General features: G+C 51.4%; 4 protein-coding genes across 15 annotated transcripts; all 4 read right to left on the reverse strand.

The window, feature by feature from the left end:
- Positions 1 to 19672: 19672 nt before the first annotated feature.
- DOP1B (DOP1 leucine zipper like protein B) lies at positions 19673 to 80639 on the reverse strand. 12 transcript variants are annotated; one of them, XM_036348832.1, is made up of 38 exons: positions 80472 to 80639; positions 78518 to 78700; positions 76130 to 76299; positions 65363 to 65544; positions 64874 to 65044; positions 62236 to 62425; positions 60405 to 60503; positions 59995 to 60118; positions 58167 to 58276; positions 57829 to 57943; positions 56650 to 56770; positions 55066 to 55185; positions 53545 to 53647; positions 52013 to 52204; positions 49987 to 50665; positions 48258 to 48529; positions 47120 to 47272; positions 46296 to 46396; positions 44955 to 45145; positions 42603 to 44211; positions 41824 to 41935; positions 41029 to 41217; positions 40101 to 40223; positions 38241 to 38372; positions 36123 to 36178; positions 35625 to 35729; positions 35469 to 35535; positions 33335 to 33479; positions 30692 to 30774; positions 30112 to 30221; positions 29857 to 30003; positions 28887 to 28948; positions 28101 to 28229; positions 26553 to 26689; positions 25063 to 25118; positions 24214 to 24375; positions 20668 to 20797; positions 19673 to 20220 (listed from the first exon to the last, which is right to left on the reverse strand). In XM_036348832.1, the coding sequence occupies exons 3-38, from the start codon at positions 76265 to 76267 to the stop codon at positions 19969 to 19971; spliced, it is 6867 nt and encodes a 2288-aa protein (XP_036204725.1). In that variant the 5' UTR covers positions 76268 to 76299; positions 78518 to 78700; positions 80472 to 80639; the 3' UTR covers positions 19673 to 19968. The 12 variants fall into 12 exon arrangements, 9 of the variants coding, with proteins under 9 accessions (XP_036204725.1, XP_036204722.1, XP_036204724.1 ...); XM_036348829.1 differs by having other exon boundaries at positions 30692 to 30777; XM_036348834.1 differs by having other exon boundaries at positions 20078 to 20325; positions 30692 to 30777.
- A 2597-nt stretch (positions 80640 to 83236) lies between these two features.
- LOC118676904 (carbonyl reductase [NADPH] 3) lies at positions 83237 to 89052 on the reverse strand. The gene is made up of 3 exons (XM_036351561.1): positions 88616 to 89052; positions 87108 to 87215; positions 83237 to 83735 (listed from the first exon to the last, which is right to left on the reverse strand). Exons 1-3 carry the CDS (start codon positions 88902 to 88904, stop codon positions 83299 to 83301), a joined length of 834 nt encoding a protein of 277 aa, XP_036207454.1. The 5' UTR covers positions 88905 to 89052; the 3' UTR covers positions 83237 to 83298.
- Positions 89053 to 91329: 2277 nt separating this feature from the next.
- On the reverse strand, positions 91330 to 97692 carry LOC118676891 (carbonyl reductase [NADPH] 1). The gene is made up of 3 exons (XM_036351520.1): positions 97246 to 97692; positions 96633 to 96740; positions 91330 to 92639 (listed from the first exon to the last, which is right to left on the reverse strand). Exons 1-3 carry the CDS (start codon positions 97532 to 97534, stop codon positions 92203 to 92205), a joined length of 834 nt encoding a protein of 277 aa, XP_036207413.1. The 5' UTR covers positions 97535 to 97692; the 3' UTR covers positions 91330 to 92202.
- A 5512-nt stretch (positions 97693 to 103204) lies between these two features.
- Positions 103205 to 103698, reverse strand: LOC118676829 (carbonyl reductase [NADPH] 1-like). The gene has a single exon (XM_036351341.1). The coding sequence runs from the start codon at positions 103674 to 103676 to the stop codon at positions 103263 to 103265; it is 414 nt and encodes a 137-aa protein (XP_036207234.1). The 5' UTR covers positions 103677 to 103698; the 3' UTR covers positions 103205 to 103262.
- Between the last annotated feature and the right edge of the window lie 1920 nt (positions 103699 to 105618).

Here is a 105618-nt window from a genome sequence, read left to right on the forward strand (position 1 = left end):
CAGCCCACACAGGGGCACACCTCAAGTGCCCAGCTCAAGTGACTGGGGAGGCTGAGCTGCTGGGGGCCCTACAAGACACCTACTACACAAGGCCACTCTACCAACTCAAGAAGACATAGCAGCTCTTCTTAATACACAGAAACACATATAGGGAAGCAGCCAAAATGCACAAAGAAACATGTCACAAATGAAAGAAATAGAAACAAGCAAACTACTGGATACGGAGTTAAAACAATGGCCAGGTTGCTCAAGGATCTTAATAAGAGCTTCAAGGAACTTAGGAAGACTATCAAGAATCTTAGTGAGAATGTCAAAGACATAAAAAAGGACCAGTCAGAAATTAAGCACACACTAACTGAAATAAAGAATAATTTACATAGATTCAACAGTAAAGGATTTCGAGAATCAAACCAACAAATATAAGCAAGCAAAAAAGAATCCAGCCCTACCTGGTTTGGCTCAGTGGACAGAGCATCGGCCTACAGTCTGAAGGGTCCCAGGTTCGATTCCCGCCAGGGGCAAGTGCCTGGGTTGCCGGCTAGATCCCCAGTAGGGGGCGTGCAGAAGGCAGCCAATCAATGATTCTCTCTCATCACTGATATTTCCATCTCTCTCTCCCTTCCGCTCTAAAACCAATAAAATACATTTTAAAAAGAAAAGAAAAAAGAATCCAAAAATTTGAAGATAGTATAAGGAGCCTCTGAGACAACTTTAAGTGTAACAACATTCATATTATGGGAGTGCCAGAAGGAGAAGAGAAAGATATTGAAGACTTATTGGAAGAAATGACAGAAAACTTCCCCTACCTGGTGAAAGAAACAGACTTACAAGTCCAGGAAGCACAGAAGGTCCCAAACAAGAGTAACCCAGAGAGGCCCACACCAACACATATCATAATTAAAATGCCAAGGGCAAAAGACAGAATCTTAAAAGCAGCAAAAGAAAAGCAGTCAGTTAGTTACAAGGGAGTACCCAAACGACTGTGAGATTTTTCAACAGAAACTTTGCAGGCCAGAAGGGAGTGGCAAGAAATACTCAAAAGTGATAAATAGCACGGACCTACACCCAAGATTATTCTACACAGCAAACCTCTCATTTAGTGTTGAAGGTCAAATAAAGAGCTTCACAGACAAGAAAAAGCTAAAGGCATTCATCAACACCAAACCAGAATTACATGAAATGTTGAAGGGTATTCTTTAAGGAGAGGAGGAGGGGGAGGAAGAGGAAGAAAAAGAAATATGAACAAAATTGCAATAAATACGTATCAACAATTCAATCTAAAATTCAAATTAATGAAAAAATAAACTGATGAATAAAATAGAACCAGAAGCATGGAAACATGGAACAGATTGATGAATCTTGGAGGGAGGGCAGGGAGAAATTAACCAAAGCACTTATATGCATACTAGAGGCCCGGTGTGCATTGTGCATGGGTGGGGTCCCTTGTGGTGGCCTGCGGGGATCAGGCCCCCACTTGCACCCAGCTTGGCCTGGCACCGCCCACTCACCTGCTCCACCATCCCACCATGGTCCCACTCTCATTGGGGCCCATTGGGGCCAGCAGTGCCTCCACTGCCACCCGCTACCAGCGCCTTGTCGCTAACGCCCACCATGCTTTGCACCGCCCCCCCTGGTGGTCAGCACCCATCATAGCGAGCAGTTGAACTCCCAGTCGAATGACCGCCCAAGGGGACAATTTGCATATTAGGCTTTTATCATATAGAATATGCATTACCTATGGACATAGTCAATAGGGTGGTAAATGCCTGGGGCGGGGCAGGAACAAGGTGGAAGGAAGCAATGAAAGGAATAACGGGAGGCATCTGTAAAATTCTCAACAATAAAGTTGTTGTTTTTAACCTCAAAAACATTTTTTTTCTTCCCATGCACTCTGTTCTTGTGAAACTTGTTTTTGGAAGGATGGATTGGCTCCACCACTACCAGTAACAAAATAGCAAATACTGCTGCCTGGCTGGCATGGCTCAGTGGTTGAACATCAACCTATAAACCAGGAGTCAAATTCAATACCCAGTCAGGGCACATGCCCAGGTTGCAGGCTCGATCCCCAGTGTGAGGTGTGCAGGAGGCAGCCAATCAATGATTCTCTCTCATCATTGATGTTTCTAGCTCTCCCTCTCCTTTCCTCTTTAAAAATCAATAAAAAAAATATATATTACAATTTCAAAAAGCAATATTGTCTGAGTACAGCATGCACATGCCCTTTACATACATTTACTCACTTAATTTTCTTTTTTTTCTTATTTTTGTTTTTAGAGGGATAAGGAGAGAAACACTGTGGCATTAACATGAATCAGCTGCCTCCTGCACCTGCCCTGCTGGGGAATGAGCCCGAAAGCCAGGCATGTGCCCCAACTGGGAACTGAACCTGGGATCTCTTGGTCCAGGGGACAACACTCAACCACTGAGCCACACCGGCCTGGCAGCTCACATAATTTTTAAAATGACACTACGAGGAGAGTAACATTATTTTTCCCACACTTCAGACTGGAAACTCAAGCACAAAGAGGTTAACTGACGTAACTTGCCCAGGGTCATTTTCCAGTTGTCAGTCAGGATTTGGACTCAGGCAGGTGGCTCCAGAGCCCCTTGCTCTCTGTCACTAAGATACTGTGCTCACCAAGGGAGAAAACCTCAAAAAAGGAATATGGAGGAGGCAGACACAACAAAAAGGGGAAGGAAATTTCTAGAAAATGGTAAAGGGAAGTCCCCAAATCACAGCTGAACCAATAAAACTGACAAAATATTGGGGTGCCTTGAACACACCTAGAAGAGATTTCCCAGTTCTCTGAAAGTTTGAATGAAAAAGTGATCGATCAATCAATACAGAGAAAACTAAGCAAACAAAATACAAATCAATTATTAACTTCAGGGAAAACAAAAAGCTGTATAAACTGTACAGCAAAGAATGCACGACCCTATTTCTGGCTGATTCATTAGTGAACAATAATAAGAGTGATAAATCATACAGTAATTCAACCAAAGAAAGACATACAAGCACGGAAAGGATGGGAGATGAAAAGTGTGTCAACTAAACACACAGCCGGATTTCTGGAAAACAACAAAACGGAATAAGCATTTTACTTAGAAATATGGAAGCAAAAGGCAAATATTTCAGTAAGTCCTTGTCACTCCACATTCCATTCCAGGATCTCCTAAATTACTAAGTGATTTTTCTAAAGATCTGAATACATTATGGTTCACCCTCTGTGCCTCAGGGCTTCTGACATATTCCGAGACCCTCTCCTAATGCAAGCCTTTGAGAGCTAGACATAAATGAATGAAGATGGCTATATGCCAATGAGACTTACGAATGGAAACTGAAATGTCCATTTCACACAACTTTTATATAGTATGAAATATTCTTTTTTATTTTATTGTATTTTTTTGGTAACGGTTTAAGAATCACTCTTAGCTCTTGGGCCACACAAAAACAGGTGGCAGGCTGGATTTGGCCCATAAGCTGTAGTTTGCCAATTCCTGTCCTAAAGCAACAAGGCGGGTGGAGGCAGTCCAGAAGCTGCAGATGGGAGAGCTCCCCATCAATGAGGCTCCAAACAGCCCATGTTACGCACAAAAGAGAGATTTAGCACGTGGACAACTGCTTTGCCCAGACAGCCGGCAACAATAGGGGCCTCTGAAGACGGTTTTGACCCGTATCTTTGCTTTCTTCCTTACCTCAATCTTGAAGGGCAGACACAGCTACAAGAGAGGAGAGGGGAGGAGAGAACCCAAGTGCACACACGGGAAAAACCAGCTCGCTCGCTGCTTTCCCCCATCACAGGTTTCTGGGCCTGAATTTGGCTCCATTTGTTAAGAGGGTGGGGTGGGGTGGGGTGGGGTGGGACAATTCACTGAGTCACAGATGTTAAACTAGATGAGATCTGACTTATACACTACCTGAGGCTAACTGCAAAGCAGTCGAATCTGCCCGGATTCCCCCAGGTGTGGGATGAACAACTAGCAAATAAAGTCCAAAGCCAATAGGAAGAAAGAATAAAGTTTCTCTCTACATGCGCACAAGTCAGTGCTACCGCATACAATAAGCCAGTTATGTAACCAAAGGACCTTTATTCACAACATGTAAAGAACGCTTTGGAATCAATAGATTAACCCCCCACCCCACCCACCCACCCACCCCCCCAAATAAAAAAGAAAAAGAAAAAAAGAAAGAAATGAAAAAGGAAACAGGACAACGGGCAAAGGAAAGTTCTTTTTCAAAAACAACCAAAAAGTGAAACATGAAAACTTTCCACTTCACCAGCAGTCAAGTAGATGCAAAGATGCCACTTCCCCCGGCACCGGGCCGGGCGATGCCAGGGGCCGCGCAGAGGGTGGCGGAGAGGGAGGCGCGGGGCCACGGCTGCGGCCGCGCGAGCCCTGGACGGAGAGGGGCCGGGGCAGCCATCGTCCGGCCGCCCGCAGCCTCTTAGCAGGAGGCCCCCGTCGGCGTAAAAAATACCCCCAACTTTTTGGGGGGATCAGCAGGTAGGAAAGCCACGCCCACATTTTAGGAAGTGAAATTTCAATTCACAGTGTGTGGCCGCTCCCTGCGATCTCGACTCCCAGACGCAGAAAACGCTGCAGGGTTTCAAGAGCCCAAAACAGACGCGCCGCAGGGGCCGGGGCAGGAGGAGGAGGAGCGGCGGGATGACCTGGGGCCTCGGCCCCGGGGCTTCCCTGCGGGGAAGCGAGGAATCCCACCGCGTCGGGAAGACTCGCTCCGGCGCCGCCAGGAGGTCCAGGCCGCCGGCGTTTCTGGCCGCAGCCCGCCGTCCCCGTCCCCCACCCTCAGGGCCCGCGGGCCGCCGGCCGGGCAGGGTCGGGGGCCCCGCGATCCGGGGCGGGCGAGTCGGCCGCCGGGGCCTCGCCGTTGGACACCGCGGCCAGCCCGCCAGGGCCGAGCCGGGAGGTGGGGCCGCGGCCGGAACCGCCCCAGAGCCTCGGGCGCAAAACAGAAACCCAACCCGGCGGACGCGGGGCGCAGCCCGGGACGCCCCGGCCGGGCCCTGCCCGCCGCCGAGCGCTCCGCCGGCGGGACCGAGACGCCGGCCCAGTCCCCCGACCCTGGCGCGGCCCCAGCCGCCCGGCCGACGAGTCGCCACCGCCCACTGCGGCCCCCCCTCGCCCGCCCGCCCGCCCGCCCTCCTGGGACGCGGCCGCTCCACCCCTCGCGCTGCTCACCGCGCTGAGGCGGATCCCGCTGGGACACGGCGCCGCCATCTTGAGCTGCACAGCCTGGGCCGGCCTCCGCCGCAGCGCGACTGGGAGGGAAGCCGCGGGGACGGCGGTGGGCGCGCGCGGTCCGCCCACTTCCGGGGCGGGGCGGGGCGGCGGGCGTCCCGCCCACGCACTTCCGCCCGCGGGCACCGGCGCGCTGGGTGCGGGAAAGAGGAACCGGCGGGCGGGGAAGGCAGGCGGGCGTTACCCGGACCTGGAGGCTGGAGGGGCCTGAGCTTGAAGCCCGGCGCGATGGGCGCTGGTGGCCCTCGGGATGCACCCAAGGCCTTGACCCGCCAGACCCGAATTGCACAGAGAGCCCTCCCGTGCCCACCAGTGTCCACGTGACTTGAAGGCTTAGTCAGGAAATGAAGACTTTGCACCTTTTGGGGTTCACCCTGAGAATAACCATCCTTCACCCTGATAAGTCCTTTCCTGCGTGCACGTGTATTTTTTTTATTATATTTTATTGACTTTTTACAGAGAGGAAGGGAGAGGGATAGAGAGTTAGAAACATCGATGAGAGAGAAACATCGATCAGCTGCCTCCTGCACACTCCCCACTGGGGATGTGCCCGCAACGAAGGTACATGCCCTTGGCCGCAATCGAACCTGGGACCCTGAGCCAAACCGGTTAGGGCCGTGCCCGTGTATTGAGTGTGTCACAGGACAGCCCCGTGCGAGGTGTTGCGGTCTCCTCCCCCACTCTTGTCAACCTCATAAGAAAGATTTCAGAGGAGAGACAAACAGCAGCGTTGAAGCAAAGTAAGCAACTTTATTAAAAACTAGAGGCCCGGTGCACGAAATTCGTGCACTGGTAGGGTCCCTAGGGGCTGGCCCCACCCCCTGGTTGAACTCCTGGTCCAGGGGACAATTTGCATACCACGCTTTTATTATATAGGTGCACTTGGCATATAGCACAAGCAGGCAGCTCAACTACCTGAGCTCACACCTGGTGGAGGTTCAGGGGGTTTCATACCTGTCTCCCTATAGGTTTCAAAGTTTCTCTGCCTGATATCCTGAGTAGCAGACTAGGTTTCAAAGCTCCCTTCTACACTGCTGTGGCTTATCCTGGAATGTTTGTGCATACAACTGGTCATCATGTCTGGCAAGTCCTAAGGCAGCTGACGTCTCTGTTGAGTGGGTGAGATAAAACTCCCCCTTCAGCCAAAACTGGTTTGGCTCAGTGGATAGAGCGTGGCCTGCGGACTGAAAGGTCCCAGGTTCGATTCCGGTCAAGGGCATGTACCTGGGTTGTGGGCACATCCCCAGTAGGAGATGTGCAGGAGGCAGCTGATCGATGTTTCTCTCTCACCGATGTTTCTAACTATCTCTCTCCCTTCCTCTCTGTAAAAAATCCATAAAATATATTTTTAAAAAACTCCCCCTTCGTTCCCCTTTCCCCCCTTTCCTGCCCGAACATCCCCCAAGTGATCTGTCCTTGGGCTTAGCTGGCACAACTGGTATGAATGGGGTCTTCATTCTCTCTTTTCCCCCCAGGGTCACTAAGCCATATGTTCTCTGGCCAGCGAGGAGCGGTATTAACCATTTGCTCTCTCTCATGTGTCCTTATTTGGGGAAGGCAAGGTCTTGGGATTCGCAAGCTGGCTGCAAATTGCCCAAACTGTTTGGCTTTGTTTAATTTTCTTGTCTCAGTTTCCCCATCCTACTTGCCCAGGAATTTTCCTAGCTTCTTACTATCCTGCCTCAAGTGCTTTTACTCAAGCACACTTATTTGGTGTCAACTTTTTTTCTTTTTTTAATATATTGTATTGATTTTTTACAGAGAGGAAGGGAGAGAGATAGAGAGTTAGAAACATCAATGAGAGAGAAACATTGATCAGCTGCCTCCTGCACATCTCCTACTGAGGATGTGCCCGCAACCCAGGTACATGTCCCTGACCGGAATTGAACTCGGGACCCTTCAACCCACAGGCCGACGCTCTATCCACTGAGCCAAACTGGTTTCGGCTGGTGTCAACTTTGAGGCTTGTAAGGACTAAAACATTTTTTAATTTATAATAATAAAAGTATAATATGCCAATTAGACCGGACGTCCTTCCAGATGAAGCCAGGGCTGTGAGGGAAGCCCGGGTCCTGGGTGCCAGAGGGAAGCCGGTGTCGGCAGCCAGGAGAAGGAAGGTCTCTTGCACGAATTTTGTGCATTGGGCCTCTAGTTAATAAATAAATGAATGAGGAAATGTTAAAAAAACAAAAAACTACAACACTGTGTCCTGTTATCACCCTGACCACTGAGATTCGGATAAATGACATAATGTGAGTCATCTAAGGAAGAGCGCTAGCTAATCCTATTTCAAATGCTCTGGATTCAGTACTTTGGAGGGTTTCCTCTAACGTTAAGATTGTGAGCCAGGTCCTGGCCAGTGTGGCGCAGATGGGTGGGCGTCATCCCATGCACTGAAGGGTTGTCAGTTCAATTCCTCTTCAGGGCACCAGACTGTGGGCTTGATTCCCAGTGGGGCGGGGGCAGCGTATAGGAGGCAGCCCATTGATGTTTCTCTCTCCCTGTCCCCTCCTCTCTCTCTAAAACTCAATTTTAAAATCTTAGAAATTAAAAAAAAAAAAAAAAAAGGAACACTAGGAGGCAGGATAGTAAGAAGCCAGGAAAATCTTCGGCCAGTGGCGTGGGGAACTGGGACAGACGGCAGGACAGACTGGCCTCAGCTGCCCCTGGACACACCTGCCTCCTTCTCCACTGACTGAGCACCCCTTTAAGCATCTAGCCCCCGGGACCCTGAGGCTTTTCTAATCAGCATCAAATAGCCTGAGGGACAAAGACTCGGGTCTGGTGACCACAGAGACGGAGTTTTGGTCAAACTAGAGATAACATCTAGGCCTCAGTCATGTTTCAGCTCCAGGCCCAGAAAAGCTGCCAAACCAGATGAAAGCAACACCATGGCTGGCCTCGGGACCAGATGCAATGACTAAAGGCCCCTACCCAGGCACCATGACCCTGACAGGACACACTTGGAAAGCTGATGAATATTCTATTAAGATCTTCCCCTAGGCTCTAGCTGGTTTTGCTCAGTGGATAGAGCGGTGCTGGCCCGCAGACTGAAGGGTCCAGAGTTTGATTCCGGTCAAGGGCAGGAACCTCAGTTGCAGGCAGTGTCTCTCTCACATCGATATTTCTGTCTCTCCTTGTCCCTTCCACTCTTTCTAAAAAAGAAAAAAAAAATCATGAAAAAACATTGGGTGAGAATTAACAACAACAACAAATTTTTAAAAAGATCCTCCCCTGAGACCTCCCCTAAAATTCCTGCCTTTAGAAAACATAAAAATCCTTAAGACAATGGGACCAGGACATGCACGTGTACTCTCTCTCTCTCTCTCTCTCTCTCTCTCTCTCTTTCTCCCTCCCTTCCTCTTTCTCTCCCTCTCTCTTCCTCTCTCTCTCTCTCTCTCTCTCTCTCTCTCTCTCTCTCTCCTGCCCCTCCCTCCACCTTCTTCCTCTCCTTAGGCCCTTATCTTTTCTTTCCCCAGGGGCCCTTTTCTGCGTTGGTAACCAGTTCCTGAGTCTAGCAGCCCAGTTACCTCCCTTTGCATGGGTCACTTTCTTCCTGAAGGGCCTAGGCAGCCACATCTAGGCTCACCCCCCTTGCTGTGACCTTAAGCCCTTCCTTTGCGTCCCTGTCCCCAGCTTGAGTGAACCCACTCTCAAAATCACCAGGACTTGTCTCGTGAAATCTTTCTTGCACAAAGTCCAGAACCAAGAGCCCACAACACCACTAACAACTGCACTAGTTCATGTGAGACTCGTGCCTGTCCTGACTGGCAAGGTCAGGCGCTAAGGGTGCAGTGGTGATGGAAACAGAGAAGTCCCATGACGTCAAGGTTGTGTCTATTAAATAAGTTGTGCCCCACTAGTGAGATGTGAAATTAATTTGGTGAGTGTCAACTAGAACTTTGTAAGAAACAAAACAGAATTTTAATTTAATCGTAGAGTGTAGTGTCTCCCCAGGCCCTAATCCAACGTCTTCACTTATTAGTTATGTGATGTTCAATAAATTAATTTGCTTTTGACATGAGATGAGATGAGCCTAGATCCGGGGTTGGCAAACTGTGGCTCTCGAGCCACATGCAGCTCTTTGGCCCCTTGAATGTGGCTCTTCCTAAGCCTTAGGAGTGCCCTAATTAAGTTAACAACAATGTACCTACCTATATAGTTTAAGTTTAAAAAATTTGGCTCTCAAAAGAAATTTCAATCATTGTACTGTTGATATTTGGCTCTGTTGACTAATGAGTTTGCCAACCACTGGCCTAGATCATCCAGGTGGGTTCCAGATGCAAGCACAAGCTGATGAGGGAACTGGGTGTGGCAGACATCTTTAAGATCATGCTGAGCTTTGAACTTTAAGCTATCACTGGCCGGCTGGTGTGGCTCAGTGGATTGAGCATCGATCTGTGAACCAAGAGGTCTGGGGTTTGATTCCCAGAGCACATGCCTGGGTTGTGGGCTCGATCCCCAGTAGGGGGCGTGTAGGAGGCAGCTGATCAATGAGTCTCTCTCATCATTGCTGTTTCTATCTCTCCTTCTCCCTTCCTCTCTGAAATCAATAAAATATATATATGTAAATAATAAATCAAAATCAAACACAATGTGAAATTGTTACCACATTTAAGGGGTTTGCTTGGGGGGTTCTATTCAAAAAGGAGACACGGTTGTCAATAGGTAGTTTTATTTTCTTGTAGGAAGTAAAGGAGACGGAGGATTCGCACCCAAAGCTGTGTCTTCCTGAAGGAGGCTTAGCCATTGCTTTTGTACACTATTTGGTCGCTTTCACAAACCTATAGTTAGCATCTTCTCTTACGCTGAACAGTGCATCTCGGAGAGCCTTCCACAAAGAGCTTCCTCACATTGCACTATGTTGCTGTCATTTACTTAGCCAGTCTCCTCCTGTGGACACAGGGCGCCTCCAACACTTGCTCTTATCAATAATGCTACGAGGAGTGACTGGTGCATAAGTCATTTTGCACGTATGTATGTGTGGGGACCCTGTCTAGAGTGCAAAGGCTGTTCAAGGCCACTCCGAGGGTGACAATCCTAATCAGGAGTGTTCAAGGCTAAGATGCTATCATCAGGTGCCAGAAGCAAGGACACGCTATCTTACTGCATGCACACTGCGCCTCATGCCCTTCTATAACCCACAAGACAGAGGTCACTATTCGGCAAGAAGCCTCTTTTGTCTAAGTTAGTATTAAAGCACTAGAGGCGAGATGCACGAAATGGGTGCAAGGGGCTTGGCCCCCCCGCCGTGCCCCCGCGACTTTGTCCAGAAGGTCGTCCAGAAGGATGTCCGGTCTAATTAGCATATTACGCTTTTATTATTATAGACTAGAGGCCCATTGCACAAATTTGTGCATGGATGGGGTCCCTCGGCCTGGCTGGCGATTAAGGTCCATCTGGGGGGCCTGCCAGCCAAGGGGAGGGACCCTGGGAAGTTGGCCAGCCAGCCCCCCAATCAGGGCCTATGCGGGGAGGTGGGGGGAGCTGGTTGGCAGCGGGGAGGGACCGTGGAATGTTGGCTGGCCAGTCAGGGGGGCCGGCCGGCAGGGGGGAAGGGCCACGGGAGGTTAGCCAGCTGGGTGGAGGGGCCACGGGAGTTTGGCTGTGGGAAAGCACTGACCACCAGGGGGCAGCTTCTGAGTTGAGCGTCTGCCCCTTGGTAGTCAGTGCGCATCATAGCGACTGGTCGACCAGTCGTTCTGGTCGTTCGGTTGTAATGGTCACTTAAGCTTTTATAGATGATAGATAGATAGATAGATAGATAGATAGATAGATAGATGTTACTGACCAGCAGCCAGCTTGCTCAGAGGTGGCTGCTCAGTGAGGCCGTAGCTCCTATGATGGCCCCCGTAGGGCTCCCATGTTGGCGGCTAACTGCTACTTTGCAGGGAAGATGCATGTTACCCAGCCGGTACCGCTACTGGGTGGGGCTTTCCTCTGAAGAACTGCTTTGTCCAATAGCTCCTGTCGCAGCAACGGCTACATGGCCATCGGTTCCTAGAATAAAGACTCTCTTATATACGCACAACTTCTCAGGGCTTCTCCGTGGAATACCTGGCGTCCCAGGAGATCCAGTCCCCCGCACAGGGGCTCAGACCCGACAGTATGTATATCAGATTAACTCCTGGAAGTAGAGTTGTTGGGTCAAAAGATATATCCGTTCATAGTTCTGATAGTAATTGCCAAATTTCCTCCACATAGCTGGTACCAATTTATATTCCCTGTAGCAATGTAGGAGGGATCCTGTTTTCTCCTATGACTGATATATGCTGAAATAGTCAGTGGATGATAGCTCAGAGCAATTTTATTTTTTTTAATTTTTAAAAAATATATTTTTATTGATTTCAGAGAGGAAGGAAGAGGGAGAGAGAGAGAGATAGAAACATCCATGTTGAGGCTGAAACCGGTTTGGCTCAGTGGATAGAGCGTCAGCCTGCAGACTGAAAGGTCCCAGGTTCGATTCCGGTCAAGGACATGTACCTGGGTTGCGGGCACATCCCCAGTGGGGGATGTGCAAGAGGCAGCTGATCGATGTTTCTCGCTCATTGATGTTTCTAACTCTCTATCTCTCTCCCTTCCTCTCTGTAAAAAATCAATAAAATATATTTAAAAAAAAAAAACAAAACATCCATGATGAGAGAGAATCATGGACCGGCTGCCTCCTGCAAGTCCCCCACTGGGATGGAGCCCACAACTCGGGCATGTGCCTTTGGCTGGAATCGAACCTGGGACCTTTCAGTTCGCAGGCTGACGCTCTATCCACTGAGCCAAACTGGCTAGGGCACAATTTTAATTTTTATCATCATGTTGTAAGGTTGGGCATCTTTTTACATGTGTGAAAGCCACATGTGTGCATGTGGGTGTGTGTATATGTGTGCTCTCTGTACATATCTTTTGTCCCTTTCTTTTTCAGTTTTTTTTCTTTCGATAGGAGTTAAGTATTGGAGAAACTAGCCCTCGATAATACAAATCTCAAGTATTTTTTCTCAGTTTTCCATTTGTCTTTTACTTTGCTTGTGAATGATTTTTGTTATGCAGAATTTTTAAAAGAACATTTTATATAGTCAAAATTATAAAACTTTCTCTTATGGCTTCTGGAATTAATACTTATGTATGAAAGATCATCTTCATTCTTTGCTTATATAAATATCTTCTCTTGATTCCTTCCAGTATTTTCATAGTGTTTTCATGGTTTCGATCTTTGATCTGTTTGGAATTTATTTTGGTGACAGATGTGAGGTATGACTCTAACTTTTTTCCCTTTCCTTACCCGGTTATCCTAACATTATTTATCGAATAAGCTGCTTCTCTTCCCCCTTTGGGTTGAAAGTGTCCCTCTTACTGCACACTACCTTGCTCTGTCCCTTTATGTCCACACGGGTGGACTTTCTGTTTTGCCGCATTGGCCTCCTCTCTGTTCCTGCGCCGACACCAATGATTTCAGCTTCATACTATGTTTAAAGATCTGCTCAGGCGAGTTCTCTTTGTTACTTTTCTCTTTTAGAAAGTTCCTGGCTACTTTTGCCTATTGTTCCTTGTACACTTTTAAATGAGTTTACGTTGTTCAAAAATTCCAAATGTTATTTCTTGGGGTATTCCCTTAAATTTATAGAGTAACTTAGAATTTACAACGTATGATACTTAATTGTCCTTTTCCAGATCTAATAAACATTTCCTTTTAGCTACACAGCTTTACTCCTTTGATAGTGTTGTCTTCAAGGATCTTCTTTTTCTTAAATAAATATGTTTTTGTAAAAAAACTGATTTGAGAAAGAGAGGAAGGTAAAGAGAGGGGGGGGGAGAAAAATCAATGTGAGAGAGAAACATTCATCAGTTGCCTCCTGTACTCGCCCAACCAGGGTCAAACCGCAGCCTGGGGAGGTGCCCTGGCCTGTCACCGGAATCGAACCGGTGACATCTGATGCACAGGATGACGCTCAACCAACTGAGCCACTGAATTGCAAAGAGTAGCGGGGAGAAGGCACTGTCTTACATCAGAGCATGTCATTCCGATGGCACAGAATTCTGCCCGGTCTCCCAGGTCCTCGTTTAAAACTCCATCACCTGAAAAAAGAAAAAAAAGAACAAATGGAAAAAAAAACTCCATCAACCATTTCCACAAACCTGGTCAATTCTCCTCCCAATTCAACTGGGCGGAACATGCAGGTGCTGGGAGGCCCGGCCTGTCCTCCTCCACAACGCGCCCCAACGCCCCCCTCGTGCTGTGGCCCTTGGCGAGGTGGCTGTGCGGGAGGTCAGGAGGGCGGGCCGTCTCCGAAACTGTCCTCCGGGCATTACCCACGCCTGACCTCGGGGGGTTCCTGTCTGACGTCCTCGCACTGGGGCTGAGAACAGGGCTCGGAGTGAGATAGGTTTCAATTCCTGGCTCTGCTGGCTCGGTCCGCACCTCCTAAGGGTGCGGTCAGAAAGGAAACCAGGCACGTGACGCAGCAGCGCAGAGTGGGAACCTGAGAGCACCCCGTGACAGGCACCCTTCCCACCACACCCCTGCACCCTGCGCCACCTGCAGCTGTTAGAACAGCGGTGTCGTCGGCTAGGGCCACCCGTGGCGATGCCCCGTCCTGACACACCGCTGGCCCTCAGGGGGCGGCCTTTGGGTTGCTGGGTGGCCATGGGGCACCCACCCCCGGGAGGAGCCGAGTGGAGCTGTCATCTCCAAGGCGGGTGCAGAGGGCCCTGGGGCGGGAGGGGGGGGGGGGCGGGAGGAGGAAGATGATATCGGAGCTGCGAGTTTCGTTTCCCTCAGCTTCCTCCATTTCCTCTTATGACATACTCAATACAGTTAGTCTTCACGGAAAAATACCGACTTCCTCTTCTATCACATATACAATGTACGTGGGGACTCAGGTAAGTTATTGTAACACGTAGGCTTATGGATATTGGGGTGGGCACAGGCTTCATTTTTACTGATGGGTGCATGATCAAAACCGTTTGTATAGCCCTGGCCAGTGTGCTCAGTGGTCAGAGCATCGCCCGAGGGTTCGATTCCCAGTCGGGGGCCTGTACCTGGGTTGCAGATTCAATCCCTGACCCCGGTATGGGCATGTTCAGGAGACAACCAATCAATGTGTCTCTCTCACATCTCTCTCTCTCTTCCCCCTTTCACCCTCTCTAAAAAAAATCAATGGAAAAATATCCTAAGATTAGGATTAACTACAACAACAAAAACAAAACAGGTTTATATAGATCACAGGAGTGGCAGAGATGGTGGTTGCTACAACTTGAAGAGGTAGTTTCCATTGATATTCCCACTTTATAGATGAGAAAACTGAGACACAAAGTATGTTCCCAGACTAGTATGTGGGGAAGCTGAGGGTCAAACCCAGGCCAGTTGACGTCGGAGCTTATATTCTCAACTACTATAATACACACTGATAAAAGAGGAGGCTGAATATATACTGCATTTGTAAGACTTTTTCTTTCATTAAATATATATTTTTATTGATTTCAGAGAGGAAGGGAGAGGGGGAAAGAGATACAGACATCTGCCCTAACTGGTTTGGCTCCATGGATAGTGTCGGCCTGCGGACTGAAGGGTCCCAGGTTCGATTCCAGTCAAGGGCATGTACCTTGGTTGTGGGCACATCCCCAGTAGGGGCTGTGCAGGAGGCAGCTTATCAATGTTTCTCTCTCATCGATGTTTCTAACTCTCTATCCCTCCCCCTTCCTCTCTGAAAAAAATCAATAAAATGTTTTAAAAAAAAAGAGAGAGATTTCTCACAGCCAGCTGGCCTGGAGGTCAAATCCCCCTAGTATTAACTACAACAATCAAGGCTTAACTACAGGAGGACTGCACACAGGGGGTGCACCAAGAAAGCATAAAAAATGCAGAGACAAGGAAACAGGACAAAACTGTCAATGGAGGATATTCAGTTCAGAACCACACTTTTAAGGTCTCTCAAGAACTGTCTAGAAGCCACTGATAAACTTAATGAGATCCTCAACAAATCTAATGAGACCCTCGATGTTATGATAAAGAACCAACTAGAAATTAAACATACACGGACTGAAATAACGAATATTATACAGACTCCCAACAGCAGACCAGAGGACCGCAAGAATCAAGGCAAAGATTTGAAATGCGAAGAAGCTAAAAACACCCAACCAGAAAAGCAAAATGAAAAAAGAATCCGAAAATACGAAGACAGTGTAAGGAGCCTCTGGGACAGCTTCAAGCGTACCAACATCAGAATTATAGGGGTGCCAGAAGATGAGAGAGAGCAAGATATTGAAAACCTATTTGAAGAAATAATGACAGAAAACTTCCCCTACCTGGTGAAAGAAATAGACTTACAAGCCCAGGAAGCACAGAGAACCCCAAACAAAAGGAATCCAAAGAGGACCACACCAAGACACATCATAATTAAAATGCCAAGAGCAAAAGACAAAGAGAGACTCTTAAGAGCAGCAAGAGAAAGAAACTCAGTTACCTACAAGGGAGTACCCATACGACTGTTAGCTGATTTCTCAACAGAAACTTTGCAGGCCAGAAGGGAGTGGCAAGAAATATTCAAAGTGATGAATACCAAGAACCTACAACCAAGATTACTTTATCCAGCAAAGCTATCATTCAGAAGTGAAGGCCAGATAAAGAGCTTCACAGATAAGAAAAAGCTAAAGGAGTTCATCACCACCAAACCAGTATTATATGAAATGCTGAAAGGTATCCTTTAAGAAGAGGAAGAAGAAGAAAAAGGTAAAGATACAAATTATGAACAACAAATACACATCTATCAACAAGTGAATCTAAGAATCAAGTGAATAAATAATCTGGTGATCATAATAGAATCAGGGACATAGAAAGGGAATGGACTGACTATTCTTGGGGGGGAAAGGGGTGTGGGAGATGCGGGAAGAGACTGGACAAAAATCGTGCACCTATGGATGAGGACAGTGGGTGGGGAGTGAGGGCGGATGGTGGGGCAGGAACTGGGAGGAGGGGAGTTATGGGGGGAACAAAGAGGAACAAATGTAATAATCTGAACAATAAAGATTTAATTAAGAAAAAAAAAAAAGAGAGAGAGATACAGACATCACAGATGAGAATCATTGATCGGCTGCCTTCTGCACGCCCCCTACTGGGGATTGAGCCTGCAACCCCGGATGTGCCCTGACCGGAATCCAACCAGGGACCCTTCAGTCCGCAGGCTGACACTCTATCCACTGAGCCAAACCGGCCAGGGCTGTAAGACTTTTTTAAAAAAATGTTTTATTGAATTTTTACAGAGAGGAAGGGAGAGGGATAGAAAGTTAGAAACATTGATCAGCTGCCTCTATCCACTGAGCCACACCGGTTAGGGCTGTGAGACTTCTTTAGTGTTCTATGAGAAACAGGAGTGTGTTTTGAATCCCTGCCCTGTAAGATTTCTCTGAATAGCCCAGCTGGTGTGGCTCAGTGGTTGAGCATTGACCTATGAACCATGAGGTCAATTCTCGGTCAGGGCACACGCCCAGGTTGTGGGCTTGATCTCCAGTGTGTGGTGTGTGGGAGGTAGCTGATCAATGATTCTCTCTCATCACTGATGTTTCTTTCTCTCTTCCTCTCTGAAAGCAATAAAAATATATAAATAAAATAAAAGTTGTTGAGCAAAAAAAAAAAAAAAAATGTAAAAAACAAAATGATTTGTCTTAAATAAATAAGGATTAAATTATATATGGTATTACCAGACACCATTAAGTTGTTTTAGATACTGGAGAGGAAAAAAAAAGAAAAACAAATTTTGTAAATCTAAATACAGATATAAGCACTGCCTTTCATGGCATAATAGCTACTGATTCTATAAATAAGCAATTATGTTTTTTAAAATTAATCTTTATTTTATTTTATTTATTTTTTTTTTATATATTTTTTATTGAGTTTTTACAGAGCGGAAGGGAGAGAGATAGAGAGTTAGAAACATCGATCAGCTGCCTCCTGCACATCTCCCACTGGGAGATGTGCCCGCAACCCAGGTACATGCCCTTGACCGGAATCGAACCTGCGACCTTTCAGTCCGCAGGCCGACGCTCTATCCACTGAGCCAAACCGGTTTCGGCTAAAATTAATCTTTATTGTTGGAGGTATTACATGTCCCCTTTTTTCCCTCATTGACCCCCTCCAACTCACTTCTACTCCCTAGGAGCAACAGGGGTGTGTGGACACAGACAATAGGGTGCTGAAGGCCTGGGGGGTGGTTGCCACAACTTGAAGAGGTAGTTTCTATTGATATTTCCCCTACCCCCCAGGCCTTCAGCACCCTATTGTCTGCGGTCCTGTGGGTTATGCACATATACATCCAAGGTCTTTGGTTGATTGCCTCCTCCCCCGCCTTCCCTCTGAGATTCCTCACCCTGTTCCATGCTTCCACGCCTCCGGATCATCAGTTTATTTTTTTTATTTTTATTTTTTTAAAATATATTTTATTGATTTTTTACAGAGAGGAAGGGAGAGACACAGAGAGCCAGAAACATCGATGAGAGAGAAACATCGATCAGCTGCCCCCTGCACATCCCCCACCGGGAACGTGCCCGCAACCAAGGCACATGCCCTTGACCGGAATCGAACCCGGGACCCTTCAGTCCGCAGGCCGACGCTCCATCCACTGAGCCAAACCGGTTTCGGCCATCAGTTTATTTTGTTACTTAGATTCCACATATGAATGCGATCATGTGATACTTGTCTTTCTCCCACTGATTTATTTCACTTAGCACGATACTCTCCAGATCCCTCCATGCTGTTTCAAAGGGTAAGAGAGTCTTTTTTTTTTTTTTTTTACTGCTGCACAGTATTCCATGGTATAAATGTACCACAGCTTTTTTATCCACTCATAAGCGATTAGTTTTGTTGTAAATTTTGATGGATGGAACACATATACCTACCTAAATGTTAACTATTAATGAGCACATGGTTATCTCCTCAAAACCTGGATTGTAGGTAATGCATAGTATGTTACATAGGATTTATAATTCTATACTTTATTTTTTTTATATATATTTTATTGATTTTTTATAGAGAGGAAGGGAGAGAGATAGAGAGCCAGAAACATCGATGAGAGAGAAACATCGATCAGCCGCCTCCTGCACATCTCCCACTGGGGATGTGCCCGCAACCCAGGTACATGCCCTTGACCGGAATCGAACCTAGGACCCCTCAGTCCGCAGGCTAACGCTCCATCCACTGAGCCAAACCGGCTTCGGCAATATACTTTAATACTTTAAAAAATTGTAGTGGCCAAACTTGCAAATGTTTTCAAAGATATCCTGACACCCAAAAACAATGCCCATGTGATTTTTTAAAAATATATTCTATTGATTTTTTACAGAGAGGAAGGGAGAGAGATAGAGAGTTAGAAACATCAATGAGAAAGAAACACCGATCAGCTGCCTCCTGTACACCCCCCACTGGGGATGTGCCCGCAACCCAGGTACATGCCCTTGGCAGGCCGACACTCTATCCACTGAGCAAACCAGTTAGGGCCGCATGTGATTTTTAACACCCTTTTGTATAACTATCACTAGAGACGCGGTGCATGAATTCGTGCATGGGTGGGGTCCCTTGGGGTGGCCTGTGGGGATGGACCCCAGCTCGCGCCCCCAGGCTCACAGCCCGTCTCGAAGCCCTGGAGTCCTGCCTGGCACCCCACCTTGGCCTGGCGCCACCTGCTTTCCTGCTCCACCATCCCGCCTCAGTCCACTCTCGTCAGGGCCCTGACCCGTCTGCAGAGAGGACGGCTGCGAGCACTCGTCAGGACAGGACAGCAGGCATCACCCGGCCAGGGGAGGGACTGCACGCTGCAGCCGAGACGGGCGCGACACAGGCAGGTCTGGGAGGCCAGCCGCAGCAGAGGGGCGCCCAGCCAGGACTCCACGGGGGGTGGTTGGCAGAAGACCAACCTAAGGGTTAGACAGGCGTGGAGACAGTGGGTGACATGCGGCCAGGCTGGGGGCCCGTGCCTGGGGAGGGATCACTGTAATGAGCAGCGATGTGTGCACAGGGGCAGAGGTCCCGGAAGGAGCGGGGGGAGGGAAGAGTCCCAGAGGGAGTTTCCCTGGAGCTGTGTGGGGCACTAGAGGCTCCGAGAGCACGCTGGCTGGCCTGCGTTAACTGGAACGTGCTGGCAAGGTCACGGGGGAACATATCTACGGCGACAGCTGTGAGGGCTGAAAACTAGGCATTTCTTACGCAGCTGAACGGTGCAAACACGTGATTTTAATGGGCAGGAGCTAAATCACTCAGATGGCCTCTCCAAGCACCCACTGCTGAGTGGGCAATTATTGTTTTCAGAAAATACATTTTAGTTCTAAAATGTGGTACTAAAATAGACACTTTAAAGGAATGTGTGTGAAAGCTTAAAAATAACATTCAACCAGTTAGTTTGTAGAGAAACAGACTAGGCAGACCCATGTGTCTACGTCGACAAAGAGAATGACTCTTCATACTTTACTTCAACTTACAGATTTTGTGCAATCGTTAGATGATATATTAACTTTATTTTCTTTACATAAATTGAGGAAGAAACGTATAATTCAATCCACATATATTACAAGGCCTTTGGGGAAGTGGACTGGCTGCTCAGCAGGAAATGACCTGAAGTCCGCATCCCAGCAGACTAGCGTGTCTGCAAAGCCTGCCTGGCTGCTCCCTGTGCAGAATCCGCTTCCGCTGAAGACTCAGTAAAGGGACGAAACCAGCTGTCTCGGAGGTTAACATTCCAGATGCTCCAGAAAATCGCACTCCACACACCCCTCCAGCTGTTTCAAGACCCTCGGGCTGTCCATGACAGGGCCCTCCCGGAGGGGAGGACCTCGGGTGTCCGCGGGCGGCTTGCTCTGGGCTTTAAAAGCACAGTTTAGGGTCGTGAAGAACGGCACCAGCTGCCTCAGGCTGGATACCGAGTGCTGGCGCAGAAGAGGGAATCCGCTCTGCGTGGTGACCTCATCAGAGCTGCTGATTTCCTGGCAAAAACAAGCACATGTCTCAGCTCAGGGCTGGAGATCCCAGTGAAGTGCACGCGGGCGGCCAGTCCCAAGAGACGGTTCTTCATGCTCCTCATGTCAGCTCTAAGGACAGCGGCAGACACGCAAAGGCTAGGTCTTCAAGCGACCTTTCCCGCCAGATTTCACCCAAAGCCCACCCCACGGGAGGCCCCTGCCCTCCTCTAAGTAATAAACTGCATTGACATGACTGTTAGCCAGGGAGCCGTGCCTCTTAGCAGCTGGGATGGGAGAGTGACATGTAAATGAAAAACTGAAGATGGGATTTGTAACCATCTCCAAGTTTTAATACTCAGGTGAATTTTGAAAATGATTCCAAGTGACTAAAATCAGGTGGCGTGCTGACATACGTCCCCTAGCCTTCTCCCGTCTTCCATGAGTAGACATTTTGGAAAGGAAAACACCTACCCCATATTTTAACTTTAGACGTTCTAGAATCCTCACGGTGTGGGGCGTGCATTCCTGCTGACCCTCCTCCAGCTCTGCCGGGAGGGCGGGGCCCTCTGTGTCCACTTCGGGAACGAACGCCCACCTGTACCTGCGGGGAGAATGCGAGGTTAGCACGCTGCTCAGAGCCTCTTCGACAGTGTTACTGAGCTAAAATCCGTGCCACACAGTTCACCTGGGCAAAGTGTACAGATCAATGGCTTCTAGTATAGTGCAGAATTGTACATCCATCACCATAATCAATCTTAGGCTATTTTCATTACCCGAAAAGAATTCCTGCTCACGCCCCCTCAGTCCCCTACACCCCTTCCATCTAGGCAACCACTCATCTAGTTTCTATCCCGCAGTTTCTTATTCTGGGCATTTCCTACCAATGGAATTACAGAGCACGGTCCATGTGCCTGGCTTCTTTCCCTCACACGTGTTGTCGAGGCCCCTGCATGGTGGTGGGTGCCAGTGCTCCCTTCGTATTTACCACTGAGTGACCCCGCTGCGCGACAGGCCTCATGTTACTTTCCACTCAGCACCTGATGGGCAGCGGGGCCGTCTCCTTTCTTTGCCTGTTAGGAATAGTGCTGCTCTGTATATTCATGTGCATCAGCACCCACTTTTTATTTATTTATTTATTTATTTTTTATATATATTTTATTGATTTTTTACAGAGAGGAAGGGAGAGGGATAGAGAGTCAGAAACATCGATGAGAGAGATACACCGATCAGCTGCCACCTGCACATCCCCCAGTGGGGATGTGCCCGCAACCCAGGCACATGCCCTTGACTGGAATCGAACCTGGGACCCTTCAGTCCGCAGGCCGACGCTCTATCCACTGAGCCAAACCGGTTTCGGCAGCACCCACTTTTTAAAAAGTCTTTCTTTTTAAGAACAGTTTTAGGTTCACAGCAAAGCTGAACAGAAAGGACAGAGTTGCCAAGCACCCCCTTCGCCCCCAGGCATGGCCTCCCCACTATCACATCCCCCACCGTAGCGGTGCACACGCACCATCACTACCCTGGGTCATGGTTCACCACAGGCTCCCTCTCGCTGCTGCTAGGCATCTCGTGAGTCTGGAGCAGCGGTTCTCAACCTGTGGGTCGTGACCCCTTTGGGGGTCAAATGACCCTTTCACAGGTGTCACCTAAGACCATGGAAAACACATATTTTCGATGGTCTTAGGAATGGAGACACCGCTCCTCTATCGGTCTCCAGGCGGGTCTGCCCACATGCAGATACGCCCACATATGAGTACCCGGCGGATTAAAGGGCCGCGGCATTAGGAAGGCTAAGAACCGCTGGCAGACTAATACCCAGTGACACGTGCCATTGTTACAGTGAAAGCAGTTTTAGGGGTAAAGCAGGCAGGTTTAGGGAGCTATAGGAATGAAAAAGGTCCATGGGAAGGGATGAGACTTGAAGGCGCCAGGGTGTTTATCTTATCGTACAGAGGACAGAGAAATGCCGCAGGCAAGTAGAAATACATCTGGGCTAGGCAACGAAGACAGCCATAGCCCGAGGACAGACAGGGTCACTGGCCTGAGCATTAAAGTGACCATAAGTCAGGCCAAAAGCAGCCCTGACCTGAGGGGCGGGGAGGCTGTGAGATGTGGCTTCTCTGCCAGCACAGCTGGGAGAGCTGTACGATCAGTCAGCAGTGACCCCACCGACACAGGTAACCACACAGGAAAAGTGCAGGTGTTCGCGGCGTGGAAGCTGAGTACAGGGCTAAGGTCCCACGAAAGAAAAGGGGCTCTCCAGCCTGTTTAATGCCTCAAGACAGAGCGGCGGTCATCCTTCTCAGGGGTCCCTCTGTCCGTCCAGAGGGACAGAGTCTGAGGCTTAGAATTTACTTATTTATTTATAAATATATTTTTATTGATTTCAGAGAGGAAGGGAGAGGGAGAGAGAGATAGAAACATCAATGATGAGAGAGCATCATTGATCGTCTTCTGCCTCCTGCACCCCTCCCCCCCCGGGAAATGGAGCCCACAACTGGGCATGTGCCTTGACCGGAATTGAACCCAGGACCCTTCAATCGGCAGGCTGATGCTCTACCCACTGAGCCAAACCAGCCAGGGCTAGGCTTAGAATTGAGAATTAAGGTTTTGAGGAAGTGTCTGCTTGCAATACAGTTTCTGTACTTTTCACCTATCACCTTTGGTCTGTGGCTTCATTCTTCTAAAGCAATCACTCTGCTCAATAAAACCACCTACTCAATAGCACACACAGCAGTTTCACTGCCTGAAGAAGCCCGTGCTCTGCCTCCCTCCCCGACCCCGGGGCACCTCTGATCTTTCTACTCTCTTCCTGGTTTTGCCTTTTAAAGGATGCTATGTAGTTGGGATCACACAGCATGTAACCTTTTCACATCAGCTTCTTTCATGTGGTAACAAGCATTTAAGGACACGCGTTTAACCACAAACATTCCCACATGATTACCCTCCTTAGTAGAACGGCACGAGAGGAGTGGTGTCTGGCATAAAACTAAATGATGAGCAGCTGTGTGAAGCCCACAGGAAATGTGAGCCAAGAGGGGCAGTGTGAATTAGAGATGGTATGTCCCAATCTATATATACAAATCTCTCTATATAAAAGGCTAATATGCTAAGTGTCCCTCCACCTGCCTGACCAGTCACTATGATGTGCACTCAACACCAGGGGGCAGATGCTCAACGCAGGAGCTGCTGTGACACGCACAGAGAAATGGCACCACTGACCTGGCGCCCACAAAGCAACACTCGGCTTCCCCCAAGTGGGACACAGGCCCCGCCACCACCCCAGAGCGACAGCCCACACTGGGGTGTTGCAGCCAACACTGCAGTTAAATATTTCATCCTTTGTCCTCCCTGCCTGATCTACAATAATAATCTGCTTTGTGTTGATATTTACTGCTGTGTTGCTGACAATTACCTGAAAGAGAAGTTGGGGTGCTTCACTGGGCTGGGAAAAGTTTGGCTAAATCAGAAAGCAGGCCTAATTAAGCAAGTTTATTCTATATCTATAAAAGGCTAAAAGTTAACCCCCCCATGCACAATACACATAAAGCTCTTGCTGGCGCCAATCGCACATGTGTTTCCATCTGTCATTGTTGATCGTGAATTTGGTTGACACTTCTATTATAGAGAAAGGGCGAATAGTGATATTAAAATATTTCTTCTAATTAATTTCCTTTCAATGTGCATGAGTCCGTGCACTGGGCCACTAGTTATTTAATGAAAAACTAAGACAACAAACAAATCTACACAAATGCAGTGAGGACCACCAGTGCGTAACTCCTGTTTTATAAGCATTTAGTAGCAAAAAGCACCTAAACACACACACACACACACACACACACACACACCCATAACACACTACTGTGAGCCAAATTCACAAAACCACTGTGTCAGTAATCTGAACCTCAGTGTGCCAAGCGGGCTCATTGGCACCAGGAAGTGTACTGTGGCTTCTCACATGCTGTACAGGAAAGGCCCTCCTACTTCTAAGAGGACACGAGGTCTTATAGGACTTACGTCTGAAACAAGGGCATCTGGTCAGGTGGAAAAGAAAGTGCCGTGTCCAGGAATTTGCAAGCTGATAAATAGAAGATGAGTTCATTCTGGGGCATTTCCCCCATTGAGGGCCCATTTCCGTCAGGAACTGAAACTTTTGTTTTGTTGATTTTATTGCTGTTTCTATAAATGTGCAGAGAAAGAAACTAGTTAGAAGCTCATTCGAATCTGCTGCAGTCCCTTTGCGGATGCAGCTATAACAGGGAAGTGCTGGGCCTCTCTGACTTTATCTGTTCAAGCGGCTTTGTTCGCATGGCCTTCAGGCAAATAGCTTTTTGCATACAGACACCCGAATCATTAGAGGAATTCTGCTTGTGGCTTGAGTTTTACAAAAATGGCCCTTACCAGAAACTGCCTCTCCCAGGAGATAAGGAAAGTATGTATTGTTTATCAAAGATCTGCAGGAACTTCTGGTCTATAGACTAAGCACAACCTCTCCCCACCTATGCCTGCAGTTGTCAATCACTTCTGCCCCTCCCACCTGTCCACCCCTTGACATAAAAGAAGCCTGAATTCTGCACTTTCTTAAGATGAATTTGAAGTACCATTAAATCCCATCTTCTAGGTTGGTGCCTTCTTGGTCAATAAACTTTCCTTACTCCAAACTCTGACGTTTTGACCTTTGGCCTTACGAACTTAGGACTGGTATCATAATGCCCATAAAAAGGGTTTTTCCTTTTAAGAAATGAGCAAAATAGCTGGTCCCTTCACAAGAACTTCAAGAAAATGGTACTTAGCGTGATGTTAGGTAACCCCACATCACAGAGTGACGTCCACTACCTTCACGCATGTGCACAGGCCCTTCCTTACCTCAATGACTCCTCATCCTCTGTCAGACCGTCCTCGAGCTGTATGAATGCCTGAATCTTGAAAATAAAATGTGAATGCAAGTTACTATTCGAGAGAGATTAAACCTAGCTTAATGTCTAAAATACATTTGTCCAGAAAAAGTAGCAAATAGAGCAAAAAAACCCAAAACGAAACAAACAAAAAATCAATCAACAAAATGAAAAGATACCCCAACTGTTAAAGAGAAAACCACAGAACCAAAATGGCATCACTTGTGCTGAAGCCTGTGACGCCAAACTTAGATTTAATACCAGGAGTAGCTGGGGTTGCAACCTCTTCCAAAAACACAATCCTAATCAGCCAGTCTGGAATTTTCTGGTCAACACCAATGAGGTCATCTGTCATAAGGGCCCTCACATTTCCCCAAAGAGCAAGCAATCTGCTTGCTAAAGCCCCTCCCACCCTGTGTCCTGGAGTCCTTTCTCTTTCCTAAGAGCTCCTTGCCCCGCCCTGCCTGTATCTTCTGCACTAAGTTTCTGGAGATCAGGTGGTCCAGCTCTTCCGGCTGCAGGAGGAAGGCACCCTTACAGAGATTCCCCTGCGGAGGGGAGCTTCTACTCGGTTTTCAGAGCTTCTCCCATGTCTACTGTGTCTTAGTTAACAAGCCTAAAATAATACTGATGCCAAAGAGGTACATGTTGGGGTAACAAATTCTGTTCCCCTATAACAACATAATGCCTCCCATTAACACTGCTGTATGGTTTATATGAAAGCTGTTGAGAGAGGAAATCCTAAGAGTTCTCATCACAAGGAAAAACTCTCTCCTTTATGTATCTATATGAGGTAACAAAAGCAACTGAACTTCGGTGGCAATCATTTCTCAACACATATAAATCAGATTACTATGCTGTACACCTTAAACTTATGTACTGCTCTATGCGCCTTATAGCTCAATAAAACCGGAAACCCCAGCATGTTCTCCCTCCCCGAGCATGCCCACACCTTTCTCCCCTCTCAGGATCCATGTCCCAGATTCTAAGGGACCCCGTGAGACTGGCAACCAGGGGAGCCATGGGCAGTGGCAGCTCATCCTGGGCTCAACCCCAAACTTGTCTTCAAGGCCCCCTTTTCTCTGACTTTCTAGTGAGCCAGAGCAGCCCCGCCTCAGCCCTCCTGTTGCTTCTTCTATCCTAGGCCCCTCCTTGTTTTACTGTGCCAGCTTTAATAAACATACCCTCAAAACAAACAAACCAACCCCAAAACTCTTATGTTGTTTGTACAGTAACGTGCTGCACAGGCTTGTGGCCTAGCAGACCACAGCGGACAGCCAGGTGTGGAGCAGGTGTGCCATCTAGGCGTGTAAGAGCCTCTATGATGTCCACACAACCACGAACTCGCCTAGCGACTCGCTTCGCAGAACGCATCCCCACTGTCAAGTAGCGCATGACTGTTCATGAGAAAGCATTTGCGAAAGCTCCACTTCGCTTGCAAGGGTAAGAATTTGTACTTACTAATTCAGAGACCATTATTGGCCACAGGGAAGTCAAATGCTGGGGAGATATTCTTAGCAGCAAAACTCTGAAAAAGAGAAACATCTGAGCAGCAACTAGGGGTGTCTGTCCAACTCTGAGATGGTCTGTCAGGCGTTCTAGGGAAAGAAGATTTTCAAGATGTCACACAAACATGCAGTTTGGAGCTTCTCAGCAGACAAAAAGGAAAAATGGAATTGTCAGTGCTTCAACGTTCCCCAACCACCAGGTAAGAAGCGGGTGCTGGGGAGATGTCTGTGCCCTGGTCTACCCGGCCTCCTCGTCCTTGGCCTTTGCTGAAGGAAGGGGTTCCCGTGGCTCTCATTCCCCTGCCACAGTGGAGGAGGAAGGCATGAACTTTTGGCTGACCAATGACCACCTAAATTTTCCCCTCAGAATATGAAATATGAGGCACAGAAACCAAAGACGGGCCTTGGTGAGGGATGGGACCACAAGACCATATAGGTTGGTTGGTAGGTGACACTATATTTTGGTGGTGAGAAGTAGGAAGTGGAATGAGTGAATAAAATAGATTTATTCAATAAAGTGTATATTTAACACTCATGACAATTTTAATTCCTGCAGGGGAAAAAAGTGTTGTGAGTTCAACTCCGTAGCCCCTAACAGTCGTTCCCACTTGTTTACTGAAATAATTGTTGTACAACGTGATTTCCCCGAATTTAAGGTTTCTTAGGAACATGAACTGCCAAACAGCTGAGCTACGGTCCTGCTGGTTGCGATTCCTGCAGCTCTGCAGTGACACCCTTCTCTGTATCTGAGCTGCTCGCTGGTGTTTTCTTGTCGCCTTTGCAAGCACAAAGGATCATGCACAGCTCAGACACCTGCCAAGCACGCTGGCATTTAAACGAGCGTTTCTGCTTCTGGTTCCGGACAAGATGGAGTAAGTATATTACGTTCTATTTCTCTCTTTAATGGAAATTTTAAAAAACCACCCTTGAACAAAATACATAAACCAACCAGCGGAAAACTGAAAGGTGAGGGATAGTGGGCAGGACTGGCTAGGAACCTGGGGACTCAAGGAATGACCTGGAGGTGAGGTCCGTGGGGTTAAACTTTATTTATTTATTTTTTAAAAATATATTTTTATTGATTTTTTACAGAGCGGAAGGGAGAGAGATAGAGAGTCAGAAACATCGATGAGAGAGAAACATTGATCAGCCGCCTCCTGCACATCCCCCACTGGGGATGTGCCCGCAACCCAGGTACGTGCCCTTGACCGGAATCGAACCTGGGACCTTTCAGTCTGCAGGCCGACGCCCTATCCACTGAGCCAAACCGGTTTCGGCATAAACTTTATTTTTTTAAGTTTCATTCCGGCCGGGGCAGATGCCAGTCTCTGAACAAGGGCATCCGGATGTGGGCACAGAGCTCATCCGTGCAGGACCCTGAGGAAGGGATGGGAACTGCACCGTGCACCTGGAGAGCCGACTCACGCAGCTTAAAGGGAACTGTGTCACCTCCAGATCTTCCCGGTCCCCAACCAGGGCCTCTGTGGGGGTGGCTTCTTACCTTGTATCAGGGGAAGGTACAGGTGGTACTGGTCGAGTTCGCCACTGAAGACAGCAAAAGCCTGGCGCTTTAGCAGCATGGCTTTCTGCTCAAAACTTGGGAACAGTTTTAAGGAACTGCTCTGCATGCCTAGCATAAACACAGGACATAAGTCCCATTTAGTGAGAAATGATAGGAAATTCATACCAGTGCAATTCTTACTTCCCTGGTGAAAAACCAGGGTCTTGATTAAGTAAAGGCATGTGGTAATTACTTGCATATTTATTGGTAAAAATACTTATTTCTTTAGGAAAAAACTGGAATTTATTGATTTCAGAGAGAGGAAGGGAGCGGGAGATAGAAACATCGATGAGAAACAACGCATGCCTGGGTAGATGGCATGCGCCCTGACTGGGAACTGAACCAGTGGCCTCCTGGCACATGGGCATATGCTCAACCAATTGAGCCACCCTGGCTGGGCCAAATACTTATGTCTTTAGTGAGTCTTAGTGATAAGAGATTAGAAGATACTCTTCTGTAAGTTATGGCAAACTTATAATGACTCTGTAATGTATTTCTCCACAATAAAGCTGCAAAAGGGCTTTGCTAAGGAACGCTGCCAACACCGGGAGCCGGGAAGGCTCCCTCGTCTAGTCCTGACGTACTGCACTCATCACACCGCCGCAGTCTGCGGCTCAGGTGGTGCCATGAAGGTGCAAGTGGGGCTCTGAACTATGTGGGCAAAGCTGATGACAGTGGCGTCGGTCCCTCAAAGTGTGACTTACGTGCAAGTAACAGAGAACTCACTCATTAAATCTTTAAACATTGTTTTCTCATGAGTCAGAAGATGGTCAATAATGGACTTCCAACTGGATATTTAAAAAAAGCAAAATTAGTTAAATATGCAAAAGATGACAGTCTGATTAAAAGCATCAAGAAAAGACCATGCCCCTTTAAGATCTATTAAAAACCACGTTCTGGAAAGTTAGTGAAAGGAGTTTTTATATGAGGGAGAGCTAAGCAAGAGCTTTTTGTTTATAAGCGTGACAGGGAATAACTAACGGAATGAGTAACACGGGAGTGGCGAGTAACTCCCTGTTCCCACAACAGAAAACATAAACTGTCAGGTACGCTGGCTTTTCCAAGGTTGCCCTTAAATACGTTCACACTTGTGTTGATGGGAAGAACGGGGAGCAGTGAAGACAAATACGTGTCTTCCAGTGGGCCCCCCAAAGGGCAACAGGGTTATAGGGTGCAAGCCACTGCTCTGGTGGTGGCAGGGCAAACTCCCAGGCCACACAAAGCAAGCTGACCAATCTCCGCCCTCCTCCTCCGTTAACAAAGACACGCTCAGCCACGCCAGGAGGACAGCACTGAGTGGTTTTGTGACCTCCGAGAAAAGGCGCGGGAAGGTCACCTCGCAGCTGGATCTCCACGGACCTCAGCGTCCGCGCAGGGCCGGGCACTGCAAGGCCAGTGAGGCCTCGCCAGTGTGAGTGGGGGAGGGCAAGGACGGGCAGTGCCTGATAGTCCGTGGTTCCCACAGTAAGCCTTCAGAGTAATACTATCTCTTCACTGAAATTCTTTTAATAAAAAAAGCACCTTCGTATTTTTAAAAAACTTAATTCTTGCCCCAGGAATACCCAGTGAGACGGGTTGGTGACATGTCCCAGTATTGGGGCTGATGCTAACTCTGCTGCTGTCCCAGGTGTGGAATGATTTACGAGACGACTTCCCAGGTGGGGACTGAGGACATGGGATAGGACGGCCTCCTTACTGCGCACAGGACGTGTCCATCTGGAAGAACGCCGGGTCCAGGAACAAGTCCAACACTTCCTTCTTCCAGGCCCGCTTTGTGTAGGCGTAGCCGCTCAGAGAGCTCAGCAGCTGGGCGCCCGCCCGGAAGCTGGGCATGTTGTAGGCACTAAATGGGGCGGCAGGGGAGGGGTGAAGGTCAGAGGCTGCCCAGGAAAGCCACTGGCTGCATTTCCCATACCCTGCTGTCCTGCACAGATGGAGGGTGCGCAGGCACCTGTGGTTGCGCAGGTACGGGAATACGTAGTAGAGCAGGCGGGAGACCAGCGGCACGGCTTTCTCCTTCTCGTCGCTGCGGTAGACCATGTCCAGGAGAGACGCCAGAACCTGGAGCGGGGTGGCGAGACCAGAGAAATCTTCTGAACCAAGGGAGGGCAAGAAGGTAGTCCTCAGGTGTGAACAGCCTAACACAGTGATGGCGAACCTATGACACGCGTGTCAGAGGTGACACGCGAACTCATTTTTTTGGTTGATTTTTCTTTGTTAAATGGCATTTAAATATATAAAATAAATATCAAAAATATAAATCTTTGTTTTACTATGGTTGCAAATATCAAAAAATTTCTATATGTGACACGGCACCAGAGTTAAGTTAGGGTTTTTCAAAATGCTGACACGCCGAGCTCAAAAGGTTCACCATCACTGGCCTAACAGGGACCTCCCGGTGCAGCTGGAGGCCGAGACCAAGGAGCCCTCCTGGGACGCGCAGCCCACACACCCTGGCAACTGAGAAGAGATCTTCCCAAAGGTTCAGGATGCAATCACTTCGTAGGGATGACGGTCAGGCGTGTGCTTACCTCCGCCAGCAGAGAGAGGGCCTGCACGCTGTACACCGAGGGGGCGGACGCGGACACCATGGCCGAAGCAGCGGCAGCAGCATCTGCTAACAAAGGAGCATCTGTGTGTGACCATGATGGATGGGTCGCCACTGAGCCCTCATGAACGGGAGTCATGAGCCCCCAGCTTTCACGCTGATTATGTACAGGGATGTAACGTAGGTATTCTTCTCTGTCAACACGCTCCATTTCAGCACCGAACTATCTGTATATTTTGATCAAATACATTAGTACCGACTGTCTTCCTCCGCATGTCCAGTCTCGGCATCATTCTTGGAACTTCCACCTTCCTTTGGATGATGTACTGAACACCCTGGCTTCTGAGCCCTTGACATTTTCTCTTCCAAAAATCTTTTACTCTGCTCAGCCAGCCATCATACCCTTGGCCTCACAATTTTCAAAAGCTCCATTTCCAGCATCTTGATAGGACCATTTGTTTGTTTGTTTGTTTTTGTTAATCCTCACCTGAGGATATTTTTCCCATTGATTTTTTTTAGAGTGCGAGAGAGAGAAACATGGATGTGAGACAGACTGACTGCCTCTTGTACGTGCCCTGACTGAGCCAGGGATCGAACCTACAACCCACGTACATGCCCTTGACTGGAAATCGAACCCACAGCCCTTTGGTGGGAGAGCCAACGCACTCACCACTAAGCAACACAGGCTAGATCGAACCATGTCTTTTTATCTTTCCTGCTCACATACTCCTGGAACCCTGCTCTGGCAAATCCTGCTCAGGCCTCCAATCCCGGAGTCTACCACCCTAACTGCCCAGCAACCCCTCCAGGACTTCATGCTCTACCTCCCCCACTACGCCCCATGGTCTAGCGTCGACCTCGAAAACATCCTTAACTCTCTTGCTTCTCTCCCTCTGAAGTTCCCCCCTGGAGAAACACAATGCTGGCTAGGTAGCCTAGGTAGTTCTGTGTAGCTAAATGCTCTGAAACGATCCTGCTTTGTTTCATGGGCATGAAACTCGAAAGACCCGATGCTACCAGGTAATCCCGCCACATGCTCTGTGGCACATGCTGCTTTCCACTCTGCGACACAATTCTTCCACATGCTCCCCCACAGCCCTCACCACCCTCCCTCCTCAGCTGACAACCTCCCTTCATACATCATTGAGAAGACACCTATGCTGAGTCAATCTTTGATTATCATCTTCCGCGCCCCCACACGAGTGCAGACCCCGCCCACTTTGTTTGCTGTGGTACCAGTGCCCAGGACACAGCGCGTGGCACATACCAGACACGTACCTACACATGAGGACCTGCACGCCCACGGCACACACAAAATCTTTCAGAGGAGAAAATCACGCCACTTCGAAGCCCCAGTCTGTTTCCTGAGTTACAGGGCTGATGTGTAAACTGGGTTTGCATCCAAGCACTCCGATTTCTGGTACTCTATACTTTGCAAATTAAGTCTTACTGAGAAGCTCAAGGTTCACCTCAAGCTTTAGAAAGCTATGATTTCTAAAATACATAAATAAATAAAATCGGGCAATTACTACAGCATTGTCTTGAGGTTAAAGTTCATTATTGCACCAAAGCCAGGCCCAATCCCGCCACTGGACACAGCTGAGTGGTGGAGACGCACGTCAATCTCTAACCTTACACACGGCAGAAACCTGAGGACAAATCAGCCAGGGGATACACGGGCTCTTTTCCTCGAGAAGAGCCACCAGCACCGCTGCGAAGGCATGATTGCTGGTTTACATCAGCCAGTGATGGGATCCCAGGTACAGTATCTCGTGCAAACCACGAAATAGCTGTCAGACGAACATGGCAGGACAGATGGGCGGTGGCACCACTGTGTCCAGCACACGCCCTCCCTCCTCCTGGGAGCAGAACCTGCTTTCGGGCGGGAGCCCAGTTCTCCAGGCGCCGTGCACCAATCCTCCCCCACCCCCGCTCTGTCAGCCTCACAGGACTTGACTAACCTCATCTGGGCACCGCGCCTGCCGTGCCTAAAACAGGTATCAAACCTGGCTTTTCACTTGAGGCAAACAGTTTTGTGCTGTTTTTGGATTTCTGATACGTATACTTGTCTAGTGGTCTTTAGGGCCTTGGCAATTGACAAGCTGCACTACTGCATTTAATTCAGACTCTTCTAGAACGTCTGGCTGACCGGTGGGCCTGCAGCAGACGATGAGTCTCCCGACCATTTTCCTAGGCGGCTTTAAGTAGTAACAAGGCTGGGTGTGCCTAGTCTATATGACCTCCCTTTTCAAGTCTTCACATGCAGACGATGATGAAACACGAGGGCCCTGAGAGGCAAGGGTGTGTAAGCCAGAAATGAAATACACAAAGTCACCTGCCTGACAACAGTTTGCTGGTTTACTGTTTCCACAGTCCCTCCCCGCCACCCACCCCCAAACCCCGCTTCCTATGTTTTCTAATCCCACAAAGATTTCTATCACTGAGTCTTGGGAAGATCCTTCCTGGACCCACACAGGCTCAGTGGGGGGTTAACAGTCACCGGGACACTGTTAGTGGCATCTGCTGTTCGTTACACATCCGACTTGTGAAAGCAGAGTTTACTTTTAAGGAAAAACTAGACCCGCCAGCGGGCAGCGGGCACCACTTTCTGACCTTCTACACCTACCGCACACATCCTCCTCGGCGTCCGAGTCCTCCAGGGCGATCTGAGGCTGCGCCTTCACCTCCAGGTTTCTGCTCAGCCAGCTGGTTTGTTCTAGGGAAGAGCCAGCAATGTTCGCCACGGCGTCCAGGATTTTTTGAGTGACTTCCTGGGAGGAATCGGGAGACAGAGGAAAGGAAGTTCGTTATGAAAAAGAATCTAAGAGCCCGAAAGAGCATTATCCAGTAGAAATACAACGCAGCCACCACTGTGAGCGCGTGGGTAAGATTACATTTTCAGGGGTCACGTTAAAAGGGAGTTGAAAGAAACCAGTTGGTAATGCTGAACCCAACATGTCCAAAACCTTCCCAACATGTAATCAGTACAGAAATTACTGATGGCAGTTTGCATTCTTTTTGGGACTGTCTTTGACAGCGGTGTGATTTTACACTGACAGCACCTTCAACTCAGAGGGACCACCTCTCAAGGGCTCAAAAGCCACACTTGGCAGTGACTACGGCACTGGCCAACGGAGCTAAAACAGCGTAAACATAATGTCATAGCTGCACAGAGCTTCCAGCAGATTGCTTTTCTTTAGAACCATGGGTTCTTGCTAGAGATGCACCTTTCAACAATAACACAAGGAACAAGATTAAAGAAGTTCAGTGGACTCGACGGGGGTGGGAGGAGGAGGCATCCAGGTCAGTACGGTCAGCGAAGCGCCTGCTCAGGTAGCTGGGCTCACGGGACAGGACCCTGGCAGGTTTCTCGGGCCAGCGTCACCGAGCGTCGCCGGTGAAGCGCGGCTGTGGGTCCTTGATACCTGAGGACTGCACAGCCCTGACGCCACTGTGAGCCCGGCAGCTGTGTTTGCATGACGGGAGAGCACGCCTGCCTGCCTGCCTGCCTGCCAAGGGGCGAGGAGGGTGCACGAGTCCAAAGCTCTGAAGGGGGAGGGGCTGGCTCCAGGTCAGGGGCCTGCACGCTCATGATGATGCTTCTCCACAGGTGGAAGCCGAAGGAGCCACCTGGGCCTCCAACCAATGCTTTACTGCACCTTATGCAGCAGCGGTTCAGAACTGGGGCCTGCAGAAACCTTTTACACATGCCTGGGATCCGAACCATCAGCAAGAACAGCACCAAAGCCGCAAACATACACCCCAGCTGCCCTGGCCGGGGAGCTCAGTTGGTTAGAGTGTCCTCAGGGATGCCAAGGTTGTGGGGTGGATCCCCAGTCAGGGCACGAACAAGAATCAACCAATGAATGCATCAATAACTGGAACAACAAACTAGTGCTTCTGTTTCTCTCTTTTTCTTTCTCTCTCTCAAATCAATAGATAAAAATTAAAAAACTAAATAACAACCAAACAAAACCCACATATACCCTAGCTTACATCAAAGCCTTTGACTAAAAAAGCCCTTTAAAAGTACCTATACTGGCCCTAGCTGGTTTGACTCAGTGGCTAGAGTGTTGGCCTATAAACTGAAGGTTCCCAGGTTCAATTCTAGTCAAGGGCACGTACCTCAGTTGCAGGCTCCCAGCCCTAGTTGGGGGCATGTGGGAGGCAACCAATCAATGTCTCTCTCACATTGGTGTTTCTCTCTGTTTCTCCCTCTCGCATCCACTCTAAAAATCAATGGAAAAAATATCTTCGAGTGAGGATTAAAAGTCCCTATACTGGCTGAAAAATAACGAATTTCTAACTCCATCATTATGTCTCTTTATAGTTGCATTGCACTCTAAAGAGAAGATTTTCCTTCTCCTCTGGGTGAGTTTTACCTTAATTTTCAGCATTTTGAAATTCCCTGTGATTATGTGTTGCTTTAATTGGGTTTAGGGGGTTGGAGGAGAGAAAGTGTTTAAGGAAAAAAATCCATGCATAGAGATAGGCTTTTTATTGCAATCATGCTTCAGGCGAGTTCCACTTGCACCTGCGCAGTGGGAGAGGGCAGCTAGCACCTTCCCCGGCAGGTGCTCAAGCTAAACCCGGAACCTCCACAGGGAGGTCAAGCCCTCTGAAGGCAAAAGGAGGAAGTGAGGCCTGAGCACAGGTGCAGATCCAGGTCCGATTCTGCCCAGTGCTGATTATCTACAACGCAACCCTCAAAGGATGCACAGCCCTGGGGAAGGTAGCAACCCGCCACTTTCCACACAGACCTGCAGGTCCCTCTGATCCTTCTTGCTCTCCAGGCTGGGCGTGCGCGTCACGAAGTCGTTGAGCATGCTGTGGGGAGACAGTCAGCATCAGGCCGGGAACGTGCAGGCATCACCCTCCCAGCAGAACCCGCGGGGATGTGAAGGCTGGACACGCACCTGAGAAGCAGGAAGTACCCCGGGGGGGCCAGGTTCAGCTGCGCGGACTCCCTCAGCACGCCCAGCAGTGATGGGAAGTTCTCCTGCAAGGTTGTCGCCGGGAGCCTACGTCCAAACACAGGAAAGAAACAGGCCATGAGCAAGTCAAAACCAAACACTCTCACAAGCAGACTTTCGGTCCAGACGGTCGGAAAGCGGGGGAAGGAGGCGTAGCTGACTGATCTGTTCCTTCTTTTTTCGGTTACAACAGACACGTGCGCCAGGCCTCCCCTAAGGCTTTGCTGGCAGCGTGTTCAGCACACGGCACACAGGTTTTATAATGTCAGCTGAGATCTTGCAGGAGGAAGAGGAGGGCCCAGGGCATTCCCACGCCTCGGGAAGGAGTCAGGACCCCACCGAGGCATTTCCTGCGCTAAGTAAGGCTCCGGTCGTGAAGCCGAGAGGCGCAGCTGTCATCTGCAAGCTCCCAGGAGGAGAAGGGGGTGGGGGCTGCACTACCTTTGGATGAAAACATAGCAGAACTGCAGCACAGGGACGTCCACGAGCGGCGACTTCTGAAAAGTAAAGCGAAACCCGTTACCCAAGTCGGTGGGAAGGGAATTCAAACAGAGGAGCGGACTCTGCACCCTAAGGAAGCAGGGGTGAGCCAGAGTCTTTAAACAGAGTAACAGCCGTGAAAGCATCCCCCACATGCAACACAAATAAAGGCATCCCACGAGGTCCTAACCACCAGTGCCGCTAGCACACTTGCAGGGAGCCCCTCTCTGTGACCTGCTTTCTGTTCAGCTCTTTTTTTTTTTTTTTTTTTTAGTATATTTTATTGATTTTTTACAGAGAGGAAGGGAGAGAGATAGAGAGTTAGAAACATCGATGAGAGAGAAACATCGATCAGCTGCCTCCTGCACATCTCCTACTGGGGATGTGCCCGCAACCAAGGTACATGCCCTTGACCGGAATCGAACCTGGGACCTTTCAGTCCGCAGGCCGACGCTCTATCCACTGAGCCAAACCGGTTCCGGCTCTGTTCAGCTCTTAGCAAGTGCGCGGGGAAAGTGGACATTACCACTGACCCTCCCCCGACAGAGAGCTGGGGGCCGGGGCCGACCCTTCTGAACACCTGGGACTAGCGACCAACAAGGGAAATGAAAACTTCTCGTTCTCAGCTCAAGGACCCCCCTCAGAGTCAGCCCAGGCAACTTTCCCAAATCTCCAGTGGCTGGAGTCACTCAGGCAGTGGTTTCCTCCGGGCTTGGGGACAGCTCTGTGTAGAAATGATAGAGTTGAGCTAATTAACCGACTAACCACAAAACGTTAAGTTTGTCCTTTGAGCAGCCAAAAACCAGCCGGGCAGTTACAATCCAGTGCTGTTGTTTTTTGAGCCTGGAGGCAGAAGTTGCAAAAACTTGCAGAAATTCAAGTAACGCGAGGGAAGCACACCTACGCATGCCTCCTCCGTCTGTACAAAGGCTGTCGCGGAGCCCGCCAGCGCGCCCGCCTGTGACGCCGTCCACAGGACAGCCCGCCAGCGCGGAAGGTCTACTCCAGACGCCGAGACCCGCTCAGTCGCCATGCAGATCCAGCAGGAACCCATGGCCCTCCACCCGCTGCGCTCCTCCAGGGCCAAGTTACTCCACATTTATGAGCCACAGTGAAAGGTAACAAGACGCCAGACACTCATGGGAGCCCGCCGACCTCCGACAGACAAGCGCCGTGGAGTCCCACGGCCAGCGCTTGCTCACCATCCCAAGTGATGACCTCAATATCTAAAGGCAATATTCCTTGCTCTAGCCGGTTTGGCTCAGTGGATAGAGCATCGGCCTGTGGACTCAAGGGTCCCGGGTTCGATTCCGGTCAGGGGCATGTACCTTGGTTGCAGGCACATCCCCAGTGGGGAGTGTGCAGGAGGCAGCTGATCAATGTTTCTCTCTCATTGATGTTTCTAACTCTCTATCTCTCTCCCTTCCTCTCTGTAAAAAATCAATAAAATATATTAAAAAAATAAAGGCAATATTCCTTTTTTTCCTTATAAAAATGTCTATTGTGGTAAATATACATAAAATTTACCATCTTTGCCATATTTTAAGTGTACACAGTTCAGTGGTTTCAGTATGTACAGATTTTGGGGCATCACCACCATCCATCCGGAACTATTTCATCTTCCCGAAATGGAACAACCAGGTTACCTTTGCACAAATCAGAACTGAGCTCAGCTCTCTCACCTATCACTGTGGTTACTAAATAAAATCGGTCTTTACCACCTTTAACTAGTGTCTGGCTTTATCTGTGATGCACTTCAGGCTGCAAATTCCTTGAAGCAGGTGCCACTGCCTCTTAGGAAAGGTGTCCTGATTGCAACCAGTCCTGGGCAGGCGCCTGCAGCAGGGAGCAAGGATAGAAGATGGTCCCTGGCCGTGTTCCGTCTCCCACCTTCACACAGCACACCGAAGCCTACGGGGCACAGCTCACCCATCTCCCCAAAGCCCAGTGAGAGCACCTCCATTTTACACCCCCAATTCCTAGTTGCTCTTGTGACCTGTTTTCCTCCCAAATACATTTATAAGACATGGCATTAGGAGAATGGTCCGAGTTCATGGGGAGGCCCCCCAGGTTCCTGACCTGGTCCCCCCGGATCTGCGGCCTCCTCACCACCTCCTTCACCAGGTGCAGCACCGTGTCTGTCTGCAGGGTGCTGAGTGCACACATCAGGTCGACGAGGGTGAGCTGGAACGCGCTTGCCACAGGGACTATCTAGCAAGAAAAAAACAGAGAAGACAAAAGTAAGAGTGATGCACTAAGTATTCTGTAAGAGTTGCCCTGGAGAAAGAGATTTCTTTTAATCTTTTAAGTATTTAAAGGAAAACTGGGTCAGGACTATTAGTGGGAATAAAGAGAGAGTTAAGCATTTAATCACAACATAACCAGTATCTGATACAAATTAGGACCAAAAGGTGAATTTGATGACAGGGGAGTGAGACTGGTATGTTCAAGCTTAGAAAGCATTTTAGAACAGAAACACATAATGTGAAGGAAACAGGCTAGCATATGACCCAGACAAGCCCGGCCGGTGTGGTTCAGTGGTTGAGTCGATCCAGGCACCATCCCCAGCAGGGGGCGTGAAGGAGTTGGCCAATAGATGTTGATGTTTCCCTCTCATTGATGTTTCTCTCTCTCTCCCTCTCCTTCCTCTCTATCAATTTAAAAAAAACGTATTTTTAAAAAAAGACATGGCCCTCTAGATCCAAAGGCAGGAAGAAAACCCGATAAATCAGGTTCCACTGCTGGCCTTGGCAGGAAGCCCTGATGTGGGAAGTGCACGATGATGCTAGAAGTCTGCACTCCATGGTCATGTGCACTTGGAAGTATCAGGTTAATCACCAGGGAAGGACCGCACAGGTGCAAAGCCATGTGCCTGTGCTGAGCCGCCAGCCACCCTGGCCTCCCCAGGGAGCAGGAGCCCACGCTGGGCACTGAGAGAGTGTCCGGGATGGGAAGACCCTCTGAGGGAGGGACAAGGTAGGACCCTGGATGGTCAAGAGCCGGAGAGAAGGAAGAGGGCTGCTGGTTTCGCAGAGACAGGTAAACCGAGCCCTGGAGGGTCTCCGGCCAGGCCAGTCAGCAGGTAAAGAATGGATGACATGCGAACTCCAGTTTGGGCCCAGGAATGTGATGATGTAGATCTTCCTTACCACCACGGACAAGTGTTATTTCCATAAACTAAAAAGCCTGACATTAACTACGGACTTGGGGCAGGAAGGATGTGTCACTGGGGAATGCTGACAGTGGGCAGGCCGCCTATGGGAGGGGAGTATATGGGAACTCTCTGTACCTTCCTCTCATTTTGTTGCGAATCTAAAACTGCCCTAAAATAAAACCTTTAAAAAAAATGATTTAGTCCTGGTTGAATAGTTCAGTTGGTCAGAGTGTTGTCCCAATAGGTCACGACTGCAGGTTTGATCCCTGGTCAAGGTACATATAAGAATCAACCAACGAATGCATGAATAAGTAGAAAAACAAATTGATGTCTCTCTCTCTCAAAATCAATCAATTAAAAAAATTTTTTTAGTGATTTGAAAAAAAAGCTGTAAGATGCTATCACAACCAGGGAAGGGCGGCAGGGGTCTTCACAGGTAGGGCACCGCCCTTCCTTAGCCAGGAGGCGGGCTCATGGCAGGTGCTTATCCTCTGAAATGTACGTTACAGACACTGCTGCATGCATGCTGCTGGGTACTGAATTGAAACGGTTAAACAGCAGTCCTACACACTCACTACAGAGAGAGCAGAGCACGCTGGGAGAGCTCCCGCCCCAGCCGCCCAGCACACGGCTGTACTGAGGCTCGGCTGCATTGTCTCTTGCATTTAAAAGGGTGCAACTGCTTCAGGATTTTCCCATGTCGGCCTCTGACGTCATCTTGGATGACAACGACTTGGTATTTCTGTCCGGGTGAGTTCAGCGACGGCTGTGACTTGTTAGCTCACCTTCACCTTACTGTGCCGCTTCACTCTCTTCCTGCTCCACACCGCCGCCACGGCGGCTGTCAGCTGCACCCCGAGGTGGGCCGTCAAGGGGTTCAAGAAGTCTAAAATTTTTTGGCGTATGGTCTGAAAATAAAAAACCAGTCATGGCAGAGTGGTGTCAGGGCCCTGCTGTTCCTGATACTTGACCAGCACAGCCGTAAACCCTGGAGCAGGGCCGTGCCAGTGGGGTCAGCGCCCCCAGCACCGTGGGGACAGGAATCCGAGCTCCTGGGGGGCCTGGATGTGCAGTGGCTGCAGATGTGGGTGGGCAGACAGAGGCCTGGCTGAGCGGAGCAGGGAGAGACTAGGAGGCGAGGACCGCCACCACAGCCATGAGCAGGGCGGGGGCTGGAAGGAAGCACCCCGTGCTTTGCAGAGAGTGACAAAGGGGAGACCGGGCAGTGGAGGGAGCCCTGTCCCCATCCGAATCCCCAGCCTCTGCCCATCTCAGTCAGCCCAGGAGGGGCTTACATCCATGAGGAAAGATATTTTCATTTTCTAGAAATAGGTACCCCCGAAATAATTTTATTACTTAATCAACTTAAAATAAGCTTGCGACAGGGCCCTGGACATCACTCACCCCTCTCCTTTCATGACATGGATTTTTGGGCATGTGCGGGAGGCAACCAATTGATGTGTCTCTCTCTCATCTCTCTCTCTCTCTCTCTCAAAATCAATGGAAAAATATCCTCAGGTGAGGATTAACAAAACAAAAAGAAAAATTACTCATAACAAACAAACTGGAGATTTCTACTCCCAACTTCCTTTTAACGTGGGTTTCACGGGGCACATATGTTTGATTATTTGTGTATGTATCCCATGTGTCTTTATTTTTTGGGGGACAACAAAAACAAAGCAAATAACAAAACGGGGGAGGAAGATCTCTCACCTTGGTGGTTCTAAAATAAACGGAAGAGGACCCCTTCATGGCTCCCAGGAGGTCCACGGGCCTCTTCTGGGCCTCCTCCTTCCTGAGCACGTCCCAGAGCAGGGCCATGGTGTTCACGACACGAGGCAGCTCCTCCAGAATGGCGTTCTTGGCGTTTTTCAGGCTGGTGGGGTCACTCACAGCCGCGGCCTGAAAGTGGAAATGGGCGTGGGAGGCTTGGCTGCACTGGAGCAGCGCTCCCTCTCCCCGAGGACGGGCCGGGGCCGGGGTCCCAGGACGGCAGCCGCTTCCCAGCAGGTCCCCGGTGCGCTGGTCTGGAAGGACGCTCCCCGGTGCCTCTGACCCAGGGCCTCCTTTGGAAGGGGCGAGCGTCTGAGAGGCACGTGACAGATGCTCTCCATCATTCAACCCCAGCCTTGGCTGCATTCTCAAATTCAGGGCCCGACAGGGCAGAGTAGTAACAGCTCAACTGTCTCCCAACACAGATTGCATGAACACCACAGGGCGAGTAAAAGGCTCGTGGAAAAAAGTGAATATAAGCCTAAAATGAAGCAAGTGGCTTTACATTTTATCTCAACTGACTTTCCGGATGAAACAATGGGCCAGGATGGAAGGAGTGGCCAGGAGAACAAACCCATAAACAAACACGTACACACACGCTTGCATTATTGACATAGATGTGCATACACATTTGCATTACTTGCATACAAACATTTCTTATTGGAAACAATCATAACCCAGACAAAACAATATTATGAAAATTGCCTCCAACTCAAAAAAACAACAACAACTTACCTTTTTATTTTGGTTGGATTGCTCCAAAAGACAAAAATGACTAATGGTTGTCAGACCTTCCAGAAGGGTGAGTGGGTAATCTGGAGCGATGTTTTCCCTCTTGGCAGTGATGCTTTGTTGGAGAAACGAGAAGGTGGTTTTGAGCATTTTTAAGAACGAGGCTCTAAAGATGTTTAATCCTACATACACACATAGGAACCAGAGAGCTATCACTATCTTAAACAAACTTGGACTCGCGTAATGAAATATTGTTACAATATTGGTAGCATCTTTTGTGCTATTTTAGACTCATGCAGTCACTTTGAAGAATGTTTTTAGATGTTTTAGAATTTCTTTGAAGGCGATTCCATTTTTATTTGTTTTGCAAAACTAACAGAGTGTGACTGACTCGTCCTGCAGCACTGAGCCAGCCTGGGTAGCTGGGTGGAATTAAAAATAGAGGATCTGGCCCGGACAGTGTTGCTCAGTGGTTGAGCATTGACCTACGCACCAGGAGGTCACCAGTTTGATACGTGGTCAGGGCACATGCCTAGGTTGTAGGCTCGAACCCCAGTGCTGATGCATCGATTTTTCTCTCTCCCTCCCTCTCTCTAAAAAAATCAACAAAAAGATATTTTTAAAAAATAGCTGAACTGGACATTTAGTTCCTTGTCACCCTCCTGACAATGCTAAACAGGCTTCTGATACAAAGCACCCTCCAGCTGACTTCTCCGGCCAATCAGCCACTCATTGCAAACCTGTCACTAATGCAGTAATAATCCATCCAGGGGTCGCCATACCTGGCAGAGAGCTTCACTGATTCGCTTTCATACTGTTTGACCAGCTCGTCCAAGTTTTTGCAAATTTGGACAATGAAGGGTGTCACTGTCCAGCCCAGGGACTTTCCGAAGTACGGCAAGGACTGCGTGACCAAGCTCACCCAGGCCGGGTGCATGCCGTAGCCATAGGCCGGCTGCAGGCCCCTCACCACGGCAGACACCAGCAGCCCCTGGGAGGTGAGGGGGTGCGGCTGCACGTACTGCATGGCGCCGATGGCCTGCTGGAAGTCCAGGGCCCGCCGCCACTCCCGTGACAGGTCTGGCTGGTGCTCAGCCTCCTCGTGGGCCTGGCCCAGGTGATGCTCCAAGACGATCAGCACCTGCAGGAGCTTCAGCAGCTCGATCTGCAGCGGGTGCTCACTCCAGATCTGGTCCTGGCCCAAGTTGATGAGCTGCTCCTCGAAGAGGCAGTCTTCCCGCGGGGCCCGGCCTCGCTCCGTGGTGGCCAGGCTGTAGCGCTTCTGGCTGGTGTACATGGAGGCCGACAGGGACAGCAGGACGAACTCCTGCACCTTGCACCTCTGCAGCAGGCTGCGGACGAACTCCACGCTCTTCCCTTCCGTGCACTTGGCCACAGCGACCAGCTGTGTCATGATCCTAATCAAAACCTCCACGCTTTTGACCTGGACGTCCCGGTTGCCAAGCAGGTCTCGGTGGGAGATCTTTAGGTAACAAGGGTAGTAGCTGCGCAGGAAACTCAGGCACAGGTAGGTGAGGAGCTCGATCAGCAGGGAGTGGGGGCACACGTTGGGGGACTGGGTCTGGAGTTTGCCATAGAAGCTTTGGCCCACGAGGGCCTCCTGGTGGCGCGCCAGGAGGTTGGAGATGAGGTTGAGGTGCGCGGTGGAGCTGGTGTCCATGCTGGTCCTGGACACGGCCTCGATGAACTCCTTGGGGTTGGTTTTGAGCACGGCCTCCAACACGGAGAAGGCGTAGAGGACCCGCCGGGAGTCGTAGGGCTGCAGGTAGAGCAGGATGTGCTTGAACAAGGCCTCGATCATCTCCTGCCGCTCCCGCTGCTGCTTCAGCAGCCGGGACGCGGTGAGGGCCTGGAGCTCCGCGTCGGCCTCCTCGTCACTGGAGAAGGACTCCGAGGCCTGGGTCCTGTCCGAGTCCACACGCGCCAAGCTTAAGTTGGCACTGGACTTGAAACTCTCCGCCAGGAAGGCTGCGGGCCGAGCGTAAGCCCTGCCGCCGGTGGGGATGGGCGCACAGCAGCCCTCTTCATTGCTCAGCTCCTGCAAGTCGTGGGAGGGGGAGGACAAGGAGGACGTGTTCTCGCTGTCTGTGTGGACGGAGCTCGTGTCTGCGGACTCGGTGTGCTCGCTGCTGTCGGGAGCATCTCGGGCCGTTCTGTCCAGAAGGTCCGTGTAGTAGGAAAGGTCTTCCTCGCTCAGCTGGCTTCCCGGTGAGCACTTCTCTGGCTCCTTCTCCACCTCGGCCCAGATGGCCTCGCGGTCCACGGTGGTGAACTGGTTCAGAGGCACGCCTTCCTCCGAGCTGCCCTCGGGCACGCCACATGCCTCTTTGAAAGAGGTTTTCTTCCTGTTTAACCAACGATGCAAGTCTTCTGAAAATCACAAGATGACAAGCGACTTCAGAACAGAAGGGTGAGCTAGGATACGTTCATTCTAGAGCAATGGTTCTCAACCTTCCTAACGCCGCGACCCTTTAATACAGTTCCTCATGGTGTGGTGACCCCCAATTTCATTGTTACAAATTGAACATAATTAAAGCATAGTGATTAATCACAAAAACAATATGTAACTATACATGTGTTTTCCGATGGTCTTACGCGACCCCTGTGAAAGGGTTGTTCGACCCCCAAAGGGGTCGCGACCCACAGGTTGAGAACCGCTGTTCTAGAGTGATCTTTGTCTTAAAGCCAGACAGAAAGATTACTATTAATAAAATTCCCCCCCAAAAATAAATAAAATAAAGAATAAAATTCCCCCATGAAACCACAGCACCAGAGTCTAGATTATATGATGGACAAAAGGCAGACAAGTAAAGTGAACAGGTCTTTTAAACTGTTCGAGCAATCAGCCTGGCTGGTTGTGGCTCAGTAGTTGAACATCAACCTATGAACCAGGAGGATCAATTCCCGGCCAGGGCACATGCCTGGGTTGCAGGCTCGATCCCCACACGTTTACAAAGTACCTTCACACTGTTTGAATCTGGCAAAATCACAAAGTGGGTCTAAGTGCCTTAACTGTCACGGCGGGCAGCAGCGTCCAACGCCCTTCCCACCCTCCCTGGCCCGGGGCACCCTGGGGACACAGCTGGCCCGGCTGCCTGGCATGGGGAGCTCACCCGCCGAGTTCTCCTGCTTGAGGCAGTGAATGGAAGTCCGCTGGGTTTTGGGCTGGAGCAGCAGCAGGAGCAAGGGCTCAAGGATGCGTGCCACGTCCCCGAGAGACAGTGCCCGCACCAGCCAGCCCTGGGCCGCCGCACCGATGGCGCCGTCCGTGCAGGTCAGGCTGTCCAGCACCACGAACAGGGACCTGCGGGGGGAAGTGCATCCTGAGGTTGGCATGCAGTACCATGTGCGGGACACCCCCAGGGAGCTCACCCACGCCGGGCTGTGGGCCCCAGCAAACGAGGACCTGGGATTTAAACACTGGCTTCATGCTGGAATCAGCATGGGAGCTTTTAAAGTCCAGATCCCCAGGCCTGGCTGGTGTGGCTCAGTGGTTAAGCATTGACCTAGGAACCAGGAGGTCACAGTTCAATTCCCAGTCAGGGCACATGCCCAGGTTGCAGGCTTGATCCCCAGTAGGGGAATACAGGGGGCAGCCAATCAATGACTCTCTCACATCACTGATGTTTCTATCATTCTCTCCCTCTCTCTTCCTCTCAGAAATCAATAAAAATATATTAAAAATAAACAGCCCTGGCCAGTTTGGCTCAGTGGATAGAGCGTCGGCCTTCGGACTGAAGGGTCCCAGGTTCGTTTGATTCCGGTCAAGGCCATGTACCTTGGTTGCGGGCACATCCCCAGTGCAGAGTGTGCAGGAGGCAGCTGATTGATGTTTCTCCCTCATCGATGTTTCTAGCTCTCTATCCCTCTCCCTTCCTCTCTGTAAGAAATCAATAAAATATATTTAAAAATATATATATATATTAAAAATAAACAAACAAACGAAGTTCTGATCTCCAGGCCTCGGCCCAATCGGTTAAACCCCCAGGCAGTGCAATGAGCTGCCAGGAAGGCTGTATCTGCCCCCACACCTAGAGTTTCGGGAACAAGGGAGGGTCAGAAAACAACGTGGGTTATAATGTACCTGCAATCAGTTCACATCTTAAGGAGTTGATGGCTTTACAAGTAACTACACGCAGCGTGGCCGCCACTCCAATCGAGAACTAGACCTTCTCCATCCCCCCCCCCCGGGGCACGCTCTGACAGCCCCCCCAGTGACTCGCACCCGAGTCTCCTTCCTCCTCAACCACAGCAGGGAAATCCCCACCATGTCTCTATTCACGTGTGTCCAGCCTGAAGCCACTTAGGGGATCCTGAGAGCGGCTGCTGTGTAGCAGGAATGTGAAGTCAGGTGGTCCGAGTCACGCATCTCCCTTCCCCAGCCCAGCACGCTGACCGGGAACCCTGCAAAGTGCCTTCTGCCTGTGGGTCAATGATGAGGAAGACAGCCTCACCTGTCGAAGGAGCGGTTGTGTGATGTCACTCGGCTGCCCTGGATCTCCCGCGTCAGGTGCCAGAGGACAGAAAATCTGAACAGAGCCTCCAATCTGGTTCCCTTGATTAGGAAATAAACGAGCTTGAGGAGCCTGGTTTCCCAGCAGGACGCTGTTCTTAGTCGCATGAAACCCAATTGAGAAGCAAAAGACAGCTCAGGGGCAGGAGGGCAGTGCCGCAGGGGCAGGAGGTCCCTGCCTGGTGCCCGCCCTGCCCCTCTCCCCTCGCTCCCTGTAACACTATGCGCTGTCAGTAAAGCACACAGTCCAGCGCGGCACTCGCCTCTGCCCAGGGCCACAGGGAGCCCTGTGGTGGCAGGGAAACAGGAGAGTGGGGCTCATGCCCTTCCCTGGGAAGTGACAGGCCCATGGCTCAGAGCACAGGACACCACTGCACTGTGAGGACAGCCAGGGCTGCGGGGCCGATGCCTCCTCTCGGCGGCCTCCTGTGCCAGCACTTCTAGCAGCGCAGGCACCTACAGACCCACAGGCACCTACAGCCCACAGGCACCTAGATGTCCGCAAACACAAAGGCAGTCTGGGCAGATTTCCCTGGGGAGCCCTGAGGTAGACACAACCATGTTTTGGGGACTCCAAAGGTGAGAGCTCGTGCGGCGGGAGACCTTCTAGTCCCGATATCCCTAGCACTTCTGCTCACTAACCAGTATGTCCACCGGCCCCAGAATGACCCCCGCTGAATCCATACAGCCTGCCCTGGGCCCGTGAGTGACAGGCTGCCCAGCAGTGGGACCCTCGGAGGAGGGAGGCTGGGGCTGCAGACTCGCCTTGTCGGGGTCCAGGAGGGCGTGGCAGATGATGTCCTCGCAGATGCTGGCCGTCGGGGCCAGGCAGTGCAGCCGGTAGAACAGCTCCACGCAGGTGACGTGGTGCTCCCGGGTCTCCTGGTTCAGCTGGTTCCACAGCACACGAGCCACCCTCTGGGACAAAGGGGACATGGTGTGAACAAGTCCAGTCCTGGTACCAAGGTCCTGGCTTCTGCCTACATTTGCTATGTGAGAATCCTTAACAAAGAAACATTGTCAACAAACAAAACAAATCCAACCAGGAAGCCCAGCAGAAGTCACCCTGCACAGGCCACGATGCGGGCTACACGTGGAGCTTGCCACCAGCTGAGACCCTCAGCTTCAGAGAGGGGTCAGCTGGGAGCACGAACCTACGGGTCAACGAGCACAAACCAAGCCTGCCGGCGCCGGTGCTCCAGAGACACGCCCTCGGCCACCGCTGTGAGGGCCACCCAGCACCTCCCACCCAGGGTGCGCTCTGATCGCCTTTCGTCTTCACTGCCACAAACCTGCCTGTTCCCACTGCTGTGGACAGAGCCGCGGCCGATGCCTGGCTCCCTGCCAGGACCCAAATTGCATCCCACGTGAGTCCTCCGTCTCCCAGCCCTGACCTCAGCTCTGTACACAGCAGGGCCAAGGGCCAGCTGCAGCTCCTCCCCGAGTCCAGGGAGCACCCGCCCCAATGGGGTGCAGCTCCAAAGCAGGTGGGTCCCCACATCCGGAAGGAGGCTATCTGAAGGCATTCTTCCAGGTCATGGAGAGGACGTCTCCTAGATTATGGTGTTTTAGGGACAACTCAGATAAAAGAACGTTTTTGGTCCATCTGTTTCCATGTGACAAAGCTGTCTTCTCTGCACAGAGCACATTGATCACTGCCTGGCGCATGGCCCTCCCCAGGACTTATTTCTGACCTACGGGAATGTGGTTTCCCATGATCAAGTTACAGCTAAACTGCTGGTACTGGAAACTCACTCCAGGGCCAGACCCTATGCCAGGAGCCCACGGCGGGCACAGTCCTAATCTGGTGTCACCAGAGCGGCCACAGCCCTGGGGACAGCTTTCTGCACATGGTCCGAGAGGAGGACCCAGGTCCCGCCCACCGCTCTCCGGCGGGAAATACCTGATAGAAGTCCGTTTTCTCGGCGATGACCTTCAGGATTCCTGGGGCGATGGGAGGCACCGTCACCATCTGCAGCTTGCCGAAAAACGGGCTGTACCCAGAGCTTTTATAGCGCCTCATCTTGTCCTCGATGACAAGGGCGAGGGACTGGGAGTGGTTTATCACTTCCAGCAGCGTGGAGATGGCCACATTCTGGAGGTAGCAGTCAGTCCCACAGCAGCAAATGGTCATGAGGGATCTCAGCCACGCGGGAAAACTGGACTCGCCGGCCCCTGGAAGGAAGCCAACCACAGGGTGGGAACAAGCAAAAGTACCCGAGAACAGTGCTCAGACGCGCAGCCTCTAACACCCTGTGATCGGGAGGCCTCCTGGCCTCCGGTGGTGACCTGGCTGCAGGCAGCACTCCGGCCAGAGGGTGAGAGAGACCGCGTCTGCTTTCATACACTCGTCAAATCGTTTGCCCTCGACCTCAGGGCTTTGAGATGATTCAAAATGTCTGTTTTCTTTAAAGACTTAGATACAGTGAAATTCTTGCTTAATCTACATGAAGTAAAATTCACACGTTTGGGTTCAAATTGTTTTCCCAGGGCTCTCCTGGTGGCAGGGCACATGGCATTGCCTTGAAAAGGGCAGAAACAGATGGAGGGACCAATTCTCCATCCAGGTCTGTGCCACTGGCGGCTGGCGCCAGGAGACCAAGGGTGCGGAAGTTAAGGTAATGACTTAGACAGAGAGCCCTGCCCTATGTTCATTCCCACCACCTAATCACTTTGTTCCCCACCTTCTCCTCTATCCCTCCCCCCTCAACCCCCTTTGTTTAAAGTACTCTCTGCCTGCTATGGACGGAGTGAGACCTGTCCAGAGTCATGTGGAGGCCCAGCCTCTGGTGGGATGGTCTGGAGGTGGAGCCTTGGGAGGTCCCTGGGTTTGGATGAGGGCCTGAGTGCAGGGCCTTCAGATGGGACATCAGAGACCCCCCAGGATGTGAGCCTGAGTGAGACGGTGGCTGTCTGTCATCAGGGGGCGACGTCACCAGGAACCAACTATGCTGACACCCTCATCTCGGACTTCCAGCCCCAGAACTGTGAGGAGATCAAGTTCCAGTGTTTAAGCTGCTCAGTCCATGGTATTTCGTTAGGGCGCCTGAGCCCAGACACTGCCTGCTATGGGTTGAACTGTGTCCCCCAAATATTCGATATTGAAGTCCTAACCCATTATATAATTATTACAGTGGGATCACAGCAGCCTGGCCCCAACCCAATAAAGCAGGTGTCTTTAAGAGAGGGAGACCTCAACACAGGCGGGCACACAGGGAGAACCATGTGAAGACTGGAGCTACAATGCTGCACGGCAGAAGCGAGGGGAGACGGGAGCACAGCCTTCCCCAGAGTGCGGGGCAGCGGGCCCTGCCCACACCCGGAGCTCAGACTCTGGCCTCAGGACTGGAGAGAACATGTTTCTGTTGCTTAAGCCGCTTGTTTGTGGCAATTTTTCGTGGCGGCCCTTGTGGACGAATGCATAAATCTTTAACACCAGCTCTCATGAAATACTCTACTGGCCATCAAACACTTCCATGTTCCAGCCCTGCACATACAACTAATCAGAAACTACGGGAGGAAGTGAGTGTGGCCTAATTCCTCCCTGGATGACATGATCCCTGCTCCTCTGAGACATCAACCGCCTAAGTACCACGATCCCCAAGAGGGGCCCCCTCGGGCCACCCACTCACCGGGGGGCTGGAAGAGCGTCTCCCAGAGCCGTTCCGTCTCCTCCTCGGACAGGTAGATGGGGAAGGTGGCGCAGTCCAGCAGCAGGTGGCAGGCGGCAGCAAAGGCCTCCCTGCAGGCCTCGCTGGAGCCGCCCAGGTCAGGGACCACCTGGTCCACGGCCCAGTCTCCCTTTGTCTGGCCAGGGCTGCTGGGCAAAGGTGATGGTGGCTCCACATTTTTGGTCTTAAATGGAGACCCTCGAACTGTGAACCAGTCTGAGAGCATCTGCTTAAACTGGGGCACGCTGATGGGCCTGGCGTCCCACGAGTTCTTCCTGCCGCGGGGGCTGGGCTCTGGGGCCCGCGGCTCGCCCCCGTCCCGCTGGCCTGTGGGCTCCACGGCCCTGCTTTCCTCTCCGGACGCCGTCAGCTGGACCCCAAAGATGTTCTTGTGCGCAAAGTTGTCAATCAGCTCTTGGAGGCAAAAGAACGTCCTCTGCATACTCCCGCCCGTCTTCCAGACGTCATCTCTTTCCGGGGAGACTCTGGGGACCCGCAGGTGCTCCGAGAGCTCTGGCGACGACGCACTGAGCCCGATCCCGCTGTCCTCAGACTTCAGTGCAGGAAATGAAGCATCTTCATCACCTGCGATTACAGCCTTTGTGTCTAAAATTAGGTCATTTTCACCTTTTACCGGACTCTGCAAAAAACGGAAGTTTATAATGTGCATCTTGTAAGACCAGGCGGTTCAACTATCAGCCGAATTAGGCAAACCGTAAATGTACTCTTCCTGGTTTTAAAATCAGAATTCTCTACACCAAGAGGACCCCTGTGCATGGTGTATAACACAGTGAAGACGGCACACCGGCCGGGCAGAGGCGCAGGCCCCAGGACAGGCAGACAGACCGCCATGCTCTCCAGGTTATTTATTTAGATTCTTCAGCATTTAAAAAAACGTAGTTAATGCCCCAACCGGCTTGGCTCAGTGGATAGAGCATCGGCCTGTGGACTCAAGGGTCCCAGGTTCGATTCCAGTCAAGGGCATGTACCTTGGTTGCGGGCACATCCCCAGTAAGAGGTGTGCAGGAGGCAGCCGATCAATGTTTCTCTCTCATCGATGTTTCTAACTCTCTATCCCTCTCCCTTCCTCTTGGTAAAAAAATCAATAAAATATATTTTAAAAAAAAACGTAGTTAAAAACAGTTTGACAGATTTAAAAATATGAATGATGAAATTGGGCTGAGGGTAAAATAAAGACATGAAGAAATAAAATAAGAGGAGAAAGCTAGAATAAAGTTTTCATACACACGTACACATAACACATATAAACACATCCACACATATGTATGTGTATAGTAAGTCCTCACTTAATGTCAATACATTTTGCAACTTTAAACAAAATGATGTAAAAAGAAAGCGATTTATCAGAGACTAACTGATATAAACAGGAGTCAAGTTCCCATGGCATCTCATTGTTATAACAAAATGATGCCGTTCAAAGACTTGCTGTGTTTGTGTGGCTTTCCAGAGGAATGAAACATCAACCTTCAATGAACCAACCTCTTTTCTTATACTGTTACTTAGGTAATACTACATTAATTTTAAAATTCCTCAGCATATAACCTATGGTGCTTTCTAGGGAAGACTGAAATTTGTAGACTGCACATACTTAAATTTATATCTTAAGTCATTTTTAGAACATTTTTCTCCAACAGCTAGAGCAGAGCCTCTGCCCCAGTTTAAGCAGATGATCTGCCATAACTTTTGGGGAAAATAAGGACTAACTTTGCAACCGAGGCAGCAGTTGGTACCTAGTCTGTGGGCTGAGACTCCAGTCCCTCACACAGCTCATCCTGTGGGCAAGGGGCGGGGGTTACCGTCCGTGCTAAGAACTTCCACAGAGTGAGGATCTGAAAAGCGTATTGTAGATGTTCCTTATAGATCGCCCAGTCCTACCTATGCTAACTGGCCCTGAATTTCTTTCTGCTCCCAGGAAGGCACAAGCTCCTTCCGACTCAGGACCATTTTGGCCGCTCCTGGCACGTACCGAGTTTTCGCTCATGGCCTCTGCATCCAGGTAGGAAGGCGGCATCTGCACCTTGCTGAGCACCTTGAAACACGCCTTCAGGGCGTGCGTGAGCTCGGGCAAGCTCAAAGCCTCCATGTTCTCGGCCAGAGGCTGCACCAGGCAGGCGAGCACCTGCGGGAGGTACTGGGTCTGCACCTCAGAGTACAGCTCCTGGGAAGCAGACACGGGTTAATGAACGTGGTTCGGCTTAAATCAAGGGAAAAAATGCACCTCATGACGCTTCTTAGATCCGTTTTTTCTAGAGCATAAGGAAGCTTCATGTTAACTCCTAAATCAGGAAACAAAACAGTTTCTTTCTGATCTGGACAAATCATGGACTCTGTCTCCTCCTTTCAAGTGGCTTTCCCCTTTCTAATGGGAAACCACGGCCACGTTTATTTCTGCATCGAGGCGACTAGCTTCCTTGGGGAAACTGGCCAACTACAGAAGTGTAAGTAGGAAATACATTCACTCCCACTCCTGAAACAGCGTGACGCCCAGTTCACCATCGCTTACATGACGTCAGCTCAGCCCCCTTAAAGCTGGCTCCAACGTTACAACCCCTTTAAAATAAGACATAAGGCCCTGACCAGTTTGGCTCAGTGGATGGAGCGTCGGCCTGTGGACTCAAGGGTCCCAGGTTCGATTCCGGTCAAGGGCATGTACCTGGGTTGCGGGCAGTGGGCACATGCCCAGTGGGGAGTGTGTGCAGGAGGCAGCTGATCGATGTCTCTCTCATCGATGTTTCTAACTCTCTATCCCTATCCCCTCCTCTCTGTAAAAAGTCAATAAAATATAATAAAAAATTAAAAAAAAAAAAAAGACATAAGGACAGAACCTGACTAGAGAACCTCTCTATGCTGATCAACTGAACACTGCTTCCATGTCATTCCTTCTTCGCCGACTCCGTCCACACCTTTGGGAACCCCTGGACCTGCTGGGGATGGACCCCAACATATTAACTGTCATTTTAAAAAATTAGCTGTGCCCTAGCCGGTTTGGCTCAGTGGATAGAGTGTCTGCCTATGGATTGAAGGGTCCTGGATTTGATTCTAGTCAAGGGCACATGCCCGGGTTGTAGGCTCAATGAGCAGGAGGCAGCTGATCAATTATTCTCATCATTGATGTTTCCATCTCTCTCTCCCTCTCCCTCTCCCTCTCTGAAATCAATAAAGGTATATACATAGAAAAAAATAAATAAATAAAATAAGACATAAAATGTAGCAGGTTTGTTAAACAGGCCAATAATACTAATGAAAATGTCATAGAACTCTGGCCAGTGTTGCTCAGTGGTTAGAGCATCGTCCCCTACAACAAAGAGTGGTGGTTCTACTCCCAGTCAGGGCATATACCCAGGTGGCAGGTTTGACCCCTGGTCAGGGTGTGTGCAGGAGGCAACTGATCGATGTTTCTCTTTCTCTCCCTTCCTCTCTGCACAAATCAATGTAAGAAATAAAAATAAAAACGTAACAGCAAGCGCTGAGCCATCCCTCCCCAGCAAAGGCCCTTACCAGGGGAATGACGTCCAGCAGGAACACGAGGAGGGTGCAGAGCTCCGAGACTGTGGGGGCAGGGCTGACGCTCTTCTCCACAGTGGGCCTCGGCTTCGCTGGTCTACGGAAGTCCCAGGAGAGAAAAACAGATCAAGTCTTTCTAACATTTCTTTAATTTTCAATAAAACTACTTATTCTATTTCAAACATAATGAAATGTAGTTTCTATAGTGCCAATCCTTAAGCTTTGGTGCCTAAAACTTTCGAACACAGAGAAGTATCGAGAAGAGCCTTGAGCCCCAGCTGGTTTGGGTCAGTGGACAGAGCATCAGCCCTTGAACTGAAGGGTCCTGGGGTTGACTGTGGTCAAGGTCATATACCTCAGGTGCAGGCTCGATCCTTGACCCTGGTCAGGGCACACGCAGGAGGCAACCAATCGATGTGTCTTCTCTCTCACATTGATGTCTCTCCCCCTCCCTTCCACTCTCTCCAAAAATCAATAAAAAAATATCCTCGGGGGAGGATAAAAAATAAAAATAAATAAGTGTCTTGAATCTGCTTGTCTCCAAAAACAGGTTCATGTTGATGTGAGTGTCATCAGTTTGGATAAGGGTGGTTCCTACCCACATGGGATCCACACCCAGAGATCTGGAACACTGTCAACAGCAACCATTCCAGGCTCCCAGCCCAGCCCAGAGGCCTGCTCCAGGGGAGGAGCCTGGCTGGAGCCTGGCGCAGGCTGGACACCTGTCCACTCGCTACTCCCCGGAGGTCACCACCACCCGAGATTCTGAGCTGCTGTAATTCACCAGATTCAGAGTGACATGAAGCTGACTACAGTAGCTGAAAAATGAATGATTTTATCTGACTAGTTAGCCACTGATTTCAGTAGGGACTTAAGGAGACTGATGATCAAACACTGAGTCCAGTCACAGAGCCACAAAGCCAAGCTTCCTTCACAGATCAAGCCTCCAGAAGGCTGTGCGAGGAAAGCGGATTTATCAGAGCAACTAGGGGATGCACGGGGAGTGGGAGGGGGGACTGAGGGGGTTTCTGTACTTCGACTTTAATAAATGGAGAGGCTCCAGAATTGTGTGGCAAAGATGAAGGGAACCGTCTTCTTTTTTTAAAAAAAAAATATATATTTTATTGATTTTTTACAGAGAGGAAGGGAGAGGGATAGAGAGTTAGAAACATCAATGAGAGAGAAAGATCGATCAGCTGCCTCCTGCACACTACCCACCAGGGATGTGCCTGCAACCAAGGTTCATGCCCTTGACCGGAATCGAACCTGGGACCCTTGAGTCCGCAGGCCGACGCTCTATCCATTGAGCCAAACTGGTTAGGGCAAAGGGAACCTTCTTAATGGCAATGTCTTTTATTCTATTATAATCTTAAGTGAATTCTTTCCAATCGTGTACTCAGCAGAAACCACCCAACTTTATCCCGTTACATGTCATCTGAGCACAATAAGCAGCTATGAAACCATGAAACCCTCTGCTCCTTCCGGAATGCTCATTATCCTGAACTGGACACTCACCTAAAGCAATCCTCAAAACGCCTCGTCATGTAGTCCCAGAGAAAGTCTGTGCTGAGGGAAGTGATCAGCAAATTCACCGTTTTAACAATCTCAGAAGCATTTCTGTTTTCTTTGATTGTACTGTAAAGGGAGAGGGATACTTGTAAATATATCTATGACAAGAGCACCACATCTGGAAAACAAATTCACTTTAGCATTCACAACTTATTTCTAGAGACCGACAAACGTGGTTTAAGATAAAAATGCTACTCACTGTTCTTCTATAGGAAAGAGCATGTACAATGCCACCCTAAACACTCACTATGTCGGCACAGTCTCTTAGAAATAAGCTTAAGAGCTTTCGTAAAAAAAAAAGGGGGGGGGGTGTAGAAAACCAGTTTTAGTCCCACCGTAGGCAATGAGATACTCTCCTGTTGAAATAACATGGCACAATCCCGCAGGGGGGACATCTGGCTGACACTTAAAAGTGCATCTTCTGACTCAGAAATTGACTCTGGGGATTTACCCCACACAAAGCTTTGCACACAGGATACACTGCAAGGTCATTAAAAATACTGAAAAGCGCCTCAGTGGTTGATCATCGGCCTAGGAACCAGGAGATCACGGTTCGATATCTTCGAGTACTGTTATATTCTACAATGGGCATGTACTGTTTTCACATTCAGAAAAACAATAAACTACTCGGGGAAAAATAAAGCAAACGCTAAGAATTATTGGTACACTGACAATTAAAAAACCAGAAAAATCGCCAAAACCGGTCTGGCTCAGTGGATAGAGCGTCAGCCTGCGGACTGAAAGGTCCCAGGTTCGATTCCGGTCAAGGGCATGTACCTGGGTTGCGGGCACATCCCCAGTGGGAGATGTGCAGGAGGCAGCTGATCGATGTTTCTAGCTCTCTATCTCTCTCCCTTCCTCTCTGTAAAAAATCAATAAAATATATAAAAAAAAAAAAAAAAACCCAGAAAAATCTTTCAATCGATTTAAATTTTCAATATACCCAGTGCCAATTCAGGCAGAAGGAAATTATATCAAGAGTAAAGTAACAAGAGGTTGAACTATCTTAAAAAGAACAAAAACAGAAGGAAAAAAAGAAGAAAAACAAAACATAGGGCTGATAGATAACCAGACACTTCGGGTCAACATGTCTGCTGTCTCCCAAATCCTCCCCTCCCTCCGCCCTCAGGGTCCTGGAGCACGTGGCCTGGGAAGCCTGTACCTTGACCCCCAAAACTCCTCATCTCCTGAAGACTCATGTCCCCGGCTCCCCTTCATGGCCTTCCCCACCAGCCTCCCCCCTGTAAGTCACTGCTGGGTCACCTAGATCCGCCTGCCTCCATTGACCACTCCTCATACTTGACCAATAAATACGGTCTGTGCTTCCCAGGTTAGGGCAGGGATAAGATGAAACCCCCTTTAGACTCCTCCCGAATTCAGGTCAGTCACTTCACGTGGACCGACTCATCGTCACGATGACCTAGGCTGCATCTCCTGTCCCAGATCTGCACAATGTATGGTAAACAACAGAAGTGAAATCACGGCATTTGGGAGGGAGGAAGAGGGGGAAGTGGGAGGCCCAGCCCAGACCTGGTCAGCAGACTCCCACTCTGCGTGTAGCTAAGCTGGAGATCGGAGCCAAGCGCGTCTCTGCAGTAGGAATAAAAGGCCCGGATGACTTCGAGAAACAAATCCCCAACCACCTGAGGCCCTGCAATGAAAAGCAAAATGGCCAGAGAAAGGTTAACAACCCATTTGTAAGTCAGTAAAAGATACACACGAAATGTATCGAGCAAGCATGTCAAACTCATGGCATGTGGCTCTGGCCGTGAGTCTGACATGCTTGGCATAGAGTAACTCTATATACAGATGATTTATACCGTTTAAAATGCTCAAAAACTTACTTAAAGTGTAGCAATGACAGCGTTAGCTGGGGATGAGCACCCCTGAAAATGGCCAATATTTTTGTAGAGCTTACTGCGTGCTGGACACTGCTCTAAGCCTTTTATGTCTATGAACTTATTTAATCCTCACAGCAGCCGCATGACCAGGTGCTAAGTTGATGTCCTGATTACAGGTAAGAGGACTGAGGCGGAGTTCAAGTAACATCAAGCCAGATTCTGCTGGGTGGAGCACGGCGCATGCATAATGTTTTGTTTTGTTTTCCTTGTCCTGAGCTCTCTTGTATTGTTAAAAATTGTTACTGAATTTATTTGGTGACATTGGTTAAGTATGCGCAATGTTTTATTCATTTATTTTTTTAAAAAAACTTTTTTTTTTATTGATTTCAGAGAGGGAGAGGAAGAGAGAGAAATATCAATTGAGAAAATCATTGATGGGCTGCCTCCTGCATGTGCCCTACTGGGGATCGAGTCTGCAACCCAGACATGTGCCCTGACTGGAATAGAACCCTGACCTTCTGGTTCATAGGTCAATGCTCAACCACCGAGCCCTGCTGGCCAGCACCTTTCTTGAAAATAAAACCGAAGCTCATCTGAAGTCTGATGTTTGAGGAAGACCTGTTCTTACAAAGTCGGCGCTGTGAGTGCTCGGCAGGCACCCACGCGACACGCACAGGAGCTCAAAGGCTCTTCCTAACACAAATGTCCAAACCTCCGTGTGAGGCTTTTAAGAGGTGCCCAGATAGGATACCGGAACCCCATAACACGAGTAACGTACTTCAAGATTCTGAAATTCCAAAGGTTAACTTCTATTTGAAGGGAGTGCTGACTTCCTCTCGCCGTGTTTAATTCCCGTTTCTAACAGTACCTATTTCCGGCTTGTCCAGCAGGCTGGTGAGGATGCGGAAGGGCCTCAGGTACGCAGCGTGGCGTTCCTCTGCGTCGGCGTCTGAGAACTCCTGGTGCAGCAGCTCAGCCAGACCCTGTGTTTTTGAAAGCCACATGTGAGGACACTGTATACCGTGGCGCATGACATGACTGGCGGTTCTGGGACAGAAAGGAAACCGGGTGTGCAGCGCTGAGGACACAAGTGCTCCTGACCGGGCGCCAGCAACGCGCCCGGCGCCTACTCTGAGGTCCCGCAGAGAAACATTCTGAAGTGCATGGTCAGGAATGGGGGTTGACTTCCCAGAAATGCTCCTTTACCTCAACTAGAAGGTCCTTGGAATATTTTTCAAAAAAATACGAGGACTGGTCTTGGTAAGAACTTGAGGTTTCGGATTCTGGCATGACGGTATTTCCTTTGATGTCTGAACCTGTGAACAAACAAGCGTCATGAGCTTGAAGAGATCTGCACACAGAAAGAGCATCAGCCTGTGCAAAGGTCTCATGCTACAATATTTCTAAAGATAAAATTCCTCCGACAGAACACAAACCAGATCCCCAAGACAAGGCACACGACCGCCCTCCCGACGGTGGAGAGCTAAGGGTCGGACAGACAGAATTACATCTCAATGGGCATCAATTCGGTTTGTCCCACGAATTCAGCCCGATTGTGTTTGACAGGAGTGATTACCAGGGTCTAAAGGAGTATCATTTTTTAAAACCAGTGTTTATTTGGACACCATCACATGACATCAAGGCATTCTCATCTGTGCGTCCTTCTGAACCCTGGGCAGGTCTGAGAGGTCCGCAGAGCGAGGAGCAGCGTCCTCGTGGGACAATCAAAGAACCTGAAGCTCCTGGGGCTGCGGCAGGACACAGCGGGACCAGCCCCACTAGAGGGAGGGATGCACTGAACAAAACCATCCTTTTGATAAAAATGCTTAAAGATTCACAGTGAGCCCTAACCGGTTTGGCTCAGTGGATAGAGCGTCGGCCTGTGGACTGAAGGGTCCCAGGTTTGATTCCGGTCAAGGGCATGTACTTTGGTTGCGGGCACATCCCCAGTAGGGGGTGTGCAGGAGGCAGCTGATCGATGTTTCTCTCATCGATGTTTCTGGCTCTCTATCCCTCTCCCTTCCTCTCTGTAAAAAATCAATAAAATAGATTAAAAAAAAAAAAAAAAAGATTCACAGTGAAATCCTTCACAAGCTTCCACGCAATGACTTCTGAGACTTTCATAACCAGGGGAGAGGGAAGAAAAGGTCAGGGACTTTCTGGCTGTGGTGTGGTAAGGTCTATGTGTTGGGGGTTAATAACTACTCTGTATGATACCACGTTGGTGGATACATGTCATCAGATATTTGTCCAAACCCACCGTATGTTACTACACCAAAAGCGAGCCCTAATGGGTGCTACGGACTCTGGGAGATGACACATGCCACCATAGGCTCATTAACGGTGACAGATGTACCTCCCTGGGGGGCACGCTGACGATGGGGAGGTGGTGCCTGGGTGGGAACAGGGGGTGTATGGGAAGCCTCTGTCCCTTCCTCCTAATTTTGCTGGGAGCCTAAAACTGCTCAAGAAAAATGAAGTCTTTAAAATCATGAGTCTCAGCCTGTGACTTCCTGGACCCCGTCCCTGTGAACTGCCGGCAACAGTCAAGGGCTCCTTTCCTACAGTTCACAGGCTGCGAGGCACAGCAGCACCGCCCTGGGTGCGCACGCGCTGTTATCCAGGCGTCTCCCGAACATCTCAGGCCACACGCACTCCCATCTGCGCAGAACCGCCTTTCACACGCAGTCCACGTCTGCGGCTTTTCTCACAGCCTCGCCCTATGGAACTTCTCCATAGCAATGGCCTCTACTTGGATAAGGTTTAGCGGCAGTTTTCGCGGTATTCCAAGCTTTTTAAAGTGGAATTCGGTTCGAATTTTTTAAATCTCATGTGTTACCTCCCTGTTTTTAAAGTAACAGCTGCCAACCAGGCAGAGTGCGGTGGGGACGGCAGGACCCAGGCGCCCAGGGCCACAGGCACCGGGTTATGTCTCCGCACGGGAGGCCTCAGACACGTGCCAGCAGATGGAAGTCTCTGCCACCAGTCCGCCCGGGAGGTTTCCCTGTACTTCGGTCGCTGTGCGTCGCAGTACCTAGCAGCCACGCGTACAGCCGTCTGTTGAGAGACATGTCTCTCCGCAGCAGGGTCTGGGCGGCGGCGGCCAGGATGCGCACGACGTCGGGTCTGAGCAGGGGGATGGCTCTCTCCTCGGAATCCTAGCAGGACAGGAAGACGGTCAGGTCAGTGACTGACCTCCTGGCACGCGGCCCTTCCTCACTGGTCTCCAGAGCTTCCTCCTAAAAGGCAGTTCTCCAGGAGCCCGGGGACAGCAGCTGCTACGTGATCAGCATCTTCACAAATGTGAACAAGGACCTTTCAGAGGCTGAGAGCCCATGGCGATCACAGAGCAGCTGCTCACCGCCCGAGACCAACACTGAGGTTGACCCTGCCCACCGCCTCCTCGGAAATACCAGGGACCCCTCCCTCATAACACCGACTCACCAGACAGGTGTACAGCGGGAAGAAGAAGAGAACTATTTCCAGAGTATTTCTCTGCACCAGAACATTGGAGTCCAACAGTGACGCGCACAATGCCTTCACCTATGAACGATACACAACACAGATGTTTCATTCCCAAGACGTTTCATGTCATTTGCAAGCTACTCTTTGGTCACAGAAAGGAAAGTAACTTTCCCGGGAACTCGAAGCTGCCCTGTGAAAGCATGAGGGGCAGAACAACAGGTGTAGACATGGGAAGCCTGGGTTCGAGCTCTAGACGCTGGGGGCTGTGAGGTCGGGAGGCAGGACAGGAAGACGGTGTCCTGCTGTCTCATCGTCTCAGAGCCAGAGGGCTTGGACCACATAATCAGGTTCTGAGACCTCGAATTCTATGACTCCAGAAAGGAATGTCTTTAGGTTCCAATAGACACTTCTGGCTAAACTCAAACTCCAAAGACATTCATTGTATCCAAAGGACTCCACACCCACTCAGTACCTGTTTTGAGCGTCTTTTCTGTGGCACAGTTGCAGAGTGGGTGATCAGAGTATAAGACAATGTCAATAAAAAGCTAGGAGAATTCAGCAGAGAGGGAGAGACCTTATTCTGGAAAAACCAGGAAGCTTTGTGGGAAAGCTCACAGGCAGGAAGCATCTCCGTGGAGACCTCTGGAGAAGAGGGGCGGGCAGCGAGTGCAGGAGGGGACCCCGGGAGCAAACACAGCATCCCACCCAGTTTCCAGGCTGGGCTGGGCGGTGGCTCTGGGAGTGGGGGGCCGGAAGGGGAGAGTGAGGTATTTGGTGGGTTGGGAGCAGACTGTTAAGAACACTCTAGAGTTTAGACTTTGGGCAACAGAAGCCAGATATTTTTCACATAGTGTAGACATGAGCAAAGCTATGCAAGCCTCTTAGTAATGGAAAGGGAGGGGAAGGGTAGGGAATGGGAAGGAGAAACACCAGTTAGAAGTTATGCTGTGGTCTGGAAGCAAGACTGCAGAAGTTGGAGCAGGACCGTGAGCATGGAGAGAGACAGACAGGTGCGGTACCAATGGGCAGCAGAGAGAGGACGTATTTATGAGGCTCTCCGGGTGCTAAGCACAGTGCAGGGCGTGTCATCAGTCTCTTCACTGAACCCTCAGAGGGCCCGTGAGGAAGACCTATTATCCCCACGCTGCAAAGAGGAAGGGGCTCAGGGTAAGTAATTCACACCAAGCTGCTGCCTTTCTCACAGCTGAATTCCATTGCCAACGTTTTCCGTTCCAAGCGTGGGTGCACCACCAGGTGGCGCTACACAGCAGGCCATTAAACACTCAGGTGCGTTTGGGAAAAGAGGCCAAGCCCCGGGAAGTTCCTGTTTTAAGGTCCCGAGAAGGCGTGTCCCAGCCAGGGAAGAGAGCTGTCCTCGAAGGGGAGGGGATGGGCACCAGAGGAACCCCGACAGTCTAGGTTAGAGAGCAGCCAGAGATGTGGCTGGGGTGGGACCCAGCGGTGGCCAGAGGAGGAGCCTCCCGGGGCGAGCGGGGCTTTATAAAGCGGCAGAGTCTGTGCAAGGCTCTCGGGAACGTCACCGCTAACAGTCTGCTGAAGAGCAGGGCCTCCTGCAGGGCCCCTCGCCTGTGAACAACACGCATCCGAATATACACACTGCAATGCGTGTGTTAAAAACGGGCACCGCCATCCTGGGGTTCCTTGCACCTGAGGACACCCCCACCTCGTCCAGCTCAGCTGCTCATCCTCACACACACTCGGACTCCACTGACGTCCCTCTGTGGCCCCAGTGACAGCCCGGGACTGCGTGCCCAGCGGCCGCCACCCCCAGCGAGAAGCCAGCACCCACCGTGAGCTGGTGGTCCGTCCCCAGCATGTGCTTCTGCTCCTTGCCGGGCGAGTCCCTGCTGATGTGGCCGACTACAAAGAGCGAGGCGGGCAGGCGGACGGCCGGGCTGGCCAGCACACTCCCCCAGAGGGCAGCGTAGAACACCTCTTTGCCGACCACCAGGGACAGTCGCAGGAGCAGGGCGTCTGTCCTGTGGACAAGAGATCACAGAGTTTCAGGGCTCCTCCCCCACGTGCCCACGCCTCGCGGTGCTGCTCCAGGAAGAGCCCGGCTCGCTCTCCGGGCCGTGGAAAGCACTCTCTGAGCTGCTGCTCTCGTCTTTCTGTTTGCTCACCTGCCACTGTCACTGCATCTGCTAAAACACACACTTCCTGGGAGCTACAGCGTCCTGGCCTACAGGCAGCATGTGACAGGCCACGTTGTGGCAGCACCCCTGTCACCGCAGCACCCAGTTCACCGCAGCACCCAGGTCACCGTAGCACCGAGGTCACCGCAGCACCGAGGTCACCACAGCACCAGGGTCACCGCAGCACCCGGGTCACCGCAGCACCCGGGTCACCGCAGCACCGAGGTCACTGCAGCACCAGGGTCACCACAGCACCGAGGTCACCGCAGCACCCGGGTCACCGCAGCACCGAGGTCACCGCAGCACCGAGGTCACCACAGCACCCGGGTCACCGCAGCACCGAGGTCACCGCAGCACCGAGGTCACCACAGCACCCAGGTCACCGCAGCACCAGGGTCAAGGTCATTGCAGCACTAGGTCCCCGCAGCTATGCAGCTACTCACAGGCTCTTAACAAAGGAATGTGGTCAGGATCAGTGTGCAGGCATCAGGGGTTAGAAAGCCAGCGTGAACACTAAGGCCTAACACTGGCCCAAATTCCCATTCCTCCGGTTCTCTAACCAGCAACACGACACTGTGGGTCACCCGCCTGCCTGAGCCCCGGCCTACCTCACCCCCTTGCATTTCCGCCAACATGACACCGTGACCCACCACACCCCGCTCATGTCCTCGCACAGTGCTTGCTGGTGGTGTCGGCTCAATTCCGGAGAACTTTGAAGAAACAGCTGCCAAACTCTCTCAAACAGACAGGGATACAGTGACAAAAACATCTTGTGCGATCGCCTCAATTACTGTACCCAGACGTCCGGTCAGGGATTCTAGAACGCGCGCCCAGCATCTCCCTCGGAGAGCTGGCACTGAACGACTTCTGGGGCTGCAGACACTGGGCTTGGCTTCCTGTCCCAGCCCATCTACTCAGTGGCCCATGCAGCTTTACTCGCTCTGGGTTCAATGTCAAGAAACCACAGTGTAAGGAAAAAATAGTGAACCCCCATTTCTCAACTAAGAGAACACACAGAAACACCCCAACTATTGATGCCCTTCTGTCATCCACTCTGACAGATTTTTTAAATGCAGGCCATTTTGGGAACTGGTGTTCATGTCAGACAATGGAAAAAGCACTTCACACACAGACATACATGCACCTGGCTGGTCAACATGAATGAGCCAGAACCTCTAGGAAGAGCCTGGGTCTAGGAGTCAAGAGACAGAGTCTGGTAAAGGTCCTCTCCCTGACCCCTCTGTGACCTTGACCTTTCACCTCACCATGGGCAGCCACTGGGCATGGTGGTCAGGCTTTGAAATGGCAGGGAGCCAGACTGCCTCCTAAGGCAGCGGATCCAAGTGACCCCACCCACAGTACACGTGATTCTCCACCAGAACGGAGAGCTGCACCTGCCCACTCCATGTGACAGCTGGAAACGGTCAGGCTTACATTCCTGATGGGCTGTCAAATCCCACACAGATCCTGGTGACTCAAACCACCCTTGGTCACTAGACCTGCCCTCACGTCGTTGACTGCTTGGTTCCCTTGGCTAGCAGACCCTGGATCAATTCCTTGATTCCACCCCTGCACGCCCCCTCCCCACCCCAGGGCAGCCCCCACACCAAGGCAAAGGTGGGGTGACTAGGGACTGGCGTGGAACGAGTGGTGGGTGTGTAATCACATGAAAACTGCTGCCAGCCAGAGGTTGCTAAGCCTCCCGGGCGGGCTGCACGTGGCCCCTGAAAGCGATCACATGAGCAGAGGCTGCCTGCTCTATTCATGTGGGAAAGCCCCCCATCAGCTCTCCAGAGAAGCGGGACACGGTGTACACTCCGCAGTCTGAATGGTGTCTGCCCTCTCCCGCCGAAGCAGGGACGGAAACGCCTGCCGTGTCCGCTTCACAAATTTCTCCAAGTGCTGCTGAAAGCGTCCAGCCAGCCTGCTAAGCATCACCTTTTCACGCCCTGCCCAGCACGGAGACCTGGCCTGGCTTTCTTATTGGCAAGCAGCCTAGTGCGGCAGGAAGGACTCGGATCTGCCATTCGTGGGTCAGAACCCCGTCACTGTCACTCGGACTGAGACCCGGAAACCTTTCCTTCCTCCCCACCCGTAAAAGGAGGTGTTCCCAGGAGAACACGGTACTTGGTCAAGCAGAGACCAGACCAGATATGTACACGGTTGGCCCCACTTCCACACCTGGCCCTGCTCCGTGCATCTCTGCACTTTCCCCCAGATTCTCCCACAAGACGCCAACGGCTTGGCCCACGACAGCCTGGACGGGCGGAGCCGTGGTGCGCTGAGACCCACCTGTCGTAGATCTCCGAGCCCTCCTCCAGGCCGGGCAGCAGGCCGATGACGAAGGCCTGGAGACTGGGCAGGAGCAGCCTCTGCAGTGGCAGGAAGTACTTCTCATACAGGCCCAGCAGCACGGGCCGCACCGACATGGCCGCATGTGCCAGGAGCGGGAACAGCCCACAGCTTGGGGGAGAAGAGGCGAGAGGGTGAGTGAGACCCACTCAGGAGTTCCAGATGGGCAGCCACCGGCGTCCAAGCTGGAGATGCAGACCCCTGCCTGTCCTGAGATGGTCAGGACGCACTGCCAGCACCGAGGGGGCCACGGGCCAGCACACACCCAGACCCTTAGAGAGATGTCTGGAGGACGGGCTCCGGGAGGTGAGCCGTCGTCTCCTGGTGACCGCTGCACACCCCTGAGCTCTGCAGTTTGTCACTCGCTGATCTTGTGAAGGAAACACGGGTTACCTGGATAATAAGGGGGCCCTGGGGAAGCTGGCGTACCTGTACAGGAACAAATCCTTGGCCAGCCATTTGGTGCCCACAATTTTAAAGATGATCTCATAGGTTTCCAGGGCCTTCAGGTGCACCCCACTGGGCAGGGCAGGGTGCAGGCACTGAGCCAGTCTCTTGCTGATGAGGAGCCGTCGTGGCAACAGGGAATACTTCAGGTTGCTCTGAAGAGCCTGGAAAACAAGAGAAACGCACGAGGAAGAAGATGATGACCATAGCAGACACCAGCAGGCCCAGGTGGCTGTGAGAGACGAGACAGAACAGGAGAACAGAGCGACTGGACGAGGGCCTGGGGCACCAGCCAGGCTCCGGCACACAATGTCGGGGACGCCCCCAATGCTGGGGAGGAGGCAGGCTCCGGGCTTGAGAGCCAGGGAAAGCTGGCTCCCTCCAAGTGACTCACTGTCAGGCCACACGTGTGCACCTGTACACGGTGAGGCGTGTGCTTCCCTGGGAAGGCCCCGTCTACACAGAGCAGGCACACGCATTCCACGTGGGGCGAGGTCACCTCCGTCCCTGGGAAGACTGTGCTCCCTGGATGCCCCTGGCCCCCTGTCCAGGGAGAGGCGGAGTCTGAATTGCCCCTCACAGCCAGGTGGTACCCAGAAGAGATGGGTGGGGACCCTCTCGGCTGTGACTCCTGGCACCTTCCCCAGTCAGTCCTCAGCTGGGACACAGGGCCCTGCTGGCTCCAGGGCTGCGTGTCCCCAAGCAGGACCCGGGCCCTGTCTGTGCTAACGTATCCCTGGTGTGTGCTTACGGGGTGTGAGCGGTCAACGCCGACCATCCAGGCGCCAAGCACCATGGCCGGGTGAGTCCTCGTGACTCAGGCTTAAAATACTGCGTGTCTGTCACTATGGCGGACGTACTCACACAAATATTTACTGAAGGCCGACAGGGTGAAGTCCACACTCCTTAAACCAGCCACTCGAAGGCCTCCACAGCACGCCTCCTGCCGCTTCAGCTTCACACCCTAACAACACAGCCCCTGGCGGCCTCAGCTGACCCTCGCTGGCCCTCTGCCCGAAAGGCCTTCCTTCCCACCCCCTGCTGATTCCTCACACGAAACCAGCTCGGTGCCCCTCGTGGAGGCAGAATGGTCCCCTCCCACATTCAGTTTCTCCTCCACTGGGTTCCACGTGCACGCCTGCCACCGACTTACAATGCTGTTCCAGCAATTGCCTGCCTAATGGTCTGACTTAGGCGGCCGGCCACTCAGAAGGAGCAGGTCTGTCTCCCTCTCTGCTGTCTTCAGCCCTCTGTGCCTAAGCACAGTAGGCTGCCTGGAGGAAGTGGCACACTCGGCAATGCCAACTGCACTCTGCCGGTGAGTCAGAGCCGCTGGCCCCCGGACCATCTTAGGACACAACAGCTTTATAAACAAACAAAAAGATCCCACCTCTAAAATAAATACTGACGCTTCACAGGAGGTAAAGGGATGGGAAGGAAAAGGGTATTTTTCATCAGAAGCCTATAGTCTAACTAAACTCTCAAGTTCAATAAAACTACATTTTTTAAAAAACTAGTGACCTGGTGCACAGATTCATGCACACTGAAAGGAAATTAGAAGGTGGCCGGTGGGGCGAGACTGGGCCACATGGGCTGGACACGCCCTGGAGCCAACCTCCCACAGTCTCTCCCCAGCCGGCTGCACCCGGGGTGATGCCGTGGCTCAAAGGGCGTCTGCAGAGTGTGCTGCGGGGGGGGGGGGGGGGGGGGGGGGTAGGGGGGGTCCTCTGGCAGGTGGGGTCCCTTGGCCTGGCCTGTGGGTATCAGGCTGAAACCAGCTCTCAGACATCCCCCAAGGGGTCCCAGAGTGCGAGAGGGCACTCTGCAAAGTTACTGTCGTACAGGGTGTAGAACGCAAATTCGAGTGTGCAGTAAACCAGATTCGGGGCCGACAGTGCCCCAGCAGCAACATAACCCACGGCTAAAGGTAGAATTGCAGGGCCCCGCTAGGAATCGAGCTCCCTTCTCTCTAGTTTTGGGGTGTGTCACCCGAGAACCACCACTGCCAAGTCACTGCAGCTTGGCAGCTCCTGCATTGAGTGTCTGCCCCCTGGTGGTCAGTGTGCGTCATAGCTACTGGTTGGACAAACACTTAGCATGTTAGCCTTTTATATACATAGATAGATAAGCTATTGTGGCTGAGTTGGTTGATCATCATCCTGTGCAATGAAAGGTTGCCAGTTCAATTCCTGGTTAGAGAATATGCCAGTTTCAGGCTCAATCCCAGATAGTGGGCTTGCAGGATCTATGTTCCATTCTCACACCGATGCTTCTCTCTCTCTCTCTCCCTTCTTTCCTCTCTCTCTAAAAATCAATAACAAATCCTTAAAAAATAGATAAACTAGAGATTTACCTTGAAACATTATTTTTCAGAGTCTAATATCTTAAAACAAAGGTAAAGCCAACAGAATATTTACATGTGCTTTTATCCAAAGAACCCAAAAAACAAACAATGGAGGGAGGAGGTGATGGAAACGCATGCTGTTGGCTTTGCCTCCCCCATGCTCCCCTTCCGGGGCCGGGGATAGAGCCTGCAAACTGGGCACATCGCCCTGATGGCGAATCGAACCCCTAACCGCTTGGTTCATGGGATGACTCCCAACCAACTGAGCCACACCGGCTGGGGTCCAAATCTGACCTTTGCTCTGTGAGTTCTAAGGTCACCTGAGGTGCAAAGGAGACACCCAAGTGTCTGTTTGCCTTGGGCTGTGCCCACCGTTAGGTCTCATTTCTCTGCCCTCCTGAGCCTAGACGAGGCATCTAGACTCACGCTGGCCAGTGAGGTGAGTGAGGTCACTCGTGGCACTTGTGGCACAGGCTTTAGAAGTCATATTGAATGAAAATTTTTCGCATCGTAGGACCGGAGTCGGAATCTCTCTGTACAGAAGACTCGGAATGCTCCCGGCCCTGGACTCCCCAGGCTGCGCTCCTGCTCCCAGTGACAGCACACGGAGGAAACAGGATTGTGGCCCCCCTAAAAACACGTTCTGTGTGAGCAGCACAAAGCAGCATCCCCAAAACATGCTTGATGCAGAATACACCCAACTCTGGGTGTCATTAAGGAAAGGTGCTTTCTCCTCATAACCCTGTGCAGCTTGGGGCAGGGCCAGTGAGGGAGAACCAGCTGCTATGACTGAATTTTTCTTCTCTCCCCCGACAGCTGTTGCAGAGGTTCCCTCTCGCCCTGCCAGCTGTTGCAGAGGTTCCCTCTCCCCCCTCCAGGTGTTGTAGAGGTTCCCTCTCCCGCCAGCTGTTGCAGAGGTTCCCTCTCCCCCCTCCAGGTGTTGTAGAGGTTCCCTCTCCCGCCAGCTGTTGCAGAGGTTCCCTCTCCCCCCTCCAGCTGTTACAGAGGTTCCCTCTCCCCCTGCCAGCTGTTGCAGCCCTGACCCTGCCCTTCTCCTTCCAGGCTCTGTCCCCTCACTTTGCTGGGAGGACCCTCTCCAGGGAGAAAGGCGTAGAGCATGGTTCCATTGTTGGGGGAAGTTCCATTGTTTGGGTTGTGTTTTTCAGGAAACCAAAAACCCAAAGTGACTGGTCACTGAAAAATGATGCATATTGAAAACATTTTTTGAGACACGTTCTTCTACAACTATAGAATAAATATCTCAGGAAAACAAATTCATTGGGAAGGAAAAAAGGGTCATGTTTCCAAAATCACTTTTTAAACATCTAAAGAGAAAGGAGAAACTATAATTAAACAGGAAGTTAAACCTCCTTGTTTCTTTCGCTCATGGACTACACTAGTTTAAAAGTACTGCTTGCGCTATCGTTAAGGCATAATCGCAATATTTTTAACCTCACCGGATTCATGGGCTCAGCAAAACAAAATAATAAAACACAAAATAAAAGTTTGAAAAAATAGGCTGGACCCACACCCGAGCTTCACTAACAGAGACCAGGAAGTGTCTTACTGGCTCCACCCAGATGGCGCCTGTCATGTTGATTTACTGTGACACAGTCTGACCCTCTCTGGGACTTGTAGCCGGTCCAGAATGGTCGTGGGAGAAACACCATAAAAACCCCAAAGGGTAGACCATGGGCTCAAAAAGTAATTCAATTCACTTAAAGTGATTCAAAAGCTGATTCAGTAAGTTTTATGTTGTGCATATTTTACCTAAAATGGTTAAGATGATAAACTGTACGTGTATTTTATCACAATTTTTAAAATGTTAAAGGTAGTTTCACAACACGGGCGGGGGAACTGTGTGTGATTGTAAACTGTGTTAGCCTGTGAAATGAAATGGCAAATGTTCCCTTTCCCTATTGAGAGCCAAGCACCGAGTGAGGCTGACTCAGAGCGCCAGGTGCTCGTCGCCAGTTAAAAGCATCTCCATCAAGCAAACGGCAAAACACCGCCTGGCTTCCTTCTGGAAGTCGGCCAGCTTTATAAGGATGCTCGTTTCCTGCCGCGAAAACAACGCAGTACAGTACGTGAGTAAGACCGGCCAGGTGGCAGCGGCTGGAACAGTCATTAAGCATTTGCCACGGGCCTTCCCTTCCAGAAAGAAGGGCAACAGAACAGGACTGGCCAGGGCCTCCCACATGAAAGGAGGCCAAGCACCGACGCTGAGTGTGTCCTGCCTCCCCTGAGACGGCAGTGGCCTGGCCACCTTGCCAGGCTGGGTGAAGTGGGGAGTGACAGCTGGAGAAAAAGGCACAACACGGGTGGGGACTCACGGGTGGCCAGTGAGGTCAGCTCTGTTTAACTGGGGGACTGACAGTGTTCGACTCCTCTGTAAACGAGGCGCTTCCTCCTCCAAAGCGCCACCGTCACCGTCACCGTCACCGTCACCACCACCACCGCACGGCAGCAGGGCACCAATCATCAACTCAGCAGGTTCCGACAGCCACCCCCAGACCCCAGGGGCACTGAAGCCCCGGCAGCAGCTCAGACAGCTGCGTCAGAATACACTGTTTCCTTTTTAAAACTCTTCTTTTGAATCCGCTTTACCTTGTCGCAGTGAATATTGACTTGCACTTTCTGGGCAAACACCAGGCCAGGCCGCAGAGGCGGGCACAGTGTGGTGGACGTGCAGCTGGTACTAAGCATCTGGACGTACCACCTGCTGGAGCCCCGGGCCTGGCAGCTCACACTCACTTGGAGCAGTTCAGCTGCTGGCTGGCTGTGGAAGGGGCGCTCTGCTGGTCTCACTCAGAGGAAGAACCCAGAAAGGCAATACTGGGGACACGATGGGGGACATGATGGGGGACACGGGGCCCACTCTCATCGGCTGTGCAGCCATCACAAGCAACCTGACCACCCGGCTTCACACACAGAAAGAGTGCCGTCACCTACCATCGGCAGGTCGTGGGGGTTAGACTCGTGCCGAGTGTCATTCTGTCTGCACTTGCCCAGTGTGTCAGGGTTAACACTCAACACCCGCGCACGCACACGCACGCACGCACACGCACACGCACACACGACAGGAGCGCCATGGCCCCCCAATCTCCTGGTTAAGATACCGGGGAAGCGACACGCTGTCTCACAGACCACCTACACCACAGGTTCCAATTCTGCTCTTTATTCTGCCCCCCCAGAATTTACTACAGCCTGCACCCTGTAAAAGCCACTCGCCCTCACCACGGTCACCCATGTGCCCCGTCTTCCGATGAAGAAACACAGGTGGCTGGTGGCAGGCTTTCCGTGTCCCCAGGCTCACGTTTCACTCATTTCTCAGCCGCTCAGCACTCCCTGACATCCGCACCCTCACCCCTGCCCCATGTGGGCCTCCCAGCCGCCCTGGCTCAGCTGAAATACTGCCCGTGGGGCTGGGAGGCCTCAAGCAAGTCTGAGCTTCGGTGTCTCCATCAGCCTCTTGACCTGACCCTTGCAGACTACAGCACTGTTTCTATTTGCATTTAGATGTCTGACTTATTCATCACTAATTTACTCACTGAATTTCTGTGCTCATGCAGGCGTCCAAGAAATCTAACCATCACTACTAGTAAAGCCTTAAGAAAATTCTTTATTCACATCAACTCCTAGCAAGTGTCCTTTTTAGTTTTCAGGTGTCCTTTTTATTTATTTATTTATTTTTTTCAGGTGGCCTTGAATGCAGAGGCAATCACTAAGGCTTGCTCCCCCCAGCGCCTTCTCAAACCCTCTGTCCAGTAACTGATCTGGAGCTGACACTGTCCGCTGCCACCCGGACACTCCCAGGCTCCGGGGGGGGGGGGGGCTCACCCCCAGGCATCAGCCTGAGGGGTTCTCCTACCAGGTGAGGCAGCAATCACCTTGCTCCAAACCTTCCTGGAAGCTCCATGGCTTCCTGCCCTCCCAGAACAAAACCCGAGACCGGCCCTGGTACCTCCTCCCTCCTCTCCTGTCACCTCTCAGCCAGCCACGCCCTCCCCCACTGCACCTTGGACCCAGGCCCAGGCCCCAGATGGCCTCTCCAGCAGCTCACTCACTGCATCCAGGCCTCTGCTCAAACCTCAAATGTCACGTTATCAGAGCCATCTCTGTCTAACCTAGCACCCATCCTTCTCCCTTCCTGGTTTACTTTCCTCTTCGCTCTGAGCACATTTCTGTTCGCTGCCTGCCTCCTGCCACCACCGCCCTGCGCCCTGAGAGTAGGAACCCCGTGTTGACTGCTGTGTCCCCAGCACCCAGGTGTTCATGCCTCGGTCCTGTTCCTGTATCAGTTTGCCAGGCCTGCTGTAACAAAGCACCACACAGCACGCACAGCAACAGAAATGCGCCCGCAGAGCCTGCAGGCCCGAAGTCCAAGGTCCCGGGGTGGGCAGGGCTGGCTCCTCCCGAGGCTGCGGGAGGCTCTGCTCCAGGGGCCTCTCTCTGTGGAGTCAGCTGGTAATCTCTGGTTCCTCGGCTCATCGTTGCATCACCCAGCCTCTGCCCTCATCCTCACATGGTGCCTTCCCCACATGCGTGTCTGAGTCCAGATTTCCCCTTTTTACAAGGACACCAATCACACTGGATCAGGGCCCACCCTAAATGACTTCATTTCCACTCTATGTCCTCTGTAAAGACCCCCTCTCCAAATGAGGCCACCTTCTGAGGTACTGGGCGTGAGGACCTCCATTTTTTTTTTTTGAGGATATAATTCAACCCATAAAAATCACAGCCACACGACATTGGGCACGTGAATCTTCACCAGTAAAACGGGGCTAAGAATTGCAGCCACCTCACTGGGATGAGGAAGACAGTGCCCCTCACACACAGAGGTGAACCCTGTCCCTTCTGTGAGCCTCGCAGGCACAGGCATGAAAGAAGCTCAGGTGCTGGGCTCTGCAGCCAGGCGACCAGGGTCTGAGTCCTCCCTCCGCCACTTGCTGGCCATGACCTTCACAAGTTGCTTAGACTGAGACCAATGTCAAGACAGGCTGTGAGGATTACAGTAACGCAGGGCAGGTCCTCAGCACACGGTACGCTCTCTAGGAGTGTCGCCTGTCACAGGCAGGGCTGAGGTAGGGACAGTGTCACCCTCATCCCACCGATTTCTTGTAAATTTTTCACGGGGGCTGTTCCCACTCACTGCCTAATCACAGCAGCAGGACAGGAAGCTCGAGCAAAGAGGACACAGTAGTGGGATTAGAGGACTGGGTACCAACTGGTACAAAAACTGGTGTTTTTAAACTTTTATCCAATACGACTCACATCCAAATGCCTTCACACATCTACCTGATCACACTAACCATCCCAAAGTGACCCCTTCTCCCTGCCCACCCACGGAGCCAGCTCCTCCGGTCTCCCCACCCCATCCTTGCCTCACATCTTACGTCTCCTCAAGCTGAAGACCCGGGAGAAAGCCTGGGAGTCGCACTTGGCTCCTCTTTTTCTTACACCCCACATCTTATCCACAAGGAGTCCTGTTAGCTATTCCCACCAAGTCTGTTCGGAAATCCACCCCTGCCCCACAGCACCACCTCCTTACGGAACAGCTCTGTGGTGTCCCTATCTCTGCCTCCCCGACCCCTCCCGTCTCCCGACCCGTCCTGTTTCCTGCCCCAGGGAGCAGCTGGAAGTGGTTCCGGGAAGCCAGGCCATGCCCTCTGCTCAGCTCCCAGGGCTCCCTGAGGACTCGGTGGCCGCTGTCAGGCTCGCTTTAAAGGACCTACAAGACCAGGAGCCCTCCCCACCCCTTGCCGCTGTGGCCTCATCTCCTATGCTCTCCCCAGCCCTCGCTTGCTCCGTGGCCTCACTGGCCGCAGACATGGCACAGCCTCGGAACTTGGTCAAATGGCACCTTCTCGGCAAGGCCTTCCTCGATGAACCCATTTAATATTGTGCCATCCCCCCAACACTTACTGTCTCCTCCCTCCTTACTGTTCCCACAATACTCATCCAGCTAAGATCCCAGGTGTTTTGTTTATCGCCCAGCTTCCCCTTTGCTCTCTGCTGTACCCTGATACCTAGAACAGTACTGGCATGTTGTAGGCGCTCAAATATCTATTGAATGAATGATGAATGGCCAATGCTTGAAAAGCTCCTTAAAGAAAGGTTGTAACAGCCCTAACCGGTTTGGCTCAGTGGATAGAGCATCGGCCTGCAGACTGAAGGGTCCCAGGTTCGATTCCAGTCAAGGGCATGTACCTTGGTTGTGGGCAAATTCCCAGTAGGGGGTGTGCAGGAGGCAGCTGATCGATGTTTCTCTTTCACCGATGTTTCTAACTACCCTCTCCCTTCCTCTCTGTAAAAAATCAATAAAATATATTTTTTAAAAAGAAAGGTTGTAACTGTACTTGATAACCTGCATTTAAATTCCACTCCGAGGGATATGCCCTGAAGAAGGGAGGACAGGTGCTCAAACAAAAATTTGTACACAAATGTTCATCGCAGCACTAAACAGCCTCACGGTGGAAACCTAAAGGTCACCGACGGATGCATGGATACACAAGATGTGGTCTGTCCTTACTATGGAATGTTATTCGGTCATGAAAAGGAATACAGTACTGATACATCTTACAACTTGGATGAACCCTGAACACATGCTAACTGCAAGAAGCCAGACACAAAAGGCCACCTGTTGTATCATTCCATGTCTCTCCGTGTCCATAGACACAGAAAGCATCTCAGAGGGGTGGGGGCGGGGCAGGGCTGGGAAGGATTTCCACTGGGGATGGTGGAAATGTTCTGGAACTAGACAGTGGTGATTCACCACATCATGAATGTACTGAAATCCCTTTAACAATACAGTCTAAAATGGTTAATGGTAAATTTTATTTTAGGTGAATTTTACCTCAACATAAAAATAATGAACACACACCCTCCAAAAATAAGTACGCTATCTTTAGATTGCAGGAGAGTCGAGAACTAAAACGTCGAAACATCTGGAAGAACCTGCATACACCTAAATCCTACCCCAGCGCCTCTCCCTTCCCCTGACAGAGGAAGCCACCTTCAGGCACGACGCGAGTGTGGTGTCCGCTTGGGAATTCCTAAGCCAGCGCTCTCAACCCGACTCCCAGGCTCTGACTTGCTCTTTTCTGGCATCTGTGCATCCAGCCAGCGCCCAGCCGTGACGACCACAGGTTGTAAATATACTTTGCAGGACACACACAGCTTCCGGGCACAACCTGTGATCACTGCCTATCTGCGTGCCCGACAGCCCGGGGGAGTGCGGGGAGCTGCTCTGGCAGCCGGGTGGACTGCTGCCAGGCACTGCACCGGGGTCAGCCTCTGGCATTCCTCACTCCCCGCCTATGCCTTGGAGAGGTAGACGGAGAGATCCTTTCTCTTGAGTGAGGTTTGTCAGAGTCCCCTGTGTCTGCGACCTGGAGACTGGAGAGCTGCAGGGTAGGGAGGGGCACCCGCAACTCCCACATAGCACTGGGCTCAAAAGGCAGGTATCCCAGCCAGGAGTCCTGGCCCCACAGCCACGGAGCCCAGATATGCTCCGCCTGTGGTCACATGGTCCTCTGAGCGCTTGGCCATTACTGTGCCATCCTCCTTCTGAGCAGCATGGGAAAATACAACGGCCCCATCCCAGCACACAAGGTCAAGCCCGCACTTGACCAGTTCGGGTCTTCCTAGGCCTGACCTCTTCTCCTCGTCCAAACACACACACAGTTTCCGGGTAGATTTCATTATTTATTTCATCCTTTACTCTTCCAGGAGTTACCGATCAGCAGAAAAATGGTCAAGAGTAAACCAAAGCCTGACTGGTGTGGCTCAGTGGTTGAGTGTTGACCTATGAACCAGGGGGTCACGGTTCGATTCCCAGTCAGGGCACATGCCCAAGTTGTGGGCTTGGTCCCCAATGGGGGGCGTGCACGAGGCAGCCATTCTGTCATCATTGATGTTCCTATCTCTCGCCCTCTCCCTTCCTCTATGAAATCAAGAAAAATATTTATTTAAAAGTAAACCTGCATAGAAGCATAACCAGTGGACATAAGACATTGGGGGGTAGGGGAGGCTAGGGGACTGTCTAGGGCGGGGGGATAAAATGGACACATATGTAATACCCTTTGTAATACTTTAAGCAATAAAAAAAATAAAAAAAATAAAAAAAATAAATAAAAGTAAACCTAAGAAGAAAAAGCCATATAAATCCTAAGCAGTACAAAGAGAACAATCCATCTTTGAGTAATTGACTGGGCAATTTCATTGCTGAGAAAAGACTGGCTCTTCTACTAATGTCCACACTGATGCTATGCTCAGGGAGGGCTGGAAGGAGGGATGTGCACTGACGGGCTAACAGTGGTGTAAGAGTAAGACAGTCCCTTAGGAAAGCAAAAGGACAGCGGTGTCCCGCCTCCACGCAATCCAAACGCGCTCCGCCCACGTACCTTGTTGAGCTTGCCCAGTGAAGAGATGAGATCCGCCCATTCACTGGAGGACTCAAAATTTCTTAAGGCCTTTTCAATCCCTGAAGAGTAATTTCTGTATCGGTAGTCATGTGACAGTTCCTGCTCTTCTGGATCCATCTTACATCCTCACAGCAGGGAAAGGAAAGGATCTAAAAGCGAATCAAAAATAAACAAATGAGGCAGCTATTCACAAGGACACACATCGCACCTAGCCCAGAGCTACCGAGGACAGGTGCCCGTCCACAAACTCCCGGAATAGGTGATCCAGTTCAAATATTTAGCAAGGCTTCTGGGCCAGGCACTAGGTAGATAAAAGATAAACAGTTCCGGCCTCCTGGATTCTGAGCGGGACAAAGGGACGGAGCAGGCAGAAGCAAGATGCCAGGGTTTTACTTCATTGACAGAATAATTCTAGGAGGGAAACTTACAAATCGGATGACACATATTGTTCCCGATGGGTAACTGTGAATGCAGATGGCCCCTCCGACTGTAGGGCGTTTATAAAACCTGAGGAAACAAGCTTTTGGGCAGTGCAACCCTCTACAACTAGACTAGGACAGAGAATTGGAAATATTCTCAAAGAAAATCCGGTGGGGGGAAAAATGTTAAAAAAACATGAGATGTAAGAGTGTGGCGTCTGACAGCCTGTCCAGTTACTAAGCTGCAATCACCCACCAGGTGCTGCCCTAACAGCTTTAGGCCAGAGTGTAGAGTCTGCATGTAGGGTGGTTACACCAGGGCCCAAGCAACCCTCATTTTATTCTTCTTGCCCTTGAATATTCCTGTGGTTAGAGCCATTCATTATATATGAACCCCTGCAGCTATTACAAAGCCCAAGCTGTAGCCGATCTATTCCCAACTCCAACAGCATCTCTTTATTTTTCCCCCACTGTGACGAAGGGAAACCAAGAACAGGCAGTGCTGCACTGACCTGACTTTGTGGAAGCACCCTCACTTATACGATGCAAAGTACACAATACACATACGGGCCTATGTCGTTCTGTTCTTACTCATTTAAAAATCTGATAGCGTGTACTGCTGATCTATGAAGTGTTCTATGTTTACGACTTCAGGGGCTCATAGGTACGAAAGGACACCCTCCCTCTCACGCCCCCCGCCAGGTCCAACCCCAGGGCCGGGGCAGTTCTGTCTATTTGTCTGTTCTGTAGGCTTACACAGACAATCCAGAATCCTGTAAGGTTCCAGGCTGCCTTCAATATGTACATTTTGAAATAAAAATATTTCCTATTAAAAATATCTGAAAGTCAACCCATCAGTCTATTCAAACAAATTAGAACTCTGGGAAGTACTCAACAAGATATGGAAAGGTTGGCATTCCTGGCACCAAGCCTTGGGTCCTCTTTCTTTCTCTCTTTATCCTCAGTGATCTCCCCATTCCTGTAACTTACAAATATGATCTTCATGCCAATGACCCCTGGATTTATAACACCTGCCCAAACCTCCCCTCAGATGTCCAGACTCATGTAAATGTCCACTGGACCCCTCCACCTGGAAGTAGCACAGGTGTCTCCAACTTAGTGCATCCCAAACCAGACTCTCAAGTGTCCCTCAGCAAAACGTGGCCTCGCCACCTTCACTTACTGGCCCTGGTGAAGGGCCATATCTCCTAATGGGCAATGAGAAGGAACCAAGTACTGGCACGGGCTGCAGGAAGGATGAACTTGGGAAATACTCGCTTAGGGGAAGAAGCCGGTCACAAAAGGCCACGTATGATTCCATTTGTGTTAAATGCCCAGAATAGCTGAATCTATACAGTCGGCAAGTAGATTGGTGGTTGCCGAGGGTGGGGAGTAGGAACAGGGAGTAACTGCAAATAGGCACAAGGGATCTTTTTAGGGAAGTGGAAATGTGCTAAAATTGGATTATGGCCATGGCTGCACACTTTGCAAATTTACTAAAAATCACTGAATTGTATACTCGAATGAATGTTATGCTATACCTCAATAAGGCTGTTTTCTAAAAACTCTTGATTCTATCTGCTCAGCATGCTCCTTCCTCAGAAAGTGGCTCCCCATCCACGGAAGCTTTGACATGATTCCAGACTCTTCCTTCTCTTCACCTGCCACACTCAACGCCCGTCCAGTTGGCTCTTCTCCCCAAACCCCTGTGGACTCGCTCTCTTTCTATTGCACCTCTGTGCACACACCCCTCTCTTGCAAGCTTGCAGAGGCCTCTGAATGCTTCCCCTTCACTCTGGCCCCTCCGGTGCACTTTCACACAGAGCTCCAAGAATCCTCTTCGCGTGAATTAAAACACATCCCCATCACATGTAAACTCTTCCCATTAATCTTACAATAAATCCTAACTCCTCCCCACTCACCACAGGGCCTACAAGGCTCCACCTACCTCTCTCTTCAAGGCACTCTGCTTATCCTAAGACGGACTCCCACAGGGGTCCTTGAAGTCCACAGGTATGGGCGGCTAGTTAGCAGGAAGAGAGCCTTGTCAGCGATCAGGTGTGTGCTCAGGGCAAGGAGGGTGTCGGCCAGGTAAGGGCAGGTAACTGGAGCAGTTCAATGTTATGGTTGGCTATATGAAGAAAGAACTAGTCAGTGTAACTAAGAGCACAGGTGAGAAGTTTGGAATAAGCAAACTCCTTTATTTCAAAATCTGGGGCATTCAATATTATGCATTAAGGAAGTCTTCTGGGTGGGCTTGGTAAATCCATCATTTATGTTTGCATTTCTCTCATGTAACACACAAGAGTCCTGGGACCTGGGAATCAGGCCCTCCAGAAAAAACTGCCCCGGTCACCGGGCAAGCAACTGGCAGCATCAGGACCCCAGCGCAGGCCAGCTCAGAGCCACAGAGCCGAGCCTTCACTACGTTATGCTACAGGTAAAAGGAAGAGTTCAGCCCTCAAAGTAGCTCTTTTGATAATGATCTTGCAATCTATCCTGAATAACTTTTCTGTGCAAGACTCGCCAGCTCATAAAACTGATAAGAGCTCTACAGCCCACTAACAAATAAGCAAAAGGCTTGTCACTTACACAAGTGTATCTCACCAGATGTATCTGCCTGCACATCTAAAATGTCAGCAGAGACTCTCTCACCTTACACATGCTTAATTTATTTAAAAAAACAAAACCAAATTCGCCCAGCTGGTGTGGCTGGGGGTTGAGCATTGAATATACCAAAAGGTCACTGGTTCCATTTCGGGTCCAGGCACATGCCCAGGTTGCAGCGTCAATCTTGTGAGAGGCAGCCAACTGATGTTTCTGTCTGTCCCTCTCCCTTCCTCACTAAAAATCAATAAAGACATATTTTAAAAAACAAATTCAAGTACAAATCTACTGCCTGATCTAAAATAAGTTCACTGTAAAGACGTTTACAGGAAGGCACATTTCCGAGTTAGATGAAAACTGAAAAAGGGCAGCCACGCTCCCAAGAGCACAACACTTACCAACAGATATCGACCTTCAGTCTATGGCGCAGAAACACCCATGGGCGACTGGTTCATTGGTTTAGGCAACTCTAGGGCACTTTTTTATTTTTATTTTTAATGTCAGAGTGGTAATGAAATTGTGGAAAGCTTTAAGACACTCGTGGGAGCAGGCGGGGAGGGGGGAGGGTGGGGGAGGGGGACCTCCATCTCCTTGCCAAAACCATCCCACGAAGGTTTTCCTGCGTGTGCGGCAGCTGCCCCGGGTTCGGGGAAGGCCCGCGGGCACAGTCTCCACGAGCAGCTGCACCGCGAGCGGGAAGGGGCCCGCACGCAGCGAGCGCGGCAACCCTGCCAGGCGCAGGGCCAGGCGGGCAGAGCGCGCGGCGGCTCGGACCCGCCTCTGCGGACAGCCGGGGGCCGCGGTCCTCCCTCCACAGGGAAGCCCGCGCTCCGTAAAGGTCTCGGTCCCTGGAGCCTCCTCCCGGACCAGGACTACCGCAAGCAAAGGCACCGCTGCGCCGCCGCCAGCAGGCGGGGTGGGGCTGATGGCCGTGACCCCCTGACCTCCACCTGCCCACCCGAGGCCGCGCCGGCCCGGCCAGGGCGTGGCCGCACTTCCGGCACCGCGGGAGCCGCGGGACCAGGGAGCGGCGCTGCCCAGCCTCCCGGGCTGCCCCTCGGGGGCCGCGGGCCGGAGCTCACGCGTAGCCTCGTGGGAGCCGCCCCCGCACTGCAGCAGCGCGGGCCCGGGTCGCGCTGCGGAACCGCCTCCACTCCAGAGTCGCCCCCTCGGCGCAGCCTGGACCCTGCGCGCCGGGGATGGACGCCCGCGCCGCCTCGCCGCTCGCGGGGCCGCGGGAGACGCCCCGGCTTCCCTGGTCCCACAGGGCGGCCGAGGGCGCAGGCCCTACTTACCACAGCGGCAACGGCCTTTGTCGGGGACGCGTCCACGGACGGCGCGGAGGGGCCGGCCGGGCTGGGGCAGGAAGAGCGGACGACACCGGCGGCGCAGCCCGGAGCCCGGACCGCGGAGGAAGCGCGCGCCCGAGCCAGTGCAGCTGCGGATCCAGGGAGAGGAGCGGGGCCGGGAGGCGGAACCTCCGCGCGCGGGGGCGGAGCAGGAGGCGGTCCTCTGTGCGTGGGGCGGGGCCAAGGGCTGGCTCTAGGGGGCGGGACAAGTAGGCGGGCCCTCGACGCGGAGGGGCGGGGCCATGGGCGGTCCGCTGTGCGGGGGGTGGGGCCAATGGCTGACTCTAGGGGGCGGGGCCAAGGGCTGGCTCTAGAGCTGGACGGGTGGGCGGGCCCTCGGCGCGCAGAGGCGGGGACTAGGGCTGCCCTGTGCGTGGGGCAGGACCGTGGGCGTATCCTGGACGCTTGGGGCGGGGGTGGAGTGGGGACGGATCAGGAGGCGGCACCTCGCCTGGCGGAGGGGCTGGGAGGCGGGTTCTCAGTGAGTGGGCGGGACCCCCGCGCAGCTTCCCCGCGGGCTGTGGGCGTCCATCGCGGGGGCCACTAGCTCGCGCCCTCGCTGTGAGACTGTCCCCTAAGACCTCACACAATGGACAGGGTGGCTCCGCCTCTCACCCGGAGTTCCCCTGACCCACCCAGCAAAAGGGGACGTCGGTCACTGGATCAGCCGGCCTGAGGAGGGGTTTGGATTTGCAGATAGGAGAACCGTGGGATTTAGAAAGCTGGGACCCATGGCTCACCCTATCCTTCCCGTCACCCAAGCCCTCGGGAGGAGGTGGGCCGCAGGAGGCTCGGGCACTCTGGTTACGGTGCCTCCTCCCCACACGCCGCACCTTTCCACCCTTGGCATCAGCGAAGTGAAGAAATTAATTCATGAAATGAGCTTCCTTCCGTGCACTCTGGCTCAGAAATGGGGCTTCTCGTCAACTCTAAAGAGCATTAATATTTACAGATAAACTATAACCCCTTCCTGTCATTCTCACGAGCCTTCGGACCTGGCCCGTTCAGACCCGCCCAGCCTGGCCTGACAGCTGCAGGGCGAGAGGCACCTTGAAGGATGTGGTTCTCCTGAGCACCTTTGCACCAGCTGGGAAGCAGTGCCAGCCAACCCAAGCAGTGCCACCTGTTGACGGAGGTGGTAATTTTGTAGAGGCCTCTACCCAGTTAACCCCTTAAGATCCCTTGGGAATTTTCAGATCTAGTCCAGGGCTCCTGAAGGCAAGGCAATCATGAAAGTGTTGTTTTTTGGGGGGTGGGGGTGGGGGTGGGACTGGGAGGACCATGAACACTATAAATTGTACAGAACCTTTTGAATAGATGTATGTTTCTAGAGAAAGGGTATATAGTTTGTCTCAGATTCCCAAGGGGATCTATCACCTCTCTCAAATCACCAAGAATCCTCCCATGTAATAAAAGGCTAATATGTAAATTGTCCCCTCAGGAGTTCCACCGACTGGGAGTTCGACTGCTCGCTATGACGTGCACTGACCACCAGAGGACAGCACAGAACAAAGGAAGGCCCCAATTGGCCTTGATCACCAGCCAGGCCTAGGGACCCTACCTGTGCACGAATTTCATGCACCGGGCCTCTAGTCTATACACATAAAAGGCTAAGTGACCATCTGTCCGACTGGTAGCTATGACATGCACTGACCACCAGGGGGCAGATGCTCAACACAGGTGCTGCCATGACGTACACTGGCCATTTAAAAATAAATGGCACCATGGACCTGGCACTGACAAACCAACACTTAGCTTCCCCCAAGTGGGACACGGGCCCCACCACCACCCCAGAGCGACAGCCCACCAAATCACAGCCAACGCTGACAAGACCCCATGGCACAAAATGAGGCGCTCTGCCCAGCCCAGAAATGGTTGCTATGGGCACTGGGTAATGATGTCACATAGCAACGCCCAGCTTCCTCTCCCTAGTGCAGTGGTTCTCAACCTTGGCTACACATTAGAATCACCTGGGAATCTTTTTAAAATCCTGATTTCTGGGCCTCATCCTCTGGAAATTCTGTTTCTTTGTTACTAATGTTGTGGCCCCACCCCATAACAAGCTACATCTACAACTTAAATATAAGAACCAATGAAAATGCACTCAAATGAGCCTGGCCAGAGCGGCTCAGTGGTTGAGCATCAACCTATGAACCAGAAGGTTGAAGTTCGATTTCTGGTCAGGGCACATGCCAGGGTTGTGGGCTTGCTCCCCAGAGGGGGATGTGTGGCATGCAGGAGGCAGCCGATCAATGATCCTCTCTCATCACTTCCTTTCTGAAGTCAATAAAATATGAATTTTATAAAATGTACTCAATGTAATAGAACAATGGGATAGAAGGCAGAGGCAGAGGTGCAGAGCTAAGGAAACAGGCTCCACAGTCAACAGCCCAGGAGTAGCAGAGGGCAGCTGGGAAACCCCCATCGTCTGAGACCTCCTAGACCAGCAGCTCTCGAAGTGCCCCAGCAGCCCCTGGGAACTTGTGAGAAGCGCCCATTCTTGGGCCCCAGCTCTGGGCAATGACGTAACATGCCCTCCAGCTGGTTCTGACATTTGACAACCTCTAACATTTGACAACCACATGACTAGGTTCTTCCTCGCAGGCTCGAGTGTGGGTGTAACAAAGTCACTCGGCTTGATTTCAGAACTAGACATCTTCCCACGGGGAGATCGCAATCCACAGAGGACAGAAACACACCAGACTCCGGCACGGGATCCCTTCAGCCGCCCCTCATTTATTAAGCAGTAAGCACCACAGAAGGCCTTCACCATTCACCAGTTCTGGACCACTTTGTCCCGGACTAGCTGGCCCTGAGGCTCAGTGGCATCCGGAGGCAGGAGGGCCAAGTAGACCGGGGTCTCTGCCCCCTCCTCCACAGTCCTGGAGCCGAAATCCCCAGCCATGTCTGTCTTCACCCACCCGGGGCAGCACGCATTGAGCAGAATCCTGTCGGCTTTCCTCTTCTCATCCAAACGCCGGGCCAGGATTCTGGATAAGACCGTGACCCCCAGCTTAGACACCCCGTAGGCCGAGTTGGGCCAGCCCTCGCTCTCATGCACTTCATTTTTCGTATCCTCCACAAACTTCTTCATGAGGTCCACCAGGTCCTCCTCTCTGAGGGCCTCGCAGCGAAACAGCTCCTGCAGGGGCTGGCTGCACTGCTCTAGGGCTCGGGAGCCCAGCAGACTGCTGACGTTCACCACTCTGCCTGGAACGACAGCGAAAACACGGAAGCAGGTCACACAGACGGCTGCTGGTTGGCTCTGCCACGAGGGACTGTGATTGAATCCTGGTGCAGGTTTAATTGCTGATGAAAAGACACGACTCTAGCCCAGCCCGTGTGGGCCAGTGGTTGGGCATCGACCTATGAACTAGGATGTCCTGGTTTGATTCCTCCTCAGGGACGTGCCCTGGTTTTGGGCTCAAGCCCCAGTGTAGGGTGTGCAGGAGGCAGCCAATTGATGATTCTCTTTCATCATTGATGTTTCTCTCTCTCTCTCCCTCTCCCTTCCTTTCTGAAATCAATATATATATATTGATTATATATATATATAATATATATGATTATATATATATATTTTTAAATTATATATATATAATTTAAAAAACATATTATATATATGGAAATGGAAGATAGAAAAGAAAATCAAGTTATGGGAGCTACCCTATGTCTCTGATGAAAATACAAAACCTAAGAGGAAGGAATGTCCTCTTTTAATCCTCTCCGAGGTTATGTTTGTGGGTTTTTTGGGGGAGAGAAAGAAAGAGAGAAACAATCAATGTGAGAGAGAAACATCCATTGGTTGCCTCCTGCTCGAGCCCCAGCCAAGGTTGGAAGCCGAGATCCTCCAGTGCACGGGACGCTGCTCCAAGCAACTGAGCCACACCAGCCAGGGCCAAAGTGTCCTCTTTGATCTAAGGACACACTCTGGGAGAGGCCAAGGGGTGACAGTCTCAAAAGCCAGATGGGTGCAATCAGCCCGGAGAAAGGCTGCAGCCATGCCCCCCCAGCCCCCTCCGCTGAGGTCCAGGTGGCCTCACTGGTCCAGAAACACTCTTCTTGAAAGAGTGGGCAAGTTGCTCCCCCTAGTGGCCGGACACTTGCTTAACCTATTTACTCAGAATCTCAAACAAATAAGCAAGAGGAATAACTCTTTAAAGTGATAGAAACTGGCCGGAGCGGCTCCGTGACTGAGCATCTACCTATGAACCAGGAGGTCCTGGTTTGACTCCCTGTCAGGGCACATGCCCAGGTTGCAGGCTCCATCCTTGGTGGGGGGGTGGGAGGACGTGCAGGAGGCAACCAATCAATGATTCTCTCTCATCATTAATGTTTCTCTCTCTCCCTTCCTCTTTGAAATCAATAAAAATATATTTTTTAAAAATTAAAGTGATATATAAACCTAAAGAAAGAGGGGCTTTTAAGTCGGGGAGCTAGCAATTCCCTACAGATCAGTAAGCACTGATGCTCAGCATTTTGCCCTCCAGCGACTCACCCGTCCTGGGTTGATCCCTGAGCCCCACCCTCCCTCCCGCCTTCTTTTCACTTTCAAAGGGCTTTGGTTTGCGATCACTTGGCAGCTGCAATCCTTACTTCACGAGAACTAATGATCCTGATTTGATTGAGAGGTGTAGTCAGGAAACCTGGGTTCTGTTTCCAGCCCTCTCACCGCCTGGCTGTGTTCGCTTCTCTGGGCCTCAGTTTCCTTCTCTGAAAGTGCAGGTGTAGGAAGTAAGGTTTCTCCAGCACCTTGCAGCTTTCAAATTCTATGATTCTAAGATCCACAGGGAATAGACATCCTGGTACTTGGTGAGAGACACCCTTGCAGTGAAATGCCACGCAGCAGTAAGAAAGGATAGGAAAGCTCTGTCCTGGTCTGGAAAGAGCCCCAGATAGAGTGAACGAAGGAATCAAGGTGGCAAGCAGTATGCTTAACGTCTCCCTTTGTGTGAAAAAGGAGCAAAAAAATGCATTTAGATTTGCTTAGATATGAATGTAAAACGCCACCCATGTGGCCCTGGGCACTCACCAACTCCATGAACCAGGACCCAGGGCTTCCTTCTGCCGTACCTGCCAGTACCTGCAGCGCTACCTGCGGATTTCCCAGGATCCCACCCCGCGAAGAAGCCAATAAAGAGAATTACCTGTGGGGGCTGGAGACAGGGGTTGGGCAAGCTGGGGTGGGGGCGGATGGCAATACAGGTGCAACTCTCTCAGGCAACTTTTTAGATTTTAAGGTTTTTGCACTAGAGATCATCGTTATTCAAAATGTTAAACTTTTAAAAGAGCATTTCTAATGAGAATCACAGTGTTGCTTTTTCTTAGACTCACAGTTGACTTATTGGGAAACAAACTCCTCAGGGAAGCAAGCCTTCCCCGGCGACCCCCCCCCCTCGCGCCCCCCCTCCCCCGCCGCCCCATTCCTCCTCCCCCCTCCAGCACGGTTGTAATAGAAGCTTGTGATTCTTTGCTAATGACAGTCTCCCCCACCGGACTCAGTGGTCCGAGGGCACGACTGTCCTGGCCCATGATGCACACATCACCAGAGTAATGACTGGGTTACGGGAGGCACTCAACACATATTTGTGCAAGAAACAATTAAAGTTATTTATTGAATGCTTTGGACTGTGGGCAAGATATTTCCTAGTAAAGAAAATGTACTTGCCGAAGCCGGTTTGGCTCAGTGGATGGAGCGTCGGCCTGCGGACTGAGGGGTCCCAGGTTCGATTCCGGTCAGGGGCATGTGCCTGGGTTGCAGGCACATCCCCAGTGGGAGATGTGCAGGAGGCAGCTGATCGATGTTCCTCTCTCATCGATGTTTCTAGCTCTCTATCTCTCTCCCTTCCTCTCTGTAAAAAATCAATAAAATATATTTAAAAAAAAAAAGAAAAGAAAAGAAAATGTACTTGTGGGTGTTCTGAATCAGCGAGACCAAGCTTGGTGCAAGAAGAAAGGAATACAGGGAAAGTCATACAGTGCTAGGTCGGACACCACCCCCAACCCCAGGGGAGCTGGGTGTGGCCCCTTCACCCTGGGGAGCTGGAGGAGGACTCCCCGAGGTTGCAAAAAGGCAAGAGGACTTTTAAGACTCGCAACACCTATTGTTCTAGGATTGAGTTCATGTCCTGGGAGAATCAAGAGCGTCACCATGTGGCATACATCCCTTTTAAAGCTAAAGCTAAAATGTTTGGGTGAGAACCAGATACAGCACTATAAAAAAATGATGCCTGGCCCTAGTCGGCTTGGCTCAGTGGCTAGAGCGTCGGCCTGCAGACTGAAGGGTCCCGGGTTCAATTCCTGGTCAGGGCGCATGCACAGGTTGTGGGCTCGGTCCCTGGTGAGGGGCGTGCAGCCCATCAATGACTCTCTCTCATCATTGATGTTTCTATCTCTCTCCCTCTCTCCCTTCCTCTCTGAAATTAATATATATATATATATATATATATATGCATATAAAATGCCATTTTCTATGTTTCCCCCTCAGAGAACAGCACCCCTGGGTGGCCCCTTTGGGAAGCAGAGGCCCTGGCTCACTCCGTGCTGAGGGATGCAACGTGACAATCCACACGCTGGACTCACCATGAGGCTTTATGATCGGCAGTAATTCGTTGCAGACGTTTCTCGTGGCAAAAAAGTTTGTCTTCAGAGTTACCTCAGCTTGAATGTCAAAGGGCGTCGGATCATCAACTTTGAAAAAGAGAAGGAAACAAAGACAGAGTCAGGCAAAGTGGACCTGATCTCTAATTAAAGGGGGGGAAAGCTCACTTTACAGTTTTTAAACCACTAGGTCAGTGGTTCCCAAACTTCACCCGGAACCTGAATCACCTGCAGGGCCAGTTAGAACACAGCTCTCTGGGCCCCGCCCGGAGAGTTGGATGGAGAAGACCTGGGGTGGGGCGCCAGCATTTGCACTTCCAACGAGTTCCCAGGGGACGCTGCGGCGGCTGGGCTGCGGGCGAGCCTGGCTTTGACCTTTGCTTCTCGGACTTGGACGGGCAGAGGGGCCCCTGGTGAGTCTGTTAAGGTGCGGGTTCTGATTCAGCAGGTGTGGGGCAAAGCCTTGAGCTCTGCGATGGCAGCGGGCGCCCAGGGTCGCAGGTGCTGAGTCCGCTGCCCACACATTGAGGGGCAAGGCTGGCAGCGCAGGCCAGTGTCCCCCCCACCTGCAGTTCAGGGACGGGCACTTATCCACCAGTCCCTCAGCCACTGGGGAGGGGGTGTCAGCCACCCACCTGCCTGCGCTCCCAGAAAGCCCGCACACTGAGTGGCAGGTGCGAGTGCACAGCAATGGGGAGCACCCACCGCCAAGGGGATGAGATTCGCGCTGCACAATAGCTCGCTTGACTCGGTTCTGCCTCTAGGTTTCCCTTCTCCACTGGGTTGCGAGTGAGGCTGGCCTGTTATTTCTTTCTACCCGCAGCATTAGCTCAATGCCTTCCTTAATCGAGCCATAGGGTCAGTCATCGCTTTAATCCCCTACCCCGCAAAGTATCAAAGATGCTACTCAAAACCACCCTTGTGCGTCCGGTAACCACCACAAGTTTCCCGGGGGAGGGAACAGGCTCGCTTCCTTTAAGCCCGAGCCTATCAAAGCTCTCCATTAAACAAAGTCTCCAGTCCACCACGGTGCCGGGGCTCGTCGGGTCTCAGAGACTCATTTCCTGTCCCGAGCAGATGGCTCCTGGCATCTGTGAATGCGCCCTTTCAAGAAAGCGAAAGCCCCAAGCGAGCGGGGAGACCCTACGCAGAGAAAACGTTTCTTGCCTTAGACAGAAAGCTGATGAGCTAAGCAGGGCGTGGCCCCCTCCCAGGAGGCAGTTTACTTGCAAACAGGGGCGACTGACAGTTCGGCGAGGGCCCTGGGCTGCGCACAGGCGCGCACAGGCCTGCGGGCGGGCGGGGCGCGCGGTGACAGCACCCCGGCCCACTTGGCGCTGAGCGAACCGCTCCCGCAACTCCGGGAAGCGAGAGCCCTCCACCGGGCGCACGCTGCCTTTCCTGATCGCTCAGGCGGATGGCGGGGGGAGCGCCTGCGGCTCCCCGTCCCCCACCTCGGGGCACCCAGGCCCTCCCTCTCCCGCACCTACACTTGAAGGCGATGCCCGCGTTGTTGACCAGCACGTTGAGCCCCCCGTACTCCTTGCGCAGGAAGTCGCGCAGGGCGCGGATGCTCTGCAGGTCGTCGATGTCCAGCTGGTGGAAGCGCGGGCTCAGGCCCTCGGCCTGCAGCTGCTGCACGGCCGCCCGGCCCCGCGCCTCGTCCCGCGCCGTGAGCACCACGTCCCCCGAGAACTGGCGGCACAGGTCCCGCGTGATGGCGAAGCCGATGCCCTTGTTGGCTCCGGTCACGAGCGCCACGCGGCTGCAGGACGACATGGCCGGGTGCGGGGCGCGCGGGGAACGTGCACGGAGAGCGGATCGGACTAGAGGCCCACCTCGGAGACCCGGCCGCAGTCAGAGAAACCGCGCAGGACTGAGTTCGGGATTCCGTGCTGCGACTTTGAGGAACGAGGCCCGGCCTCGGTCCCTCCCTCCAAGGAGGGGCCTTCTGTTCCCGAAGCTTGCGGAACGCCCCGTTCCCGGCCCGCCCCCTCCCCGCGCGGCGTCCGGGCCAAGCCGTGGTCAGCCCGTGGGGCGGCTGTCGTTCTCCCAACGCAAAACCGGACCGTGATGGGTGGGTAGGGTCTAGGGGCGCATGGCAGTCGGATAGAAGAAACTCTTTTAGGAGAACCCCACACGGAGAGAAAGTGCTGACTGATTTTCTTGGGTCTGCGCCCATCATCCCCTGTAAAAGGAGGATGTTTGTTTTTTCTTTAAAATGCAATGAAATTTTAGACTCGCAACTGCTTCTGAGGGCGTTGCTTGCTTAAGAGAAGCTCCAAAGAGAATTAGGGCAAAGCGGTCCTATGAGTAGAAGCACAGGTGTGCGCAGGTACATGCCTGTGATTCCCAGTGCGCCCCGGCGGGAGGGATGTTTATGAAGCTCTGTGTGCCAAGCCTTTTACTGGGATGTGTTCACCCCCCGCGGCTGCGAAGTGTCTGCATTTTAGGTTTGTCCAAGGTGACATACATAATTTTTTCTCCCAGTGAAACCTGTGTACCCACAAAGCTCAACTGAAAGGGAATCCCAAAGGTGTGCCAAGGTGTGGACGGGCGATTAGAACTCCCCCACCCACCTTCTTTAGTGTAATCTGAGTGTTTGATCCCAGGGCGTTTCTCGCGATTTGTGGGTTTATGGAGAGTTTCGATCTCATCGTGACTCAGCTTTTCTCTAGCAGAGCTGGCTGAGCTGCCTGCGCTTCTGACTCCACCTTCTCCATCAAGTAACAGGTGAGGTCAGGAAGGTGTGCACCTGCTCTGTGCGGTCCCTTATTGTGGCTCAACCAATATATCCCCCCTCCCCACCACCCACCTGCAGATTATTCGGAACTCTATTAAAGATATAGGGCTGGCCAGCCGGTGTGACTCAGTGGTTGAGCACGGACCTATGAACCAGGAAGTCACGGTTTGATTCCGTCAGGGCACATGTCAAGGTTGCGGGCTTGACCCCCAGTGTGGGGTGTGCAGGAGGCAGCTGATCAATTATTTTTTCTCATCATTGATGTTGCTATCTCTCTCTCCCTCTCTCTTCCTCTCTGAAATCATTAATAATAGATATAGGGCTATTCAGATTTTGTTTTTTGTGGACGCTTAATTCGTGTTTTCAAAAAAATACATTTCATCTAAGTTGTTGCCCTTGGTATCCATTGGCTTCCTTTGTTTTTCTGTAAATGAACAGTTCTACACCCATAGGCTTGGTTAGTCACTTGGCATGGATATTTCACCATCGCTGGCCCCTAAGGGAGCATCGCGGTGTCTTTGTTGCTGTGAGCCACTCTGTGTAGCTCAATGCTTGTCCTCAAAGCATCCCCACATTTAGCCCATTTTTTTAAGTCATTTTTAATTTTTCTTCCTTTTTTAAAAAAAATATATTTGTATTGATTTTTTTACAGAGAGGAAGGGAGAGGTATAGAGAGTTAGAAACATAAATGAGAAACATCGATCAGCTGCCTCCTGCACACTCCCTACTGGGGATGTGCCTGCAACCAGGGTACATGCCCTTGACCGGAATCGAACCTGGGACCCTTCAGTCTTCAGGCTGACACTCTATCCACTGAGCCAAACCAGTCAGGGCGAATTTTTAATTTTTCAATGACAGTTGACATGCCATATTATATTACTTTCAGGTGCATATGCCCCAGTGATTAGACATTATACAACTTACTGATCATTCCAAGTAATCTCATACCCATCAGGCACCACACCTAGTTATTACACTAGAGGCCCAATGCACGAAATTAGTGCACTCGGGAGTGGGGGTCCCTCAGCCTGCCCTGTGCCCTCTCACAGTCCAGGAGCCCTCGGGGGATGTCTAATTGCTGGCTTAGGCCCACTCTCTACCACCGCTGCTGCCCAGCTTCTGGCTGAGCAGTGCTCCCCCTTGGTGGTCAGTGCGCATCATAGCGACCGATCATTCCGCTGTTTGATCAATTTGCATATTAGCCTTTTATTATATAGGATTATTGGCTATCTTCTGGGCGTAGGGAATATAGTCAATGCATTGAGAGGTCACCCATGCACCAAGAGGTGACCAATTCCTTCTAAATCCCTTCACCTTTTTCACCCATCCCCTCAACCTCCCTCTCATTAGGCAACCATCAAAATGTTTAGCCCATGTTTTTGCCCTGTGTTTTACAAGGAAGTCCCCAAAATGCTATGAACAGGACAGAATCCAGGATAAGGAAGCAAAGCAAGTGAGAGAGCCAGTCCAAAGAAAAAGAATATATTTAGGAGCCATGCGGTTAGGAAGGGCAGTGTTAAACATCCGATAACCTAACACGACGGACTGTTACTTACAGGTAGACTTTTGGTTGAGTGCAGGTGATATTTTGGGAGTTGGCTGGGCTTTGAGTCAGATGGATAAAGTGGGATTCACTATTTACCCATCTAGGATGTGAACGGCAGGCCCCTGGTTAGTGTCTTGGCACTGCCTATGTGGTTGTCAGGAACTGGTGTAGGTTTTGGGTGGGGAGGGGACACCTGTATTCTGGAACCACTAAGGTTTCGAGGGAGCTGTGTCCTGAAGGAAACCAGAAGCCCAGCGTGTCTATTGCCTTTTTGCGGCGACAATGACATATCGTTGGAATGTCAAAGTAATTTTCTTTTTTTCTGGACCCTTCAAAGGACAGGCACTGCTCTGCAGAGGCTACAAACCCCCTCACTGTTAGCGAGCTAATTGTTGACTGTTAGCTATCCTGCACCCACCTACGTTAGAGAAGTACGTGTCTATCATCTTACTTTTTATCCAATCCCAGAGGTTTCCCCACCTCCCTAATCTATCACCAGGGGATTCTGTGTAACCCTCTTAGGTCTCCTCTTTTGGTTCTAATGTATAAAACCAGGTAAAAAACTGTCCTTCTCTGGAGCATTATCCCTATCCCCTGAGATTCTGTTTCCCAGCATTTGTCAACAGTTTGGCTCAAATAAACTCACAAAAATTCTTCACAGGTGTGAATGATTCTCACGTGAACAATACATATATTTGGATAGAAATGATGTGACGGTGTGCATGTCCCTTTGGTCATTTCAGGACAGATAACACAATGGGGCCCACGGAGGGGGCTGTGAGGGGAGCTCACCATGGTTCCACCTTTTTCTCCATAACAAACTGTCCGTGAGGCCCCTCAGCATCTGAGGGCAAAAGGGCCAGGAACACAGGGGTCTCCGCACCCTCTTCTGGGCTCTTGGTGGCTTTAGGGCCGGCCATGTCGGTTCTCACCCACCCTGGGCAGCAGGCATTCAGGAGGATCTTGTCCCCTCTCCTGTGCGCACTCAGGTTCCTGGCGTGGATCCTGGACAGGACGGTGACGCCGATTTTCGTGACGCCGTACGTGCTGTTGGGCCAGCCCTCCCTCTGGTGCACCCCGTTTCGAGTATCTTCCACGAACTTGTTCATGAGCCCCACCAGCTCCTCCTCGCTGATGGTGTCGCTTCTGAACTTCTGCTGCAGCTCCGGGCTGCAGTTTTTCAGAGCTCTGAGACTCACCATGCTGGACACATTCACCACTCTGCCTGAAATGCAAAGGAGGCTGTTATGTAGAAAGGCAGGCGCGCATACGGGCGCCAAATCTGCCCGGATTCTGGACCAGGAATTTCCATCTGAGAAATTTCCAGTGTGCCATGAGCACTGAAGAAGACTGCCTGTATGATGAAGGACGGAGACAGCCTAGAAGCCTGTCATACCCAGCATGTCTCAGAGGATATCAGAGAAACGTTTAAATGTGGAGGGCGGTGCCCAGAAGTTCCATGAGAACGTGAAGATGGTTATCGCCGGAACACGTTAAGGGAACACAGGAGGTGCTCATTGCATTCAGTAGGTAGTCTCTTTCCCCCAAGACTATCTCTGGGAACTTATGAGGATCTTACGGGCACTTGTGCAGGGCTCTATGAACAGGTGTCTACTGACCAACAAAAAGCAGCTCTAAGGTGAACAGACAACACCAGGTTTGGAAGGCTGCTGCTTTGATCACGGGAGATAAAAACAAATTAGTTTGCCCTAGCCCAGTGGTCGGCAAACTGCGGCTCGCAAGCCACATGCGGATCTTTGGCCCCTAGAGTGAGGCTCTTCCACAAAATACCACGTGCGGACGCGCATGTACAGTGAGATTGAAACTTTGTGGCCCATGCGCAGAAGTCGGTATTTTGTGGAAGAGCCACACTCAAGGGGCCAAAGAGCCACATGAGGCTCACGAGCCGCAGTTTGCCGACCACTGCCCTTAGCCGATTTGGCTCTGTGGATAGAGCATAGGCTTGTAGACTGAAGGGTCCTGGGATTGATTCCAGTCAAGGGCATGATCAAGGGCAGTGCCGGACCTTGGTTATAGGCTCCTCCCTGGCCAAGGCCCTGGTTGGGGTGCGTGCAGGAAGCAACCGATCAATGTCTCTCTCTCAATTTGACATTTCTCTCTTTCCCTCTCTATTCCAATCTCTCTAAAAATCAATGGAAAAAATACACCCCCCCCCCACACACAAATTAGTTCAGTGGGCTAATTACCAGGCCAGTGTTACAAGCTGTCCAAAACCCAGATGGGGAGAAAACGAGCCTGTCTTCTCCCATGTGGTTCTCCCCGTGTGGGTTTTGGGCAGCGGGGAGCAGTGGTGGAGCGGAGGTGGGCAGCTGCAGTGACGCAGAGGTGGGATCATTGTGGACATGTGACTCCTGCACCCTCTGAGCCACAACATGCCGAGGACCATTCTATCTGGCAGCGAGGGAGCAGAGACTGCAGAGGGTTATGGGAGAGACTGCACGAGGGGAAGGCCCTGCCTGAAGCTGGCAGGTCGGGGTGCAGGCAGTGGCCGGAGATGAGCAGTCTCTACTGGACCAGAAGATACGGCACCAATTTGGACTGACAAGCTTTACCTGCAGACCAAGCAATACAGGTGGAGACAGCCCGCCGGTTCTGGGCCTGTGTGACCCTACCCGCCATGACCAGCAGTGGACTGGAGGGAGGCATGTGTTAGACTAGTGTCCAGCAGGCTGTCGGGAGCAGCACGTGGCTGAACTTCATGTCCCTCTGGAAAGTGAAAAAGTTGGGGTAAAACTCAAGATAACTGGGGAGAAGGAATGGTGGCAAAGGGCAAAGGAATGAATAAAATGGGTCCAACAAAGAGAAGTCCAATAAGACACTGGTGCCTCCAGACACGATCTCGTCTCTTGGCTCCATAGTACGGGGCGCTAGAAGGGGTGAAGCCAGGTGTTGCCAAGACCACCCCGCTTTGGGGACTGACAGCTGGAAGGGGAGCTGGCACAGCTGGGCAGCATGGCTCTGGGCGGCAGGTTCCCATGACACGGTGATGCACTGAACCGACCGTCAGTGACTGAGTGGGACACCGGGAATGTGCCAGCGCCCCTGATTCTTACTCGTCAGGTCCATGTACAACTGCACTGTGATATGGTGCAACGTTGGCCTGGTTGGCATGTTCAATGACCATGTGTAAGTGAGTTACATGATGACACTGCTGTCAGTAGCCACATGTATTGGGAGACTGAGTCAGTCTCCTCAGGATGGAACACAGATGGAAAGTGACTAGCCTGAGGAGGAGCTGGGTTTAGTGAGCCACCAGCAAATTTCTGTACTGTGAAACTCAGCAAACAAGGAAGTGTGACACGCCGGCGGCTCTAATACCACGGCGGCCTACGTAGGCAAACCAAAATCTAAGCCTGTAAATGCCTCAAGTGTGGCGGGCCGGCACGGCCATGGCATACTCAGCCCCTTGTGTGCAGCGCCAGCTCAGCCAGGTTCGGTGAGCCCGAGTGGGGGAGGTGAAGGATTGAAAAAAGACAGACAAGAGAAGGAAGCTGGGTCTCGGTGGGACGCTGCCCTCTCGGATGGAGAGAGACAGTGCCACGGACAAGCTGAGTCTTTATTTTATAGCCAGATTCCACGAGGCAAAGGGCATGGTTAAGATGTTTACAACATTCTCCTGGGTTTCGATCCTACTCAATTACATGCACCTGAACTCTATCAAGCCTACATCACTCAGACACGTGGGGCCATGTGTTCAGACAATAGGTTCAAGCTCACAACTATAGCTGTTGGCTATAACTGTGCTGGAAGGGCTCTGCCCTCCAAGCTGGGACTTGCACGTGGCCATGAGAGAACTGTGCCCTCTCATTAGTCCGAGGCTTGAATCTGTCCAAAGAGGGTCTTTGAGCCTCTCTCCACACTCAAGGTTACAAAACCGAAACCTAAGGACCACCGATCAAAAACAGACACCTAGGCTTACAGCTATAGCCAATCAATAATTTCCTTATTTTGCTTCTGCCTTTTCTCTGTGATGGTCTCTCTCCAATACCTGTGGATAGAGCCTTCCTAAGCACTTCCGGTTTGCTGTTTCCCAATTCAAATAGATTTTTTTCCTCAAAGAAACTCTTAATTTCTTGAAATGCCTCGGTTTATCTCTTAAGAAAACGAAATAGTTCTGCAAAAATAGTTGCATGCTGGGTAAAGTGCAAATGGCAAAGGTTTGGCCCTTTGCCCAGAGCTGCTGGGATAATCTTTAAACCCTGGACTGTCCTGCCTGATAAGACTGTCCTTGTTTACTTGGGGGCCTAGGGTCAGGCTACACAGTGGATGTTAACAATATGGTTATGGTGAGGCTACCTGGTATCAAATGGATCCCTGGGGGAGGTGCTGGAGAGGAAGGTCAGCCAAGAGAACAGCGGGCCATGTCTGTGAGGCCAGCCCTCAGCACACACCCCTGAAACAAGGTGGGTGAGCTTCCCTGGACGGCAGTGCTCCGTGTTCCTCTCACACACACAGCTGCTGTCCGCAGGACTCCACGCGACAGGACAGCTGGAAGCTCCCTGCCCGGCTTCCCTGGCCCCTGCTCCCTGGCCCCTGAGAGCTCCCCCACGGTCGATCTGCAGCACTCTCCCTTTCCTCTGCTGCTGAGCACTGCCATTCTGAGTATAATGGCGTCCCTGAGTTCTGAGTCCTCGCAGGGATTCTTGAACCTGAGGGTGGTCTGGGGGAACTCCTGAACTTGTGAAAACCAAGTGATGTTTATCTCAGATATGCACGGTTGGCTTAGCCTCTCGGAACCAATAGGTGCAACGCACTGTATCAGTAGAGTACAAAGAAAGGCCCCTGTGATCCCATGCAGAAGAGTTCAGGGGCCTAATGAATTGGAGGTAGGAAAGGTCACTCAGGAAGGGAGGGGGAGGACGGAGAGGGAGGGGGAGGAGGGAGGATCTGGCCTGGGATCCTCAGGAGACTCCAATGGTTGTGAGGGGTGCGAGCAGTGACTGGCCTCTCTGAGGAGACCTCTGAACAAAGAGCTGAAGGATAAGCAAGAGCCGGCTGTGCAGAGACCAGGGGGCAGACAGCAAACATAGCCCAGTCCTGAGGCTGAGGGCACCTGGTCTGGTGAGACACCAGGGGACAGGGCAGCTGAGCAGGAGCAGGAGCAGGAGCAGGAACAGGGAGGGGCCTGGAGAGGACACCAGGGGAGGGCAGGACTGGGTGCTGCCGCAAACAAGGCAGCCAGGGCTCCTACACTCACCTTGGGGTTTCATGAGAGGCAGCAGCTCCGTGCTGACGTCTCGGGTACCAAAAAAGTTTGTTTTCATCGTCACTTCTGCTTGAATATGAAATGGTGTGGGATCATTCACTTTCAGGAGAGAAGGAGAGTACAGTTAATAAATAGTAGCCATGTGGTACCATTCCATAGCATGACATAAAATGTGAATTTTGCGTAGAATTGGCGCCCATGCAATGACCATTTCCTTGTTCCCGGATGCTCTATAGTGTCTGAGATGGTGCCATTCCCGGAGGCTGGTGAAGGTGCACAGTGGGAACTCTGAACCTGTTTGTGCAAGGTTCTTGTTTATTTAGAAATCCATTCAACATTCACTCAAATGCCCTCAAGCCTAAACCAGAATTAACTGAAAACTTGCATCTGAGCAAAGAACACAAAGGTCCTTGGGCCAGAAGGCGCTCCAGTTTCTCTTGCACTTTGATCTTGCTGCACCCCTGCCCCCAAACTCTCCTACTTCCCTCGGGAGCCATTCTGCATCCATACACGCGAGGAGCCCCATTGTACCGATACTCCGACATACCAGCCACCCTGGCTGAAGGTGCTGGGTGACGCCCCCTGCGACCACCCGGCCTTTTACCCTTGAAGGCGATGCCCGCGTTGTTGACCAGCACGTCCAGGCCCCCGTACTCCTTGCGCAGGAAGTCGCGCAGGGCGCGGATGCTCTGCAGGTCGTTGATGTCCAGCTGGTGGAAGCGCGGCCTCAGGCCCTCGGCCTGCAGCTGCTGCACCGCCGCCCGGCCCCGCGCCGCGTCCCGCGCCGTGAGCACCACGTCCCCCGAGAACCGGCGGCACAGGTCCCGCGTGATGGCGAAGCCGATGCCCTTGTTGCCCCCGGTCACGAGCGCCACGCGGCTGCTGGACGACATGGCCGGGCAGGAGACTCGAGAAGCACTTGCGTGGAGAGCGGAGCGGGCCGTGGACGCCCAACAGCAGCGACCGGGGCTCCCGCGAGGCTCCGAGCGTCTGCGAGTGCGACTGCAGGGCGCACGCTGTGCACCGGCTGGAAACCCTAGTCCTGTCGCCCAGCGCGCAGGCGCAAGCCCCGCCCCCAGGGGCGTGGCGACCGGCCCCGACCAGGCCCCGCCCGGCCCAAGGTGTTGTGAATGCGAACCGCGGCCCTCTGGCAAAATTATAGATGGGCGGGCCCACGGCGAAGGCCTTTGGCTGCTGGCCACGCCTGTCAGCAGAGGATCATTTTGATTGGTCGTCTGACTGCCTTTAAACTGAGCCCTTAGCCTTGGTTCTCCCGGTCTTTTCCCGGGTGTTTTAAAAAATACAGCCCCCAAAACAAGTCTTTGGGACTGGAATTGTGCAATAAGCTGAGAGAACGCGACAAGGACTCACGTGAGTGTTGATTTGTCCCCGAAGTGTGTGAAAGCGCAGCTCCGGGCTCATCCCTGGCCGGTCTTCACCTCCCAGTGGCCCCCACACTCCTTGCACAGGAATCCAGCGGTTCTCAACCTGTGGGTCGGGACCCCTTTGGCAGTCGAAAGAGCCTTTCACAGGGGTCACTTAAGACCATCCTGCATATGACATATTTACATTACGATTCATAACAGTAGCAACATTACAGTTATGAAGTAGCAACGGAAATAATTTTACGGTTGGGTCACAACATGAGCAACTGTATTTAAAGGGCCAGAAGGTTGAGAACCACTGATAGACGCTCTACAGGTCATGGATGTCCAGATGGTGGGAGCGGGGCCCTGGGCCTCAGCCTGTGCAGTTGCTACACAGCTGCCCAACCCCGCACCGAGTCCCCAGAACCGCCTGCACAGGTCCGGTGTGATGGCGAAGCGGTGCCCTTACTGGCCACAGTCTCCAGGGCCTCAGGTGTTAAGACGCCATGGCTGGCAGGGTCCTGGGGGCACTTGAACAGAGAGCAGGCAGGGCTGTGGGTCACAGGGGCTCGGGGGTGTGGTCGCGCTCTGTGGTGTCCCAGACAATCTGAGAAGCAGCACAAACTGAGTTCTGTGCTCCACGGCTGTGACTTCTATCCTCCATCCCTCCCTCCCTCCACGGGGGGGCTGAATGTTCCAGGTTTACTAAGGCCCCCGTACCGGGTCTGGCCCCTCCTGTGATGTAAGTTGGGCCCAAGCAGGACAAGCACCACCCTCTTTTGATCCCAGCTCTGAGCCCAGCAGTGGACAGGGTGGAGGGCTGTGCTTCCCCCAAGCACAGGGGTTGGTGATGGGAATCAAGGGCTTTGGTTGAACTAAAGGAACTACTTCAGGAGAACCCCAGAAGGTGGAAGTAGGTGCAGGACTCATTGGTTGGGACCCAGGTCCATCCTCCACTGCAGAAAGGGAATGTCTGCTTTTTCTAAAATGCAATGAAGTATTTGCACAGGGCAACTGCCTCTGAGGATACAGATCGCCTTCCTTTCTTAAGAGAAACCAAGGCCCTGTGATTGCATTCAGTGGGGACCCCTGCTGGGGTCCTGCCCCAGCAGGTCCAGGGGTCCCCAAAGGTGTGGACGGAGTTGGTGAAGAAGGAATGACACGGAGACAGCGTTCAGCTGATCAGCAACCTAGCCAGGATCTCTAGCCAGGATCTCCAGCCAAGTTCTGGTCTGGATCTCCAGGAAGTTCTGGTCTTTATTGTCTCATTACGTCCGTATTTATACCAGTTGATTTTAATCCTGTCAATTTCTATTGCAAAGGTTAGGGCATTTCTTATCTCCATTCCAGGGAGTAAAGATTATGTAGCTTAAGCGTGATTGTTTGTAGTTAAAGTGATTAACTACCCGCCTAGCACTTAGTTAAGGAGTTTTATCCCCTCCCTGACTTCAGGGAAAAATCCCTACCTGGGGAAACAACCTTTCTCAGAGAGGTGACCTTGGTTAAAACACACAGCGCTAAGGGGAGCAAACATATTAAGAACAGTATGCTATATACGCCAGGTCCCTTGAAACATATGCTGTGCATATGTGTTTCTTTCCTGCAGCGACTGTGTCAAGCAGCAAGGATGGACCGGCTTCCGGCAGACCCCCAAGTGGGAGGCAGCATTTATGAAGGTCTTTCTGGGGGCCAAGCTGGTGATGGCATGTGTACTTCATGGTTACATAATCCTGTTTGCTTAAAGTGCCTACACTTTGTTTTGTCCTTGGTCACCGTTAATAGAGAGAAAGAGAGAGAGAGAGAGAGGTAAAACCCTGCCCTGCTCACTGGTTAGAAACTGTGGTTGCCTTCATGCTACCACAGGAGATGAGAGTACTCCCAAGAGACTGTGGCTGTAAAGCTGAACACATTTACTCTCTGGCTCCTTCTAGAATGTATGTGAGCCCCTCAGTCACACTGCCCCTTTCTTGACCTACCCTTAGGTCTATCCTATTTCTGAGCGGGTACAGCATGCAAGTGATCTGCAGGATGTAGAAAGAACCATTTACCACCTGCTATTGTTCAGTCATTACTCTCACCCACTCCACTTTTTCTCCCCGTGTCACAGGAGAAACCACAGACTCAGAATTAGTAGCCAATTCAAACTGAATACTCTATACAGGGGCTAATATATGAGGAAAACGGGCCACATGCTATCCTGACTAGCTCAGGGTAGGTCTGCGTGGCAGCATTGCAAACGCAGAAAGCGAAAGTAACCACAGTGGTGGTGTGAAATTAAAACTTTTAATTAAAAAATTGTTGCCGAAACCGGTTTGGCTCAGTGGATAGAGCGTCGGCCTGCGGACTGAAGGGTCCCGGGTTCGATTCCGGTCAAGGGCATGTACCTGGGTTGCGGGCACATCCCCAGTAGGAGATGTGCAGGGGGCGGCTGATCGATGTTTCTCTCTCATCGATGTTTCTCACTCTCTATCTCTCTCCCTTCCTCTCTGTAAAAAATCAATAAAATATATTAAAAAAAAAATTGCTTTAATTAATTTCAGAGAGGAAGGGAGAGGGAGAGATAGAAACATCAATGATGAGAGAGAATAATTGATGAGCTGCCTCCTGCACACCTCCTACTGGGGATGGAGCCCGCAACCTGGGCCTGTGCCCTGACAAGGAATCTAAAAAGTGACCTTCTGGTTCATAGGCTTAAGGTCAAATGCTGAACCACACTGGCTGGGCTGAAATGAAAACTTTTTAAACTAAAAAGCAGCTTACAGTGGGTAATCATGTCCTAGGCCGACGCCTTCCCTGACAAAGGTCAATCTTCACCATAATGGGTCCTCTCTATTGTCTTTTTGCATCTACAATTACATATCATTGGAATGTCAGAGTCATTTTCCTTTTTTTTTGGACCCCTCAAAGATCAGGCATGGTTTGTGGAGGCCACAAATCCTCTCATTATAACTGAGTTACTTACTGACAGTTAACTATCCTGCAGCCACCTCAGTAAAGGCAGTATGTGTCTATCACTTTTCTTTTTATCCAATCCCAGTGGTCTCCTCCTCCCCATCCCTTCACCCCCCACTTTGCTTTCTCCTGCCTCCCTAATCTATCACCAATGGATTTCACGTAACCCACTTGTTAGGATGGAAAAAGGCCTTTCTTTTTCCTTGCTGTGGCCTTCCACAACTTATGAGAAGCACCTGATAATTAAATCCCAAGACTGTTAGCTCCTCTGCTTCAAACAGCCCCTCTGTTCAAACTTACAGACAAGACCAGTGACTCTGAAGGCTTCCTATTTCCTCCCGCTGGTTTACCACTCAGGATAAGACACCTGCCTAGGACTTCTGCCTGGACTGTCTCCTGAGGAAATAACAGTCATCCCCTGCTGTGGGCTCCATTGCACCTAGCAACAGCAGCAGCCCCCCGATGCCCCTCCCTTCCCTGTCCCAGGCTTGAAAAGAGTTTTGTTGTTCTTTGCCCTTGGTTAGCAATGCACTGGTGCTTTCCCTCTGGGAAGTGAAATAAACTCTCTCTGTATCCATCTCTTCTCACAGTTGTGAATTCTTTCACAGCCCAAGTCACCTAGTCACGGGCCCAAGAACCCTACCAGCACTTAAGTCTCCTGTGTTGATTGTAATGTATCAAACAAGGCGCAAATCCGATGTTCTCCAGAGCATAATCTCATCCATTGAGATTCTGCTTCCAGCATTTGTTGAGACTTTGGCTCAAAAAAACTTATAAAACTTCTGGTTTTATAAGTTTTGAAGGTTTCCTACGTTAACAATCCTATCTAATAATTGACCATACCTTTGCTATGCCTCCCAATGGCTAATCAGCATGATATGCAAATTAACCACCAACAAAGATGGCGGCTAATTTGCCTAGTGCAGGCAGGGCAGGATAGCACAGCCGCCAGTGCGAGCTGCCATCTTGAGCCGCAGGCCAGCCCCAGAAGCCACCCAAAAGCCGGTGATCAGGGGGAGATGGGGGTCCCCTGCCCAGACCTGACACCTCTGGGGGAGGCATCAGGCCTGGGCAAGGGGCCGATCCTGCGATCAGAGGGTGATGGGGGTCGATCAGAGGGTGATGGGAGTCGATGCCTCTGGCTGAGGCGTCAGGCCTGGGTGGGGGGCAGAGCCGGCATCAGGCCTGGGTGAAGGGCGGAGCCAGTGATGGGGGGGGGGGGTGGGGATCCCCTGCCCAGGCCTGCCGCCTCAGCTAGAGGTGTCAGGCCTGGGCAAGGGCGGAGCCGGGGATCGGGGGAGATGGGGGTCCCCTGCCCAGGCATGAAGCCTGGGCCAGAGGTGTCAGGCCTGGGGCAGGGGTGGAGGGGGGGTGGCGGTGGGGGCGGGGGCGGGTGGGGCGCCAAGCCAGGGATTAGTCTGAACTACAGAGGAAACACCTTTTCTGACCACTCATTGGTTAAGCTCCCTGTAGCCACTGGCAATATTCTTAGTAACATGGGTAATAAGAATCCAAAAAGGTGATCTATGGTTTTTCACCACACTCCTGGCGAAAAAAACGAAGGTCCGCTGCTGGAGGGCTAAGAAATGTCATATCCTGCCCTAGCAGGTTTGGCTCAGTGGGTAATGCCTTGTCCTGCCAATGGCAGGGTCTGAGTTCAATTCTGATCAACAGCATGTACCTAGGTTGCAGGCTCCTCCCTGGCCCGGGCCCAGGTCAGTGCTCATGCAGGAGGCAACCAATCAAAGTGTTCCTTTTACTTTGATGTTTCTCTCTGTCTTTCCCTTTCTCTTCCATATTCTCTAAAAATCAATGGAAACATATCCTCAGGTGAGGATAAAAAAAAAATAAATAAAGAAATTATTATTATATGAAAGACACATCTTGAAAATGCCTAAAGAAAGTTGTCATTTTTTCATGGTGAAGGGACTGGAGTCCGTGTTGATGAAAAATCCTTGCTGGCTGCGGTGACTGGCAGTGGCTGCAGCAGCGGGGTGATGGGGCTGGTGCCTTCCCCTGATCAGCCCGGTCACCTCCCACAAAGGGAGGCCAGACTGCGGCTTAGGCCCTATCCCCAAGGGGAGCAGGGAGCAGGCCTAAGCCATCACTAGGACATCCCCTGAGGGCTCCCAGTATGTGAGAGGGGGCAGGCTGGGCTGAGGGACACCCCCTCCCCACCAGTGCACGAATTTTGTGCACTGGGCCTCTCGTATACTATATTTGGATAGAAATGATGTGACAGTGTGCATGTCCTTTTGGTCTATTCAGAACAGATAACATAATAGGGCCCATAGAGAGGAGCTCACCATTTTACAACTTTTTTCTCCGTAACTAACTGTCCATGAGGCCCCTCAGCATCTGAGGGCAAAAGGGCTAGGAACACAGGGGTCTCCGCACCCTCTTCTGGACTTTTGGGGGCTTGGGGTCCAGTCAGGTCAGTTCTCACCCACCCTGGGCAGCAGGCATTCAGGAGGATCTTGTCCTCTCTCCTGTGTGCACTCAGGTTCCTGGCATGGATCCTGGACAGGACGGTGATGCCAATTTTTGTGACGCCGTACGTGCTGTTGGGCCAGCCCTCCCTCTGGTGCACCCCGTTTCGAGTATCTTCCACGAACTTGTTCATGAGCCCCACCAGCTCCTCCTCGCTGATGGTGTCGCTTCTGAACTGCTGCTGCAGCTCCGGGCTGCAGTTTTTCAGAGCTCTGAGACTCTCCATGCTCGACACATTCACCACTCTGCCTGAAATGCAAAGGAGGCTGTTATGTAGAAAGGCAGGCACGAGCATTCCGGTGCCAAATCTGCCCGGATTCTGGACCAGGAAGTTTCCATGAGCATTAATGAAGACTGCCTCTCTGATGAAGGCCAGAGAGAGTCTAGAAACCTGTCATACCCAGTAGATCTCAGATGATGTCAGAGAAATGTTTTTTTTAAACATATTTTTATTAATTTCATAGAGGAAGGGAGAGGGAGAGAGAGATAGAAACATCAATGATGAGAGAGGATCATTGATTGGCTGCCTCTGGCATGCTCCCCACTGGGGATTGCGCCCACAAATGGGGCATTGGCCCTGACTGGGAATCGAATCATGACTTCCTGATTCATAGGCCGACCCTCAACATCTGAGCCAAGCTGGCTGGGTTCAATTTACCTCTTAAATTAGATAGTTCTGCAAAAACAGTTGTATGCCAGCTAAAGGGTAAATCAGTTGTTCAAAGGAGGACAAAATCTTGGTATGTCGTGGCTTTACCGGATGGACTATCTGCTCCTTCCCATCTCTCCTTAGGCCACACTGGCTCCTCCAAATGGCAGGCATACTTCTGGTCCTGTGTCTGTTTCTGTCATATAAATTCTATATAGAGTTTATACCTTCAGTGACCCTTTGGCTGGAACGGAGCAGGGAAGAGAGGGGAGGCGGGCTGGGAGTAAGGCTGTGAAAATAAAGGATTAAGCTTGGCCAGAGCAAGGTTTGGCCTTTGCCTAGGGCTGCTGGGGTAAACTTTAAACCGTTGGACTGTTCATCCTCTTAAGATTGTCCTGTCGCCAAAACCGGTTTGGCTCAGTGGATAGAGCATCGGCCTGCGGACTGAAAGGTCCCGGGTTCGATTCTGGTCAAGGGCATGTACCTGGGTTGCGGGCACATCCCCAATGGGAGATGTGCAGGAGGCAGCTGATCGATGTTTCTCTCTAATCGATGTTTCTAACTCTATCTCTCTCCCTTCCTCTCTGTAAAAAATCAATAAAATATATTAAAAAAAAAAAAAAAAGTTTATCCTGTCACCTTGGGGGTTTAGGTTCAGGCTACACAGTGGATGTTAACAATATGGTTATGGTGAGGCTACCTGGTATCAAATGGATCCCTGGGGGAGGTGCTGGAGAGGAAGGTCAGCCAAGCGAACAGCGGGCCATGTCCGTGAGGCCAGCCCTCAGCACACACCCCTGAAACAAGGTGGGTGAGCTTCCCTGGATGGCAGTGCTCCCTGTTACTGTCACACACACAGCTGCTGTCCGCAGGACTCCACGCGACAGGACAGCTGGAAGCTCCCTGCCCGGCTTCCCTGGCGCCTGCCCCCTGGCCCCTGAGAGCTCCGCCAGGGTCGATCTGCAGCACTCTCCTTTTCCTCTGCTGCTGAGCACTGCCATTCTGAGTATAATGGCGTCCAGGAGTTCTGAGTCCTCGCAGGGATTCTTGAACCTGAGGGTGGTCTGGGGGAACTGCTGAACTTGTGAAAACCAAGTGATATTTATCTCAGATATGCACAGGTTGGCTTAGCCTCTTGGAACCAATAGGTGCAACGCACTGTATCAGTAGAGTACAAAGAAAGGCCCCTGTGATCCGATGCAGAAGAGTTCAGGGGCCTAATGAATTGGAGGTAGGAACGGTCACTCAGGAAGGGAGGGGGAGGACGGAGAGGGAGGGGGAGGAGGGAGGATCTGGCCTGGGATCCTCAGGAGACTCCAATGGTTGTGAGGGGCGCGAGCAATGACTGGCCTCTCTGAGGAGACCTCTGAACAAAGAGCTGAAGGATAAGCAAGAGCCGGCTGTGCAGAGACCAGGGGGCAGACAGCAAAGATGGCCCAGGCCTGAGGCTGAGGGCACCTGGCCGGGTGAGACACCAGGGGGCAGGGCAGCTGAGCAGGAGCAGGAGCAGGAGCAGGGA

Source organism: Myotis myotis, unplaced genomic scaffold (genome assembly GCF_014108235.1).
Source record: "Myotis myotis isolate mMyoMyo1 unplaced genomic scaffold, mMyoMyo1.p scaffold_m19_p_2, whole genome shotgun sequence".
NCBI classification, from domain to species: Eukaryota; Metazoa; Chordata; class Mammalia; order Chiroptera; family Vespertilionidae; genus Myotis; species Myotis myotis.

Excerpts from the sequence above, each read along its gene's own strand:
- DOP1B (XM_036348831.1), bottom strand. The coding sequence starts at position 76,267 with ATGGATCCAGAAGAGCAGGAACTGTCACATGACTACCGATACAGAAAT. Across the intron at positions 65,045-65,362 it reads AAGGATTTGTTCCTGTACAG|CTGTGGGCTGTTCCCGCTCC; the intron begins GTACGCCAGCTT and ends TTCTCCCCCAAG. Across the intron at positions 53,648-55,065 it reads CGTTTTGAGGATTGCTTTAG|ACCAGCGAAGCCGAGGCCCA; the intron begins GTGAGTGTCCAG and ends GGACTTCCGTAG.
- LOC118676904 (XM_036351561.1), bottom strand. The coding sequence starts at position 88,904 with ATGTCGTCCTGCAGCCGCGTGGCGCTCGTGACCGGAGCCAACAAGGGC. Across the intron at positions 87,216-88,615 it reads CGCGGGCATCGCCTTCAAGT|TTGATGATCCGACGCCCTTT; the intron begins GTAGGTGCGGGA and ends TCTTTTTCAAAG. Across the intron at positions 83,736-87,107 it reads GCCGATCATAAAGCCTCATG|GCAGAGTGGTGAACGTCAGC; the intron begins GTGAGTCCAGCG and ends CTGTCGTTCCAG.
- LOC118676891 (XM_036351520.1), bottom strand. The coding sequence starts at position 97,534 with ATGTCGTCCAGCAGCCGCGTGGCGCTCGTGACCGGGGGCAACAAGGGC. Across the intron at positions 96,741-97,245 it reads CGCGGGCATCGCCTTCAAGG|TGAATGATCCCACACCATTT; the intron begins GTAAAAGGCCGG and ends CTCTCCTGAAAG. Across the intron at positions 92,640-96,632 it reads GCCTCTCATGAAACCCCAAG|GCAGAGTGGTGAATGTGTCC; the intron begins GTGAGTGTAGGA and ends TTTGCATTTCAG.
- LOC118676829 (XM_036351341.1), bottom strand. The coding sequence starts at position 103,676 with ATGGAGAGTCTCAGAGCTCTGAAAAACTGCAGCCCGGAGCTGCAGCAG.